Source organism: Cetorhinus maximus, chromosome 5, assembly GCF_964194155.1.
Source record: "Cetorhinus maximus chromosome 5, sCetMax3.hap1.1, whole genome shotgun sequence".
NCBI classification, from domain to species: Eukaryota; Metazoa; Chordata; class Chondrichthyes; order Lamniformes; family Cetorhinidae; genus Cetorhinus; species Cetorhinus maximus.
Window position 1 is genome coordinate 97,032,140 of NC_135883.1, and position 144,179 is coordinate 97,176,318.

The following is a 144,179-nucleotide window of genomic DNA, read 5'->3' on the forward strand; positions in this document are numbered from 1 at the left end:
TCACTTGGTCAGAACACACAAGTAAACTAGTTGGCAACAGCCCCTTATAGATTTTTAACCATAAAAATCCAGTAGTATTACCCAAGGCAAAAACTGCTGCTACTTTAATAAAGTATACCTAATGACCTCTCACTCTCTTCCATTCGGCTGTGGGAATCAGAAGAACAGACTAGTTTCCGAAAACAAACTTTTCTGGCTTGAAACTGAATGCCTGTTTAAAATTCACAACTTCTCTCAGCACAGAACTACTCTCAGGACATCACCCCACACAGCCACCTCAACTCAACTAAACATCTCCATTAGCTATCTTTTTTACCCTTTCATCCTAGACTCCACTGTTGTAAGCATCTCTTTGACCTCAACTTTCCCAAAATATAAAAATCGTTCATGTCTTCCTATTGCCTCCACTTTCAGGTCAAATAAAATTTGATAACCTTCCCTTGTTTACCTATGAAACATTTGTATGTTGTAAAGTCCTTTAAACTCCCTTTAAATTTTTAGCAGCTGAAAATTCAAGTCCCTACCTATTACCTAATGCAAATTTTAAAACCCAATTTATTTACTTGTAATCCCAACTTCACTATAGCCTCTCATTACAAATGCATGCATCTAGCCCCTTTACCTTTAATTTCTCAGTCCCCACGCACAAACTATCTTTACTAACCTTCTCCCAGTTTAGTTGCCCATGGACAAACACTAACACACACAAAAACACACACACACACACACATACAGACTTCTTTACAGAATACTAGAATTTTCCTAAAAAATATTTAAAAAGATAACATCCATCTTCATAGTCATTCAGTGCCATCAGGATGCTAATGAGAAATCATAGCTCCAACATCCATTTAAGCCCCATACACTTATAAAATTAGTGGAAAATTAGGGTAATAATATCCCAATAATGATTGATTTGCTATTAAAGTCTTCAGCTGTTCAGAACTACTGTGATAGTCTGTCAACCGTTCCCACTTTACAAGACTCTTACTGTACAAGAATGTAACCACGCACATGTTTGGAAAGAAGTTTCAGTAACAGTTGACCAGGCACAGAAATTCTGTATTTCTTTCAAATTTCATGGAACAAGTACAGAAGTCATTACTTCAATCTTCTTCTTTGATGAACAAATATCAAATTGATAACAATGAAAGAAAAATACACTACAGCGCTTTGTAACTGCGAACATTGGAATTTTTTTAGTCAGAGATCAAATTGCTTCAAGGTTTTGCAGATGTTTTTCCTTTGATCTTCCAATAACCAGGAAATCATCCAAAATGAATTGAGTTCTATAGAGATTTTCTGAAATCTTCTCAATAGTTTTCTGAAATGCGCTTGGAGCAGCTCCAATACCAAAACTCAACCTTTCGTAACAATGAAGTCCTTGAAGTGTACTTATTGTTGTCAAATTCAGAATTTATTCAGCAAGCCTTATTTAGACCATAAGACCATAAAACATACGAGCAAAAGTAGGCCATTCAGCCCATCAAGTCAGCTCCGCCATTAAATGAGATCATGGCTGATCTGATAATCCTCAGCTCCTCTTTCCTGCCTTTTCCCCATAACCCTTGATTCCTTTACTGATTAAAAGTCTGCCTATCTCAGCCTTTTATATACTTAATGACTCAGCACCTACAACCCTCTGCGGTGAAGAATTTCACAGATTCAATACCCTCTGAGAGAAGAAATTCCTCCTCATCTCTGTCTTAATTGGGTGACCACTTACTCAAATATTATGAGGAGGAGGTGGCATAGTGGTATTGTCACTGGACAGGTAATCCAGAGACCCAGCATAATGCTCTGAAGACCTGGGTTTGAATCCCACCACGGCAGATGGTGGAATTTGAATTCAATAACTATCTGGAATTAAAAGTCTAATGATGACAATGAAACCACAAAAACCCATCTGGTTCACTAATGTTCTTTCAGGAAGGAAATCTGCTGTCCTCACATGGTCTGGCCTACATGTGACTCCAGACCCACAGCAATGTGGTTAGCTCTTAAAAATGCCATCTGAACAAGGGCAATTAAGGATGGGCAAATTCTGACCTAGCCAGCAATGCCACATCCCATGAATGAAAAACAAATTGCCCTCTGGTCCTAGACTCTCTCACAAGGGGAAACAAACTCTCAGCATCTATCCTGTCAAGCCCCCTAAAAATCTTATATGTTTCAATAAGGTCGCCTCTCATTCTTCTGAACTCCAATGAGTACGAGCTCAACCTCTCCTTATAAGAAAATTCCTCTGTACCTGGGATCAACCTAGTGAACCTTCTCTGGACTGCCTCCAATGCCAGTATACCTTTCTTTAGATAAACTGTTCACAGTATTCTAGGTGTGGTCTAACTAGTGCCTTGTATAGTTTTAGCAAGACTTTGCTATTTTCATACTCCATTCTCTTTGAAATTAAGGACAACATTCCATTTGCCTTCCCTATTACCTGCTGAATTTATATGTTAGCTTTTTTGGGATTCATGCACGAGGACTCCAAAATACATTTCTATAGCCTTTCCCCATTTAAATAATATTCAGTTCCTCTATTCTTCCTGCCAAAGTGCATAACCTAACTTTTTCCCCACATTATATCCCACCTGCCAAGTTTTTTCTCACTCAATTAACCTGTCTATATCTCTCTGTAGACATTTTGTGTCATCCTCAACACTTGCCTTCCCACCTATTTTTGTGTAATCCACAAACTTGACGATAGCACTTACACTTCCTTCATCTACATCATCTAAGTCATTAATATATATTGTAAATAATTGTGGCCCCAGAACTGATCCCTGTGACACTCCACTAGTTACAGGTTGCCATCTCTCTTCTATTAGTCAGCCAATCTTCTATCCATGCTAATATACTACCCTCAACACCATGGGCTCTTATCTTATTAAGTAGCCTTATCTGCTGTACCTTATTGAACGCCTTTTGGAAATCCAAATATATTACATCCACTGGTTCCCCTTTATCTATCCTGCTTGTTACTTCCTCAAAGAATTCTAATAAATTTGTCAGGCATGATTTCCCCTTCATGAAGCCATGCTGAATCTGCTTGATTATATTATGCATTTCTAAATGCTCTGCTATTACATCCTTTATAATAGACTCTAACATTTTCCCAACATTGGATGTTAAGCTAATTGGCCTATAATTACCTGTTTTTTTGACCCCCTCCCTTTTGAATAAGGGTGTTCCATTGGCAGTTTTCCAATCTTATGGGACTTTTCCAGAATCTAAGGATTCTTGGAAGATTACTACCAGTCCATCCATTATCTATATAGCTACTTCCTTTAATATCCTAGGATGCCAGCCATCAGGTCCAAGGGACTTATCGGCCTTTGGCCCCATTAGTTCCCCTAGTACATTTTCTGTAGTGATATTTATTGTATTTATTTCCTCTTCCCCTTTTGACCTTTGATTATTTAGTACTTTTGGAATGCTTTTCGTGAAGACTGATGCAAAGTATTTATTCAACTCCTCTGCCATTCCCTGGTTCCCCATTATTATTTCTCCAGCCTTATTCTCTAAGGGGTCTATGTTCACTTTGGCCTCTCTCTTCCTTTTTGTATATTTAAAGAGGCTCTTACTTTCCATTTTTGTATTACTTGCTAGTTTATCCTCAAAGTTTATTTTCTTCCTCTTTATTATTTTTTGGTCATCTTTCGTTGGTTTTATAAAAATTTCCCAATCCTCTGGCTTACCACTAATCTTTGCCACATTATATGTTTTGTTCTTACAATTTGATACTATCCTTAACTTCCTTGGTTAACCATGGTTGGTTTATCCCCTTTCTAGAATCCTTTTTTTCTCACTGGGATATATCTTTGTTGTGAGTCATGAACTATTTTCTTAAACGCCTGCCATTGTCCATCAACCGTCCTTTCTCCAGTTGTAAGTAAGCCTGTGAAAGATTTTATTTAGGAAATTGTAGGCCAACACTGATATGGGATAACAGCTTGGACAGCTGTTAGGAGATTTTCATGAATATACAAACTGAGGTTTCCACCTCAGTTTTTGACAGTCACTATCAGGCTTTACCTTAAGCATGATCGGACTTGCTCAGTTGCTTTGGTCCATTTTCAATTAGGCCTCCACATTCATGCAAGCTCAATTTGATATTGTTCTTTCCTTTAAAGCATATTTACATAATAAGGAAATGTGCTCTTTCATGAATAAACCCATAAGTCTTTGAATGGTGATCTTTTAAATACTGGTCCTATTTAGCTTTAGCCTACAAAACCAATCAAGACCCATTAGTCAGGAAAACTATCTTCAGTTATTATTATAGATAATTATTTTGTTTGATTTTTTTTTATGCTTATTTCTCAAGGTCTGCGTGCCCACAGAAACCCTTCAATAAAATGTGATTTATTTTTGGTATGACAATTTTCTGAACTTATCCCTCATGTGCTTTTAATGACATTATAGCTATCACAGCCCCCATGTCCATTTAAGATGCATATTTAATACTTTCTTTCTAGGCATGAACCATAATTATTTAGGCTGTTTTCTGTTATGGCATCTTCTCCATCTATCTTACGTTTTGGTGTGGTTTCTTTATCTGGCTCAGCAATGGAATCAACATGGTGGGTGTTGAATTTTTGTCATTTTTATTTGTTCATTGGATGTGAGTCACAATGGTAAGGCCAGAAGGTGATAGTGAACTGCCTTCTTGAACCTCTGCAGTCCATGTAGTGTAGATACACCCTGAGAGCTGTTGAAATGGAGCTCCAGGATTTTGACCCAGTAACAGTGAAGTAACAGGAATACAGTTCCAACTGAGGATGGCATGTGAGGAGAATGTACAAGAGTTTGTATTCTGAAGCGTCTGCTGCCCTTGTTTTTCCAATCTGGTTGAGGTTGTAGGTTTGGAAGGCACTGTCGAAGGACCTTTGATGAGTTACTGCAGTGTATCTTTTATATGGGACACACTGTAACCACTTTTGATTTCCCTTGATGTTATAATATGACTTGGGACTTTCTTCTCTCATCCAGCAGCACCAACTGGCTTCTGGCAATACCTAGCTAAATGGCCCAATTCCTTGCAGTCATGATAACTAACCTTCTTACGAAAACTTCAGTCTGGATTATGATTATTTTTAATCAAACCCCCAATATGTTTGAATAACTCTGGTCATTCAGAGATGTTGGATTTTGTAGCCTGCAATTCACCTACATACCTATCAGCAGACTCCATCCAAGTGCTATTTCCAGGGCTATAACACATGTGAATCTATCTTCTGCCAATACCTCTATATCAACATTTCCAACAAACTGCAGATAAGCTTTGTTGCATTGTCAAAAGTCCCAAAGTTACATGTTTCAGGCAGTTTCCTCAGTTCAGTCATAAGCTGAGAAATATTTTCATCATCCTTTGCCACCTCTGGTCAAACATGAACTATTCCACAATAGCACCTCCAGTTCAGATGCTCTTTGATGACTTAAGATTAACTTCTCATACAATGATATTTTCTACATACTCAATGCAGCTTGACTCCATTCACCATGATTGTTTCACATCTTTCAGTTAGTCATTTAGATATTTTCTCAAATTCTAATAACCTTTTTCTTTCCCTCTGCCAGATTGGTTAGACAGGTCCCCACATTAGGAGTTGGTGTATATCCAATCCTCATGCACATGGCTGAACTAAAAGGCCACAGGAAGAACAATATGATTAGAATTCATGAAAATACCCAAGTGAATGACTAAAATGAGTCAAGCAATCACACCTTATAGCAACAGTGATTTCACATGGAAGAAATCAAAAGCAGTATTAGCATCACAAAATAATATAACAGCATAGGAAGAAAATTCAAAAGCTCCTGAACCTTTGAAGAAAAGCGTTTCTGATCACCATTTGAAACATCACCATGTAATTTAAATAGGCAAATATAAATGCACTTTTGACCCCTTAACAACATTTCAGAGGCTACAGGACAACTGATAGCAGCTGTTAGTGAAATCACTGTTCTAGAACAAGGAGCAGATTCCCTTGCTAAAGATATAGTACTTTCTGCAAAGGACCTCATCAACCAAGTGAACTTTCAGCTAGTAATTGGCCATCATTCGTGTCAAATGATCAAGTTGCAGATTAGCCATGCTTAGCCCTGATTAGCTATCATTTATTTAAGCCATAGTAAGTTGAATGGCAAAGAATGAAGAAGACAAATCTCTTACTTAAGCTGTGGAAGTTTTAAAATTATTTTTTCATGGTGTGTGGGCATCACTGGCTACACCAGCGTTTATTGCCGCTCCCTAATTACCCTTGAGAAGGTGGTGGTGAGCCGCTCACTTGAACCACTGCAGTACATGTGTTGTAGGAATACCCACAGTGATGTTAGAGAGGGAGTTCCAGGATTTGACCCAACGACAGTGAAGGAGTAGCGATATATTTCCAAGTCAGGATGTTCTGTGGCTTGGAAGGGAGCTTGAAGGCAGTGATGTCCCCATGGATCTTCTGCCCTTGTTCTTCTAGGTAGTAGAGGTCTCAGGTTTGGAAGGTGCTGTTGAAGGAGCCTAAGTGAGTTCCTGAAGTGCATCTTGTAGATGGTGCACACTGTTGCTGCACTGTGCATTGGTGGTGGAGGGAGTGGATGTTGAAGGTGTTGGATGGGGTGCCAATGGGGTGCTTTGTTCTGGATGATGTCAAGCTTCTTGAATATTGTTGGAGCTGCACTCATCCAGGCAAGTGGAGCATATTCCATCACACTCCTGACTTATGCCTTGCAGATGGTGGACAGGCTTTGGGGAGTCAGGAGGTGAGTTACTTGTCGCAGAATTCCTAGCCTCTGACCTGCTCTTGTAGCCACAGTATTTTTATGGCTGGTCCACTTCAGTTTCTGGTCAATGGTAATCCCGAGGATGTTGGTAGTGGGGGATCCCATGATGGTAATGCCGTTGAATGTCAAGGGGAGATGGTTAGATTCTCTCTTTTTGAACATTGTCCTTGCCTGGCACTTGTGTGGCATGAATGTTACTTGCCACTTAGCAGCACAAGCCTGAGTATTGCCCAGGTCTTGCTGCATATGGGCATGGACTGCATCAGTACCTGAGGAGTTGCGAATAGTGCTGAACATTGTGCAAACATCAGCGAACATCCCCACTCCAGACCTTATGATGAAGGGAAGGTCATTGATGAAGCAGTTGAAGATGGCTGGGCCGAGGACACTACCCTGAAGAACACATGTAATGATGTCCTGAGGCTGAGATAATTGACCTCCAACAATCACAACCATCTTCCTTTGTCCTGGGTATGACTGCAACCAGTAGAGTTTTCCCCCTGTTTCCCAATGACTCCAGTTTTTTAAGGTAAAAGTGTCATTCTTTCTCTAGCACCTCATGAAAGAAAATCAGCAAAGTGTGAATTTCCATGAAAAGTTGTTGAAATAAATGATTTGGGTGACTTGATCATCATCATGTATAATTAGACTGAGATTCTGCATGTAATTGAAGGGATGGGATTCCCTCCGGGTTCCCACCTGCCCCGATTACACAGTGATTTTATGCTGGGGCGGGTAAGGCTTCAGACGGGAGGGCCGCCCTCACCCTATTTGAGGCCCTTAAGTGCCAACTATTAGTCACTCAAGGGTCGTTTCCCGCCCAGCCTCATTTTGATGGCTGGCGGGTGGATTGAAGTTGCGTGGTGGAATGGTTGAAAATCAACCTTGGGGAGGAAGTGGGGCGGGGGGGTGCCTCCATCAGAAGCCCCCCTTCTGAAGTCAGGTCCCCGCCCCCTTCGGGTCCAGTGGCCTCTGGATCTCCCTCCCCCTCCTGTCAACCCCTCTCCCCGAGATCCCAATGATTCCCCAACCCCCCCGGCCTTCCTTACCCTCCCCGTCCTGGGACATCTTGAACTTAACTGGGCTTCCAGTGCTCGGACTTAGTCTCAGGCATTCTCCTGCATTCTTTCTTATGTCCACTGCAGCACTGTCATTGCAGGGACTGGAGAGCTGACAGCCAATCAGATTGGCCAGTGGCTCTCTAAGGCTGGACTTCTTCCTGAGCGAGGGCAGCCACGAAGCGCTCATTTGAGCGTGAAATCGCTGCATAGCACTCAAATTTGGCAGGGATGTGTTCCCCACTGACTTTCGGAGAGTGGGAAGCGAGACCCCGCCCTCTGAAACCCACCATCAAAAATTCAGGCCCATGTTGACTCTGTCTAATCATATAATTTTCAGATTACCCTGTCACCATTTATTTTCATAAATGGCACTTCCCCAATGACTGATGACAGGTTAACTGGCCTGTAGTTCCATGTTTTCTCTCTCCTTTCTTTCCTGAGTAGCATTGTTACATTTGCTGACTTCCTATCCATTCTAGAATCTAGGCAATTTTGGAAAATCACAACCAGTGCATCTAATATCTTTGAAGCTTCCTACTTTAGAACCTTACAATGTAGGCCATCGGGTCCAGGGAATTTGTTGGCTTTAAGTATCAGTAATTTCTACAGTACTTCCTTTTTACTAATATTAATTACTTTAGGTTCCTCAATTTCATTAGACCCTTGGTTTCCCATTATTTCTGGTATGTGTGCTGTTAAACTTCAGAATGTTATTCATGTTTAATATCTGGCTATGGGTTTCCTGGGCTGACTGGAACTTGCACCAGGTGAGTACAGAGCTGCAGTTAAGGGGGATGAATCAGTCTCAGGGAAATATGCCAATAAATACTCAGCATTAATATTCCCTCTGAGCTATAAGGCCACACAGCTACACAGCAACCTGAAAATTCCCACACAGGCCAGGTACCAGTTGGTCTCTTCAAATTACCGCAGAAAAAAAAATTAAAGGGCCTGTAACTACAGCAGCAATTAAAGATCTTATTGCTTAGTACTCAGCTGCATCCTTACTTGCTAGTGGGCAAAGTTTTGTTTAAGGGTTTGAGAGGTTACTTTCTGCACTTTGGAGATTACTTTCTACACCTTGGAGGTTTGTTCTATTATATCAGGGTGAATATTCTATCATATCAGGAGAGACAGCAGCGGTAGAGAGATGACTGATAGAGAGGGGACCAGCAGAGAGGTCATCACAGGTCTACAATTTCTTTTTCCTTATTCTTTCATGGGATGCAGGCGTCGCTAACAAGGCTAGCATTTGTTGCCCATCCCTAACTGTCCTTGAATGAAGTGGCTTGCTGGGACATTGCAGAGGGCAGTCAAGAGTCAGCCACACTGCTGAAGGTCTGGAGTCACATGTAGGCCAGATCAGGTAAGGATGGCAGGTTTCCTTCCCTAAAAGACATTAGTGAACCAGATGGGTTTTTACAACCATCAATGATAGCTGTCATGGTCTTCATCATTGAGGCTAGCTTTATATTCCAGGTTTATTAATTGAATTTAAATTCCACCAGCTGCCATGGTGGGACTTGAACCCCTGCCCCCAGAGCATTAGCTTGGGCCTCTGGATTATTTGTTAAGTGACATTACGACTACACCACTGTCTCCTTCTATGAATGCGTATAGCCAGCAACTACCTGATTGAATAGGCCAATGACATGGTGAAGATGCACCACAATCAGATCAGCCATGAATGACAGGGTGGGCTTGAGGGGCCAAATGGCCTACTCCTCTTGCTCCGCCATCAATAAAATCATGGCTGATCTGATTGTAGCGTTAACACCTGCCTAATTCCACTTTCCTGCCTGCATGCACCCTGCACCCCCACAAGCCCCCCCCAACCCACTCCATAACCTATAACTCCCTATGAGGTCAAAAATATGTCAAACTCAGCCTTGAATATATTCAATGACCCAGCCTCCACTGCTTTCTGGGGTAGGGAATTCTAAAGATTAACAGCCCTCAGAGAAAAATTCCTCCTCAACTCTATCTTAAATGGGTGATCCCTTATTTTAAAACTAGTTCTAGTTTAAGATTTCCCCATGAGGGGAAGCATCGTCTCAGGGTGTACCCTGTCAAGCTCCTCAGATTCTTATATGTTTCAAGAAGATAACCTCTCATTCTTTTAAACTCCAATGAGTATAGGCTTAACCTGCTCAACCTATGCTCATAGGACAACCCCTTTATTCCAGGAATCAATTTAGTGAACCTTCTCTGAACTGTTTCCAATGCATGTATATCCCTTCTGAAGTAAGGAGACCAAAACTGTACATAGTACTATAGGTGTGTTCTCACTAATGCCCTGCACAGTTGTAGCAAGACTTCCCTATTTTTATATCTTAAAAGTTGATGACTGAGGTAATTTTGAAGGATGGGACATCCTGCAGTATATATTGTCCTCCATTGCTAAATTCCTGAAAAACATTCCTGGCTGATGAAGCTTTGTGAAGGTACCCCCAATTCTAAATCAAAAATGACCATATGATGATCATAGATCCAAGTACTGCTGTTCTAAGAAGCTTTCAAACAGAAGGAACTATTGACAAATTGGTCACACAAACTGATACTAAATTTGGTCATCAATATTTACTTATGAAATAATCAATGTTAATTCCTAGGAGTAGGTGAAACAATGCCTACAACTTCTAGTATTGTGAAGCAACCGTATCACCATGGATACATTGGCTCATCAGACGTATGACCCAAGATGCATGTCGGGACCCCGGGGAGGTCCCAACATGCTGATCTCCATGGGAATTGCCCAGGTAGTTTGAACTTCGAATGGATAATTTCCCTGTTCCTCAGGATCCTCCAAAAAAAATCTCAGGCTTTGAGTTAGGGTCAGAGATTTTGGAGAGTTCTGAAGATCACAATCCAATAAAATGTGAGAAAGTAATTGAATGCCCTCTATTTCATACACTCACCAGACTCAAGTATAGTCATAATTATACACGACTTGAATGTTACCAGTAGTCGCAATCTCAGTCTAGGACATCACTGCAGGAGTTCCTCAGAGTAGTGTCCTTGGCCCAACCATCTTCAGCTGCTTCATCAATGACCTTCCTTCTATAATAAGGTCAGAAGTGGGGATGTTCGTTGATGATTGCACAATGTTCAGCACCATTTGGAACTCCCCAGATACTGAAGCAGTCCATGGCTAAATGCAGCAAGACCTGGACAACATTCAGGCTTGGGCTGATAAGCGGCAAGTAACATTCAGGCAATGATCACCTCCAATAAGAGAGAATCTAACTAGCTCCCCTTGACATTCAATGGCATAACCATCACTGAATTCCCCCACTATCAACATCCTGGGAGATGCCGTTAACCAGAAACTGAACTGGACCAGTTATATAACTATTGTGGTTACAACTGCAGGTTAGAGGCTGTGAATTCTGCGATAAGTAACTTACCTGGAGATCCAGTCACGGTACAAACCTTCGATGCTCCCAACAGGAGTCAGCCCACATGGCAACTTGGTACACGTGTAGAGAAGTTGTCACCTCAATCGTACAGGGTGAAAGTGAATGACATAAATACAGGTGCAATCACAGGCATATACGAACAACCAGCAAAGCTGTTCCTTCACTGCAGTCGGCCAGCCATGGAGATGCGATCTCACCAGCTGTACTGAGTACAGAACAACCATCAACAACAGAGGACCACTGGTCCCCTACAACAGAAATGGAACAACAACAATTACCACAACAATAAGTGCCATGGGAACAATACTCTCCAGACAGGGAACATCATCCAGATGAATAGCCAATGACAATGCGCATGCACCCATTAAGAGATCTGCACGATTTAAAGACTATGTACGCAATGCAGGTACAGAGACTGACTAGTAGAACAAACAGCTGTTAATGCATGAGAACAATGGGTGTTTAGTGAGTAACTTGTGTAACTCAGTTACACAGGATAGAGCATGCAAATTTGTCTTTTGTTCATTAGGAAAAGGGGGATGCGTATGCCAGGGATGTTTGGATCTTGAAATGCAACAGTTCTACATGTCATATCTGGCTTGCTGTAGTCATGTGACCTCTGCTACGAGGCAGTCTCTCTGTAAACTGACATTTCACATCAGTTCAATAAATGCATTCTATGAGAAAATAGTGCTGTTTTTGAGTGTGAAAAGCCAGTCATGCAGACAGACAAACAGTTAGAAATGCACTGAAAAAATCTTCACCATCTGGACTGTCCATAAGAGGACAAGAAGCATCCATATTAGCAATTCAAAGATAAATAATTCAATGAACAAGACTTTAAAGAATAAGTAGTAACATAGAACAGAATAAATTAGTGAATGAGCAATCTGTCGGAAAATTCTCTTAAAACAGATCTGGATTTTTCTCCTCCTGGTGTAGGTATAGGGGTAAAATGTCTGGCCATGTGACAATGTCAGAACCCTGCTTTATTTTTCAGAGACAGGTAGAGATTCTTATGCACAATGTGCTTGGAACAGTATTCTCAATCCTGACTGGTTAACCTCCACAGAAAGGTAAGATGGTACTATGCAGCTGCAATTGATAAAATACTGCAGCCACTTCAAGTGACAGATAATTTCAAAAAATCAACAAGGTTGAGACAATAGTGAGAACTCATCCAGAAAAGCAGGAGGCTCAGGCTCCGGGTGTCCATCTTTTGAAATAGCCTTGCGATTCCCCTGTGCCTCCACTGGCATCCTTCTGGCAGAGGTACAGAGGCAAGAAAAGAACATTTCTCAGCAGCAGGAGACAATGAGCTACAGAAGGGGTTCATAAAATAACTACAGGGGAAGTTGACAGTTATTATCACCTCCACCATTTTGTGTGTGACTGCACAGTGCCAGAAAAATGCCTCAAAATAGTTGAGTCTGGATGTAATGAAGGCATGAATAAAGGTTTCAGTAGCAGATGAGCTGGGACAGGGCTGAAGTTAGGCAATGTAGTGGAGATGGGAATAAATGGTCTTAGTGTTGACAAGATTATGAGGTCGGAAGCTCATCTTAAGATCAAATGTGACACCAAGGTTGTGAACAGACTGGCTCAATCTCAAACTGTTGCCAGGGAGATGGATGGAGTAGGTAGCAAAGGAATGGAGTTTTGACAAGGGAACAAAAATAATGTCTTTAGTCTTCCCAATATTTAATTGGGGAAAGCTCCTGCTCATCCAGTACTGGATGTTGAATAAGCAGTCTGGTAATTTAGCAACAGCGGAGGGTCAAGAGAGGTGGCAGTGAAGTACAGCTGGGTGTCATCAGCATGCATGTGAAAACTAAAGCTGTGATTTTGGATGACGTTGCTGAGGGGTAGCATGTAGATGAGAAATAGGAGGGGACAAGGATAGATACTTGAGGGAGACCAGAGGTAACAGTCCCAGAGCAGAAAGAGAAGCCATTGAAAATGACTGTCTGACTACAATTAGACAGATAAGAATGGAACTATGTAAGAACAAACCCACCCAGCTGGATGATAGTGGTGAGGCATTGGAGGAAGATGGTGTTGTTAACCGTGCCAAAGGTTGCAGACAGGTTTAGAAGGACAAGAGGGGAACGTTTATCTTTGTCACAGTCACAGGTTTGGGAATTTTCTGTGCCCGCTGGTGTTGGGCCTATTCGGTGGCGGGAGCAGGCAATATGGTGAGAAGGCCAAACATCGGTTTCACAGAATCATGAAACCAGTTTGCGATCATCTGCTCCGCCCGCCGATGGTGGGCCGTGTTTCCTGCCATCGGATGTGGGGAAACTTGTTGTAATACATCTGTATATCATTATAAGGCCAGCCTGCCGGAATTGCCCCCCTAGCGCTGGATCGTGCACCCAGATCGGTGTGATTGCACACCTACCTGTTTCACAACTGCATATAAAAGGCATGCACTTGGCGGGCTGCATTTTGAGGGGAACTCGGAGGTGAGTAAACAGTAATTTTGCAGAGCACTGGCCCGGCTCGCCTGTTGGACTTCAAGGTTGAGATGCGTCGGTGGCGGGGGGAGGGGGGGCTGGAGGTGGAAAGGGCTGCCCTGCAGTTGAGGCGCATTGGGGTCGGGGTGAGGGGCAAGGGCTGCTCTGCGGTTGAGGCACATTGAGGGGGGGACAAGCGCTGTCCTGCGGTTGAAGGTAGCGCACAAGCAGGGTGGGGAGGGTGTGCGCAAGGGAAGCGGCCACACATTAGGGAAACCTATATAAAGTGACTATTCCTCTGCAGCTGAGACAGTTCAGGTGCAGCCATTGATATGACTGGAGTCAGGCCTCTAGCTTATCTGCCCACTCAAGCAATGCAGAGGCATCAAAGTGCCACTAAGAGCTCCAGAGATTTTCACCCCTCAGGCACACACTGCAAAGTAATGAGCATTTTAGTGGACTGCAGAACAGTTGGACAACTGGGCATATTGTACAATTTCTTTGCTGGCCATGGAGCAGTCACTACTGGAGGTGCTCACAGCCCCTTGCAATGTCAGCATCCAGGTTTGGACCAGTCTCCTCCATGGTTCAAGCTAACAGCACAGCCTTGTAGTCTGGGTTAGGAGAATGCCTGCACCTGAGCTGAGAGCACAGCATGCAGTATGCTAGCTTTATGCCTCGTGGTATATAGAGAGCGAAAACGATGGGGAAGAGAGTGACTGAGGTGTCTGGCTGCGCAGAGGGAGGAGCAGCACCCTCTGGAAGAAGGGGCAGCTGGGGCTTCCTCACATGCTGCTGAAGAGCCACATTGAGCCATCGCTGGTCGGCGCCTAGCTAGACCCAGGGTCTATAGATGCCGCCTTTCATTCCTGCAGATGACTGAGAACAAGTGTCACTGAAGACTGCACGTCTAGGGAACTGGTTGATCACATCTGCCAGCTGCTGCAGGATCTGGCACCACGGGGACATGGAGAGCATCTACTGCCTGTGGTCATGAAAGTGACTGCAGTGCTCAATTTCTACACCGGTGGCTTCTTTCAGGGCTCCACAGGTGACCTCTGTGGGATATCACAAGCCTCCACACAAATGCATCCATGAGGTCACGGATGCCACCTTCGCTAGTGCATTTCGCCTGGATTCAGGAAAGCCAGGATGCAAGCGCGATTGCATTTGCCTAGTTCTCGGGTTTCCCAAAGGTGCAGGGTGCCATCGACTGCACTCACATGGTGCTCAGATCTCCGTCGCAACAAATGGTCAACTATGTCAACCACAAGGGATTCCTTTTGCTGAATGTGCAGCTGGTGTGCAACCATCACAAATGCATCCTGCAGATCTGCGCACAGTTTCCAGGGAGTGTGCATGATTCCTACATTCTCAGTCGGTCAGAGATCCCAGAAGTCTTCCAGGGTCCACAGAAGCTGCAGGGATGGCTCCTTGGGGACAAGGGCTACCCGCAGAGGCCGTGGCTGAAGACGCCCATGCAGCGGCCTCAGACTGCAGCAGTGCTAAGCTATAATGAGGCTCATGCAGCAGCTCACAACTTGGTGGAGCAGACCATCGGGATGCTGAAAATCAGGTTCCGGAGCCTGGACCGGTCTGGTGGAGCCCTGAAACACAGTCCACAGAAGGTGTCATGCATTGTCGTCATCTGCTGCACCCTTTATGACTTGGCATTGCAATGGGAAGAGGAGCTGGCTGAGGAAGAGATGGAGGTCTCCTCCGAAGAGGAGGGAGCTTTCAGGGATGAGAGTGAGGAGGTCCTCGAAGGTAACGATGATGAGGATGAGGCCCTCACACTGGCCAGGTGAGGCAGGTGTACTCAGAAGGCTCTCATAGCTGCTAGATTTATGGCGGATTATGACGCCATGCAGTGAGGAGACACCATATATCTTCAGATTGCATCTGTTTGACTCCAGTCTGGCTAATGGCAACGCACATACCCTCTGTGAAAATGCTCCTGTCATGGAGACTCAGTGGAGGCCCCAATAGTCACTTGATTGCAGGAGGATGATGCTGACATGCAGTGAGAACACTCCATAGACTTTCACACAGCCTCTGTGAATGTCTGACCCCGATCTGGCCAAGGGCAGATCACTTGTGCTCAGTGATCAGGTTCACATCATCGAGATGCAGCCATGAAACTTTAAAAGCATCTGATCCTTTGTCTGCCTTCAGCACCTGACCACTTCAGGAGCACAGCGTCACTGTTCACAGGTGCTAAAGAGATGGGGACCAGCCCCACCTCAAAGATTCTGGCAGCACACAGAGAATGATAGAACTCTGTGATGCCTGCCCACAACATTCTGGCAGCAATGACAAGCACCATCGAGGTGCAGGCATCAGTAATATGTCCAGGGAGTGAGAGCCCGGATCATTAATTTGGTCTGAATAATAGTGAACAATAGTTGACAATAGTGAACAGTATGTACAAGTGCTTAACACCAGTGCCCAAGCTGTGCAAATATATCTTCTTAACTTTCCTAACCCTGCCGCTGCATGTTTGTGCTCCCCGACCATCCACAGCAGAGGTGGAGGCAGCCTGCTGACTGCTACACCCTGTCGGCTGAGGCTTAGAGGGCCCCTGCCTGCTTTCTGGGCCCTGCTGTGCGACAGCGGCACCCTTCTCAGCCTGTGGAGCTGGAGCTGCTGAGATCACAGGAAGAAGGGATGTGGATGGGCCAGGCACTCCCGGAGTCACCAGGATGGATGGCCCCAGGTGGATACACCTGCTGATCCTCCTCCCTATGGGTGCCCAAGGACCCCAGGCTGACTCCTTGAGGAGAAGGGTTAGCTGGAGTGAGATCGTGCTGACCCTCACCCCTCTCATGTACACACTGTTGGAGGCTAACTATGGCATCAGCGATAGAGTTTAGCCCACGCAGCAGTGCAGGAGGGATGTCCTGTACCAAGGTCTCCATGGTGGCTGCCATCCTACCATTGTTAACCTTGGTGCATTAGCATGTCGACGCTTTCCCCTCAGCCTGAAGGCAGGTGGACTCCTCCAATATCTCATGCAATCTGAGGAGTGCAGCGGACATCCCTTCCTGATGTTCCCTAGCTTGCCTTTGCATCTCCAGCAACTGTGACATGACCGAGTCCAGGGCTTATCACCTGACTTGATCTCAGCAAATTTTTGACCTCCAGCAGTCCTCCGAGTGCCGGACACCTGGGAAGTCCCTGCAGCCACCTGCTGCGGATCAAACAATGTGATGTGCTCACCAGATTATGAATCCGAGGCTACTATAAAGCTAAGTCCCAATGAGGTGTGTGTCTCTGTGCTGGTGGAGGGTGTGGGTGAGCGCTGTGACAGGACTTCAAGGAGAACCTTCTGAGTTTTCTTCAGGGCTTGATTGGAGGCCTTGGGTATTGGACTCTGTCGGCTGTTTCCCAGATGTGCCTGTGGAAGCAAGGGGAGATAATTAGTGCATGGCAGCGGCCTGTTAAATAGGACATATCACTCACAGCATGCATATCTGATGGATGTTGCACTGCTGGATCCTCACTTGGTTGAGCACTGCCGACCTCACCATCAGCACAGGAACAGTCCAGATCATCACTGGCCAGCTGGATGGCTGTTTTCAAAGTCTGTGAGCACCTTAATTTCAGGCATTCCTCAACCGGTCTGCAACCTCCTCCTCTTGTGTGCCAGCTTTTCCTGCATGAATAGAGATGGAGAGAGTGTGAGCAGGACGCTTGCCAGGCCAGATGATAAGTATGCCTGACATGTGTGGGTGGTGAGTGGTCCCATGGGTGAGATGAGGGCAATGAAGGTGTGTGTGAGTGAATGATAGTGTTCCTTGAACTGGCTGTGAGTGAGGGCCCTGTGGATATGTGATAGGTTTGTGAGTGTGTGACTTGAGAGTGATGAGAAGAGTGACTTATCCTGGTGGAACGGAGGAGATCATTCATCCTCTTGCGGCAGTGGGTGGCTGTCCTCTTTTGCAGGACGTTGGCACTGACCACCGCTGCCACTGCCTCCCAAGTCGGATTAGTGAGTTAGCTGCCCATCTTGTGGCCAGAGCAGAGGTAAAGGACATCATGGCAAGCCTCTACTGCATCCAAAAGGTACTCAAGTGACACATCATTGAATCTGGGGGCTACAGTCCTCTTGTCTTCTTTGCAGCAGTCGTGGGCTGGAAGCACTAAGATGTGTGCACACAGCTGGACTTTAAATATGGCATCTGGCCTGCTGAAGTGACGAGGTGATGGTGTGGCAGGCAAATGAAACCCGCATGCCATGGAAATAGCATGTTTCCCGGGAATGCAATATTAATGTTTGGGACAATACGACGTGAAAAGCCACCATTACAGCTGGAGGTAAAATATAATCTTACCTGTCCGCCTCCACACCTAGTGCAAACCTGGGATGATTCCACCCATAGGATGTCATTTCAAAATGGATAAACCATTAGCTTGTTCAGCTCACAGGAAACCCTTGGAATTAACATCAGTATAGTCATTATCAATTTAACTCAGTGAGCCCAATTTGACATTGGATCACATGATGCTTTTCATATCTTAATCAGCAGCTAATTAGAAGTGAAGCAGGCACAATCCCCATATTTTGAGCAGTGGAGAATTGGTGAGGAAGTATAACTCCTTCAGAAATAATGAACTCTTTCCAGGCAGTTTGTCTTCATGATGAGATGAGCAGTCAGCACTTTCATAGAACTATTTATCTATAGAAGGAAAATGCTAAAAACTAATCACGATACTTTGTTTATTTTCATTACACAGGCGTTGAATTATTTTATGCATTTAAACAAATGAATTCTGGATGACCACATGTTGGTACAGGTCATGCAGTGTTATTTCACAGAAGTGTAAACTCTCATTTTGCCCTTGGCATGTGGGCAGTGAAAATGTCAAACGCTCAGCATCATACAAAGTGCTTAAGATCCTTTATCATTGAATGTTTCAGGCAGATTATGATGGTACTGGCACACCACATGGCAACTGCACTGGATCTCTGAAATAACACTTTGAAAGGGCAGTTTAAAACCCAGCTGCCATTTTATAGAATGATTATTTTTGATACTGTCTTTTAAATCTTTTTCTCTCCAAGAAAGATAAGACAACATTGCTCTGTGGGAGTTTGTATTTCAGAAGCAAACTAACACATCTTCCAGTTTTTGAGTAAACAGCAATCAGATCTTGTAGCGCACACAGTGGGCATCATTGTTCAACGATATCTTTATATATAAATGTGTAAGTGACAGAACTTTACTTTTCTGGTTTAAGGCGCTGCATGTGCATGTGTACAAGAACTAGAATCCTATCAAAGACAGATATAGCCTCAAAGGTCCGTGAGCATTTCAATCTCCTTTTCAAACTGGAGATAGCATTAGTTAGTTCTATCTATCCTGATACAGCTCCAAATGGTGCAGCTCATTGATCAGCTGAAGTTGTTGATGTCACAAATGTGCCCATTTAGAAATACTTAAACACAACTAGGCTTTTATGGATGCTGAGTTTTTCCAGAACTTTCTGTTTTTATTTTAGGAAATTGTATTATGGAAATTGTAAGCATCAGGTTGAATCTTTCTTCCCCCCCCACCCCGTCCACGGCTCACACCCCCACCCCTTCCAAAAAAAAAAATCAAATTCCACTACTTCAATGAAGAAATACTTAACTTATTTCTGGAGGGATTCTGGGATTTGAAGGTCTGCAGTAGAGGGGACATTTATCTTGGAGGCAAATATTTCTGAATAATTAGGAAAGTGGAAATGTAGATCAGGGTTTACTGATACTTATATAGAGGTGCTGGTGCTTGGAAGTGCAGAAAAGGAGGATGATTCTGTTTGGCACTCTTTGGAAACTTTCACATTGGCAACTGTACAGGGAGCAGTGCTGCACATCAGAGCAATTTTGAACTCTGAATTGATGGAAGATAAGGCAGAAAGCAGGCAAGACAAGGCAGCTATTGCATCATGTTATGATCTCCGTAAAGAGGGGGAGGTGATGGCATAGTGGTATTAGCACTGGACTAGTAATCCAGAGACCCAGGGTAATCCTCTGGGGACCTGGGTTCGAATCCCGCCACAGCAGGTGGTGGAATTTGAATTCAATAAAAATCTGGAATTATAAGTCCAATGATGACCATGAAATGATTGTTGGGGGAAAAACCCATCTGGTTCACCAATGTCCTTGAAGGAAGGAAATTTGTCGTTTGACTCTTAAATGCCCTCTGAAATTGCCTGGCAGCTGCTCAGTTGTGACAAAGACACACAAAAAAAAAAGAAACAGGATTGACCTAGGCACCAGAAATGACAATAGCAATTGCAGCCCTGCTGACCATGCAAAGTCCTCCTTACTAGCCTCTGGGGGCTAGTGCCAAAATTGGGAAAGCTGTCTCACAGACTAGTCAAGCAACATGGAATCATATCTGACAGATAATGTCCCAGGCCATCACCACCACCCTTGGATCAATGAAGAGTGCAGGAGGGCATGCCAGGAGCAGCACCAGACATACCTTAAAACTGAGATGTCAACCTGGTGAAGCTATATATAAAAAAAACAGGACCACTTGTGTGCCAAACAGCATAATCAGCAAGTGATAGACAGAGCTAAATGATCCCAACAAGCAACAGATCAGATCTCAACTCTGCAGTCGTGAATCATGGTGGACAATTAAACAACTCATTGGTGGCTCCACAAATATCCCCATCCTCAATGAAGTGTTGAGTGGATGATCCATCTCGGCCTCCTCCGGAGGTCCCCAGCATCACAGATGCCAGCCTTCAGCCAATTCAATTCACTCTACGTGATATCAAGAAAGGTGGCTGAAGGCACTGGATACTGCAAAGGCTATGGGCCCTGACAACAATGCGACAATAGTACTGAAGAATTGTACTCCAGAACTTGCCAAGCTGTTCCAGTACAACTACAACACCGGCATCTACCTGGCTACGTGGAAAATTGCTCAGGTATGCCCTGTACATAAAAAGAAGGACAAATTGACCCTGGCCAATTACCATCCCATCAGTCTACTCTCGATCATCAGTAAAATAATGGAAGAGGTCAACAACAGTGCTATCAAGTGGCACCTGCTTAGCAATAACCTGCTCCCTGATGCCCAGTTTGGGTTCCGCAAGGGCCACTCAGCTCCTGACCTCATTACAGCCTTGGTTCAAATATGGACCAGAAACTGAACTGGATGAGCCATATAAATACTATGGCTACAAGAGCAGGTCAGAAGCTAGGAATCGTGCGACGAGTAACTCACTTCCTGACTCCCCAAAGCCTGTCTACCATCTATGAGGCACAAGTCTGGAGTGTGATGTAATACTCCCCACTTGCCTGGATGAGTGCAGCTCCTACAACACCGAAGAAGCTGGACACTGTCCAGGACAAAGCAGCCCGCTTGATTGGCACCACATCCACAAACATTCACTCCCTCCATCAATGACACACAGTAGCAGCAGTGTGCATCATCTACAAGGTGCACTGCAGCAATTCACCAAGGCTCTTTAGACAGCACCTTCCAAACCCACAACCACTACCACCTACGAAGGACAAGGACAGCAGATAGATGGGAACACTATCACCTGGAAGTTCCCCTCAAAGTCACTCACCATCCTGACTTGGAAATATATCGCCATTCCTTCACTGTCACTGGGTCAAAATCCTGGAACACCCTTCCTAACAGCACTGTGGGTGTACCTACACCACATGGACTGCATCGGTTCAAGAAGGCAAGCCACCACCACCTTCTCAAGGGCAACTAGGGATGAGCAACAAATGCTGGCCCAACCAGCGAAGCCCACATCCCGTGAATGAATTTTTAAAAAAGACTGATAACATAAAAAAATATATTTGAATTCCAGTGACTGGCTTAAACGATCGCTCAAAAAAATGTCAAGCTTTTAAGACTTTTACAGTAATAAACAAACTAAAAGCAACATTGACTAAATGCTATTTTTGTAGGAAAATTATACTATAATCTACAGAAAAGTTTCCCCATTTAACTTTTAAAATGAGCAAAAACTCCCCTCTACAGTTATACTTTACAATGTCCCTTAAGTGGATGCATAATTTCCCTGGAACAGTCCAAAGCTATTCTCCACTCCCCATGGTCTGCTTCCTATTCCCTTTTCCAGCCAGCTAATTTCTAATTCCAAAATTGACTTTCACTGTGAGGGTTACACGGGAGTTTCCTTTCCTCTACCCCAAGCTAGGCAAATTTTTCGGCCTCCTTTAAATCCTCACAAACTTAGCCTCTTCAATTTGAGTGCAAGGTCCCATATGCATCTGCATGGTGAAAAATAGAGACAGCATTTTCTCTGCTTTAGGTGTCAGAGTAACTGCCTCTATCTTTTGCTTGCTCTCTCTCTCCCTCTCTCAGATTCTTGCAGGCTCACTTGGGTCTGTAACCTGATACTATGTTGGCTTGGTATGGACTCTTCCCTTTCCAAAGCCCATCTCCATAGCAATGTGAATAATATGGGCCTTGTATCCAGGTAGAAATGCTAATTAGCTATCCTCTGGACCACCATTTTCATTCTACCTTGGAATTAAATAAACAGTTTAAAGTATAAACTGTTAATAAAACTTGACATTCATAGCACTTCCTTGTGAGACTTGGGGACTAACAGTCTACCCACAGTCAACACAGATGCTTTCATCATTGCCTACAGGTGCGAACATCTGGCATCTTCCCAGCAAGTCTCTTTATTGGGGCCCCTTTTGTCCCCATAGCAACCAAGCCATCCAAGCTCATTGTTGGGTAGAATTCAGAGCAGATCACATGACCCTTTTATTCCTCCATTTTATCTTAAAGGTAAAAATTTAATTCTAAAAGTCCTAAAATCTAGTCCTAAAATATAATCTTATAAACTTTGTAATTGTAAAAATTAAAGCAAACATGGTGGAGGGAAATATTCTGATTTGCTGAGACCCAGGTTCCAGCCGCCTCATTATTCCAGCCACTGGGGAGGACATGCAAAAGAAGTACAAGATTATAAACAAGAATATATAAAATGTACACTGCCGGTAGGGGGAAGCACTAGACAAAAACACACTAGCATCAATTTTAACTGGGAGTGGGATTAGGGAAAGGAATGGTGGTGGGTTGGGAGGGGTTGGGGGTGGGGCGGAGGTCGGGTCAAATGCCAAATGTGCCCAAGTCAATACTATGAGGTACGGACAATTTAAATTTCTGGGCTTCATCTGCATGTCGATGGTCAGCTGCCCCTCCGAATAAGTAGAATGTGGCAGAAGTTTGAACAACAACAGAGGCTGCTAAGCACCACAGCACGAAGGAAGGCAAGCCATATGTTCTAAGTCGCAAAGAGATAGTTTTAGAAATGTTTTTTGGGAGGAAAAGAGGGGAAGGGCAGGTCTAAACTTTCCTTGTGGGTGTGGGAGAAGCACTTTTGCTCCTTCCTGCCAAAAAGCAAAAATTTAAAAAATGCCTTCAATGGCCTCTTTTGATACCCAATCCACATCCTGCTACATTCACCACAGCTGGTTCCTTATGGAGGCCAGAGTTAAAATTAACCTGGGCCTCTTTATATTTATGCTCTGCTGCTGTTCATGACAAACTAAATGGTAGAAAGAGCATTCTGCTTTGTAAATGGGATAATCCTGGAATTACAGACTGTCATGAAATAAAAGCACTATGCTTGCTAACTGAAAGGGGAACTTCACATGGAAGATCTAATTTTGTGATTACAAATGAGCTGCACCTTGCTGGAATGATTGAAGCCCACGTGGCAAGAGAATTGTGTGCAGGAGTCCATGGGACCCCAATGATGCCCTGAACTTTGAAGAATTAAAAATAAAATGCAAAATACAAAATAAGATGCAGTGGCCTCTCACTCTGCCATAGATTGTTCATTGTTGGCGTGACAAAATTATTCTCAACAGCAAAACATATTGCCTAATATATTTGTGAACTGAAGATATTGCTGGTGCCCCCTGAGAAAGCTTAGAAAAATTCATCAGCATAAAAATCCAGAGCTGCATGTGCTCACCTTTATATCCATTGGCAGCATTATCACTGTGGTGGAGCTTGTCTGAAGACCAATTTCCAGATGATGACACAACACCTAATGATTGCAGGACTGCCAATGATGACTATTTTACACAGACATGCCAAGGTAGGTTTTCCTCTCATTATGTCCATGGACAGTTTTAGAAACAAACTTACCAAATTATATTTTATATATTCTAATATAAGTACTAGCCAACTGCTGAACAGTTTTTAAGTGATTGTCATTCACAATATTATATGAATTAGTCAAAATGATTTCTTCATAAAGTTCAATCAATACTCAATTAGACCTGCAGTCAACTTTAAATTAGGCAAATTAATAATCAATGAACCATTTTACAAATGTATCCCTACAAGTAAAAGGCATTATATTCTTACGCAGATATCTAACTGCTAGCCTTTTTGTTATGCCATTTGCTTCCCTTGCAGTCACAGGTAAGGTAAAGCATTAAGCTATAGTGAACCAGAGGCATCTCTCTCCATCAGAGAGAAACATTTGGTTGTAGACAGCTTGCAAGGCACCACTCTGCAAGTATGGGACAAAGTGAGAAGGCAGGACTCCAACTACCACAGCTAATATAGGGATTGAACCCATGCCAATGGCATAATCCTGCATCACGCTCTAGCCTACTGAGCTCACCAACCCTACCACTGCACTTACACCTATGCAACCTCTATAAAGCAGACTTAGGCTATGTCTGAAGTAAAGAATTCAAATAATGAAATATTTATAGAATTGACTGCTTGCTTCAATTAGTTGAGCAGTAAGCAGTATTAATTCTAGTGTACCCTTTTTACAAGTTACAAGTGATTCATCTGTTGAAAATAAAATCAATTATTGATGATATCCTACCTGTGATATAAGCTATAATAAGAGCCATCTGCTAATTGACGGCCAGTATTTTGAGTTAGGAATAACAATGAGGTTACCAGTGTCCACCATTATTATAGAGAACATCCGGCAACAACTTCCAGAGCCTGCATGTGCAAAGTTAAACATGGAAATCTCAAGGTTTGTGCCAATTTTCCATGCTCCTCCACAAGCTGTGCTCTGCCTAATTAGAGGACACACGATTTATATCCACGTAAGGGCATGAGGTTACAATACTTACCCATTAGTTGCTCACTAAGTATGCCAGAAAAAGAAATAAGGCTGGTGCATTCAGGTGTAGGTGAAGTCTTATTCCTTCAAAATTCAATTATTGTTGGACATTTTGAAAAATATAAAACACAATGTAATATTTTGTATTATATTTACTTTATGTCTCTTTTATATCTTTCAATTGCATTTTTCATTCTGTCTATTTATTTTGTTTTATGTATATGATTTTGCAATGAATTAAATATTCTGATTTATACCTTGGTTTTAAACTTCCTGGTTTAACAAAGAAACATAGAAAATTGGAGCAGGAGTAGGCCATTCGGCCCTTCGAGCCTGCTCCGCCATTCATTATGATCATGGCTGATCATCCAACTCAATAGCCTGCTCCCACTTTCTTCCCATATCCTTTGATCTCTTTCACCCCAAGAGCTATCTCTAATTCCTTCTTGAAAACATACAATGTTCCTCAACCAGGGACTGGTTAGCTGAGTGAAGATTCTTCAGTTTGATTAAAGGGCTATGCTGTTGCTTGGTCTTCCCACATGCATCATAGATCCCGTATACAGGGTGCCACACTGGGCAGAATTTTGCTGTCAGCATGTGGGGGCAGGCCCGACACGCCGACACGTAAAATGACGCGCAATGACGTTGGGCATGCGTTCTGACATCACCGCGCGCCATCGCGATATTTCGCAGGGCGGGCGCTATGAGTTCCGAGGCGCGCCCGCCATTAATTAACAGGCCAGTTAGGGCCCTTGAGGCATTAATTAACAATGACTTTTTGCAGCCCATGCGATTTTCAGTGCATCACACGGGCGCAACAGGTAGGTGGGTAGGCCACATTTTTAAAAACCTCATCCACGGGCAGGATAAGAGGGGTGAGTGGGCTTGGGTGAGTTGTTAGTACTTTACTTTTTAAACTTACTGCTACTTGCTTGTGTGAACAGGACAACTTCAATTCTCTTCAGAGCTGGTTTGACAGAAAGAACAAGCTTCAGTTCAGGACCCTGGAGGAATCATAACACTTGGGGCCTTGCAGGTTTCAGACAGCCTTCCCTGGGAATGGGAGTTGTGATCTCTACTGGAGGCACCTTCTCTGAGGAGAAAAAGAGGACCATAAGGGGGGGAAGGCCAGGAGTCCATATTTAGCCTCCAGGGGAGCCATCTTTGGGAGGACAGGCGCAGGCACAAGAGGCACAGGGCCAACAGGAAGTGAAAGGCGGAAGGGGCTGCAGAAGACGGCCAGGGTTTACAGGTGGTGATGCAGCTACCTCAATATGCCTGAGGTGCAGTGCCAAAGGAGGCTTCATCTCTCAAGGAAGACAGTGACCTCCATCTATCAGATGATCGGCCCTGAGATCAGCTTCAGCTATGTGGGTGGACACCTCATGCCAGTGGCACTGAAGGCCACGGTTGCCTTCAACTTTTACGCCTCCGGCTCTTTCCAGGGGTTGGTGGGTGATTTTTGTGGAGTCTTCCAATCAGCTGTCCACAGTTGTGCCAAGCTGGTGACAGACGCTCTGTTCAGACGTGCACTGACTTTCATTCACTACCGCTCGGATGAGGCCAGCCAGGTTGAGCGAGCCAGAGACTTTGCAGCAATTGCTGGGTTCCCCTGTGTCCAGGGTGCAATAGACTGTACACATGTGGCCATCAAGGCACCAGTGGGTGAGCCCGGTGCCTTCATCAACAGGATGGGCTTCCACTCCATGAACGTGCAGATAGTTTATGACCACAGGACGCAGATTCTACAAGTCTGTGTGAGGTACCCAGGCAACTCCCATGAAGCTTACATCCTGAGACAGTCCCAGGCGCTGGGGCTCTTCAGTGCTCCAGCCTTGCTAGATGGATGGCTGCTGGGTGACAAGGGCTATCCCCTCAGAAGGTGGCTCATGATGCCTCTCCACCTTCCAAGAACAGAGGCCGAGCAGCGGTACAACAGGAGCCTCCGCAAGGGCTGTGGTAGAGGGAACTATCGGTCTTCTCAAGATGCGTTTCTGATGCCTGGACCGTTTAGGGGGTGCACTACAATGCCCCCCAGATTGTCTGTCACTGATAGAGGCTGCATGCTGCGCTCTCCACAATCTGGCGCTGGAAAGAGGGGACGCAGTGGAGGAAGAAGATGTAGACGCAGATGACCTGGCTGCAGACGTTGAGTCCGGTAGTGAGTCCGAGGACAAGCACGCTCAGGAGAACGCTGAGGGGATAGACGCTGACCCGAGCAACCTCCAGGGAGGCAGAGTCACCCGGGAGGCATTGATCCAATGCACTTCAGTTAGCCTACCACAGATGAACCTCCAACACTTGCCAGGGCTGCAGGCTCCATTCTTGATACCTGAGAGCAACATTTGCCTGGTCAGGAACATTAACTATGTGCCTTTTCAATAAAGCTCAATGACAAACAAGTCACTCATGACATCATGGGCTCCCCTTCACCTGCAGAATTAATGAAGAACCCAGAGGCTTGTTGAGAACCAAAACATTTAATGATTGCATACTTGCATACAGAAATCAAAGTCCATTAAAAGGTGTTAAGTAGCACACCTACTGAAAAACAACTGAAACGGGGGTAAAAAAAAACCCACCAGTGATAGGCCCGTGTTGTGTCTAAGGTGCTTTAGGCTTACGCTTGCGGGTGCTACGTCTAGGTGCTCCCCCCTCACTGGCACCGGCATTGGAGACAGCCTGCTCACTCTGCTGTCCTGTTGGCCTTGATGGCCTTGGCGGGCGTTCCCTGGCCAGTGAAGCCTATGCTGGCCCCGACTGGGAGGGAGCGGCCAGTGCCATGGCTGGCATCTCCCCAGTCGTTGCAGCCTCATCAGATGCCTCATCATTGGCAGAGGGGCGGAGGAGCTGCTGCCGTCATCTGGAGCGCCCTGAGAGGAACCTGCGGAGATGACAGGCAGCTTGTGCACCAACCTGAGGTCACTTTGGACCTCCCAGCTCACCACTGATGGATGGGCACCTAGCTGGGATACTGGGTGCCCAATCCATCTCCCACACTTACACTGACCACCTGAGGTCATTGCCGCTGTGAGGACTTGCTGGTCCGAGCGCATCCCCAGGAAGCCCTGATTGTTCTCCTGGAGGAGCCTCTCGATGAGTCGCCACTCTCTCCATGGAGGAGGTATTGCGCTCGGCAATGAGGGTCATTGCATTGTTCATGCTCTGCATGGACACCTCCACCATGGAGAGCATGGCACGCATTCCTTCATGTATCTCCACCAGATCCTCCTGCACACCTGTTGGATTTCCAGCATCTGTTGCCTCAGGGACGACTCCAGATGCACATCATCAGCCATTGACTGAGCGTGTTCCTGGCACCGACTGCCGGCGCCTTGGGCTCGCTCTGCCTCCGCTTGCACCTCTAGCGAGTGTGAAGTGCCCTCACCGCTGTGCACTGAGATACTAGCCGACGATTTTATACCCACTGAGGTGCTGGTATCTGCGCTGGTGCCTGCCTGGCTGAGAGGGTGTGACGCTGGTCCGTTTGTATCTTCTGGGTCGTCAGGGGTCAGCGGCAGTCCTTCAGGCTCCTGAGTGTGAGTGTGCTCTGGTGAGGCTGAAAGGAAGAATAAGGACATTTGATTAGTTGAAGTCGTTACACTGTTAATGTGCAGGCCTGGCACCCAGATCAAGATGTCGTCGTCTTTCCATTATCAATGGGGACCCCATGTTGGAGGCAGAAATCAATATACAGACAGCAGTGGAATGTTTGCACTGACAGACATTGTGGCCTCAGTGCACGGCACTCTTACCTCCCAGTGTCACCCCAACCTCCGCCAGTCCGCAGCCTCTCAGCATTATTGTGGGCTGCCTTTTCCTGAAAGGAGAGAGGAGCATTGATTAGTCCACCCTGTACCTACATTGCCATTGCAGCCCTGCCATCCCAACCTGAGGAAAAACTTGCAGGGCTCATCCGATTTGTGACCCTGGAGCTGGGATACACTCGCTCCAAGCAGCCAGGGCTGACCCCCTTGCCCTCCATCACATTTGCCACTCACGCTCTAAGACCTTCCAAACCCACGAGCACTACCGCCTAGAAGGACATGGGCAGCAGATAGATGGGAACACGCCACCTGAAAGTTCCCCTCCAAATCACTCAGCATCCAGGCTTGGAAATGTTTCAGCGTTCCACCACTGTGGCTAGTTCAAAATCCTGGAACTCGCCCCCAAACAGCACTGTGGGTGTTCCTGCACCACATGCAGCGGATACAGAAGGCAGTTTAACACCACCTTCTCAGGGGCAACTAGGGTTGGGCAATAAATGCTGGCCCAGCCAGAGAAGGCCACATCCCGTGGATGAATGAATGCAAAAACAAAATTCTGAGTTGGGGGGAGGGGGCTGGAGGGGGAAGGGGGTAGCAGGGGGCGGGGGCGGGGTGCAGGGGGGTGCGGTCCTACCTAACTGCTGTGCTAAGTGACCCATGCCAACACGGTACTCACCCTTCCTGATCGCAAGAGGTCATTAAACCACTTGTGGCACTGTACCCAGGTATGCCTCACCACATCATGGGAGCTGACCCTTTCTGTCACCTCCTCCCAGGCATGTTTTGTTATGTGGAGGGGCCTCCTCCTCCTGTCCCTTGGCACAAGGATGTCATGGTATGCTGCCACCCCCTCGAGGAGGGCAACGAGGCACTCATCTGAAAAGTTCGGAGCACATTGCCCCGCCGACCTGCCCTCCCACCTGGCCTGCTCTCCGAGAGCGCTGTCGGACATCCTCCTGTGCGACATCGGTGGCAGCCTTTGGAAGGCTGCCTGCACCATTTTTGAATAGGCCGCCGGGTCGCCATTGGACCCAGCGGTCATTGGCTTCCCGCCACCGCCCGCCCCTTCCCGCTGTTCTCAGGAGCTGCGATTCACGCTGGGCAGACCTTAGTTGGCCCACCTGCGTAAAATGGCGGCGCGGAGCTGATCACAGTCAGCAATCGGCTCCGCGCCCGCCCATGCCCACTACCGATCAGCCCGCCTGCCATAAGTAAAATCCTGGCCACTGAGTCAAACGTCTGAGGCCAAAAGCCCCGAAAGATCTGTGAACAGCAATAAATGTGGTGAATGGTGTACACCTTCACCGCTGACCACAAATTCTGAGCTAATATCTTTCTGCTTTTTGATCATGACTAAAGATTTGCATAGGGAGTTAAATGTGGGATCATGGTAACACTAAAGTCTTAAAGACACAAGACATTGGACTGACCTAGTATTCTAGTATATCAGAACTATAAAAATCAGAAGCTATATTTTATCTTTATGGACAGCATTAAAGCATAGGCACAGGTTTGAGTTAAGCATCTGCACATTGTGATGTGAGTCCAGCAGATCTGTGTTATACTGCCAACTGCTATCCAAGAAAAATTGATCTCTGCTCATGCATGTTTGCAAACATTGGGCAGAATTCCAAATTAAGGGCATCCATATGTTGGATAAATTTTAATGTTAAAAGTGTGCTAGTGATTCCATCTCTGTTAAATTAACAAGATTTTCAAAATGAATAATTATGCAACAGTCCTGGATCAGCTATCTAAAATATTTGGGCAACATCACACCCGAAATTTACTAATCAACTGGTAATGATGCAAATAAGATGGAATCTGTGACATCTAACAAGATTATATGAGATTGTCAGATATTTCACAACATTTCACGCAGCAGTTAATATTAAAAGAACTTTAGCTAATATTGAATACACTGAAGACTTTGAAATTACATATTTGTCCATTGTCACTTAACATATTTCATATGAAGCTTCTTCCCCTCATTATTTTAACAGAGGTGTTAATCGAAGTCAAGGCCTCTGTTAAAATAGTGGAGAAGACAATTTTGAATGGGCAGAATTTTTCCCTTAGCGTGCAGGATCGGCGGGGGCGGGCGGGGGCGTTTGGGTAGCCGCCCAGCATGATATGCGAGAGGCAGCACTGAGCGCTGCCTTTGTGGGCAGGGGGGAGGAGGGCGAGCAGGCCTAGCATGCAATTCACACATGCGTGCGGAAGAGCAATGAATAATGTCCCTGAGGCACGCATGAAGAAAATATTGAACAAATTATTGAACAACAGAAAACATTAATAAAACATGTCCCCCCCCATGTGACTGTGCCACATTAGCAGGGACATGTTTTTAATTCAAAATTAAATTTTTTATTTCATTTGCATTTGCTTTTGGAAACCTCATCCCACCCGTAGATGAGGTTTCCAAAGAAATGCAAAGACCAATTGGCCTTTTCGCCTGCCTGTGAGCCATTAGGTTGAACGGACAGTGTAAAATTACAAACAATTGATAACTTAATGGCCTTTTGATTGTCGGCAGGCGTGCCCACCGACAGCTATCGCGAGAGTGCGCATTGATGTCGGCATGCTCGGCCAACGTCAACACGTGTCATTTCATGCTCAGTCCAGTGGGGCGCACGCCCACCCAACGTGCTAAAAATTCTGCCCAATGTGAGCATTCCTGGCGCAATTTTAAGATCTTCCTTTTTAAGATACAAGTTTTGGGATCTGTTGTTTTATTAATATACTTTATTACAACAGAGCTATAACATACCCACATCTAAGATTAAATATAAAATTTGGGTAATTTCAATAGTTTGCTCACACAATATTCTGCAAGTGTTTTGACCGTTTGCAACCATATCATTCACATATACAACTTGCGGAATTAACTGTATAGTTATCAGAAAAAAAGAAAAAGCACAGAAGGAAGTCACACTTTAAAAGACAGTGAAAATATTTATTTAAAAAAAAAACAAATGAGAAAACAAAACAAATTTGAAGGAAGTTCGGCTTTCACCGTTAATAATGATGGGGAGGCGATGGTGTATTGTCGCTGGACCAGCCATCCAGAGACCCAGTGTAATGCTCTGGGGACCCAGGTTCGAATCCCACCAAGGCAGATAGTGGAATTTGAATTCAATAAAAATCTGGAATTAAAAAGTCTAATAATGACCATGAAACCATTGTCGATTGTTGTGAAAAAAAGACAATCTGGTTCACTAATGTCCTTCAGGAAAGGAAATCTGTCGTATTTACCTGGTCTGGCCCTACATGTGACTCCAGACCCACAGCAATGTGGTTGACTCTTAAATGTCCTCTGAAATGGCCTAGCAAACAACTCAGTTGTGTCAAACCGATACAAAGTCTCAAAAAAAGAGTGAAACCGGATGGACCACCCGGCATTGACCTAGGCATCGGAAACCACAACGGCAATATCAGCCCTGTTGACACTGCAAAGTCCTCCTTACTAACATCTGGGGACCAGTGCCAAAATTGGGAGAGCTGTCTCACAGACTGGTCAAGCAACAGCCTGACCCAGCATTCCTCACGGAATCATACCTTACAAGTAATGTCCCAGACACTACCATCACCATCCCTGGGTATGGCCTGTCCCACCGGCAGGATAGACCCAGCAGAGGTGGCGGCACAGTGTTATACAGTCAAGAGGGAGTTGCCCTGGGAGTCCTCGACTCCAGACCCCATTAAGTCTCATGGCATCAGGTCAAACATGGGCCAGAAAACCTGCTGATTACCACATACCGCCCTCCCTCAGCTGATGAATCAATGCTCCTCCATGTTGAACATCACTCGGAGGAGGCATTGAGGGTGGCAAGGGTGCAGAATTTACTCTGGGTGGGGGACTTCAATGTCTATCACCAAGAGTGGCTCGGTAGCACCACTACTGACCAAGTTGGCCGAGTCCTAAATGATATAACTGCTAGACTGGGTCTGCAGCAGGTGTGAGGGAAACAATAAGAGGGGAAAATATACTTTACCTCATCCTCATCAACACCCACTGCCTCAATTGAATCTGTCCATGGCAGTATCAGTAGGAGTGACCACAGCACAGTCATTGTGGAGATGAAGTCCGGCCTTCACATTGAGGATGCCCTCCATCGTGTTGTGTGCCACTACCACCAGGCTAAATGGGATAGATTTCAAACAGATCTAGCAACTCAAGACTGGGCACCCATGAGGCGCTGTGGGCCATCAGCAGCAGCAGATTTGTACTCAAACACAATCTGTAACCTCATGGCTGGCATTCTACCATTGTCATCAAGCCAGGGGATCAACCCTGGCTCAATGAAGAGTGCAGAAGCGTATGCCAGGAGCAGCACCAGGCATACCTAACAATGAGGTGTCAACCTGGTGAAGCTATAACACAGGACTACTTGCATGCCGAACAGTATAAGCAGTAAGTGATAGACAGAGCTAAATGATCCCACAACCAACGGATCAGGTCTAAGCCCTGCAGTCCTGCCACATCCAATAATGAATGGTGGTGGACAATTAAACAATTTACTGGAGGAGGGGGCTCCACAAATATCCCCATCCTCAATGATGAAGGAGCCCAGCACATTGGTGCAAAAGGTAAGACTGAAGCCTTTGCTACAATCTTCAGCCAGAGGTGCTGAGTGGATGATCCATCTCGGCCTCCTACGGAGGTCCCCAGCATCACAGATGCCAGTCTTCAGCCAATTCGATTCACTCCACATGATATCAAGAAATGGCTGAAGGCACTTTATACTGCAAAGGCTAAGGGGCCTGACAATATTCCGGCAATAGTACTGAAGAATTGTGCTCCATAACTTGCTGCCTCCTCGTGCCAAGCTGTTCCAGTACAGCTACAACGCTGGCATCTACTTGCCTATGTGAAAAATTGCCCAGGTATGTCCTGCCCACAAAGAGCAGGACAAATCCAACCCGGCCAATTACCGCCCATCAGTCTACTCTCCAACATCAGTAAAGTAATGAAAGGAGTCATCAACAGTGCTATCAAGCGGCACTTGCTTAGCAATAATCTTCTCACTGATGCCCAGTTGGGGTTCTGCCAGGGCCACTCAGCTCCTGACCTTATTACAGCCTTGGTTCAAACATGGACAAAGGAGCTGAACTCCTGAGGTGAGGTGAGAGTGACTGCCCTTGACATCAAGGCCACATTTGGCATCAAGGAGTCCCAGCAAAACTGGAGTAAATGAGAATCAGGTGGAAAACTCTCCACTAGTTGGAGTCATACCTAGCACAAAGGAAGACGGTTGTGGTTGTTGGAGGTCAATCATCTCAGCTCCAGGACATCACTGCAGGAGTTCCTCAGGGTAGTGTCCTCAGCCCAACCATCTTCAGCTGCTTCATCAATGACATTCCTTCCTTCATGAGGTCAGAAGTGAGGATGTTCGCCGATGATTGCACAATGTTCAGCACCATTCACGACTCCTCAGATACCAAAGCAGTCCATGCCCAAATGCAGCAAGATCCGGACAATACCCAGCCTTGGGCAGACAAGTGGCAAGTATTATTTGCACCATAGAAGTGTCAGGCAATGACCATCTCCAACAAGAGAGATTCCAACCATCACCCCTTGATGTTCAATGCCATTACCATCACCGAATTGCCCACTATCAACATCCTGGGAATTACCATTAACCAGAAACTGAACTGGACTAGCCATATAAATAATGTGGCTACAAGAGCAGGTCAGAGGCTAGGAATCGTGCAATAAGTAGCTCACGACCTGCCTCCCCAAAGCCTGTCCACCATCTACAAGGCACAAATCAGGGGTGTGATGGAATATTCCCAACTTGCCTGGATGAGTACAGCTCCCACAAGACTCAAGAAGTTCGACACCATCCAGGCCAAAGCGGCCCGCTTGATTGGCACCACATGCACCACCGGCGCACAGTAGCAGCAGTGTGTACCATCTACGAGATGCATTGCAGGAATTCACCAAGGCTCCTTCGGCAGCACCTTTAAAACCCACGACCACTACCATCTAGAAGGACAAGGGCAGCAGATAGATGGGAGCACCACCACCTGGAAGTTCCCCTCCAAGTGACTCACCATCCTGACTTGGAAATGTATCACTGTTCCTTCACTGTGGCTGGGTCAAAATCCTGGAACTCCCTTCCTAACAGCACTGTGGGTGTACCGACACCACATGGACTGCAGTGGTTCAAGAAGGCAGCTCACCACCTTCTCAAGCACAACTAGGGATGGGCAAAAAATGCTGGCCCGCCAGCAAAGTCCACATCCTGTGCAGGACTAAAAAAAAAATCTTTTGAATATTAAATGGTCTGTATGTATACCTAATGTGCATGAACTGACTTTTGTTACACAAAAATTCAATGCTTTCTTTATGAAAAACTCTTAATAATACATTTGCATATCATTTGGTGTTTTTGTGCATTTTCAGTGTTATTTCCTGTAACATTTAGTCACTTCGGAACAACTCTTCAGGACTGCAATTTAAAATATGATATTGAATCAGATTTTAATGCATATCGTTACATAAACGATTGAGCATTAAATGAAGCACAAAATAAGATAATGGCTCCCATGGTAGGTGGGAGCGGAATATATCGCAAGGAGACCAAAAATCAGTTTCATGGCGTCATAAAACCAGGTTGCGATTGTGTGCTCCAGCGTCAATGGCGGACGTATTTCCCACCACGGAACATAATTTCAATACTTTTGCAAGACGTTATAAGGTCTCCTCGCCGGAATTATCCCCCCCACCAATCCGGGCATGTCAGCGTGCAATTAGAACAGCGTGTTTCACAACGGGATATAGGCGATGTGCACCTGGCAATCTGTACTTTGCTTCTCACTTTGAGGTTAATTCACTTACCAAACAGTGCACACGGGAATCAGTGCCAGGCTTTGCAGGCAGCACCCACTTCGCTTTCAGGGGGTTGTCACAGGCAAGTCTCTACCCAAACCAGTGTAAGGTGGGGATGGCTTTTCATGTCCTGTAGGGCTAGGGTTGTACTAGGGGTTGGGGGCAAGTGGTCTCACACAGGAGAAGAAGCTGCATGGCTAGGACTGTACTGGGGTTTATGAGTCTGGAAGACTGCACCCAGACAGGAGGAGGGTGCAGGGTGGGGGGTGGCGGGGGGTGGTGGGTGGAAAGTTGAAAGGCATAAGTGGTCACAAGATGGGGATGGTTGAGGTCCATAGGCACATCCACATGTCCAGGGGCTAACAAATGGACATGCAGCAGAAGCACAAAGGGATCAAGGACTGCAGTGGGTGGATGGAGAGGTCTGTGAGGGAGGGAAACCTGAACATGAAGCTCCTCCAGGATAATGAGAGGGGTTTCTATACTCACAGAGGGAGGGTCCAAGCTGGACTGGCAGTGAGAACTCAGCTCCACCAGCTTCCAGCCTGCAGCAATGGCGCAGTGCAAAATTAAAATGAGGAGGGTCTCTGTTGGTGAGGGCTCTGCGGGCTGTATGCACAGAGGGGGGGCTGATTACATTGGCACGCAACTGAACTGTGCATTGCCAAATAAGGAGAGAGGCTGAGCTGAGCTGAGACATTAGAAACCTTTCAATGACAGTGCAGGGAATCAGGAAAGTGAAGCAATGATGCCCATTCATACGAGACTAATCCCGCAAAGTGGCACAAATCACTCCTTGTTTTAAACCCTTGTTCACAGCGTCGAAATTCTCCAGAGTAATAATGAACTCCAGAGCAACTGAGCAAACAGATAAGCTGCAGAAGCCTGTTAGAAAGTTGGTGCTGGACAGTTCACAGAAGAGAGGCCCCAGACCACTCCCCCACCCTCCCCCAAATAATCTAATTTGAAAATTTACCCTCTTGTTTATTCCCCAGAGTGCAGTATTAGAGCTCAGTGAATGAGGATCCCAGCGCCTGGGCTGAAAGCAGCACATCCAAGCACCCTGGCCAAAGCAAAGTCATAGCAGTCGATCATGTTGAGGGGAGGACCTTGATACACATGCCACACTAGCCATCATTTCAGGGGCAAGAACTCTCGACACGGGAACAAAGCCCTTGAACACACATTCACTGACTGACAGGAAGAGGACCCTTGGAGATTAATGATGACACTTGTCTCTTTCTCATTGATACTGCAGAGAGGAGACCATCAGGAAGATGAAGGCTGGATTCATGCTTGCTTGCATTTTCGCTTATAGGCAAGAGAGAAGAAGGAGAAGATTGCAGTGAGATTGGCCTCCGTTGCATCTGTTCTGATGATGCTTCCTTCAAAAACAGTTCCTCTGACATGTCCTCCTTCTTCCTTAACCGAGTTTTTCCACCCACGGTCGTTGACAGGGCCCTCAACCGTGTCCGGCCCATCTCCCGCGCATCCACCCTCACGCCTTCTCCTCCCTCCCAGAAACATGATAGGGTCCCCCTTGTCCTCACTTATCACCCCACCAGCCTCCGCATTCAAAGGATCATCCTCCGCCATTTCCGCCAACTCCAGCATGATGCCACCACCAAACACATCTTCCCTTCACCCCCCCTGGTGGCATTCCGTAGGGATCGTTCCCTCCGGGACATCCTGGTCCACTCCTCCATCACCCCCTACTCCTCAACCCCCACCTATGGCACTTCCCCATGCCCATGCAGAAGATGCAACACCTGCCCCTTCATTTCCTCTGTCCTCACCGTCCAAGGGCCCAGACACTCCTTTCAAGTGAAGCAGCATTTCACTTGCATTTCCCCTAACTTAGTCTACTGCATTCATTGCTCCCAATGCGGTCTCCTCTACATTGGAGAGACCAAACGTAAACTTGGCGACCGCTTTGCAGAACACCTGCGGTCTGTCCGCAAGAAAGACCCAAACCTCCCTGTCGCTTGCCATTTTAACACTCCACCCTGCTCTCTTGCCCATATGTCTGTCCTTGGCTTGCTGCATTGTTCCAGTGAAGCCCAACGCAAACTGGAGGAACAGCACCTCATCTTCCGACTAGGCACTTTACAGCCTTCCGGACTGAATATTAAATTCAACAACTTTAGATCTTGAACTCCCTCCCCCATCCCTACCCCCTTTCCGTTTCTTCCCCCTCCCTTTTGTTTTTTCCAATAATTTATATAGATTTTTCTTTTCCCACCTATTTCCATTATTTTTAAATCTATACCTGTAATGCCCTGTCAGTCTTTCCACCCCACCCCACTAGAGCTGTACCTTGAGTGTCCTGCCATCCATTCTTAATTAGCACATTCTCTTAGATAATATCACCACCTTTAACATCTCTTTGTTCCTTTGTCTGTGACATCTTTTGATTATCTGCTCCTATCACTGCTTGCTTGTCCCTACTACCACCCCCCCCCACCCCCCCCTCAACTTCTCTCCCCCCACCCCACCCCCCCACCTTAATTTCACCCCTCTCCTAACTTTACTCAGTTCTACTGAAGGGTCATGAGGACTCGAAACATCAACTCTTTTCTTCTCCGCCGATGCTGCCAGACCTGCTGAGTTTTTCCAGGTAATTCTGTTTTTGTTTTGGATTTCCAGCATGCGCAGTAGTTTTTTGTTTTTATCTCAGTGCATACCCTGTGCTATATGGGAACTTCAGGACACGCCCCATGTCCTGGGTAACTATCTGTTCAGGAAGTCTCATCAGTTGCAGCAGCTTGGGCTCTGGGTTGCACAACTTGAACAGTAGCTGGAATCACTGCATCGCATCCCTGAGATTGAGAGCTTTATGGATAGCATGTTTATAGATGTGGTCACCCCGCAGCTTAGGAGTATGCAGGGAGAAAGTGGACGGTTGACCACCAGACAGTTAAAAAGAAGCAGGCAGGTAGTTCAGGAGTCCCCTGATTGCATCCCACTCTCCAACCAGTATTCAATTCTGAATACTGATGAGAGTGATGGTTCATCTGGGGAGTGCAGCCAGGGCCTAGTCCATGGCAGCATGGCTGGCTCAGCTGTGTGGGGGCAGGGGGTGTGGTGTAAAAGGAAGGCTGGAAGAGCAATAGTGATAGGTCATTTGATAGGTGAATAGATAGGCATTTCTGCAGCCGCAGATATGATTCAGGGATGGTGTGCTGCCTCCCTGTGCCAAGGTCATGGATGTCACTGAGCATCTGCAGAGCAACCTGAGGGGGGAAGGTGAACAGCCAATGGCCATGGTCCACATTGGTGCCAACAACATAGGTGCAAAGAGAGACGTGATCCTGCACTCAGAATTTAGGAGCTAGGTAGGAAGTTAGCAAGCAGGAACTCAAAAGTAGTAACCTCCAGATTACTCCCAGTGCCACGTGCGATTACAGAAATAGGAGGATAAAGCAGATGGAAACATAGTGCAGGAGGGAGGGCTTCAGATTATTGGGACACTGAGACCAGGTCTGGGGGAGATGGGACCTGTACAGGCCGGACAAGTTGCACCTAAACAGAGCTGGGCAGAGTCCTTGCGGGGTGTTTGTGAGGGACACAAAACCTTTTCCCCAACTCGTCATTTACCAGCTAGGTTTCCACAAGTCACTACTTATTCATCCTAACTATATCCAATAGAGTAGGCAAATCACATCCGAAAACCAAAAATACCCGAATACTGAAACGCAATCGGCCCCAGGGGTTTCGGATAAAAGACACTTGACCCGTAGAAGTAATTAGGCCTACTTTAAAAAAAGATAAGACTGCCTAGTTTATTCCCTAGTTTGGACTGGAAATACTCAGCAGCTAGTCACCCACCTGCTCCCCTGACTGGAAGCTGTGTACCCCTGCTGCTCTCGCTGTTTCTCGCTGCTTGGACTGAGCACTCAACTTCCCTCTCTGTGTTGTTTGTACCCCTGCTGCTCTCGCTGTTTCTCGCTGCTTGGACTGAGCACTCAACTTCCCTCTCTGTGTTGTTTGTACCCCTGCTGCTCTCACTGTTTCTTGCTGCTTGGACTGAATTCTCATCTCCCCTCTCCGTGCTGTTTGTATCCCCGCTGCTCTCACTGTTTCTCGTTGCTTGGACTGATCTCTCGCCTTCCCTCTCCGTGCTGTTTGTACCCCCGCTGCTCTCACTGTTTCTCGCTGCTTGGACTGATCTCTCGCCTTCCCTCTCCGTGCTGTTTGTACCCCCGCTGCTCTCACTGTTTCTCGCTGCTTGGACTGATCTCTCGCCTTCCCTCTCCGTGCTGTTTGTACCCCCGCTGCTCTCACTGTTTCTCGCTGCTTGGACTGATCTCTTGCCTTCCCTCTCCATGCTGTTTGTACCCCCGCTGCTCTCACTGTTTCTCGCTGCTTGGACTGATCTCTTGCCTTCCCTCTCCGTACTGTTTGTACCCCCGCTGCTCTCACTGTTTCTCGCTGCTTGGACTGATCTCTCGCCTTCCCTCTCCATGCTGTTTGTACCCCCGCTGCTCTCACTGTTTCTCGTTGCTTGGACTGATCTCTCGCCTTCCCTCTCCATGCTGTTTGTACCCCCGCTGCTCTCACTGTTTCTCGCTGCTTGGACTGATCTCTCGCCTTCCCTCTCCATGCTGTTTGTACCCCCGCTGCTCTCACTGTTTCTCGTTGCTTGGACTGATCTCTCGCCTTCCCTCTCCATGCTGTTTGTACCCCCGCTGCTCTCACTGTTTCTCGCTGCTTGGACTGATCTCTCGCCTTCCCTCTCCATGCTGTTTGTACCCCCGCTGCTCTCACTGTTTCTCGTTGCTTGGACTGATCTCTTGCCTTCCCTCTCCATGCTGTTTGTACCCCCGCTGCTCTCACTGTTTCTCGCTGCTTGGACTGATCTCTCGCCTTCCCTCTCCATGCTGTTTGTACCCCCGCTGCTCTCACTGTTTCTCGCTGCTTGGACTGATCTCTCGCCTTCCCTCTCCATGCTGTTTGTACCCCCGCTGCTCTCACTGTTTCTCGCTGCTTGGACTGATCTCTCGCCTTCCCTCTCCATGCTGTTTGTACCCCTGCTGCTCTCACTGTTTCTCGCTGCTTGGACTGATCTCTCGCCTTCCCTCTCCATGCTGTTTGTACCCCTGCTGCTCTCACTGTTTCTCGCTGCTTGGACTGATCTCTCGCCTTCCCTCTCCATGCTGTTTGTACCCCCGCTGCTCTCACTGTTTCTCGCTGCTTGGACTGAGCTCTCGCCTTCCCTCTGCACGGTGTTTGTACCCCCGCTGCTCTCACTGTTTCTCGCTGCTTGGACTGAGCTCTCGCCTTCCCTCTGCACGGTGTTTGTAGCCCCGCTGCTAAGCTTATCTTTTCTTGAGATGTGGAAGGTAGTGCACAAGGAAGGTAGTGGTAGACTTTCTCCTTGAGGTGATGTAGTCCTGTGGTGATGGTGCTCCCACAATGCTGGCAGATAGGAAAATCCAGGATATTGACCCACCAAATGAAAAATAGTGATGTGAATTGAAATTTAAGGGTTTTTTTTCTGAAAGTAGAGACACTTATGAGGGTAGCTTTTTCTGCTTGTAGTAATTATGGTTTTATTTAGTGTGTATTTAAGAATAATACTTGTTAGGAAAGATCACATAATCTGCAGTAACAAATAGGAGAGTAGTGTGGGCTACCTTAGCAGTCAGTGTAGAAATAGAGTTGGAGTTGAAACCACGTGTGTAGTTGCTGCTGAGTACATTGTAAATAAACTCAAAGTTTCCAACCAAGAAGTGTCTGCAGATCAACTCTATCATTAATAATACAACTCGGCCACCCTACACCAAACTGACAGCAAGGATAAAATAGGATTTAACAGAAGAAATGAAATTAAAAACAAATTGGCACTGTGCCTCGCCCAGTAATTGTAAGTAGCAAGCTCTGTTAGAATTGAAGAAGTTGTCACCTCTCAAAATCCCACAATGTTGGAGAATTAATCCTTTTGAGCCAGCCACAGACGATTGGTCTCAATACATAAAACACTTCATGTTCTTTTTTCAGGCAAACAAGATTACAGAGGAAGAGAAGAGGTGAGCGATCCTCTTGAGTACTTGTGGGAGCAAAACCTACAGTCTGATTTGAAGTTTGATGACACCCAGTGCCCCAGATTTGAAGAATTTTGATGAAGTGGTGCACCTCATGAAGGGTCACTTTCAAACAAAGCCCTCAGTCATGGTGCAGAGGTTCAGGTTTAATTGGTGAAATAGAGCCCCGGGTGAGACAATTGTATGCAACGTGGCAAATTTGAAGCAGCTAACGGAACAATGTGAGTTTGGTACGGCTCTGAATGACATGCTCAGAGATTGTTTAGTGTGTGATGTGTAAGAGGACACTATTCAGAAAAGATTATTGTCCAAAGTGAATCTGAATTTCAAGAAGGCACTAAAGATAGCGCTGGCCATGGAAAGTGCAGTAAGAGATTCAAAAGCAGTACAGGATGCACAAAATAGTGCTGGCCTCCACATCAAGTGGGAAACCTCAGCCAAAAGAGGCACAAAAAAGCGGGACTCTGCCGAGAAGCGGGAAACAGCCGAAGGATTAAAAAAAAAACTTTGCAGCGAAATTGAAGAATAATTTTGATAGAGGTGGAAACAATCAGCCTTTAAATGATTGGCAGTTTAAAAAAATCGAATACTACAATTGTCATACAAGTGGACATATGATGAGGCAATGCAAGGAAAGATTCAAGCAGGCTTGTAAACAAAAGAAGAAGCCCAATGAAATCTACAATGTAGAAGAGCCTGAAACAACAAATTCAAACATTTACTCATTGTTTAATCTGAAGGTTGAAAAGACAGAACAAATATTTATCACAATGAAAGTAAAGGGCAAACCTATTAGAATGGAAGTGGACATGGGAGCTTCCACTACAGTAATTGCAGAACATACCTTCAGATATTTGAATAGTGGTGAACATCAACTAAGTTTAGAAGAAACAGCCACCAAGCTAAAAATATATATGGGTGGAGACATTCAAGTAAAAGGCATAAGCAGAGTAACAGTCCATTATGGAAGCCAGTTGGCAAAGCTACCAGTATTAGTGTTGAGAGGCAAAGGACCATGCCTTCTAGGGCAAATTGGCTAAGGGAAATCAGCCTTGGGTGGCCACTGCGATTCCAAAAGGAAGCTGGAAGCATTCCTGTTTTGAAAAAGGAGTGTGTAATGCTACGATCCCAGCTGAGGTTACCCCTGGACAAGCCTGATCCCAGAGTGGAACCCAGCTTGATAGATCCTAACTTTTATTTTTTTGTTTAGATACAGGAGAGTAGCTACTGAACAGAGTCACAGGAGTCGGCTGGTGAACTTTTAACAAAAGAATAAAACATTTATTCAACAAGAAAAAATGAACTATATTACAATACTCCTTCGCCCGCAACTATACCTTTACAGATCTGTAAGGATAACACAAGTTACAAAAGCTATCTTAGACTCTAATGTACACAGTAAGTACGCAGTCCATGTAAATCTATGGCACACTGTGGTCAGATGCTGACCTCAAATAACAGATGCCACCTCAACCAGATGCTATGGCTCTCTCCTCAACACCCTCCAGACACTTGTCACACTGTGAACCAACCAGCCTCACTAAATTCCGTCCTTCACATGAGGGTTACCAATCTCCAGTCTCCAAGGCCTCGCCTTGGAATCTTCTCCCAAACCGATGCTTTCTCTTAGACGCCTTCCACAAGGGTTCACCTCCAGGGTTTCAAACTCTCCATCTGATGTTCCTCTTCCATGGGTCACCACAAGCATTCAAGCTGTCTTCTACGCACTCTGTCTCACCAATTCAGTCATCAGCAGTATACCACTGCTTTACATACCCATAGCAAAGAATTACAGTCCTTCAGTTGTCTCTTTGAACCTTCTTGCCTCTTGCAAGCTGTTCTCACTTTAAATCTGAATCTTGGAGCCTTTCTCTCTGCCCCTCACTCTTAACTTCACTTAGAAGGACTTTTTCCCAGGTTCCTGTCCTTCCTTTAACTATAAGGTCTTCTTTGGACATTCCCCTCTTCCACTCTCCTGGATTTTTGGGGTCTTCCTTAGCTTGGGACTTCTATTTGTCCCCTTTGTCCCAGTCTCTTCTAGCAGCAACTCCAAAACTAGTTGAACTCCAACAGCTTCCAAATGCTCCTTTTCTTCTTCTGTGTTTATGTCTATGGGAGGAACCTGCCAATTGCCCCCACACCACCTCCCACCCACTCCCCGCACCCCCCACTGTTGCGAGGCAAAAACACTATTTTTCTACTCTTGTATGTTTACTTTCTCTTTGGGGGTTGTAAAACTCCTCATTAAAAATGTGAGCACCCTTCTAAAATGAAGCTAAAGCTCCATTGGACCTTTCTCAACACACAGATACAGAAATACAAATCAAACTTAAACTTTAAAGCTAAAACTCATTCCTAACACCCACAAATACCAATATAACTTACGTAAACTATTTCCTAACAGTAGGGACTCAACAACCTGAAGAAATGCAGGCTGTCTTAAGCCAAAACCTGGAAGAACAGCAGAAGGAACTCAAAGAGACCACGCTTGAAGACAGAGTTTGAGACAAGGTGAGCAACCTTTAAAGGGAAAATGAAAACCTTTTGAAAGACCACACACTATAAGATTCCTTCAGGTCAAAGTTTATACTGCTTGAAAAGTATGAAGAGAAATAAAAAGAATTTGACACTCCTCTGAACAAACTGAAGAATGAGTTGCCAGAGAAGACACAACAATGCTCAATTTTTCAGGAGGCAGCAAACAAATACAAAAAAGACACGGAAGAGCTGAAGAATCAGCTAAAGGAAGCCACAGAGGCTTTGGAAGCAAAAGTCGCAGAATTTCCTAAGAAGCAGAGAGATAATGACATTTTGGGAGACTCAGCCACTGAGATCAGACAAGTTGAGCTTGCATCTGAGAGAATCTTGCATCTGGTCAGGCGGGCAGAGCAGTGGAAAATGGAATTCAACCCGGAAAAGTGTGAGGTAATGCACTTGGGGAGGGCTAGCAAGGCAAGGAATTACACTATGAATGCTAGGACCCTGGAAAGTACTGAAGATCAGAGGGAATTGGTGGGCATATCCACAGATCCCTGAAGGTAGCAGGACAGGTAGATAAGGTGGTTAAGAAGGCATATGGGATACTTGCCTTTATTAGCCGAGGCATAGAATACAAGAGCAGGGAGGTTATGCTGGAACTGTATAAAACATTGGTAGGCCACAAGTGGAGTACTGTATGCAGTTCTGGTCACCACATTATAAGAAGGATGTGATTACGCTGGAGAGGCTGCAGAGGAGATTCACCAGGATGCTGCCTGGGCTGGAGGGTCTGAGCTATGAGGAACGATTGGATAGGCTGGGGTCGTTTTCCTTGGAGCAGCAAAAGTTGAGAGGGGACCTGATAGAGGTGTATAAGATTATGAGGGGCATAGAAAAGGTGGCTAGGAAGGCATTTTTTACATTAGAAGAGGGGTCAGTAACTAAGGGGCATAGACTTAAGGTAAGAGGTAGAAGGCTAAGAGGGGATTTGAGGAGAAATCTTTTCACCCAGAGGGTGGTGGGAGTCTGGAACTCACTGCCTGAAAGGCTGGTTGGGTCAGAAACTCTCAGAACATTTAAGAAGTATTTAAATATTCACTTGCATTGCCATAGCCACCAGTGCTATGGGCCAAGCGCTGGAAAATGGGATTAGGGTAAATCAAATCTTTGTTGACTTGCGCAGACATGATGGGCCGAATGGCCTCCTTCTGTGCTGTAAACATCTATGAGTCTATGAGTCTAAGTCTGGCCCACAGTCAAGTCAGCGATGGATGGGGGGAGAGGGGGGACACCATGCACTCGCAAACATAGGTTTAAGGCACCGTGAGCAAAAGAGGGACTGTTCACAGGTGATCTTCTGGTCTGCCATGTTTTGTTAATATGTTTACTGGTGTGGCCATTAACACCATATATAGTTCTGTTCATTTGGTGTGAGTGTCAAAATGATATAAATTTTGCTTTTGTCTTAATGACCTGAGTACCTGAGTATGCTTCACTTGTTTTTAGGTGCAGGGCGAATCAATGTCTCATGCTAGGCGTGAGTGGCTCTAAACCTTATTGCACATGCACTGAGTGAAATTTGCATTCAAAGTAAAGGATCATTTCAAACATCCGGGATAGAGGTGGCACCCATGGCATTAGGTGGAAGGTGATCTTTGGCAGCCTAGCTGAAGGAACGTTGGATCAAGGTGTCCCTGGTGTCCCTGCCTCCCTGAAGAATACAGAGGTCTGCCTCCACACCCTCAGCATTCTCCTCATCGTGCTCCTCTTCTGACTCACCACCGGATTCATCCTCTGTGGCCTGTAGAGCTGCCTCTTCCTCCAGTGGGTCCCCCCTTGCTAGAGCCAGATTGTGGAGAGCACAGCATGCAATCACTATCAGTGAAACCTACTCTGGGGGTTATTGTAGTGCTGCACCTGAATGTCCAGGCATCGGAAGTGCATCTTCAGAAGACCTATAGTCCTCTCTATCACCGCCCTTGTGGAGGCATGACTCCTATTATAATGTTGCTCTGCCTCTGTTCTTGGGTGGCGGACAGGCGTCATAAACCACCTTTTCAACAGATAGCCCTTGTCACCCAGCAGCCATCCATCCAGTCAGGCTGGAGCACTGAATAGTCTGGGCCCTGGGAGCATCTAAGGATGTAAGCGTAATGGGAGCTGCCAGGGTACCTAGCACAGACTTGAAGAATTTGCGTCTTTTGGTCACACACTATCTGCATATTCATGATGTGCAATCCCTTCCTGTTGATGAAGGCACCTGGTTGCCCCACTGGTTCCTTGATGTGTGCAGTTGATAACACCCTGGATGCAGGGGAACCCAGCAATTACTGCAAAGCCTCTGGCTCACTCAACCTGGCTGGCCTTGTCCATACAGAAATAAATAAATGTCATTTCCTACCTGAACAGAGCATCAGTCACCAGCTTGACGCAACTGTAAACAGCTGACTGGGAGACTCCACAAATTTCCCCACTGACCCCTGGAAAGAGCCGGAGGCATAGAAGCTGAGGGCTGCTGTGACCTTCAGAGCCAATGGCATGGGGTGTCCACCCACACAGTCAGAGCTGATCTCAGGCCCAATCATCTGACAAATGGAGGTCACAGTGTCCCTGGAGAGGCGGAGCCTTCTTTGGCACTGCACCTCGAATATATTGAGTAGCTGCATCGTTGCCTGCCAACCCTGGCAGCAGGGTAGTGGCATCTTCTGCAGCCCCTTACTCCTTGGACTACCTGCTGGCCCTGTGCCCCTTGTGCCTGCTCCTCTCCTCCCACAGGTCGCCCCCACCAACCCTGGAAACTGCATAGGGGCATCTGGCCTCCCCGCCCTTCTGCCCCTCTCTTCCTCCTCAGAGGAGGTGTCACCAGCAGAGACCACAATCCCATTACTAGGGTAACAGAAGGCTGTCTGATACCTGGAAGGGTCCACGCGGTCAAAATTCTCCAGGGGCCTTGGAGAGGCCAATGATTCCTGAAATGAAACCTGGAAATGCTAAGAGTGAAGCTCAGGACAGAGATGAAGCTGTCAAGTTCAAATAAGCAAACAGCAGCAAACTATCTCCTAAACTCCTCAATACTTGCAATGGCAATGCTGCTGGCCCTTTTTATCCTGCCCTTGGATGAGGTTTTGTTAAAAGTGGGCTGCCCGCCTGCCCGTTTTGCCCATGCAATGAGCGTGAAATCATGCGAGCAACATAAAATTGCATACAATTGGCTTTTTAATGGCCTTAAGTGGCCTTATAATTGTTGGCAAGCATGGCTCTGACACCTGCGCTCACCCACCAACCTGAAGATTGCTTGCGTACGGGATGATGTCAGGACCCTCGCCCGACATTATCTCATGCTATTTCACATCCATTCAGGTCGGGCGCGTACCCGCCTGCGAGGCATTCTACCAGATTTCCTGCAAGCCATGTTCTTAGGTACACCAGATAAGCTAGAAAATCCACAGCAAGAAAGATAATGGGTTTTCAGCACTTTTACTATCATTTCAGCCCACTGGAACGAGGAATTTACTATTTTACCAAGCATTGGAAATGTCCATGGCAGTGTGAGGTTAATAATGCTCTGACACACTGTGGCATGACAGCATTGTGCATGATTATGAAGTTTGATTTGGAATCACCTAGAAGAACTGATTGGTTTTCTAGCCAGTCTGCTTCCAACACTAAAACAAAACCAGCTACTCAGTTCCATGATGTTGTGACTCAAAGCTATCTCACATCTTCTGCCACTGATTCACAAGACAGGTTTCTGCAATATGATACTTTGATTGGTGGGTAGTCCCAAAGTTTAGCAGCCAGAGCTGTATATATTTTGTTGAAAGGCACTAATTTGTAGAATGTAGGTCATGATAAAACAGATAATAGTAATAAAACTACTCTTTTTTTATATATCATTTTTGGTGATTGGGAAGATTTTTCCAATAGTGAATAAATAATGCTGCTCTGCATGGGGAAATGAAAACCACACAGTATTAAAAAAAATACCCAAAAAATTAATAATTAAAAGAGTGCTGATATTTTGTTGTTCAATTGCACATGACAAAAAACCTAAAAAGCCTGTACACCTTTAAGAGCTCCGTCACAAATACAGCTTCTGTTTGGTCCAGTCAAATGTTAATTCACAAAAAGGGTGACATTGCACCTTCAGTGAATTTAAATATTTCAACAAAATTTGATCCCTTTAGAAATTTTGTGTGAGGATTCTTAGCCAGCAACCTTACCCAGATACAAAACAGTGTACACATTGATTCACAGCAGAATTACACATAACTCCTGCTCCTCTCATTTTCGGGGCTCTGCTCACAATATTAGTACAGCACAACTGGTGAACCAATTTCCAAATTTACCACAAGTTTCAATTCCTTTGTAGTACCAAAAGAATTAATCAACGTGTGGTAATTATAGTTTTATTTAGTGTGTAATATACCATTAAGAATAATGCCTCTTAAGGAAGATCACATGATCTTTAATACCCAATAGGCAGGTAGCGCGGGCTACCTCTGTAGTTAGTAGTTAGTCATGTAGAGATAGAGTTTGAAGTGAAAGCACACACATGGTTGCTGCTGAATACCTTAGTAAATAAACTTAAAGTTTCCATCTAAGAAGCGTCTGCTGATCAATTCTATCAATAGTACCAACTCATCCACCACTCACAAGAAACTGGTGATGAGGATAAAACAAGATTAAAGAGAAGAAATCAGGTTGAAAAGAAATCGGCACCATACCTCACTGAGTAATTATAAGTAGAAGTTCCATCTGAATCGAAGAAGTAATTCCCTCTCAGAATGCCACAATTCGGAAGAATTGATCCTTTTGATCCAGCCATGGACAATTGGTTTCATTACATTGAACATTACATTGCATTCTTTTTCCAGGTGATCGAGATTACAGGGAAAGACAAGGGGCGAGCAATCCTCTTAAGTGCATGAGGGAATAAAGCCTATGGCTGATCCATATTTTGACAGCACCCAGTGCCCCAAATTTGAAAAAAATTGATGAATTGGTGGACCTCGTGAAGGGTCATTATCAGCCAAAGCCCTCAGCAATGATGCAAAGGTTCAAGTTTAACTTGTGAAATTGAGCCTCAGGGGAGACAGTTGCATGCTATGTGGCAGGTTTGAAGCAGTTAACGGAACATTGTGAGTTTTGTACATTTCTAAACAACATGCTCAGAGATCGTTTAGTGTGCAGTATGAATGAGGACACGATTTAGAAGAGATTATTGTCCGAAGCGAATTTGGATTTCAGGAAGGCGCTAGAGTTAGCGCTGGCCATGGAAAGCGCAGTAAGAGATTCAAAAGCCACACAGCGCACATCCAGGAATATCCGAAATGAAGACCATAGCGTGCAGCTATCTATGTTGGCCTGGGATGGATGGTGAAATAGAGAGTATTAGGAAGAATTGTGTGCAATGTCAACAACTGCAAAAGTTGCCTTCAACAGCTTTGTTACACCCTTAGGAGTGGCCAGGAAGACCCTGGGTGCAGTTACACATTGACTATGTTGGACCTTTCATTGGAACAGTGTTTCTTCTCATTGTCGATGCGCACTCAAAATGGATGGACATATATGAGGTGAAGTCACCAATGTCTTTTGCTACAACTGAGAAGCTACGTCAAAGCTTTGCCGTTACCGGACTACCAGAAGTAGTCGTTCCTGATAACGGCATGGTATTTACGAGTGCTGAGTTTCAATGGTTTATCAGCCTCAATGGTATTACTCATGTAAAAACTTCACCGTACCACCCTTCCTCAAATGGACTGGTCGAAAAGTCAGTTCAAACATTCAAGGCAGGCTTGAAAAGCTAACTGGAGATTCCTTAGCAACCAAGCTAGCACACTTTCTTTTCCATTATAGGACCACCCTTCACACTACAGGTGTCACACCTGCGGAGTTATTGTTGAAATGCCGTCTCAGGATGAGATTGAGCTTAATAATGCCAAATTTAGAGGGGAAGGTAGAAAAGAGTCAGGGAAGGTGGAAAACTAGACACGACTGGCATAGTCATGAAAGGAAATTTACCGTGGGAGAGATGGTATACATGAAGAACTTTGGAGAAGGACCAAAGTGATTACTGGGTGAAATGAGTGCAGTGACTGGACCTCTATCTTACCACATGGAGGTGGAAGGCTGAGTCATACGGAGACATGCATCATCTAAGGAAGAGAGAAACAAATGACCAAGAATTGATTCCACCAGTGTTCACAAATGGGTCAACATTTCCTACTGAGAGTACAATACCCAGTACAGGCATGTCTGTTGTTCCTGTAAGAGTTGAGGATACAGATCTGCAGGAGCCCACCAAAGCACCTGATTTTCAGGCAACTCCGGACAAGGAGGTTCCTGACAAAGCATCTGAAGCTGTAGAGCTGAGACTTTCTACACGCATAAGGAAACCCCCAGAAAGACTGAATTTGTAAATCACTTACCAGTGTAAATATTTTGCTGTCTTGAGAAAATTGTACTTGTAAATAAATGTATATCCGAGTAAAAGGGGAGGAATGTGGTAATTATGGTTTTATTCAGTATGTAATATACCGTTAAGAATAATGTTTGTTAAGGAAGATCACATGATCTTTAGTCCCAATAGGAGAGTAATGCAGGCTACCTTTGTAGTTAGTATTTAGCAGTGTAGAGATAGAGTTTGAAGTGAAAGCACACACGTAGTTACTGCTGAATACCTTTGTAAATAAACTTAAAGTTTCCACCTAAGAAGTGACTGCTGATCAACTCTATCAATAGTACCAAATCATTCACCTCTCACAACAAACTGGCAATGAAGATCCACAGGATCCAATAAACTGGTGATGAGGATCCACAGGATCCAACACAACCCAAAAGTTTCAAATCACAACATTTCCAGTGTGCCTCAATACCCAGATTTACAGGAAAGGAATGTGGGCAGAGACCCAAAGTGCTATGTCTCCACTCCTTTAGAATTGCCTCAGGTTTTCCAGGAGTGGAGTGCATTTATAGGAGACTGGAAGAACACTGTGCTTTGAAATCCTGACAATTATCTTCCAAGGAACCAGATGAAACATTAACACCCTTGCTCAACTCTTGGTGAAAGATAATGACACTGCCATGTGTTCTTCTTGTCTTTTGGATCTTCCTTAAAATGTAATGCCCCTATCAATGCAGCTGTTTCAGTCACTTTTTTAAACTAAAGAAGATTATCAATCAACTTTTGGAAATGAACTGAACCCCTTTTTGGACTTCTTAGAGTCTTTAATAACAAGTATTTTTTTCAAAAAATATTATTCAGGTATCACTTAGTTGGTAAGATATTGTACCTCCATCTTGTAGATTTGGCATTCGTTGCTCTTAGTGGTGAATTGGCACACCACACAGGCATCATTGTGCATGTTGTCCCTGGTGTTGCAGGAGTCATGCTTGCTGCTATTAATGTTATGTCATCTCCTAGTGATGTTGTTAATGTTCTCTCCATGGATATTGATGTTTCTGGTGTTGTTACTGGCCTTTTCTGTTTTTCCAGCTCTGGTTAGGTCAAATATGGGCTCTGTTCCTTCTCATTTTGTAGTGACTGTAGGTATAACCTTTCCTACTGCCTTTAGGGGTCACATGATTGTACTGACAAATGAGCCCTAAGCACAGGTAATCTTGGGGGTGGAGCTTTTTTAGCCGTGGACCTGGATCAAGCATGTCGCTTCTAAACGAGCTCTGTAATAAAGTTATCTATTTCAAGTAAGAAACCTGTCCGGTACATTAAGTTCATTACACTTTTGCTTACCAGTTTCAATCTCAATTATCTATGAGTTTGGTGTATTGACTTCAGCAACAACTATTGCTGCACTCCAGGTTTTCATGATTGAATCCTGTGCATGTACACTTTGTTTTTTCAATAGCTCAGGCGCAGAGATTCAGCATGTTTGTTGAAGTGCTGACCCTCTTTCCTGTGCTTCAGTGACTTGTTGTCTCACTTCCTCCTGGTCACTTGGAGGGTGTGTTTGGTTGGCAGAGTAGTCTTATATTTTCTTCCATTCAACAACTCTGCAGGTGATTTCATGTCAGCTTTGAGAGGTGTGGATAGGAGTGACAATAAGGCAAGGTTTGGGCCTTACTTTGTCTTTCAACTTTTCATAAGGGCTCCTTTGACGTCTAGATATGTCTTTCTATAAACCTTGTCATTGAGGGTAATGCGATGATGAAGTAATGATGTTGAACCCATATTGTTCAGCGAATTCCTTAACATCCCTGGGTGTGAATTGGGTGCCAGTGTCATATATTAATCTTTCAGGAGCCCCTTGCTCAGCAAACAGAATTCATAATGCTGAGATGATTGTTGTGGCTCGCAAGTCTTTCATCTTCCTGATAAAAGGAAACTTTGAGTAGTAGCCTGAGACTGTGAGATAATATTATTGGTTATGTGTGAATAAATTGGCTCCCACAGTATGCCATGGTCTGGGTGGTACTTCAGTAGCTGTCATCTCCTCTTTCTGCTGTGTGTTTCTGTACTTCTGACATAAATTGCATGTAGACACCATATTTTTAATATCTTGTCAGATACACAGCTGATCTGCCTCCAGGCTTACACTTCCCCATTCCCATGTGGCCTTTATGTATCTTCTGGAGAAGTTCTTCCTGCATTGTTCTGGGTATGATTAACCTGGATCCAGCTAGCAGAACGCTATCTTCTAATGTGATGTTGTTACCAATAGACCAGTACTGCCATATTGCTGGCTGTGCCTGCTGTATCTTATGAGGCATCCCTGGATCACTTACTGTAACTCCTTGTTTTTGCTGGTCTCATCTGTAACTTGACTCAGGTTTGGTGGTGTTATATTCACTGTTGGATCTTTATACCTAGGTCTTCTATCTTGTGTCTCTCCCATGGCGATAGCTGAAATAGGATGTCAGCCAGCACCATTTCTCTTCCTGGCTTGTATTAAAGAGTGAAAACGTAACTCTGAAGCCTCAAGAGCAACCTCTGTTGTCTTGCTGGTGCTTTACACAGATTTTTCTTGTAGATTTGCTCCAGTGGACAATGATCACTCTCCACTATGAACTTAGTTCTAAAACTATACTAGGCACTAGTTAGACCAGACCTAGAATACTGTGAACAGTTTTGGTCCCCTTATCTAAGGAAAGATATACTGGCATTGGAGGCAGTCCAGAGAAGGTTCACTAGGTTGATTACAGTTACAGAGGGATTTTCTTATGAGGAGAGGTTGAGTAGGTTGGGTCTGTACTCATTGAGGTTTGGAAGAATGAGAGGCAATCTTATTGAAGAATATAAGATTTTTAGGGGGCTTGACAGGATAAATGCTGAGAGGTTGTTTCCCCATGTGGGAGAGTCTAGGACCAGAGGACATAATCTCAGAGTAAGAGCTTGCTCATTTAAAACAGAGATAAGGAGGAATTTCTTCTCTCAGAGGGTAGTGAATCTGTGGAATTCTTTACCACAGAGGGCTGTAGAGGCTGGGTCGTTAAGTATATTCAAGCCTGAGATAGATATATTTTTAATCAGTAAGGGAATCAAGGGTTATGGGGAAAATGTAGGGAAGTGGAGTTGAGGATTATCAGATCAGCCATGATCTCACAGAATGGCGGAGCAGACTCGATGGGCCAAATGGTCTACTTCTGCTCCTACATCTTATAGTCTTATGGGTATGGATGTTTTGTTTTCTTTTCCTGTCCATTTGCCTTGTTGCTCTGTCTCTGTTGCCTTGTCTACCGCCTTTTACCTTTGTTCTGCACAACTTTTGCCAATGATTGGTCTTTTCACAAGCTCTGCAGATTGATCCATATACATCTGTCTGTGAATTCATGTGGTCGTCAATACTTCCTACACAGCTTTCTCTCTGTTTGTTGTGCATTCTTGTGTTGCTGCTGCACTGCATCAACACTGCTGACATTCTCTTGGCTTAACTGAAGGCTACCCATTCGGGTAGTCAGCGTCTTCCGGCTGCTTGTGGCTTTGTGTGCTCTCACAGTGTCTACGGCCTGCAATATTGTGAGTTTGTCCTTCCCAGTTAGCACTTTCTATACTTCAGGGTGTGCAGAACCCCAAAAGAGTTGATCTATCAACCTATCAGTTATGACCTTAAACTTACATTTTCTAGTTGCATTTGTTAATCTTGTTACAAAGTTATCAATCAGCTCACCTACTTCCTGTCTAAGGCCTTGAAATTCATGCAATGATTCGATTTTGGCTGGAGATGGGGGTGCTGAATCTTTCAAAATTTATGTCTGGGTTTTTGCTGTCCTTGTCAGTAAACTTCCAGCTGTTAAATAAATTTAATGTTACATCTCCTGCCCACAGAAGGGCATAGCTGACCTTATCTTCGTTGCCAGTGTCTTTTAGGAAACTGCTGAATGTCAATCTGCACTTTTGCTTATATTTCGCAAATGCCTTCATATATTCGTGAGTTCATATGTCTCTATGACATCATCAGCTTCCCAATTCATTATGGGCTGTAGCTGTGCATCCATTGTAATGCCAGTCGGCTTTTTGTTTTTGTTTGATTCACTCAGTTTTTCTTCTGGCACTAATGGGGGTCCATTTTCCAAATTAGCACTCAGTTAATTTGAACCATTTTAGGTTTACTCACGGACACTCACTGCCACCATGCTACATGTTCTTGTAGCCTTTTGGATCCCTGACATTAGTAATAATCATACTTTAAGCTTGGAAAGGTGAGAGTTCTTTATATTTAATATTTGCCATGCTTCCTTGTACAAAAGATGGACTGCTTTGAACTGGTTCTGTTGTACATCACATAAGTCTCTAGTGCAGCTGTGAATGCTTACACATAATAATTAGTTCCTAGCTAAATAGTTCCTAGCTCTTTACAAATATTTACAGATAATACAACATTATATAACAAAGACGAAGGAGGCCTAAAAAGAGCGTTGGCCCTATTTACAATCGGATCCTGAAATCTTTAGGATTGCAACCTTCTGTCTGTTGTACTCTGTTTTTTTCATTTCCAGTATTGGGCACAGGCTCCTGCAGTTGGCAATTCTGCACTTCGCCAGGTCAAGGCCATCCTCATGGCTGAAATATTTAGTCCGGGCAGGTTAAGATCAGAGAAGGGAGTTGCAGATTCAGATGAAGTATCTGACATTTGCCCAATGAGGATGGATCATTATTTGCAACAAAAAACTGAAGGGCACAGTGTCTGATTTAACATAAAATCAACTATGGTTCTAAAATCTGATGCTCCAAAAATAGATCAACAGATAGAAATGCGTTATTAGGTTTAAAGTGTGTATAATAGCAATAGAGCATTGACAGATTAAAAAAACAGATTGATCTTAAGAAAGGTAACATGGGCAGAAATCAATACTGCTAAAGATTCACACTCTGGGCAATTGATATAACATTACCATTCTTATTCTGCAGATATGGCAAATGATATTTCCATTTTTAAAATCCATCATATAATAACTGCATAACTATTTCCATAATTTATAATATTCTTGCTGACAATATTTAATAAAATCTCTGCAAATATAACACATGCTTTTTGCCAAATTCTTATGGAAATTTTTTATTGCAAAAATCATCTGATGTTCCAGGATAGACCAAAGCCAGTTCACAAAAATATTTTTTATTTTTTAAATAGATGCTGCTTTCACATTCACAGCCTTAGCCCAAGACCTCATTCTCTTAGAATATGGTAACAAAATACCTGGCAAAGTGCAGCATATCAGACTGCCTAAAAATAAACAGCCTTGAGTTCAGTTCATTCACTGTACTGTTGACCTACGTGATTTCATTCTTGGTGCAGCATCCGCTCAGGGAGCATCTTTGAAAAGTACCATGTAAATCAGAGAATCGAGAAATACCGAGGCAGGAATTCATCAGTCACAGTGGAGGCATATTCCAAATGTATTGCAGAATTTAAAGTACCCATGAAACTGCTACCTAATATCATCCAGATGCAAAGTAGCATGACAATATTGGATCACATACTATAGTTTGGCTGTGTGCAGTTGCCAGTGCAAAGTTGGCTCCCACTTTAATTTGCTCATCACACTGGTCAGAAATCAACAACTCTCCTACTCACAGTTGTCGTCTTTCAGAGCTCTGAAAACTAGTCTATGAAAATTGTGGATGCAATATCCAGAATCACTGTGACTGATACTCACTTCATTCAGGATGCAAACCTATGGAGTATTGTTCAGGTGCAGTTGCCTTCCAATGTTTGGCAAGCAGTTCATGGTGCATTTTGAAAATAAGAAACACCGTACAAATTTTCAGACATACAAGGGAACAATTTTTTTTTAATTTCAGTGCTTCCAGCTTGCAGTATTTTGCTGGAAATATTTATTGCACTCTTCATAAATAATTATAGGTTTTCTTCATGCATATAATTTTACCTGCTCGTCAATTTAATGCTAATGTTAGGAGACAGCCAATTGGAACATGTCCCTTCCCTTTACGAGAGGAAATTTGCCACCTGTTGGAAAACCAGACATTTTCCATCCTCCACCCCGTTTCCCTTTCATTTGCAGTCTACTTTCACCACTGGATTCTTCTCCCAACTGACCTTGTGGGCTGCTCCCAGCTGTTACTCTGTGCTGTGAATTAAAGCTGCCTGCTTTCAAACGCATTTTCCAGCCTTCAGCCCTGCCCTTCACCTGGATGCCACTTTAACCACAAGGACTCTTGCCCCACTTGATCTTGTGGGCTCCAATTACCGATGGACTTTTCAGCTCTGCTGAACCACTTGAGAATCTGTTCTGTCACTGGAACATCCAAGCTGCCTGCTCCTGAATAAGGGCAGACTTACGTTCTGAAGAAGGGTCATACAGACTCGAAACGTTAACTCTGTTTCTCTCTCCACAGATGCTGTCTGACCTGCTGAGTTTTTCCAGCACTTTCTGTTTTTATTTCAGATTTCCAGCATCCGCAGTATTTTGCTTTTATCAGATTTACCTTATCTGGACTCATTAGGGTCAATATTAAACCCATCCCCTTACCCCATGTTGGGTTGACCCCTTTAATCACATTTCGGTTTAATGTTCGTAAGTTTCCTTTAAACTTTGTCCTTGGTTTTACAGCTGACCTGAATTAGGGGCTGTGCTTGATTTATCCCTTGTTATTGTTAATTTAGTTAATTGTTTTGACTCGAAAAGAGTTACATCTTTTCTTCTTAAGAGGTGTCAGCTGTGGTTCAGTTCATAGCACCCTCGCCTTTTGAGTCAGAAGGTTGTGGGTTCATGTCCCACTCCCGGAAAAAAAAACCCAAGAACTGTGAATGTACTCGAAAGAGTTACCCCATGTTGGATGGGAGCAGGTTGCAGCAGAGAGTCGTTAAGCCTTCAAATTTGTGAAACTCGACCCAAAAGCACCATGTTTCCATGCATGTTTCCATCTTAGCTGGGCTTTGGTGATTCTGAATAATCCATTCTGGAGAGGTGAGTCTGTCATTCCAACATTTAAATGAGACTCCCTTTGTGAGAGTTTGGCACCAACTTGAAATTAGTGCCTCCTGTGGGGTTCAAGAAACTCATCAGTGTAACGTAGGCAAGATTGAGCTGTACTTAATGGGGCTGGTTAAAGATATGAATAGACGCTCAGTGCTCACAGCTGCTTTTTCAGATCACTCTGGGAAATGGTTTGGTACAAGGACTTGTTTGGAGAAGTCCAAATTAGAGGTGCTCATACAGAAAACATCAGGATCGATGGCGTTATGGACGCTTTGATTGGATGTGACTTTCCTCAACTTTTGGAATGTCTTAAATCCATTACCAGTAAGGCTGTTGCGATGATTTTTCTTCCTCCTGGCCATGCCAAGACAAATCACCTGGAATCTTTATATGGCTGCAGAATGTGTCTCTTTGTCTAGGGACCGGCTCCCTCCCGCATCCAGCTGTGGTAGCGCACAAAGTCAAGCAGCCTTTTCTCTCTGCTGAACACACAGAACTACTTTTTGTCTGCGATATTAATTGATTTGTAGGAAATCCTGCAACCTGATCTCAAACATGGCTTCCTCTGCCCTCTTCCCCATGACAATGTGAAAATATTAACCTTGCATCTTGTTAGAAATGCTAATTAGCTATCTTTGATCCCAACTCTCTTTCATCTTAGAAGTAAATTGACTGTTTACAGCACAACTGCTTACAATTTAATACCCATAACACCTATCTGGGACTTTGGCATACTCAGAATCTGCACATAGTAAACTATGTCTCCAAACATAAATACCTTGATCTCTAACAATCAAAGCACCCAAGTTTACTGTCAGGCGGACTGCAGAACAGGTCACACGACTCCCTTCATTTACCCTAGATTTAAAGCTACAGTCCCAAAATATAATTATCTTTTAAATCTCACAATTGCAACACTACATAGTGCTACTCCAATAATGGCTGCAGCATAGTTAGTGAAAGGCTGCTGACTTTCAAGGGGGAGCACTGCAGATGATCTTGTAGGATGACCTCAAGCAGCTCTGGTCCTAGCAGGCTCGGCTTCAGACTACACTATCTCAATATGGGCAGCAGCAGTCCGGGCCGGCTGACTGACAGTTAACAACAAGCTGGGTACTGACAGAGTGACAACCGTGGGAGGAGAGAGGATAACAGCATCCTCCCATGGAGCCGCTGCCACTCCCCTGAGCGGTGCCTCATTAGTGCTTGCAATGTTTTGGGGAAAGATTGCTGGACTGCTGTGACACGCTGCAAGCCCCTCTTAGTATTGGTATCCACAGCCATGATGACTGCAGTCTGAGCCCACATGGTAGAAAACCATGCTTACCCCTGCAGCACTAAGACGTTGGAGGCTTCTGCTTGTGCTGTATTGGGAGCTGAGACTTTGGCCATCAGATGTTGCATCATGAGTGAATGCACGAGTTTGCAAATGAAGTTGGACTTCAACCTCTGTGCAAAGCCGTATGCCAATTGTTGTCAGATTCCTCCATGTTCCTTGACATTAACCATAGGCTTTCTAGCAGACCTGTCTATGTTCCACGCATTTCAATGTGCGTACCCATCAGCTGTTTTCTGAACACTGCCCGATTGAAGTCCTGATCTGACTCCTCTGGAGCAGAATTCATGTGCAACCTCACCCTCTGGGAAGCTGGCACTAACGCTACCCTTTCCCCATGCCTTGGCGGCAACCGATTGATGCCCAATGTCTCAGCATGGGCAGATTCCATCTCTAAGCTATCCTTTAAAGATGCACAATATTAGCATCTAAACTGGTAACTACAAATATCAGGGCGCAAAGACACAAAGGGCTCAATTTTACCATCCCTTTGGAGATGGGCTGTGGGGCAGGAGGCAGAGGGTGGTGTGCCCCTTGTTTTTGTGCCACCGTGTCATTTTGCCAGAGGCGAGAAAGATTGTGGATGGCCCGCCTGCTCAGAGCCCAATTGAGTCACAAGTGCTTAAAGACCTCTTCCTGCTGCCAGTGCCATTTTACCAGTGCTTGGGAGCTCTCCGCTGCATGGGCTCTGGTGGGGGAGGCCTCTACTTTGACCCACAGAGAGGACCAAGATGCAATGGCTGCCCTCAAGTCAACAGCATCGCCTGCCCTCAATGATCCTCCCACCACCTCTCACCAGGTCCTGCTCGACTGGCCCCAGCATCCCCAGATCCCACATGCCTGACCGTGAGGACGCAAGCCATCAATGCATCCTCACCCTGCAGATGCAAACCTAACCTGTGGCCACTGCCAGGAGAGGTGCTGCTGAAGCTACTGATCTGCCAGCCTTCTGATTGACTGGTAGCTCTTGAGGGTGGGCCGCAGTCCTTAATAGGGACAGCAGCTCCTCTGGCAACAGCCGGGTCCCACTGCCCATCAAAGTGGGGTCACCTCCCTGCTTTCGGTCCCTCCATTGCAGGACACCTGCCCCCTACATAAAGTCCAGCCTGATTTCATATCTGTTTATTTTTCCACTTCGCATTCCTGCACCGCTGTCTGGCCAAATGGCACTTCTTGGGTATCTGAAAGAAGAAAGACACAAGGGTAAGGTTATGGTGAGCGAAGGGGAGGAAAGCAATAGTTTCATGATTACACCATCTACAGCCTGGAAATCAGAAGAGATTGTGAAATGAGGGGGAAATGGGATGTGAGAGGAGGATCAGGTATGTGCAAACTGTCATCCTCAATGCTTTCAGTCCTGCTGCTAGATATGGCCTCAGTCATTGCTGCTCCAGAGGTTGTGAGCACCATCTCCTCCATCGGAATGAAGAGATGCAACCACACTTGTCTATCACCAGTTAACAGCTACTGAATGCAGATGTGTGCCACCTTGCCCTGCAAAAGGGAAGGAATGGTGACAGTGAGTGTCGTGCAACGTGCTTGGGTGATGTGACTGTCATTCTTGAATACCTGGCAATGTGTACAAGCTGTGAGATGTGAGTGTGAGGCTTGCAGCCGTGCTAAGTGTTTGAGGGTGAGGTGAAGCTATGAATGTTTGGGACAAGTCATGATTGAGCGAGATTGCTAATAGGTGCGTTATGGAGTTGTGGTACATTCAGCAGAGAGTGAGCTTAGTGATGCAATAGCTGGTTTTTGAAGAAGCATTTGATTGCCTTCACCACTTGAGTAAAGTCAGATCCTCAGGGCTAGCATTGACTGTGATGACTGTCTGCTCCCACTGCTTTCACAATGTCTGCCTGGAGAGTCTCCAGATCCTCTATGGATAGAGGACTTCTTTCATCCTGTCCACCTCCTGCATCAAGGCCTCCAGTGCTGCATCTCAGAACCTTGGAGCATGCTTTCTGCCTTGTTATGCCATTCTTGTGCCTTTGGTCAAACCTACTTCTAGAATGACTTCCAGCATGTATTCCCTAAATGGAACTTGCACAACAACACCACCCCCACCCCCGCCCCCCAGCAATGACCTCCCCCCACCACGCCCCTCCCCTTTCCCCTCCCTCCACCTCACCACCTCCACAAACCATTTAAAAGGTGCGGGCTGGCTTGAACTCATGCTGGCCTCTCATAATTTTGCAGCTCAGGCATGCAACCATTCAACAGAAATCATAGTGCTGCGATCATGTAAATGAGTAGTCAGCACAAAGTTTGCATGCTGCCTGCATCGGAAGCAATAGGTGTGGGGTAATCACACATCATAATCCCCATGTCTGTTTTTGAACATTAGCGAAACTCATGGTTGCAAACACGACAGACAGGAAAACACCCAGTGGTCCATCTGGCCTGTGCCATGAGATGTGTTACCTTAATTGTGCATCACAATATTTACAGTTTTCACATCCCCAAACTTATGTGATCTCCAGGCAGTAAAAACAGATCAAGCCAAGGCCAATTTGAGAAAAACAAAGTGGGAAATTCCTCTCTGACCCCCTCCTTGCCCTTAGGCAATTGAAACCACTTCAGGAGCTGACAATGTCACACACTGCCTACCATTTCTACAAGCTGATCTCCCATTCAGCCTGAAAAGGCTGAGCTCTCACTTAAGAGAATTCAGCAAATCAGCATCCAATGTGTGAGCCAGGAGCTTGTTTTAGTGATCTACTCTGTGAAACAGTCACCAGTCAGGAAAACAACCAAAGGACTTCAAACACCATTATGATAATTAGAGAAAGCTGCTGGAAAAAAGCTATTTGATCAATCAAGGTTCATCATAAGCTTTGACTACTCCTTTAATTTCTTTTAATTCCTTCTCGGAATGTGAGCGCCACTGGCTAGGCCAGCATTTTTACTGCCCATCCTGAATTGCCCTTGAGTACGTGGTGGTGAACCATCTTTTTAAACCGCTGCAGTCCATGTGGTCTAGGTACACCCACAGTGCTGTTAAGAAGAGAATTCCAGGATTTTGACCCAGCAACAGTAAATGAATGGTGATAAAGTTTCAAGTCAGGATGGTGTGTGGCTTGGAGGGGAGCTTTCAGGCGGTGGTGTTCCCATGCATCTGTTGTCCTTCCCAATGGTAGAGGTTGCATCTTTGGAAGTTGCTATTGAAGGAGGTTTAGTGAGTTGCTGCAGTACATCTTGTAGATGGTACACAATGCTGACACTGTATGCTGGTGGCGGAGGGAGTGAATATTCAAGATCATGGATGGGGTGCCAATCAAGCAGGCTGCATACTCCTGGCCAGTGTCAAACTCGTTGAATGTTTCTGGAGCAGTATTTTTTACAGATTATTACTGAGTAAGTGATGCTTGATTGCACTGTCAATGACATCTTCCATCACTTTTCTGATGATTGAGAGTAAACTGATGGGGTGGTAACTGGGCAAATTAAATTTGTCCTGCTGTTTGTAGACAGAACATACCTGGGCAGTTTTCCACATTGGTGTGTTGTAGTTGTACTGGAACAGCTCAGCGAGGGGTGCAGCTAGTTCTGGAGCACAAGTCTTCAGTACTCCAGCTGAGATGTTGTCAGGGCCCATAGCCTTTGCTGCATCCAGTTCCTTCAACCGTTTCTTAGCACATGGAGTGAATAGGATTGGCTGAAGACTGGCAGCTGTGAAGTTGGAGGAGGAGGCCAAGAACATAGAAATTATGTTTGGTCATTTTAGTGGATAAATGCCATAAATATTGAAGGTGGAGGAGGCAAGCATAGTAGAAACCTCCAGTCCCTTCATTTTGCCCCATTGGTTATCTGCTAAAGGTTTTGCTCTTCCAGCCTTGGATGCCCTTTAAACTTTCTTTCCGTCTCATTCGGTGTTGCAGCAGTGGTTGGACTGCAGTGGCCCCTGCATCTATCTAGGGTCCTGCTTACTGATAGGAATCTCACTAGGAACCTGCCATCAATATATAACATCCCTCAATGCCTTAGATTGGATGTGGTCATGGCGAGGTCAGGGTGGGCAGAATTCATACCATGACCGTGCAAGGTGGGAAAAGGAAAATCTAGCTATTAAACTGATTGTGGAAAATGGGTAATGCCATTAAATATCTGCAGTGCATTTCATGTGCAATTTTCCACCTGGGAGTTTGGAAAAAGTATAAATTAAAAAGCCAAGCTCAAATATTTACAGCAACATAGCCACAGGGACATTTAAAAAAAAAACAAGCAAATGTTTATCCCTTGTGAAGATCTTGAACATTTCACCCTAAACCAGCTACTGTAATCCACTGTCTGTTTCTTATCTCATTCCTTGCAGTTTGCTCTCTGTGTCATGGCCCTGTGGTTACTGAATACATAAGGGTAACTGTGAGCTGGTTTGATAAATATACGTGTTTCTCAAAGCAAACTGCAGGTGGATGTAAAGATGTTAGCAATTTAGTGGGTTCAGCAGGTCAAGGCTTTAGCAGAGTGTGACAAGACCAGCAATATATCTTTACCATTCCCAGAGTTGCAGTTGCTAAATTATGATTAGAAAGTGTTAAAGAATTTTAAAAATTATTATAACATGATAAAAGGGTTGAAAGTTTAATATTTAAGGGCAATAGTCGGGTGTCTTGTAGAATAAATCGAAGACAGCCATATTTTTGAAGGCCTCCACTACATTCAATACAAAACATTTGAACTTTGAGGACATGGACCTTGCAATCCGTAGGGCAGAAAATCAATATATTTAATATAAATAAATAAATGCAGCACCATATAAAATAAATATAATCTAAATTTCTTCTTTCTAGATAAGATATTTTGTTAATGAGCAGTAAAGCAGAAAAATTTTTCCTAATAGGCACCTGGTAAATACCTTGCAAAATATATTAGATCCAAACTTCTGCAGGCCTTCCAGCACATTCTTGCTGTAAGTAGGGAAGAAGTACAATGAAAGGTCGCTGAATTCATAGAATTATAGAACCATGCAATAACCCGGCTAAAAGGAGGCCATTTGGCTGATCATATTTGTGCAGACTCTTTGAAAAAGAGGTATACAGTCGGGGAGAGTTGCCCAGGGCGTTCTCAACACTGACTCTGGACACCCATGAAGTCTCTTGGCATCAGGTCAAATATGGGCAAGGAAAACTCCTGGGGAAGAATTTTCCCTCCGTTGGGGGGGAAGTGCAGGAGCGGGTGCACCTCCAGTCGGCGCACCCAATTGGAGGTGCGCCTCCATTTTATGTGGGCAGGCCAATTAAGACCCGCCCAGCGTGATGTCCACTAGGATGCACTATGCGCTTCCTGTGCGGGCAGGGGGGGATTCCTCAGGGAGATCGGCTCAGAATTAAAACTTTGAAGTTAAATGTTGAAAATATTTCCCTGTTTTGGATTGGGGGAGAGCGGATTTTAGTAAAATAAGATAGGATCTGGCCAAGGTAGACTGGGAAAAACTACTTGTGGGGAAATCTACAGAAGAGCAGTGGGGGGCATTCAAAAAGGAAATGGGGAGGGTACAGGCTCAATATGTTCTCTAGGGGGATAGGAAGGAGTAACAAGCCCAAAGAACCATGGGTGACCAGAGATATTCAGGATAAGATGAGAAGGAAAAGAGAGGCTTTTAGCAGGTACAAGGGGAGCAAATCAGCGGTGGCTTTAGTGGAGTACAGAAAGTGCAGGGTGGAGCTTAAGAAAGCAATTCGGAGAGCAAAGCGGGGAAATGAGAAAGCTCTGGCTGGTAAAAGCAGGGAAAATCCCAAGATATTCTATAAGTATATCAATGGGAAGAGGATAACCAGGGAAAGAGTAGGGATCATTAGGGACCAAGGGGGCAATCTATGGGTGGAGCCAGAGGACATCAGTAGAGTGTTGAACGAATACTTCACATCCGTATTCATCCAAGAGAATGAGAATGAAGGTATGGAACTCGAGGAGAGGGACTGCGAGGTTCTTGAGCATATTGAAATGGGAAGTGACAAGGTATTGGAGGTATTGGCAGGCTTAAAAGTGGACAAATCTTCAGGTCCGGATGATTTGTGTCCCAGACTGCTGAGGGAGGCAAGGGAGGAGATCGCAGGGGCTCTGACCCAAATTTTTAATTCTTCTTTAGCCATGGGGGAGGTGCCAGAGGACTGGAGAACAGCTAATGTGGTTCTGCTATTTAAGAAGGGTTGTAGAGATAAGGCAGGGAACTACAGGCCAGTAAGTCTCACATCAGTGGTAGGGAAACTATTGGAGAAAATTCTGAAGGAGAGAATCTATCTCCACTTGGAAAGGCAAGGTTTGATCAGGGATAGTCAGCATGGCTTTGTCAGAGGGAGGTCATGCCTAACAAATTTGATTGAATTTTTTGAGGAGGTGACCAGGTGTGTAGATGAGGGTAGTGCAGTTGATGTAGTTTATATGGATTTTAGCAAAGCCTTTGGCAAGGTCCCACATGGGAGATTTATAAAGAAGGCAAATGCACATGAGATACAGGGTAATTTGATAAGATGGATTCAAAATTGGCTTAGTTGTAGGAGACAGAGGGTGCTGACAGAAGGATGCTTTAGTGACTGGAAGCCAGTGTCCAGTGGCGTACCACAGGGATCTGTGCTGGGTCCCCTATTATTCGTCATTTATATAAACGACATAGATGACTATGTGGGGGGTAGGATTAGTAAGTTTGCGGATGACACAAAGATTGGCTGGGTGGTTAACAATGAGGTTGAGTGTCTTAGGCTACAGGAAGATATAGATGGGATGGTCAAATGGGTAGATAAGTGTGAGGTGATACACTTTGGAAGGAGTAATTTTACAAGGGGGTATTTAATGAATGGCATGACACTAGGAAGTTTTGAGGAACAAAGGGACCTTGGCTTGTGTGTCCATAGATCTCTGAAGGCGGAGGGGTATGTTAGGAGGGTGGCGAAAAAGGCATATGGGACATTTGCCTTTATCAATTGAGGCATAGATTACAAAAGTAGGGAGGTCATGTTGGAGTTGTATAGAACCTTGGTGAGGCCACAGCTGGAGTACTGTGTGCAGTTCTGGTCGCCACATTATAGGAAGGATATCATTGCACTGGAGGGGGTGCAGAGGAGATTCACCAGGATGTTGCCTGTGATGAAACATTTAAGTTATGAAGAGAGGTTGGATAGACTTGGGTTGTTTTCGTTGGAGCAGAGAAGACTGAGGGGTGACCTGATCGAGGTGTACAAGATTATGAGATGCATGGACAGGGTGGAAAGAGAGCAGCTGTTCCCCTTAGTTGAAGGGTCAATCACGAGGGGACACAAGTTCAAGGTGAGGGGCAAGAGGTTTAGGGCGGATGTGAGGAAAAGCTTTTTTACCCAGAGGGTGGTGACGGTCTGGAATGCACTGCCTGGGAGGGTGGTGGAGGCGGGTTGCCTCATGTCCTTTAAGAGGTACCTGGATGAGCACTTGGTACCTCATAACATTCAAGGCTATGGGCCAAGTGCTAGTAAATGGGATTTGGTAGGTAGGTCAGGTGTTTTTCAAGTGTCAGTGCAGACTCGATGGGCCGAAGGGCTTCTTCTGTACTGTGTGATTCTGTGATTCTGTGATATGCCCTCTCATGTGACACTGTCACATGAGTTGGGACATGTCCATCACTGTAACTCAAACATTTATTAAATTCTTGAAAACCCTCATGAAACCTCATCCCGTCCATGGATGAGGTTTCATGCTTTTTCTGAAGCCCACCAGGGCTCCCGGCCTGCCTGCCAATCTTAAGGTTGGACTGGCAGATCTATTAATTAAGTTAGGCCGTTGACAGATCGGTGGGCACACAGCTGATTCGGCTGCGTCCCCGCCGACCTGAAAATGACGCAGGGTGATGTCAGGGGTTCCGCCCAACATCACCCCGCGTCAATTTATGCGTCAGCGAGCGGGCCCCGCCCCCCGGCTCGCCGACCTAAAGATCCTGCCCCTGCTGATTACTACTTACAGTCCCCCCTCAGCTGATGAGTCAGTACTCCTCCATGTTGAACACCAATTGGAGGAAGCATTAAGGGAGTGAGGGCACAGCATGAACTCTGATTGCGGATCTACAATGTCCCACCATCAAGAGTGACCCGGTAGCACCACTATTGACCGAGCTGGCTGAGTCCTAAATGACATAGCTGCTAGGCTGGGTCTGCGGCAGGTGGTGAGGAAATCAACAAGAGGGGGAAACACACTTGACCTCATCCTCACCAATCTACCTGTCGCAGATGCATTTGTCCATGACAGTATTGGTAGGAGTGACCACCATACAGTCCTTGTGAGACAAAGTCTCTTCCTCACATAGAGGATATCATCCATTATATTGCATGGCACTATTACCATGCTAAATGAGATTGCTTTTGAACAGATCTAGCAACTTAAAACTGGGCATCCAGAGGGGCTGTGAGCCATCAGCAGCAGCAGAACTGTATACAACCACAATTTGTAACCTCATAGCCTGGCATATCCCCCACCTTACCATTGCCATCATGCCACAAGCTGCACCAGGCATATCTAAAAATGAGGTGTCAACCTGGTGAAGCTACAACACAGGATGACTTGCATGCCAAACAGTAAAAGCTGCAAGTGATAGACAGAGCTAAGTGATCCCACAACTAACGGATCAAATTAAAGCTCTGCAATCCTGCCACATCCAGTCATGAGTGGTGGTGGACAATTAGAGAACTCACTGGAGGAGGAGGATCCACAAATATCCCCACCTCAATGATGGAGGAGCCCAGAACATCAGTGCAAAATACAAGGCTGAAGCATTTGCAACCACCTTCAGCCAGAAGTGCTGAGTGGATGATCCATCTCTGTCTCCTCCTGATGCTCCCAGCGTCACAGATACCAATCTTCAGCCAATTTGGTTCACTCCACATAATATCAAGAAACAGCTGAAGGCATTGGATACTGTAAAAGTTATGAGCCCTGACAACATTCCAGCAATAGTACTGAAAAGGTATGCTCCAGAATTAGCTGCATCCTTAGCCAAGCTGTTCCAGTGCAGCTACAACACTGGCATCTACTTGGCAATGTGGAAATCTGCCCAGATATGTCGTGTCCACAAAAAGGAAGGCAAATCCAACTGGGCCAAGTACTACCCTGCTGGCAAGTAATAGTCATGTGATACAAGTGCCAGGCATTGACCATGTTGAGCAAGAGAGAATCTAACCATCCCCCCTTGACATTCAATGGCATTGCCATCGCTGAATCCCTCACTATCAACTTCTTGGGGTTATCATTTATGGAAGCTGAACTGGACTAGCCATATAAATATCATGGCTACAAGAGCAGGTCAGAGGCTGGCAATTCTGTGGGGAATAACTCTCCTCCTGACTCCCCAAAGCCTGTCCACCATCGACAAAGCACAAGTCAGGAGTGTGATAGAATACTCTCCAATTGCCTGGATAAGTGCAGCTTCAACAACACTCAAGACGCTCGACACCATCCAGGACAAAGCAGCCCACTTGATTGGCACCCCATCCACCACATTCAAAATCCACTGCCTCCACCACAAATGCACAGTGGCAGCAGTGTGTATCATCTACAGGATGCACCATAGTATCTCACCAAGGCTTCTTCGACAGCACTTTCCAAACCCATGACCTCTACCACCTCGAAAGATGAAGGTAGCAGATGCATGGGAACACCACCACCTGTGAGTTCCCCATTAAGTCATGCACACCCTGACATGGAAATATATTGCCGTTCCCTTCATCATTGTTGGGTTAAAATCCTGGAACTCCCTCCCTAACAGCACTATAACACATGGACTGCAGAGCTCAAGGTGGCAGCTCACCACCACCTTCTCAAAGACAATTATGGATGGGCAATCTCACCTCCCATGAAAGAACAAAAAGCAGCCCCAGCTTCACCAGTCTCACCATGCAACAAAAATCCCAGTACCATTCCAGTAAATCTCCTTTGCTCCCTCCTTAAGGCCTTTGCATCTTTGCTAATGTGCAGTGCCCAGAATTGGACACAATGCTCTAGCTGGGTTCTAACCAGTAAGTTTCAATATAGCTTTCTTGCTTTTGTGGCTGTATGCCTCTGTCAAGAAAGCCAAAGATTCCAGATACTTTTTAATAACCTACCCAATTTCTCCTGCCACTTCTAAAGACTTGTGTACACACTGCCCCACAACTCTCTATCCCCTTCAACATTTTATTACTGGATTAAAATTATATTGCTTCTCCTCATTCTTGTGACCAAAATGTATTACTTCACACTTGCCTGCACTAAATTTCATCTGCCATGTGTTTGCCCATTTCAGCAGTCTACCTGTGCCCTCCTGAAGATGCTTTATTGAAGGCAGCATGGCCAAAGGGGATCTTCCTTGACCTCAATCATTACCATTCGGCAGTTCGTATACCAGGTGGGAGGAGGCATATTTACTGCTCAGACCATGGGGGCGGAGCACCTTGGTTTCCAGACAAGAGATTTTTCTTGGACCTCTGAAGCAATGTACTGCTGGAAGAATTGGCCCATTTTACAAGTAGACCGATAAACCCCATCCAGTCAGATGATGAGCCTGGGGCTGTCAGTCTACTTTTGACTGGCTCAACAATTTCTTCCATCATCTCCCTCCTTGCAAGTCTGGCAAGAACTGGAAATACATCTGTCCTGCTAAGGAAGCCGATGAGATTTATGATCATTAGGGATCACCACCTGATCCTAGATGCATGAACAAAGGTGAATCCTAATACTTTCATCAAACATCTATGGATGTATGATGGTCATTCCTATTAATATTGTCATGGACAGATGGACCTGTAATAGGTAAGTTAGTGAGAATGAGATCAGGTAACCATAAGTACCTTGGGATGTTGCAAGTTGTTTTAGATTCTCTCACCACCTGAATAAGAAAGACCAGTCTGGTAGCATTGTCCATCAGGTCTCGGCCAGTTCGATCAGTGGTAATACCACCAAGGTGTTTTTTGGTAATGGGCGTCGATACCTCTCCACCTAGAATAGTTTTGGCTGAGTAATGGCAGAGCATACAAAAGGAGGTGAATGCCTCATTTTACAATAAATAAGGATCAATTAACAAAATTCATTTATCAGAAATCCTATGTTTCAAAGCTACGTGGTCCTCCAATTTCCTTAGCAGAGAATTAATTAATTGATTTAATTAATTAATTGCAGAGAACAACAGACATTTTCAAATTTTCTCATTAAAAAATGTTTACCAGCAAAGTTGTTTTACAGAACAGAAACGTACCATCAAAGAATAGATCACATTTAAATGAGTGCTATGGGATCTTCAAAGGAAAAGAGACAAGAATTGTTTAATTTTAACAGACACAAAGGAGCTTGCTACTAGAGCATGAAATAGAAATTAAATATTCCTTCCAGTTGCCTCTGCGCACTCACAGTGATATGCAACTTTACTCACTGCACTTTCTTGGAGGTTAGATATATCACTAAATGACAACCAGGCTGCCAATCAAAATTTACAATCATGCCACTGAATCACTTTAAGGTTGCATAGATGCTATAAAGAATGCTATTGGTCCAACAAAGATTTTTAAGATTAAGTCGGAAATTGTGTGGTAGTGTCTGAAAATTTTGGGAGTAAACCTATTGGCCTGCACCCACTCCTGACCTGGCTAATGCCATACAAGAGTCTTACTACTGGGCAGTCAGAATGGTTGTCTGTTTCATACACAAATCAAAGTCCTAGGATGGGCATAGGACCTCATTCACCATTTCTGGGAGATGACATGATAGGCATGATGACACACACTCTGCCCAATTTTACCTGGTGCTACAGTGGAAAGGGATTCCACTGTAATGAAATCATATCCGGGAGGTTGCAAGGACTGAGTGTGTGCAGTTGTTGGGTAAAAAAGTCTAAATTTTTATTTTGTACAAACCTAATTGTTTGTAGTTGGCACTAAACTGAAAGCTACAGATTAAATTCTGTCGTTGCCAGCCTGAAGCAGGGTTTATTCAAGGGTTCCAGTGAAAGAGCAGCTTAATTAAGAACCAGCTGAAACTGGATCACTATTAAATGACTCAGATAGGCCTTTTGTATTAGGAGCATATATAAGTAGCCAATTTAGTGTGACTTACAATAGAGTGTTGGAGTTGAGTGCTTCATAGAGTTATGCAGAGGAAGGGAAAGAGACGTTTGGTTGCTTTTGCCTAAACATTTTCAGCCTCCAGGAATTGATTCTTGCTCTGCTACAAGAGAAGAAGCTGGTCAATTGACAAGTATCTGGCAAGTGATCAAGGCTTATTCTATACCTAAGGCTCAAACTAGTATATTTGAGTGAGAGCTGAGCGGGAGAGGATAAACGGTGCTGATCAAGAGGCCTACCTGCAGTGAGACCAGTGGTGGAGTGATGTCACGAACCACAACGTGATGTGAGTGCAGGAAAAGCAGCTGATTGGTGAGTATTTCTAGTCTTCAAAGTAAAAGTAAGGTCTTTAGTTTGGCTTTACGTCTCTAGTCTTGTTTTTCTCCCTTTTTCTTAATAAATAGCTGGTTAGGTATAAGTTTGATACTGGTCTAACAAATAATTAATTCAATAAAGTGTAATGAGCAAGGAATTATTCAAGTGTAAAGAGCAGGGATACTAGAGTAATTAATTAATAAGTTAAATAAAATATGCTTGTGATGGCAGATTGGGTGAGGTGTTGTCGCTGCAGCATATATGTGCTACTGGACACCAAGGTGATCCAGAGTAAACACATCTGTAGTAAGTGTTTACAGCTCGAGGAACTTTGGATCTGAGTTGAGGAGCTGGAGTCCAAGCTGCAGACATTGCACCACATCACAGAGAGGGAAAGTTACCTGGACACTTTGCTCCAGTGGTCACACCCCTCAGATTAGGTCATTCAAATTTGGTCACTGACCAGGTACAGGAGGGTGTGATGGCATGTATGGGGACCCAAGGGATAGCATTAAAGGCGCCTCAGCCCCTGCAACTGTCCAAAAGTTCAGGTTCTTGCCAGCTGTGTGGGCGAGAGTGGGGACTGCAGGGAGACTGAGCAAACTTACCGTGGTACAGGGAGCCATTCAAGTGGGGGAAGGAAATTGGACTGTAGTAGTGGTAGGGGACAGTATAATTAGGGGGATAGATACTGTTCTCTGCAGCCGTGAGTGTGAGTCCCGAAGGCTGTGTTGCCTGCCCGGTGCCAGAGTTAAGGACATCTCCTCAGGGCTGGAGAGGAACTTGGAGTGGGAGGGGAGGGACCCAGTTGTCGCCATGTTGGTACCAACTGCGTTGATAGGACTAGAAAGGAGGATCTTCTGAAAGAATTTGAACAGTTAGGAGCTAAATTAAAAAGTAGAACCTCCAAGGTAATGACCTTGGGATTACTACCTGAGCCATGGGCAAACTGGCATAGGGTAAATAAAGTCAAGGAGTTAAAAGTGTGGCTCAAAGATTGGTGTGAGAGGAATGGGTTTCAGTTCATGGGGCACTGGCACCAGTGTTGAGGTAGAAGGGAGCTGTTCCAGTGGGACAGGCTTCACATGAACTGTCCTGGGACCAGTGTCCTGGTGAATTAAATAACTAGGGCTGTAGAGTGCTTTAAACTGAATAGAGGGGGGAGGGTTCTGGAGAGGGATACATAGACTTACAAAGCAATAGGATATGGCAACCTTTCAGGGCAGCTATTTAGGTAATGATACCCAGAGTGTGACAGGAAGCTACAGCATGTACAAACATTAAAAAAAAATCAGATAGGTTCATCAAAGGGGGGAAAATGGTAAAAAGGCTAAATTAATGGCTCTTTACTTAAATGTGCGTGGTATTCGGAACAAAATAAATGAATTAATGGAACAAGAGGCTCATGGGTATGATCTTACAGCCATTACAAAGACATGGTTACAAGGAGACCCAAGCTGGGAACTAAACATTCAGGGATATGTGACTTTTTGAAAGAACAGGTAGGAAGGAAAGGGTGGTGGGGTAGCCTTGTTAGTATGAGATGGAATAAGTATGATAGCAAGAAATGATCTTGGTTCAGAAGATTTAGAATCCACATGGGTGAAGGTAAGAAAAAACAAGGGGAAGAAGACACTGGTGGGAGTAGTCTACAGGCCCCCTGACAGTAGCTATACTGTAGGACATAGAATAAATCACAAAATAATGAGGGCTTGTTAAAAAAGCAGTACATTAATTGTGGATGACTTTAATCTTCATGTGGATTGGGAAAATTACATTGGCAGAGGTAGCCATGAGCAAGAACTCAGAGTGTATTCAGGACAGTTTTCTAGAACAATGTTATGGATCCAACCAGGGATCAGGCTGTTTTGGATCTGGTAATGTGTAATGAGGCAGGGTTAATAAATGATCTCAGAGTAAGAGATCCCATAGGAGACAGTGATCATAACATGGTAGAATTTAGCATTCAATTTGAGTGAGAAACTTGGGTCAGAAACAGCTGTGCTAAACTTAAATAAGGGGAATTACAAAGTATGAGGACAGAATAGGCTGGAGTGGGCTGGGAACGTAGTTTAGCAGAAAAGACAGTTGATGAACAATGGCAGACGTTTAAGAAAATAGTTCATGACTCAACAATATATATCCCAATGAGGAAGAAAGAGTCTCGGAAGGGGATAAACCAAACATGGTTAACCAAAGAAGTTAAGGATAGTATCAAATTGAAAGAACAAAACATATAATGTGGCAAAGATTAGTGGTAAGCCAGAGGATTGGGAAAGTTTTAAAAACCAACAAAAGATAACCAAAAAATAAAGAGAGAGAAAATAAACTTTGAAGGTAAACTTGCAAGTAAAATAAAAATGGACAGTAAGACCTTCTTTAAATGTATAAAACGGAAGAGAGAGGCCAAAGTGAACGTAGGCCCCTTAGAGAATGAGGCTGGAGGAATAATAATGTGGTACCAGGAAATGTTAAAGGAGTTGCGTAAATACTTTGCATCAGTTTTCATGGTAGTAGACAATAATAGCATTCCAAAAATACTAAATAATCAAGGGGCAAAAAGTGGGGAGGAAATAAATACAATAACTATCAGTAGAGAGTAAGTACCAGGGAAACTAATGAGGCTAAAAGCCATTATGTCCTCTGGACCAAGTGTGTTGCATCCTGGGATATCAAAGGAAGTAGATACAGAGATAGTGGAAGCACTGGTAGTAATCTTCCAAGGATCCTTAGGCCAGAATTTTCAAGTCAGCGTGCAGGGGCGGGCCCGGCACGCTGACAAGTAAAATGATCAGATCTTTCGTTTGGCGGGCATGCGCCGGAGGTTGCTGCAAGCCTGCCGGACTGTCAAAATCCTGTTAAGGCCTTTAAGAAACCAATTAAAGTCATTATCAATGCTGCCCGTCCAACCTTAAGGTTAGCGGGCAGGCGAAGATCCCAAGCGGCCTCTGCATTTTTCAGGAAACCTCATCCACAGGCAGATTTTATTAAATAAATAAATAAATTTTGCTCAATTCATAAACATTTCCCAGCTCATGTGACATTGTCACATGAGGGGACATGTGTAAATAATTTTTATCTTTCCTTATTAAAAATTCTCAATATGTACTTAATCTCCCTGAGGCATCTCTGTGCCTCAGGGAGATTTCTGCGCTCTTTCATGCAGGTAGTGCTGAGTGCTACTGGCCGTGCAACACACTGGGTGGGCCTTAATTGGCCCACCCACATGAAATGCTGGCACGGAGCCAATCCTGGGCTGTGTTCAGCTCCGTGCTCGCTCCCAACCTGCCCACCTGACATGGGGATAATTCTCCCCTTCTGGAAAAGTCCCAAAGGATTGGAAAACTGCCAATGTAACACTCTTATTCAAAAAGGGAGGGAGATAAAGAAAACAGGTAACTATAGGCCAGTTAGCTTAACACTATCATTAGGGGAAATTTTAGAATTTATTACAAAGGATGTAATAGCAGAGCATTTAGAAATACATAATATAATCAAACAGTCAGCATAGCTTCATGAAGGGAAAATCATGCCTTATAAATTTATTAGAATTCTTTGAGGAGGTAACAGGCAGGATAGATAAAGGTGAACCAGTAGATGTAATATATTTGGATTTCCAAAAGGCGTTAGATAAGCTACTGCACATAAAGCTACTTAATAAGGTAAAAGCCCATGACGTTGAGGGTAGTATATTAGCATGGACAGAGGATTAGCTAACTAAAGAAGACAGAGTTGGGATAATGGGGTGCATTTTGAGGATGACAACCTGTAACTAGTGGAGTGCCACAGGGATAAGTGCTGGGGCCACAATTACTTACAAAATGTATGTTAACGACTTGGATGAGGGAAGCGAATGTACTGCCAAGTTTGAAGATGACACAAAAATAGTTGGGAGGGCAAGTAGTGAGGATGACAGAGTCTACAGAGGGATATAGATAAGTTAAGTGAGGGAGCAAAAACTTGGCAGATGGAATATAACGTGAGGTTATACACTTTCGAAGTAAGAATAGATGAGCTGAATATTATTTAAATGCAGAAAACTGCAGCATTCAGGGATTTAGGGGTCCTTGTGCATGAATCACAAAAAGTTAGTGTATAAGTTCAGCAGGTAATAGGGAAGGCAAATGGAATGTTGGCCTTTATTTTAAAGGGAATGGAGTGTAAAAATAGGGAAGTCTTGCTAAAACTATACAAGGCACTAGTTAGAGCACACCTAGAACACTGAACAATTTTGGTCCCCTTAACTAAGGAAAGATATACTGGCATTTATGATGAAAGTCTGAGTAGGTAGGTTGCATACTCATTGAAGTTTAGAAGAATGAGAGGCAACCTTATTGAAACATAAGATTCTTAGGGGGCTTGATAGCATAGATGCTGAGAGGTTGTTTCCCCTTGTGGGAGAGTCGAGGACCAGCGAGCATAATCTCAGAGTAAGGGGTCGCTCATTTAAGACAGAGATGAGAAGGAATTTCTTCTCTCGGAGGGTAGTGAATCTGTGGAATTCTTTACCACAGAGGGCTGTAGAGGCTGGGTCATTAAGTATATTCAAGGCTGAGATAGACAGATTTTTAATCAGTAAGGGAATCAAGGGTTATGGGGAAAAGGGATGAAAGTGGAATTGAGGATTATCAGAACAAAAGTGATCTTGTTGAATGGCAGAGCAGACTCAATGGGCCAAATGGCCTACTTCTGCTCCCACGTCTTATGGACCCAAAATTGGTTCACCCAATGTTGATTTTATGCCCAAAGAAAGAGGCAACAAGGATGAATTTCTCCCCCATACACATTTCACAGTAATCTCAACAAATTTTTCCATTTTTCAAATGCATTGTTGGCATTTGTCTCACCAGTGTTTGCTTGTGGCCATGCCTGACAGTGCACTCAAGCTCCCACTTGGAAAGTGAGGTAGGGATGTCGAGAAGTGGACGGAGGAATTCCAGAACTTAATACCTAGGTAGCTGAAAACATGGCCACCAACAATGAAGTGATTAAACTTGAGGATGCTTCTGTCTTCACTATAAAGGATAGAAAATCATCCCAGTATTAGCTGTAAAAGGAGGTGGAGAGGAGAGAAGAACTTGGTGAAATTACAATCACTAGGGAAGTGGTACTGAGCAAACTGATGGAGCTGAAGGCTGACAAGTCTCCAGTTCCAGATGGACTTCTTCCTACGGTCTTAAAAGAGGTGGCTACTGACGTAGTAGATGCATTGATGTTAATTTTCCAAAATTCCCTAGATTTCATCACCCAAAGGTTACATCAGACTGTAAAGTAGCAAATATAACCCTTTTATTCAAGAAGGGAGTGAGGCAGAAAACAGGAAACTATAGGCCAGTTAGCTTGACGTCTGTCATGGGGAAGGTGCTAGAATTGATCATTAAGGAGGTTATGGCTGGGCACTTAGAAAAACACAAGGTAGTCAGGAAGAGTCAGCATGGTTTTATGAAAGGGGTATCATGTGTAACCAATTTATTAGAGTCCTTTGAAGGAGTAACATATGCTGTGGATGAATGGGAGCCTGTAGACGCACTGTACTTAGATTTCCAGAAGACATTTGATAAGCTGCCACATCAAAGATTATTGTGGAAAATCGAAGCTCATGGTATAGGGGATAACATACTAGCCTAAATAGGGGCGTAGCTAGCTGGTAGAAAAGAGGCCTGAATCTTTCCCTCGCCGGAATCGTGCGATTGGCAGGCCCGGGAGTGGCCGGGAAATGGGCCCCCGACTGTGATTTCACACTGGCTGCCCAATTATCAGCCAGCCAGCATGAAACGTGTGCTGAAAAGCTCAGCCGGGCTGGGGGTGGGAAGAGGGTGGGTGACAATGTCACCGCAAGCACGGGTGAGCACTGTGACAGAGCTCCCTGTAGGCAGATGGTTGCCCCAGAGAGCTGCAGACCTTCAACTAATGAAATGAAGCATTAAAAGCTGCAAAAAAAGTTTGTGTATCACAGTCAAGCATCTGAAAGCATACCTCATAAAAATACTATCCCCAGATATTTCTCTTGATTTTATTTCATAATGGAGATTTCATCCTGCCCTTGGATGAGGCTTCATGAAAAATGTATTGGCTGCCTGTCCACCAACCATAGGGTTGGACGGTCCATGAAAGATCGCAGACAGTTGCACCACGAATGGGCTTATCTGCCTGCTCAAGTATCGGCAGGCATACTTCCGACTTTTTCATGCGCTCACTGAGTGAAATATCACACGAGTGTGCGAAGACGTCGGGATGCTCGTCCAACATCATCTTACACGATTTTATGCCCTATCGGGTTAGATGCATGCCCACCCGCGGGACGTAAAATTCTGCCCATAAAGTATGCATAAATCGGTCTTTGTCTGATTGGCAGGATATGACTATTGGAGTCCCGCAGGGGTCTGTGCTGGGGCCTCAGCTTTTTACAATTTACATCGATGACTTAGATGAGCGGAGCGAAGGCATGGTGGCTAAATTTGCAGTCAATACAAAGACAGGTAGGAAAGTATGTTGTGAAGAAGACATAAGGAATTTGAAGATGGATATAGATAAGTTGACTGAGTGGGCAAAACCCTGGCAAATGGAGTATAATGTGGAAAAAATGTGAAGTTGTTCACTTTGGCAGGAAGAATAAAAAAAGCAGAATACTACTTAAGCGAAAAATGACCGCAGAATTCTGAGGTGCAGAGGGATCTAGGTGTTCTCATGCATGAGTCACAAAAAGTTAGTATGCAGGTTAGCATGTAATCAAGTAGGCTAATGGAATGCTATCCTTTATTATGAGAGGAATTTAACATAAAAGTAAGGATGTTATGCTTCAGTTATACAGGGCATTGGGGAGACTGCATTTCAAATACTATGTGCAGTTTTGGCCTCCTTATTTAAGGAAGGATGTAAATGCATTGGAGGTGGTCCAGATGAGGTTTACTAGATTGATACCTCTTTTAAGGATAGGGTGGACAGGCTGGGCTTGTTTCCACTAGAGTTTAGAAGAGTGAGGGGTGACTTGATTGAAGTATATAAGATCCTGAATGGTCTTGACAAGGTGGACATGGAAAGGATGTTTCCTCTTGTGGGTGAGTCCAGAACTAGGGGGCACTGTTTTAAAATTAAGGGCTGCCATTTTAGGGCAGAGATAGAGGAATATTTTTCTCTCAGAGGGTTGTGTGTCTTTGCAACACTCTCCTCAGAAGGTAGTGGAGGCGGGGTCACTGAATATTTTTAAGGCGGAGGTAGATAGATTCTTGTTAGGCAAGGGAATCAAAGCTCATCGGGGGTAGATGGGAATGTGGAACTCAAAACACAAACAGATCAGCCGTGATCTTATTGAATGGTGGAGCAGGCTTGAGGGGCCGAATGGTCTACTTCGGCTTCTATTTCATATGCTCACATGTTCGTATGTAGACCAGGATTAGATGAACACTAATATCTTGCAGGGTTGTGGAGCTGGTGGAAATTACAGAGATAGGGAGGGACAAGGCCATGGAGGGATTTAAAAACAAGAATGAAAATTTAAAATCAAGACCTTGCTTGACAAGGAACCAATGTAACTTAATGAACACAAGTGTGGTAAATAAACTGGACTTCTATGAGTTAAAAAACTAGCAGCAGCATTTTGGATGGCCTCAAATTTACACAGAATTTTAATGGAGGTTCTACCCCCACTAAAAGTTAAAAACAGAGACACTTGGAAATGACTGCTACTGGAATTCCATTTTAAGGTATAACAAGACCAGTTTGGAGCAGTAACAGTCACTTCCCAAGTTTTTTATTAGCTTTTCCTTCTGGCAATTGGCATATCCAATTAAGGGTGGTGGTCAGGCTGGAGGGCCAATCAGAATCCTTCCAGCTTCAGAAAAGCAATTGGCTCCAATGAATGGAAATAATTGAGAGGGTGCTTCAACATCTCTCTACATGGCAGCCTTTGGTTGCACCCACACTCAAGCAGGCGGGGAAGGCCTGCAGGCCTGCCCCCTCCACCTCCTCCCAACACCCTACTGCCTCCCATCACTTCTGGTTTTCCAGTCGGCCTCCTTAACCTACCCTTAGCAAGGCTCTTAATAAACCTAATTGGCTGTCTGCATTGTCTTTGCACCTAAAAAAGTTTAATTTTAAGGCCCTCCTCGGAGGTCCACAAACAGGTGCAATTGATGGAAACTTCCAACAGTGATTAATTTGATCTGTAGGAGTGGTCAGTTTTGTAGGTGGGGCTGGATTCTGGCACACTGGTTTTTAAACTAGTGCAAAATCACAGAAACTCAATTTGTTCGGAGTGTACTGTGTGCCTAGAATTCCATGATCTCTTGAGTTAGTATGACTGATTCGGGTGAATTGCACTGAGAGAAAACAGTGCTACCTAGCAGAAAGTCCTACTGCTTTGTGTGTTGTGATTGGAATGCAAAAGAGCCAGGAGATGTAATCTTACCAAGCAACGTTTCTCTAAAATCATTAAATTTTGTCTTTTCAAACTTTTCTATGCCTTTACACCACATGCTTCCAAAAATGACATTCTGTACTGCTTATTTTCTCTAACTACTTTTTTTAAGAGTGGAATGTTATTTGATCAGATAACTTCTATACAACATAAAATATCCAACATAATTACATGCTCGGAGGTTTGGCCTTGGGAACGTAAACTGTGCAGTAGACATCCATCTTGTGGACAAAGATCTGGAAAGTATTCTGTCAAGGAAAACATAGCAGGTTACTGTTGTCCTGATGACTCTTCCTAGGACCCAATGGAAGGTGATGAAGTAGATCTGTCATGTAGTGAAAGACTTGTCATGCAGAAGCTGCAAGATGCCTGCTGGGCAAAAAGTAATCCCAATCAGTTGGAAAAACAGGGAAGTGTAGATTTTACAATTTTTTAAATTCTTCCACAGGACAAGGGCATCACTGGAAAGACCAGCATTTTTATTACCTAACTCTAATTGCCGTTGAGAAGGTGGTGGTGAGCTGCCTTCTTGAACCGCTGTACTCCATATGGTGTAGGTAGACCCACAGTGCTGTTAGGGAGGGAGTTTCAGGAATTTGACCCAGCGACAGTGAAGGAACGGCGATATATTTCCAAGATGGTGAGTGGTTTGGAGGGGAGCTTCCTGGTGGTGGTGTTGCCATATGTCTGTTGCCCTTGTCATTCTAGGTGGTAAAGGTTGTGGGTTTGGAAGATGCTGTCGAAGGAGGCTTGGCGAGTTGCTGCAGTGTATCTTGTAGATGGTACACACTGCTGCCATTTTGATGGTGGTGCAGGGAGTGAATGTTGAAGATGATGGATGGGGTGCAAATCAAACGGGCTGCTTAGTCCTGGATAGTGTCAAGTTTCTTGAGTATTGATGGAACTGCACTCATCTAGGCAAGTAGAGAGTATTCCATCATACTCCTGACTTGTGTTTTGTAGATGGTGGACAGGCTTTGGGGAGTCAGGAGGTGAGTTACACTCCACAGAATTCCCAAACTCTGACCTGCTCTTGTAGCCACAGTATTTAAAAGGCTTGTCCCCTTCAGTTTCTGGTCAATGGTAACCCTCAGAATGTTGATAGTGGGGGATTCAGCAATGGTAATGAAATTGAATATCAAGGTGGGGGGTGATGGTTGGATTCTCTCTTGTTGGAGATGGTCATTGCCTAATATTTGTGTGGCACAAATGTTACTTGCCACTTATCAGCCCAAGCCTGGATATTGTCCAGGTCTTGATACAAACTCACACAGACTACTTCAGGATCTGAGGAGTCGTGAATGGTGTTGAACATTGTGCAATCATCAGCGAACATCCCCACTTCTGAACCTTATGATGAAGGGAAGATCATTGATGAAGCAGCTGAAGCTGATTGTGTCTAGGACACTATCCTGAGGAACTCCTGCACTGATCTCCTGGGACTGAGATTATTAATCTCTGTAATAAACTTGGTGTACCACACAGGTTTCTTATTTGAAACAGAACTTTATCTGCAGAGCTCTGAAAGAAGCTACATGCTTGAACTAGGTCCATGACCAGAAAGCTCCACCCCTAAGATTACCCGTGTTTAGGCTGTTTCCTAAAACAGTAGGAAAGGTTTTACCCACAATCAGTATAATCTCCAACAACCACAACCATCTTCCATTGTGCTAGGTATAACTGCAACCAGTGGAGAGTTTTCCCCCTGATGCCCATTGATTCCAGTTTTGCTAGGGTTCCTTGATGCTTCACTCAGTCAAATGTGGCCTTGATGTCAAGGGCAGTCACACTCCCCATATCTCTTGAGTTCAGCTGTTTTGTTTATGTTTGGACGAGGGCTATAATGAGGTCAGGCAGCTGAGTGGCCCTGGCGGAACTCAAACTGGGTGTCAGTGAGCAGCTTACTACTAAGCAAGTGCTGCTTGATAGCACTGTTGATGGCCCTTCTATTACTTTACAGATGATCAGAAGTGGACTGATGGGGCGGTAATTGGCTGGGTTGGAATTGCCTGGCCTTTTTTGGACAGGGCATACCTAGGCAGTTTTCTATATTGCCGGGTAGATGCCAGTGTTGTAGCTGTACTGGAGTAGCTTGGCTAAGGGCGCAGCTCGTTCTGAAGCACAAGACTTCAGCACTATTGCCGGAATATTGTCAGGGCCCATAGCTTTTTTTTATCACGTGGAGTGAATGAAATTGGCTAAAGACTGGGACCTGCGATGCTGGGGACCAGTGGAGGAGGCTGAGATGGATCATCCACTGGGCAATTCTGGCTGAAGATTGTAGCAAATGCTTCAGCCATGTCTTTTGCACTGATGTGTTCAGTTCACCCATCATTGAGGATGGGGATATTTGTGGAGCCTCCTCCTAGTGAGTTGTTTAGTTGTCCACCACCATTCATGACTAGATGTGGCAGGACTGCAAAGAAAAGAACTGATCCGTTGGGTGTGGAATCACTTAGCTCTGTTTATCTTGTTGCTTTTGCTGTTTGGCATGCAAGTTGTAGCTTCGCCAGGTTGACACCTCATTTATAGGTATGCCTGGTGCTGCTCCTGGCATGCCCTCCTGCACTCTTCATTGAACCAGGGTTGATCCCCCAATTTGATGGTAATGGTAGAGCGGGAGATATGCCAGGTCATGAGGTTGCAGATTATGGTTGTATACAATTCTGCTGCTGCTGATGGCCACTGCACCTCATGGATGCCAGTTTTGAGCTGCTAGGTCTGTTCTAAAATCTATCCCATTTAGCACAGTGGTAGTGCCACACAACATGATGGAGGATATCCTCAATGTGAAGCAGGGATTTCATCTCCACAAGGACTGTGTGGTGGTCACTCCTACCAATACTCCCACGGACAGAATAATCTGCGGCAGGCTGGTTGGTGAAGATGAGGTCCATTATATTTTTCCCTCTTGTTAGTTGCCTCACCACCTGCTGCAGACCCAGTCTAGCAGTTGTGTCCTTCAGGACTCGGCCAGCTAGGTCAGTAGTGGTGTTACCGAGCCACTCTTGGTAATGGACATTGAAGACCCCCACCCAGAGTATATTTTATGCCTTTAACATCTTCAATCCTTCCTCCGAATGACACTTAGCATGGAGGAATACTGATTCATCAGCTGAGGGAGGGCAGTACATGTTAATCAGCAGGAATTTTCCTTGCTTATGTTTAACCTGATGCCATGAGACCTAATGGGGTCCAGACTCGGTGTTGAGAACCCACCTGGGCAACTCCCTCCTGACTGTATACCACTGTGCCACTGCGCCTGGTAAGCCTGTCCTGTCAGTGGGACAGGACATTGCCAGGAATGGTGATGGTGGTGTCTGGAACATTGTGTGTAAGACATGATTTAGTGAGCATGACTATGTCAGGCTGTTGCTTGATTAGCCTGTGGGACAGTTCTTCCAATTTTGGCACAAGCCCCAGATGTTAGTAAGGGGGACTTTGCAGGGTCAACATGGCTGAGTTTGGGTTTGTCATCTCCAGTGCCTCGGTTGATGCTGGGTGATCCATCCGGTTTCATTCCTTTTTGTGACTTTGTAGCGGTTTGTTACAACTAAGTGGCTCGCTAGGCCATTTCAGAGGGTGTTTAAGAGTCAACCACATTGCTGTGGGTCATCTTGGCCAGAGGTAAGGATGGCAGACTTCCTCCCCTAAAGGGAATTAGTGAACCAGATACATTTTTTTATGACAATCAACAATGGTTTTATAGTCACAATTACTGAGACTAGCTTTTTAATTCCAGATTTAACTAACTACATTTCTATTAACTAAATTTCAATTCCACCGGCTGCTGTGGTGGGATTCAAACCCATGTCCCCAGAGCATTAAGCCTGGGTCTCTGGATTACTAGTCCAGTGATATTACCACTACACCACCCCGCCAACGATATCCGATTAATGGGCATGGAACTATTGGAAACGTCAGACACTGGAATAATATTTCCACCTATTTCAGGCCTGAATCAATTTTCTAGTTGAGTCTTATTCTGACAGTAGCATTACCCTCCAAATTGCAATTACTTACATTCAAATATTCTCTGGATATTGTAATTTTTACATCCAAGCAAATTTCCAGCATTTACATTCATCACCTACCTGCCCATATGTTATGAGCAACAAGTTTGTGCCATTTATGGGAGGGCAAAGACTTTTACAGAAAGATTTGAGACACAATTTTACTAATCACTTTTACTCCAACAATTGTTTCTCATTCGGTCAGTCAACATGTTTTGTACCTAGTGGTTTTGGCAGTGCCATGTTTTAGACGTGCACAAAATCGATACAATGGTGGCAGTAGGATTTGGTACTCATAACACCTGGTTTATTCCTGGGGAAAATTCCAAGGTTGGGGAACAATTTCAGACAGCATTATTCATGCCTAATCTCCCCAAAATGTCTACTGCCAAACTTTTAAACACAGAGGTGCCTGCCTGAAACAGGTATTGGGTCCTTTTTTATACTATGTTTTAGGACCCTGATGTCAAATTGGGCAAAATCTAAGCCAAACTTGCTCCACTCAATTTTTTTGGGTCTACCGCAGCCCATAAAGTGACTTTCAAAGTCTGCTGAAAATAAAAGGTAAGTTTTTCCCTCTTGACCAGAGTGTGGCCTGACGTCTGAAAGTGAATACAACCACTTCATCCTGTAGCTGACTTGGCGGCTGTGTGGCCAGTTCTCCATGGTCATGCAACACACACACACAAGCAAAATACAGAGACAACAAATTTGTGTTACAGGCAGAATTATTATCCCACGCGATCAGTACTGGGCCAATCAGCAACACCTTTACAATACAATCCTGTTCAAGGTTTCCAGAATAATTGTCAGCTGCTGCATGCTGCTTAGCTTTATTCAGATGAGGCCTCAGAATATTGGTTGATTACCAGTATAACAAAGCCATGGCAAACAAGATGAAAATGCCATTGAATTAACAGCAATGACAACTAAATACTCAGCACAATGTTCTAATCAAATGTAATGCATTTATTTCCGCTATTGTGTAGTGTGTGAATGTTGGCAGCCAGAGTTTGCATTATGCGTGTCCCTTGGTACTCTAGCTTTTATTCACAGACAAAATCATGTAGATGTATCCAGCTTTGTTACACTCAGAACCTTTCAGTAATCCACAATTAACTTCAATAACTGTTTTGAGCCTATTGTTTCATTTGACTTCTGACCAATTTTCTCCTCTCCTCTTGCAAAGGCCTCATCCAGAATTTTACCAGCACTCTGGAGAACAGGCTGAGAAGCAGGAGGCCTCGTAAAATAGCATCAGAAGGCATTGGGAGAGGACCCCACTGTTTTCCCACAGCCACAGGATATTCCCAGAGGCAGGAACAACAGCGGTATGGCTGCCTGCCAACTAGAAGTGGGCAGCCAATTCATTTGATTAAGTGGCTAATTCGCAGCAACCTTAGCCCTCTTTTGGCATTTTAAAAATGTCAAGATGGGCCCTTGCCCTGTGGGGAGACCACCAGGTATATCGAGGCAACCTCCTAGCGGCTTCCCAGTGGAGAGCTTTCCTTCCCAAAGGCTCCATGGCCCAACGAGGAGCCTCTGACCTCAATATCAGTCCTATGACTCTGATACCCTTCTATTCCTTGTTGCCTGCCTGGCCCTGGTACGGTTTAAAAGAAAACTTCTTACCCGGCCTTTGAGGGCACCACAACATGGAGGAGCCCTCTACTTCTGTCTGAAGCCTCAGCAGCAGCTACCTGTGTTGGTGGTACTGCTGAGCTACCAGTTTCTGATTGGGTCAACAACTCTAAGAGGAACCAATTGAAAAGCAAAATCCGTGGATGCTGGAAATCTGAAACAAAGACAAAGAATTCTGGAAACATTCAACAAGTCAGACAGCGTCTGTGGACAGAAATGGGTCCAGATTTTTGTTCCCGCGTTGGCCCGACCTTTAAAAATGGCCGCCCGCAGGTGGGATTTTCAGTCAGGGGTGGGGGCAGAGGCAGGGGCTGATACAGGAGTTGAGGGCGGTGACCCCAGAATGAATCTGCAGCTCCCGGGCGTGAAGACGGTCTGGGGGAAAAACTGAATGTTTCCAGAATTCTTTGTTTTTGTTTCAGATTTCCAGCATCCACCTATTTTGTTTTTGAACTAGTGCCTCTTGGAGCTGCTGACCCAGTCGGAAACTGGCAGTTCAGCAGCACCACCAATACAGGTAGCTGCGGCTGAGGCTGCAGGCAAAAGTGTAGTGCGACTACATGTTAGGGCAAGGTCGGCCTCTGTGCCCGGCACTTTCCGTAAATAAACAAAAATCAACCCTCCGGCCCTTAACCGTCACCACAATTTAGCTGATCAGAGAGCCAGCATTGATTTTTAAAGCGTAGGGCATGCATGATTAATATGACTGAATTTTTTTGAAGAAGTGCTTAACGTACGAGATAGGGGAATGGCTAGGAATGTTACTAATATTGACTTCTGGGTGACATTTGATAAAGCCCCTCATAAGGGCTTAGCTAAAGTTGAAGCTCATGGGATTGAAGACTAGTTAGGAAATTGGCTAAGCAGAAGAGGATAGAGAATAAAGATAATGGTCGGATACTCTAATTGGCAGGATGCGAGTAGTGGGTATCCCACAACAATCTGTGTTGAGACCTCAAACTATTCATTGTATTTGTTAATGATTTAGATGATAGGATAGAAAGCCACATATCCAAATTAGCTGATTTACACAAAGATAGCTGGCATTGGAAGCTGCGTAAAGGGATGCATAAAAATTACAAAAATATATTGATAGATTAAATGAATGGGCAAGACTGGCAAATGGATTTCAAACTAGGAAAATGTAAGGCCATCCACTTTGGACCCAGAAAGTATAGAACAAGGTGCTTTCTAAATGGTGAAAAACTCAAAACAATGGAAGTTTAAAAGAACTTGGAGGCCCAGGTATACTGATCATTAAAATATCTTGAACAGGCATCGAAAATAATCGAAAATATATCTAGATGACTAGATTACAAGAGGGTGGAAGCTATGCTTCATCTGTACAAAGCCCAAGTTGGATAACACATGGAGTACTCTGACCAGTTCTGAGCACCGCACCTTCAGAAGAATATATTAGCCTTGGAAGGAGTGTAGTGTAAATATACTAGAACAATATCTACATTCCAACATTTAAACTATGAGGAGAGATTAAACAAACTAGGGTGTTATTCACTGGAATTTAAAAGGTTGAATTCTTGAAGAAATTAAGGGAAACACATGGGGTATTAGGAGAAACTGTTTCCACTAATTGGAGAGTCTAGGACTAGGGAGCATAACCTAAAAATTAGTCACATCTTTCAGCGATGAAATTAGGAAACATTTTTTTCACTGATACTAGGCCAATTGTTAATTTTAAAACTGGCATTGATAGATTTTTGTTAGCCAAGTGTATAGGGCCGAGCAATTTTCTGACAGATTTTAGGCTAGCTGGCCTATAAATCCTTGGTTTTCCTCTGCTGAGCACATAGGATACACCAAAGGCTTCGGGCCCCAACAACATCCAGGCTGCAGTGCTGAAGACTTGTGCACTTGTAGATGATACACACTGCTGACACCATGCGTCGGTGGTGGAGGGATTGAATGTTTGTGGATGTGGCGCCAATCAAGCGAGCTTCTTTGTCCTGGACAGTGCCTAGCTTCTTGATTGTTGTGGGAGCTGAACTCATCCAGGCAAGTGGGGAGTTTTCCATCACACTCCTGACTTGTGCCTTGTAGATGGTGGACAAGTTTTGGGGAGTCAGGAGGTGAGTTACTTGTTACCTGTTCTTACCTCTGACCTGCTCTTGTAGCCACAGTATGCGTATGGCTAATTCAGTTTCTGCTTAATGGTAACCCCTAGGATGTTGATAGTGGGCAATTCGGTGATGGTAATGCCATTGAACATCAAGGGACCATTGTTAGATTCTCTTTTGGAGATGGTCATTGCCTGATACTTGTGTGGCACAAATGTTACTTGCCCATTGCCAGCCCAAGGCTGGATATTGTCCAGGTCTTGCTGCATTTGGACATGGACTGCTTCAGGATCTGAGGAGTCGCGAATCGTGCTGAACATTGTGCAAACATCCCCACTACTGACCTTATGATGGAAGGAAGGTCATGGAAGCAGCTGAAGATGGTTGGACCTAGGATACTACACTGAGGAATTCCTGGAGCTGAGATGACTGACCTCCACAACCATCTTCCTATGTGCTAGGTATGACTCCAACCAGTGGAGAGTTTTCACCCTGATTCCCATTGACTCCACTCTTGCTAGGGTTCCTTGATGCCACACTCGGTCAAATGCTGCCTTGATGTCAAGGGTAGTCACTCTCACTTCACCTTGGGAGTCCAGCTCTTGTCCATGTTTGAACCAAGGCTGTAATCAGGTCAGGAGCTGTGTGGCCCTGGCGGAACCCAAACTTGGCGTCAGTGAGCAGGTTATTGCTAAGCAAGTGCTGCTTGATAGCACTGTTGATGACCCCTTCCATCACTTTACTGATGATGGAGAGTAGGCTGATGCAGTGGTAATTGACTGGGTTGGATTTGTCCTGCTTTTTGTGTACAGGACATACCTGGGCAATTTTCCACATAGCTGGGTAGATGCCAATGTTGTACTGGAACAGCTTGGTTAAGGCCGTGGCAGGTTCTGGAACACAGGTCATCAGTACCATTGCCGGGATATTGTCAGGGCCCATAGTCTTTGCATTATCCATTGCCTTCAACTGTTTCTTGATGTCTCGTGGAGTGAATTGAATTGGCTGAAGACTGGCATCTGTGATTTTGGGGACCTCCAGAGGAGGCCGAAATGGATCATCCACTCAGCACTTTTTAGCTATGCCTGGTGCTGCTCCTGGTATGCCCTCCTGCACTCTTCATTGATTCAGCACTCTTCATATGACGTGGAATGAATAAAATTGACTGGATACTAGTTTTGATGATGATGGGGAATCTCAGGAGAATGCTGAGAGGAATCATTCCTTTGGTACTTACGACTGAAATTGGTTTCCACCTCTCCAGGCTTGTGTTTGGTGCTCGTGTGCTAGGTTCCACCATCATTAAGCATAAGGATGTTCATGGACCCTCCTCCTCCAATTAGTTGCTTAATTATCCACCAAAATTCATGGCTGGATATGGCAGGGCTGCAGAGCTTTAATCTGATCCATTGGTTGCGGAAATACTTAACTGCCTGTAGCAGGCTACTTCTCATGCATGTATGCTATAGCTTCACCGGGTTAGCACTTTATTTTTAATATGCCTGGTGCTGCTCCTGACATGCTCTTCAACACTTCCTATTCAACCACGGTCGGTCCAGTGGCTTGATAGTAATGGTAGAGTAAGTGATGTGCCAGGTCATGAGGTTACAGATTTTGATGCAATACAATTCTGCTGCTTCTGATAGCCCACAGCACCTCAGGGATGCCCAATATTGACCTGCTAGCTCTGTTCTGAATCTATCCAATTTAGCATGGTGCTAGTGACACACAACGCAATTGAAAATTTCCTCAATGTAAAGACTCAATAGGGATAGGCAGATTGTTGTGGGTGAGGTCAATTGGTTTTTCACCTCATGATGATTCTCTTACCACCTGGCACAGGCCCAGTCTGCCAGATATGTTCTTCAGGGCTTGGTCAGTAATGGTGCTACTGAGCCACACTTGGTGATGGATATTTAAGTCCCCCACCCAGATTACATTCTGTGCCCTTACCACCCTCAGTGCTTCTTCCAAATGGTGCACAACATGGGGGAGAACTGATTCATCAGCTGAGGGAGGGTAGTAGGTTGTCATCAGTAAGACATTGCCTTGCCTGTGATTGGCCTGCTACCATGTTTCATGGGGTCTAGTGTCAATGTTGACAACTCAGAGCCACTCCATCACAATTATTTACCTTTGTCCCCCAGTGGCGGATCTGTCCTGTGGTGTGGCAGGATATACCCATTAATGGTGATGATGGAGTCTGGGACATTGCCAGGTTGTTGCTTATCTATTCTGTGGGACAGCTCTCCCATTTTTGGCACAAGTCCCCAAGGACTTTTTAGCAAGGAGGACTTTGCAAGGTCGGCTGAGCTATGTCTGCTTTTGTTGTGCCTAAATCCATTGCCTAGTTTAAATGCTGGATGGTCCATCTGGTTTTATTTTTGTCACAGAAATTTGGTACAACTGAATGGCCTGTTACAGTCAATCACCATTACTGGAGTCACATATAGACCAGATCATGTAAGAATGGCAGATTTCCTTCCCTAAAGGACAGTCATGAACCAGCTGGGTTTTTACAAAAATTGGTAGTTTTGTGGTCACCATTACTGTGATTCGCTTTTTATTCCAGATGTATCTAATTGAAAGAAATTAAATTTCGCAGCTGCCATGATGGGATTGGAACTCATTTCTCAGATCATTAGTTCAGGCTTCTGGATTATTAGCCCAGGAACATAACCATAATGCTGCTGTGCTCGCCAGTTCAATTGTATTTCCCCTCATTTCACTTTGAACTGATATTTTGAATTCATCTACACAGTTTACTATTTTTAATACCTCAATGAAAACCTCTGTGCTCACCTACTCTGTGGAATGCAGAATTTACAATTGTTTACTGCTATGAAAAGGGTTAAGTTAATCATCAGTTTTATAAATTATCAAATTAAATATCATTGTTAAGAGTTCAAATTATAATTTGAAAATTATCATTCATTTCTTCCACAGAATAATCCACACACAGATATTTCTTCTCTCTAGCTAGGGCTTTATTATTCCAGAATACCAGCCTGTAATTTTTCCATTCCAATGAATCTGTATTTAAGGCAGTGAAAGCCTACTGAGATCCTGCAGTTCGACAACTAAGGTTGGAGTACCTCCATTCAATTGGAAGAGACAAAAATAATCTGACAGTTCCAGGCTATGGTAACTTCCCTGGTTCATCTCTTGCAATGCAACTTTAGGTTATAGGCTCTGTGAACACAGAGGTTCAACTATAGGCACAGCTGTAACTCTAGTCATTACAAAGATCTAAATAATTTGTATAACAGTGTCAATTCCTGTATGTATTATTATTTTCTGTAATCCTGTTTGCCAAAACAGATTCCTCCTCTTTGGCAATCACACCTTTTTACTATCAGAATCTGCACCAGTTCCTTCAGTGATCCTCAAGCTAAATGCTTTTTCATTGCTTGAATGTCAACTAGGTTTATTCAGTGATCTGTATGAACACATCTCTTATCACATGAGTTAATGCCTGACCTCAAATTACCAACTTCATGCCTTAGGTTCCTTAAGGCTCAGTGCACACTGTTATATTCGCAACTTGATAGTAAAGCATCAATGTCACTTGGCTGATACAAAGGCGCTCAGTGCTGCAGCTTCCTCTTTCCAGAAGCATCAGACAGATTCACCCTCGCCTAACAAGTCCAGACTTTGTGGGCAGTATCGTCCCAGATTTGCACTAAGTGCGGTAGCGAGTGGGAAAAAGAACATTCCAACCGTCAGCCCCAGTGGTGGCTTTTCACGCCATATCATCCCATTCCTGCCTTATTAATCATGCATTCCCAGGAAACACACTGTTTCACTGGCAGGCGGCCTCTGATTCACCCACCACACCATCACCTCACTGCTTCCTCACGCCGAGCGCCATATTTAAAGTGCAGCCGTGCGCATACCACTCAGTCCTTCCAGCCCAGGACATGGCACCGAAAGGCAAGACTGCAGCCCCCCGATTCAATGACACATCCCTGGAACACCTTTTTGGACACTGTTGATGCCTGCTGTGATGTCCTCTACCCCCGTTCTGGTCACTGGAGGGGCAGCAACATCACCAATCCGGCTTGGGAAGCAGTGGTAGTGGTGGTCAGTGCTAACACCCTGCCAAAGAAGACAGGCACCTAGTGCCGAAAGAGGATGAATGATTTCCTCTGTTCTGCCAGGGTAAGTCACTCTTCTCATCACTCTCAACTCACACACTCTCAAACCCATCACACATCCACAGGGAACTCTTTCACTGCCAGTTCAAGGCACATCACCATTCATTCTCTCACACACACCTTCATTGTCCTCATTCCATCCATGGGACCACTCACCACCCACACATGCTGGGCATACTCATCAACTGGCCTTGCAGGGGTTCTGCTTACACTCTCTCTGTCTCTATTCAAGCTGGCATACAACAGAAGGGAGAGATCGCAGAGCGGTGGAGGAAAGTCTGAAATCAAGGTCCTCATGGACTTTGAAAATAGAGTCATCCAGTTGGCCTGCGAGGATCTGGAACAGTCCTGCGCTGACAGTCAGGTCGTCAGTGCTCTACCAAGTGAGGATCCAGCAGTGCAACATCCATCAGACAGCCTGCTGTGAGTGATGTGTCCTCTTTCACAGGCCACTGCCATGCACTAATTATCACCCCTTGCTTTCGCAGGCACGTCTGGGAAACAGCCCACGACCCAGGTCCTCGACTCAATCTCCGAAGACACCTCAGAAGAGGAATCTGCTGAATCCTTCACTGAAGACCCATCACAGTGCTCACCCACACCCTCCCCTAGTGCAAACACACACCTCAGTGTGACCTAGATTTACAGTAGCCTCAGGATCACAATCTAGTGAGCACATTACACTGTCTGAGCCACAGCAGGCAGAGGCAGGGACTTCCCGGGTTTTTGGCACTCGGACACCTGGAAGTCAGAAATCATCTGAGCCTGAGTTAGATGATGAGCCTCTGAACTCGGTCATACATCATTTGCTGGAGCTGCAAAGGCAAGCTCAGGAATATCAGGAAGTGATGTCCACGGCACTCCTCAGATTGCAAGGCACAGTGGAGGAGTCCTTCCACCTTCAGTCTGAGGTGATAGCGCCAGCATGCCAATGCACCGAGGTCAACACTGGTAGGATGGCGGCATCGTCGGTCCTGCACAGCTGCACGTGCTAAACTCTGTTGCTGATGCCATAGTTGGCCTTCAACAGTGTTAAAACGAGAGGCATGTGGGGCAGTTCGATCTTACTCTAGCCCTTCGCTTCAAGGAGTCAGCCAGGGGCCCGCGGGCACCCATAGGGAGGAGGATCAGCAGGTGCACACTCTGGGGCCATTCACCAAGGTGACTCCGGGAGTGTCCGGCTCATCTGAATCCCCTCTTCCTGTGACCCCAGCAAATCAAGCTCCATAGGCCGAAGAGGGTGCCACTGTCACACAGCAGGACCCCGAAAGCAGGCCAGGGCCCTCCAGAGGACACCTGTCAAGGTCATCACAGACAGGGTGGAGAAGTCAGAAGGCTGCATCCACCTCCACTGTGGATGTCCAGGGAGCACCAAGATGTTGCGGCAGGGTTAGGAAGGTTAAGAAGATGTAATTGCACAGCCTGGGCACAGGTGTTAATTACTTGTACATAATGTTCACTTTATGAATAAACTCCCAAGAATGCCTCCTTGCATATGGCTCCTTGTTCTGATGAGCAGTGTTCGCGTCACTCAGATGTGAAATCTTGGTTCCTGCGAAGGATAAAGGCAGGTGTCTCAGTCCAGGGCCTCTTCCCTGTGCTTTGTGCAACCTTGCCAGCACACTGGTGTGCCTTCACTGTCTCTGGCTTACCATTGTGCCACAATGTCCTGGGCTGGCAGCACAGAATTCCATCATTCTCTGTGTGCTCTAAGCATCTTTGAGGCACGGCTGACCACCGATCCCATCAGCAGCTGTGTCCGATGACAGCGTGGTCATGAAGGGTTCAGTTCACAAAGGATGCCATAGGATCAGAGAAGTTAAAAGTTTACCCACTGCATATCCATGATATGACCCTGTTCACAGAGTGCAAGCCATCAGCCAGACAGGAGTCAGACATTCACATATGCTATGTAAGGGTTTATGGAGTGTCCCCAATGCCTGTCGTCAACATCCTCCTGGAATGTAGGGACTATGGGCATCCTCTGCATCTCCATGACAGCAGCCTTATCACAGGATATGCGTGCTACCATTAGACAGATATTCACATAAGCTATGTGAGGATTTATGGCGTTTCCTCACTGCATGCCTCCACAAATCTAGAAGCTATAAGGGCCTCCCAAGGGCACCTGCCTCATATGGCCAGTGCGATGGCCTCATTGCCATCATTGCCACCTTCGAGGACCTCCTCACCCTCATCCCCGTTGGCAGCATCCTCATTGAAGGAGACCTCCAGCTCCTCCATCGCATCCTGAGCCAGCTCCTCTCCCATTGCAGCATCAGGTTGTGAAGGGTGTAGCAGGTGATGACGATGTGTGGCACACTCTGTGGCCTATATTGCAGGGCTCCACCAGACCGGTTCAGGCACCGGAACCTGATTTTCAGCATCCCGATGGTTTGCTCCACCAAGTCGCAAGTTGCAGCATCAGCCTCATTATAACTTCTCTCTGCCACACAGGTGTCATCAGCCACATCCTCTGCAGGTAGCCCTTGTTCCCAAGGAGCTAACCCTGCAGCCTCTGTGAACCCTGAAAGACACCAGGGATCTGTGACCAACTGAGAATGTAGGAGTTATGGACACTGGAAACCATGCACAGATGTGCAGGATGTGTTTGTGGTGGTCGCACACCAGCTGAACATTAAGTGAGTGGTAGCCCTTGCGGTTGATGTAGTTGACCGCTTGTTGCCACGGATATCTGAGTGCCACTGACTGTGGTTGATGGCACCATGCACCTGTAGAAAACCTGAGATCAGCGCAAATCCCAGCGGTTGTGCTCCTGGCTTTCCCGATCCTGGGCGAAATGAACAAAGTTGTGTGCCTTTGCAAAGATGGCATCTCTGACCTCATGGATGCATTTGTGGGTGGAGTCTTGCAATATCCCACAGGTCACTTGTGGAGCCCTGGAAGGAGCCACTGGCATAAAAATTAAGCACTGTGGTCACTTTCACTGCCACTGGCGGTGGATGCCCTCCATGCCCCCTTGGTGCTAAATCCTGCAGCAGGTGGCATATGTGATTGACCCATTCCCTAGACATGCGCAGTCTTCAGCGACACTGGTTCTCGGTCATCTGCAGGAATGAGAAGCGCTGTCTATAGACCCTGGGTCTAGCTAGGTGCCGGCCAGCAATGGCTCCGTGTGGCTCTTCAGCGGCATGTGCAGGAGCCCCAGCTGCCCCTTCTTCCAGAGGGTGCTGCTCCTCCCTCTGCGCAGCCAGGCGCTTCAGACACTCTCTTCTCCTTCATCTCCGCTCTCTGTAAACCATGAGGCATACAACTAGGTCACTAGGCTCCGTGCTCCTGATGTACTTCTACAAGATGAAAGAGAGAGATGTGTGCGTTAGCTTGGGTGTACTAAGAACCTCGCTTGGTTAAGTCTGAAGGCCCCATAACACATCCCAGAGACTGACGGCCACCACTTAGATGGCCAGAGTTTAGTGCGCTGCATGGCTGCCTGAAACCCCACCCACCTCCACTCCACACGGCCAATTGGCGGCAACTTTGTCCATTGCACTGCAGGCTGTGCTCTCAGCTCAGGCGCAGGCATTCTCCTAATCCACACTGCAAGGCTGCGCTGTTAGCTTGAACCATGGGGGAGACTGGTCCAAACCGGGATGATGAAATTGCAAGGGGCTGTTAGCGCCTCCACCAGCACCTGCTTCATGACCAGCTTCAGCAAGGAGATGGTGCAATGTGCTCAGTCGCCCAAATATTCTGCAGTCCGCTAAAACGCGCATTAGTTTGCAGTCTGTGCCTGAAGGGTGAAAAGTTCAGGAGCATTTGGTGGCACTTTCAGACCTCCGCATTGCCTGAGTGGGAAGATAAGCTAGAGGCCCGACTCCAAACATGTCAATGTGGCTGCACCTGAACTGTCTTTGCCGTGGAGGAATGGACACTTTTATACAAGGTTCCCTTAATGCATAGCCACTTCCCTCCACCTCCCACCTCCACTCCCCAGCACGTGCTTGTGTGCTAACATCAACTGCAGTGCAGCACTTGCCCACCCCCCCAACTCGCCTCAACCACAGTGCAGCAGCCCCTTGCCACGGCACCGCACTGTCAGCCGGCTGGGAAAATGCGACTTGCCTGTAAATTCGCCTGAATACGAGGTTCTTCAACCTTATGGTTTCAACAGGCGACTGTCGTGAGTGCTGCACAATGTTACTTTACACTCACCTCCGAGCTCCTCTCGAAGTGCAGCTCGTCAGGTGCACACCTTATAAATGCTGTTGTCGGCATGCAATCTTGCCAACATGCTTGAATCATCCATCGTGGGGGGATATGCAGATGTATTACAATGAAGTTCCTTATGTGCAGTGGTGTGAAACGCAGCCTGCCATTGATGGACAGGGCAGATGATTACAAACTGGTTTCACGACATTGTGAAACCGATTTTTGGCCTCTTTCCCCGCCCCCCCATCCCCAATTATTTGCTCATGCCCACCATGATGCCCAATACCAGCAGGCATAGAAAATTCCACCCTTTAACTTCCTTCCTTTATGCACACAACAGGTGTCATGCCCATTTGTAAGCAAGTGAACATTTCCTCAGCAAGAGTAATTTTCTTCCTGATCCAGGCCGTCAATATAAAGCTAAATCTCATAAAATTGATGATGATGATGATGACATCATCACAGACGTTTGTTTAGGTGAAAAGGATGGAGAACCTGCTGATGTTTCATTGGAATCAGCTGCACTCTGTGTACAGATTCATCAGTCACCCTAATCAGACATATTCTTCAAGCACCATGCTATTTGTGTCACAAAAACAGAAAATGCTAGAAAATCTCAGCAGGTCTAACCGCATCTGTGGAGGAAAAAAACAGAGTTAACGTTTTGAGTCCTTAAGAAGAGTCACAAGGACTTGAAACGTTAACTGTTTTTTTTCTCCACAGATGCTGTTAGACCTGCTGAGTTTTTCTCACATTTTTTGTTTTTGTTTCAGATTTCCAGCATCCGCAGTATTTTGCTTTTATGCTACTTGTGTCACCATTAACAATGGAACCACCACTACCCACACTAACAGCAACAGCAGCACAGCTTGCTGGACACATACTGTTTTACTCCCTGGTTCTGTGATGACACATGTACATTGTTTGCATATTCTCTTAAAGTAAATTACAACATCCCCATTTTTTCCAAAGGTAACATTACATACAATAAGAGTAAACATACATGCACAGTAGGGTGATTGCAAAAATTATTTACACAAAAGATAGATCTCTGTACCTCCGTTCATTGTGTAAGAATTTAAGCACCTATAATAACATTTGGGTGGCTTACACATCCTTCCAGATCTTGTTACGGTATAACCTTCCTGAGATCTAGACTCATTGTTTTGGTGTTCTTGACTTGTAGATGCATTAGCATTATTTGCATTTTGGGAGTGCTGATTATTTTCATGGTGGTCTTCCAGAATTTCACTCTCCGAGTTCAGCTTTGGATGTGTTCTAGAGGCAATTGAAGTGCCGGGTGTTATAAAGCTGGACAATTCTCTTAGCTGGCTTCCATTTCTCCTTAACGTAGCCTCACTTAGTAGTGTGACCACTGGTTTAGGTGCCAGGGATGGTGCCTGCTATGCATTTCAGATACTTCCACGGGAAACCAGGTTCCCTGGGTAGGAATAACAACTGGAATCTTTTGTCCTTACTCATTGACTAGGCATTTCTGCACCTGCATTGCGGTCGTGTGCTGAGTTGATTCTCTTTTTTTTCAAGAGGTTTCTCCTGTATTCTGAGCCTTAAACATGATTTCTGCTAGTGATGGTAAGCCTATGTCCAAAGGTTTCACTCAAATGTAACTTGGTAATACAGAAATGTTGTTTTGTTTCTCTACACTTCATAATTAATGCATCTCACAATTAATGCCTTAACAGTGCAGACCATTCACTTGGCAAGACAGCTGGATCTGGGGTAGTATGGCAAAGCTGTCACAAGCTTTGTGCCCCATTTGGCACACATGCCCCTAAAATGTCTGCCAGTATATTGTGGCACATTGTCTAATATAATCTCTTCAGATGTACCAAACAAATTAAATATTGCGTCCATTATGTCTACCATGGATGTACACAAGATATCCTTCAATTGTTTGATGATTGTAGACTTGGAAAAGTAATCAGTGACTCGGAGTAAGTCATCTCTATGGGCAGTGAATAAATCAGTTGCAGTTTTGGACCAAGGGTGCGATGGTTCTTTGCATTGGTATTGTTGGTGACTCTAACTTCACACATCCTCACTATCCTTTCAATATTATTGATTCCTCTTGAATACACATTTTCCCTTGCCAGGCACCTGGCCACTCCAATCCCATATTCCCCTGGTGTAATTGTGACAATATGTCCCGGTGGAGAACTTCAGATACAAGCACCTGCTTTCATTTGAAAATCAGGTCCCTTGAAATAACTAGTTCCTCCCTGTGTGGCCAAAAACATCTCTGGGTGTCTGGCACTTGTTTAGTATCAGGCCAATCTTCCACAATAATTTTCCATAATTCCTTCATTTGTGGATCATTTGTTGCTCCCAACTGAAGTTGGTTGCACTTGTGTTGACAAAAACTCACCAGATCAACACTGAGTACATCATCTACTTCAATATCTGTGCCATTTACTTGTAGGTCTAGCAAAACATCTGCAGTTTTATTTGGATTTGGAAACCTGCTCCTAGTGCCTGAAGTAACCATTTTACCACCAGGTTTGTAATGGATTATAATGGCTTTCAAGGGGGAGGCGGTGGTGTAGTGGTAATGCTTTGGGGACCTGGGTTCAAATCCCACCATGGCAGATGGTGAAATCTGAATTCAGTTTTAAAAAAATCTGGAATTAAAAATCTGATAACCATGAAAACATCGTTGACTGTTGTAAAAACCCACCCCCTCCCTTTAGGAAAGGAAATCTACAATGTGTTGACTCATAAATGCCTTCTGAACAAGGGCAATTAGGGATGGGCAATAAATGCCTAAGCCAGTCATGCCCACATCCCATGAGTGAATTTGCTACAGTCTAGGTGGTGCACTCATCAGCGCCAAATCATTTCCAATGGTTTGTGATCTGTTTCCACAATGAACCATTTACCAAACAGGTAAGTGTGGAATCTAGTGATACCGAGTGTCTTGAATTCTGAATAATAAAATAGACTTTTAAAGATAAACGCAATTGGTTTTCCATCTTGAATAATGCATGCTCCTAAACCTTTTTGTGATGCATCAACCTCTAAGACCATCTCCTTTCTTGGGTCATAGTATTGTAGAACACATATGTTTTCTGAAAATGCCTGTTTAAGTGGCTCAAACATGCGTTGATGGCCTATCATACATCCTTCCTATCATACATCATACATACTTCCTATCATACATCCATCCTTAAAACCTTTCTAAGTGTTGTTGCTCTATCGGAGAAGTTGTGTATGTAAGGCACTAAGAAGTTGAATAATCCAAGCCATCTCTGCAAGTCCTCTCTGTCCTGGGTGTTAGGCATATGTCATACATTTTCAAGCCTGCCATGGGTCAGGACAGATCCCGAATCTCAAATAAATAGAGCTGAGAAAGTTAAGCTGACCTACATATATCTGACATTTCCTGCTGTCGAAGACAAGTCATTCACAATGAACTGCTATTGGTGAGTGTAAATTTTGGTCATGCTGTTCTTTGGTTTTACATGTCACTGCAATATCATCAGCAACGCACATCCATCCAGGAACATTTTCTATAATTCTGTCCATATGCTGCTGAAAGAGATTTTGACTAATGGACAAACCAAAAGATAATCTCTGGAAGCAGTATCTTCTGAATGGTGTCCTGAAAGCAGTGATCTCTTGAGACTCCACTACCAAATGAACCTACTAATGCCCTTGTTTGGATCCAAATGGGAGTAAAACTACTCCTGAGAAATTGGGACTCAATTGCTATAAGTTCGGGATCTTGTGTGGGCATCTCTTTAGGGTGAAATTTAAACATCTTGGGTCTAGGCATACCTAGATTGTGCACTTTTTTTCAATAGATAGAGCTGCACTAGTCGATGTGCTGATGCACATGACGGATAATGACATTACGCTCCATGTCGCCCAACTCACTCTTAAGCTTTCCCTGTACGTGGAGGGTTGATTGACGGGATTGTTTCTTCTCTGAGGTGTAGTACAGCATCACTTCTGAAGCTTCCTACAGCGTCAAATCTGTCTGGGTATATCTGTTGTAGGTCACGGACTGACTCAGTGATTATTTTTAGCCTCTTCTACTGTGATTGGTGCATTGGTGTTCTTGTTTATGATCATAATATTGAGTTCATCACACACCAGTAACCCTGATACTGCTGGTCTGCTCAAGTCCACCAGGTAGAATACCTATTGTTTCCATGAGACTTGCCATCGTTGCATTTCAATTCAACCTATCGGTGCAATGAATGGTTGGCCCATTGTATGCAGTCAGTTTGGCTGTCGTATTTTTGTATCATTGACTCCCAACAGTCCAGACACATGTCTTTCAGAATTCTGACCGGAAAGATGTTCATGCTTGCCCCTGTGTTGCTACTTTGCTTCTGGCAAATGATGCTGAAAGTAGCAAAAACCTCTAACTATGTGACTTCATCCACATATCATGTCACATTCATGATGTGGAAAGTCTGTTTGTTTTCTAGTTGAAGATTTCTCCACCCTGGTCTGTCTTGCTGCTAAAATTGTGCTTGTGCTTGCATTTATGTAGGCCTCTGGTCCCTGTTGTTGCTGTCAGAATGCTACATATATTTTTGGTCATATTTTATTGCAACTTCCAGTCGCACCACTGAAACCAGATTGGTGAGCCAAGACACTGCATGCCTTGCAAAGGTTTTGGAACAGGACAGCTTTGTGGTGGGTGCAGGAGACTGCACTTCCCATAGACTTGCTTGGCCTCTGCATTTTGGCTACTGTGAAAATACTGTTAGCTGCATCCAACGCTTGACGGTATTATCGTCCAACAACAATGGCTGCATATTTTCTGCCGGCCTTTAGCAATATATCAATATTGTGATCTTTCTTTTTCTCCAAAAGATCTTTTTGGAAAACTTTGGGCATTGAAGCTATGAAAAGCTTCATTATCTGTTCAGACAGCTCAGCTTCCAAAAAAATTGCAGTCACTGCCCTTATCACGGCAACCTGATGACCTGAGCAATTGATTCTTCTGGCTGTTGTCTTTCAGCACCATTCAGTGTATTTTGAAGTTCATGTTCACACAAAGCTGATCCTCCAGCATGTTCCATCGTTTAACAGGGTCCTTCTGTTCCTCCTCAGACAGGCCCTAAGTATTGACTATATGCAACCCCTTGTTTCCAAACTGTTTGTTTATCAGATTCTGTGATGGATAACTCTAAAAAGCATAGTCCCGTCCTTTGTTTAAAAAGCCTAAATTTGGATGGGACATATGTGGCCTTTCAATTCAAGCTGGGGAATTTGGTGGTTCCCTATCTTTTAGGGACATTCTCACATTATGGGGAATTTGTGGGGCAGAATTTTCCATTTGGCGGGCGGGCCTGACCCAATTACAGGCGGGCGCATAGCCGATCGCCGCCAGCGATCGGGGCCACACTGCCATTTTTCGTGGGTGGGCCAGTTAAGGCCAGCCCAGCGTGACATCCGCTGGGAAGCACCAGGCACTCCCTGTGCGGGTGGGGGAAGGAGTCCCTAAAATCGAGAGTGCGCTCTTTCGCGCATGCGCACGAAAGAGCGCGCATCTCCCTGAGGCTAAGTGCAGCCTCAGGGAGATCGCCTCGACTTTTAAAAATATTAAAAATAGAGAAAAGAGAAATCCCTTACATGTCACCTCATGTGACAATGTCACATGAGTTGGGACATGTTCATAATTTACAGAACAGCTTTATTACAATTTTTAAAACCCTGCATGAAACCTCATCCCGCCGCTGGATGAGGTTTCATATTTTTTCTATTTGCCGCGTGGGCTCCTGGCCGACCCGCCAACCTTAAGGTTGGACGGGCAAGTCCTTTAATTGGTTAATTGATCCTGTCATTGGCCTCAAGTGGCCATTGACAGGTCAGCGGGCACACAGCTGATTTTGCTGCCTTCCTGTCTTCCTGAAAATTTAAATGGGGTACGGTGATGTCGGGGGTTCCGCCCGACCTCGTCCCGTGTCATTTTACGCGTCGGCGAGCGGGCGCCCCCCCCCCCCCCACTCATCAATGGTAAAATTCTGCCCATGATCTCCCCACAGAGATTCAGATTCAATGCAGCTGCTGTTTTTTTTTTAGCTGTAGTTCAGGTCTTCACCACAGTCATCCCAGCAGTGCCGTTTTCCCATTTCATCTAAGGACACCTGAATGGCCCCACAGCTTTTCTGCTCAATTCAACTGGCTACACAGCATGACCCTAAATGAACCCCTCCTCCCACTCACCACCAATCCAACTATTCCACAAATCAGGTACTCACTGTTCTACAAAGTAGTGTCTGTAGAGGGACTCTGCCCCCTGGGTTTCAGTGCACATACAGCCTCTGCTTTTGTGTCAGGCAGCCTGTATTGCACCAGATTTCATTTCTGGCTCCTCTTGTGGACTTCAAATTCACACCACCATGTCACCATGTTGCATTTCCGGCTTCTTTACACAAACCATACACATTACAGAAGAGCTCAACACACAGGTCTACTCTAGGGATTCAACACACACAACTGTAGTAGAAGGGTCTGGCAAGTATAGAGTTAATGTGGGACTGAGTACAGTACCACCCACACAGTGATGTAAGAAGCACATGACCGAGACCCAGGGTCAATGTAGTGTTGAGCAGAGACGTGTATAGACCTAAGCATGGAGACAGCTCATAGCCTGTACCCTTTACTGTACGTGTGTAAATAGTTCTAGTAGTTAATAAAGATTTACAGGTAACTTGAGTATTGCTGGAAAACAAGACTTTTTTGTTGAAGCTTTCGCTCTTGCATTCATCAGGACAGTTCACAAGAAAATGCCAATGTCAGGGGAAACAACACATTTATACTGTATGAGAAGAGTGCTGATTGGTTGGCAAGTGGACTCTGATTGGTAGAGGCATTGCATGGAGAATGCACCAGTTGATAGTGACTGACAGTAAACTGCCACACATTGTTTGAAATTTGATGATTGGTCAAGACATTGCCCTGGGGGATGAACCAGCAAATGGCTGTCACTTATTTTGTTTATCTGAAACAAACACAATGTCTGTATACGTTCTTTCTGTCTGCAAAGTACAGGCCCTATATATCAATATATGTAGCTTCCAGTACACATAAATGCGCCACATTACAAGCCCAACTGACAATATTAAATTGTTTGTCAGTGTAATTCTTAGCACAGTGAGGATTATTTAGCAAATGTTGTCCAATTGCAGTTCACATCTAATGTTGGACACTGTTTTGAGTTTTGCAAGCGCACCTGGTTGACCTGGTTGGGTAGGGATTGGGCCTTGGGGAGGTACCGGGGCAAGGGAGGTGGTGGGCTGGGGGCAGAGTTGGGCCTCAGGTGGGTCAGGCCTTGGGGAGGGTGTTGGATCTCAGCAGGTTGTCTGGTCGGGCCCCAGTATGGGGGTGTCGGGTTAGGTTGAGATAGGCCTGGTGGAGGTGGTCAGGTCAGGCCTCTGGGAGAGTGGGGGGTGAGAGTCAGGCCTAGCAGATAGGGAAGAGTCCCCATGGGGGTGGGGGAGACACCTAGGGGTCAGGGGTGTGGGGGAGCCCTTGGGGGAACTAATGGGAGTTCCCTGAGGATTCATGAGTGTGAGGTGAGTCTCTTGAAGGGGTGGGTGAGGGAGGTCAGTGTGGGTCTGTGCAGTAGTTATCCATAGGTTAGAAGAGGTTTTAATTCTTCTAAGTTTTTCTGAGTAACTATCGGTGTAACCCAGTCAGAACTATCCGAAGTTTGCGATTTAAATTGCATCTTTCAGATGGTTCCCAGAGCAGACTAATTGCCATGGGGAAGTTTGTACTTCTGGGCAATTGCCGTGCAAACCATACCTGAGAACTTCCAAAAGGGATTCTCCAGTGCATTTTTTGGGGAACCCCCCCCCTCACCCAATGCCCTGAAGTTTGGAAGTTACGGCCCAATATTTCTCATAACACTCTGGAAGGCCTTATCACCACTCTCCACCTATGCCTTGGTCACCCATCATGTTATCAACTCAAATGGGTCACCCACTGATATTTCTATGCACTGGGCATGGGTACCTCCATTGAATGGGTTATAATTACCTGCCATACTTGCACTGCTCTCCAAACCATCCCTCGCATTGCCCCCCCCACCACCACACCCCCAATCTTTGAGTGACCTTCCAGAGGTGGTTGGCAACTCATTTGCTGCTGACATTATCAAGCATGAGTGACAACTCATTTTAGTTGTACAAGACTGTGTCACTTCTGACACAACTGCTTCCATCATTGTGAATGAACATGAGAACACTAGAAATATGAGCAGGAGTAGACCATTTGGCTTCTTAAGGCTGCTCTGCCATTCGATAAGATCATGACTGACCTGACTGTAGCCTCAACTTCACTTTCCTGTCTGCACCCACCCTCCACTTCAGTTCCGTAATCCTTGACTCCATTGTAGATCAAAAGTCTATCTAACTCAGCTTTGAATATATTCAATGACACAGCCTCCACTGCTCTCTGGGGAAGAGAATTCCACAGACTAATGACCTGGAGGTTGAATGACCAACAAGGAAAAAACTCTCCTCATTTCACTCCTAAATGGGAGAATCCTAATTTTTAAACTGTGTCCCCTAAATCTAGGCTCCCCTTCATGGGGAAACATCTTCTCAGCCTCCAACCTGTCAGGTCCCCCTCAGAATCTTGCATGTTTCAATAAGATCACCTCTCATTCTTCTAAATTCCATTGTGTATCAGCCTAACCTACTTAACTTTTCCTCATAAAATAAGCCCTTGATCTCAGAAATCAGTCAAGTGAACCTTCTCTAAAGTGCTTCTAATGCAACTATATCCTTTCTTAAGCAAGGAGACCAAAACTGTACACTACTCCGGATGCAGTCTCACTAAGGTCTGTACAGCTGTAACATAACTTCCCTACATTCATACTTGATTTCCCTTGCAATAAACATCACCATTCCATCTGCCTTCTTAATCACTTGCTGTGCCTGCATACTAACATTTTGTGATTCCTGTAGCAGGACAATCAGATCCCTCTGTACCACAGAGTTCTGCAATCTCTCACCATTTGAGTATTACACTGCTTGGTTATTCTTCCTGCCAAAGTGGACAAGTTCACATTTTCCCACATTATACTTCATCTGCCAAATTCTTGCCTTATCAAAATCCCTTTGTAGAATCTTTATGTCCTCTTAAAAAAACTTACTTTTCTTCCTATCCTTGTAGCATCAACAAATTCAGTCCCTTGACACCTTAAGGGATGCTCTCCTCCAGTTGTGCATTGGATTTTGTCCTTCAAATGGCCTCTAAGCTGCTCGGTAGACTGATCCTGCTCCTGGGTTTTCCACCTGTTAGGAGACAAGTTGCTTCAGGAACTCTGCATTGCCATCAAGCTCGAGAGATCGAAGAGCCCCAACAAGAACCCAGTAGCAGCAAAGGCAGTATGGGAACTGGTGAATGATATTCTATGCCATGAACCGCATGGAGGCCTTATCACATCTTTGCCCCTGTCTATCGCCACTGCATGACGCAAGTTATGACTTTGATCCCAAGGCCTTTCCTCAACAGAGACCTGTTCACCAATGTGCAGATTCCCCTGTCCAACAACAGGGTTACTGAGACTCAACATTGGCTTTGCCAGGTCAATGACCCATATAGTCAGAATTCCAAGGTCTCCCTAGGAGTGTAACCGATATTCACCTTAATTAATGTTTGTGACCTGGTCTACCCTCATGCCGATTGCAATAATTTACAGACCCGCCAACTCTACTTTGTCACCACTATTCTTGTCTTCTGTTGCAATATCCCCAAGTTCAGTGGTTCCCAGCTATGTAGCACAGCTTATTGAGTCAAGAAACCTGAATACTACATGATTCATTCTTTCTGCACTGGCTCTGCAACCTGCTCCATTTCTGGTTATGGTCCTACCAACCATATTGAATGCTCCCTACTTGTCCAGCCCATTCCTGCAAACCGTAACATATCAGTTGAGCTCCCTACACCTTTCACAGCTCCAGTGCTATCAACTATGGGGTCAACAAACTCCATGGCCTATGATGGGGGCCCTCAGTTTTGTCCCAATCACTGACTTCGGGAGAAATCTCTGAGCAAATCTCTGGGCAACCCCCCCCACCCCTCCCCCCCTGGGCACCCCCCCCCCCCCCCCCCTCCAACCACCCCAGCTCCGATGCCGAGATGCTTATACCTGTTCCAGAGCAACAATCTTTATTGCCCAGCCCAGTAGCAGCCTCCAGCGCATGCCCCTGTTCTTGTACAGCAAACTGATCCAGTCTTGCAGCCCCTAGCCCATGGCCCAAATCCTATAGCACCAGATTTTAGCATACTGGCCATCCACAGGTACCACTAGTGCTGTCCCCTCAATGCCTGCTTTGACATGCGCCACTCATCAGAGGTACCCCCCAAAACATCAAACCAATTTTATACTGCGCAATTTCGGGTCAGAATAAACCCTAGTGGCTGGAGGGTACCCCACCCCTGTGAAATTTGTTTGCATGCCCCATACCATTTGCTGTGATTTCTATGTGTGTTTGGATTATCTTTCGCAAAGATATTGTTGTTTCTTACATTTATGATGTTGCATTGTTTGCACACGTACATATGTTCACTTGTCGGTTCATTCTGTGAAGAATCTGCTTGCATGTATTCACCTTGGGTCTTTTTTGGCGTTGTTAGTTAATACAAGATGGGAATTTTATGTACAAGAAAGAGATATAAAAAAAAAGAGGTCATGCCAGTTATATCGCCCTCTTTTGGCTGGGAGATGGTGCTCATGTGGGCGGAGCCATTTGTATTGCTCATTGTACTTCTCGGTTTTGCGGTTGCATTAAAGCGCAAAGTTTTCATCTAAACACTGTTGATGTTGTGATCTAGTTTATGTGCCAACATGAAGGTAAAGACAGCTTACTGGCAGATGGGGCCTATTCATTCCATTAGGATCTCTTGAAATACTGCAATCAAGGTTTAATGGAAGTGATGGCTTGAAAATAAGTGATCCATGAAAAAGAAAATAACAGTCTTTACAAATTTGTCTAATGCAAAAGAAATAGCTGGTATAAATCGTTGGATGTTAAAACAAATGTGAAGACAGAAAATGGAGTTTGTAGACAATTGTTTTGGAGTGATACAACATTTGGAGTGATGTTGTTCCTCAGTTATTGAGAGGTAGATGTGTGAAAATCTACAGACATGAGGCAGAATCTTTTGGAGGTGGCAGAGGTCTCAGCCACCGGATGGACAATTGGTGAGATCGTCCCATGTTGCCACTTTTAAGGAAGGTCCTCCGGATCTTGTTCCAGTCAGGCACTTGACAGGCCAGTGGCAGGCCCTCTCCTAGGATCAAAGACCAAGGGCGGAAGTCCTCCAAGAGCCTGCTGAGATTTGCCGGCCAATCAGAGGCCAGTAGCTCTACTGAACAATAGCACCCCACCCACCCCTGCCTGCTACTAGTGGTGGCAGGGTGAGGCCCTACAGTGGGCATTAATTGCAATGGGGACTGGAAGGCCATCCATGGGACTACCCACCATGGGCTTAATTGGGTGGAGGCAGGAAGGTGGTGGGTCCACTCTGGCAGAGGCACAAGATTCTGCCCATGGTTGTTGGCATTCCAACTGACAAGGCCAATCTGTCTCTGATACCAGCTAATCTCCCTGGCAGCACCCTTTCACCTTATACCAGTTCCGAAATAAAATATAAAAATTAAGTGCTTTTAAAGCCTTGATTAATTTAAATTGTGTGCCAATCAACATGTTTTTTCAAGGAATAAAATTATTGCAAAGCTTGAAGTTAGATGCCTTATTGCAACTTTGCATTCTCAGATTTTGTGAACGTAAGGAGTGTCTATGTTATGTTTTACTATGGGGTCACTTTGTTCACAAACCAGTTGCATGCTTATCTGTAGGCAGGCGAATTGATTACAGTTTACTGCAGACGCAGAGACCAATATGAAATAAAGCACATGCCATTTATTTACACATACAACAGAGCACTAACATGATGTGTGCTTTTCCAGCCAGACCTTACTGTAGACTAACATTAACATGGTAGTCTGCGCTACATAGCTATTGGATCTTACAGTCACATGGTCAATCCGCTCACAGCCTCTTAAAGGTGAATTTTTTTTTAATTCATTCATGGGATGTAGGCTTCGCTGGCTGGGCCAGCATTTATTGCCCATCCCTAGTTGCCTTTGAGAAGGTGGTGGTGAGCTGCCTTCTTGAACCGCTGCAGTCCATGTGGTGTAGGTACACCCACAGTGCTGTTAGGGAGGGAGTTCCAAGATTTTGACCCAGCGACAGCAAAGGAATGGCGATATATTTTCAAGTCAGGGTGGTGAGTGACTTGGAGGGGAACTTCCAGATGGTGGTGTTCCCATCTTTCCGCTGCTCTTGTCCTTCTAGATTGTAGTGGTTGTGGGTTTGGAAGGTGCTGTCGAAGGAGCCTGGGTGAATTCCTGCAGTGCATCTTGTAGATAGTACACACTGCTGCTAATGTGCGATGGTTGTGGAGGGAGTGAATGTTTGTGAATGTGATGCCAATCAAGTGGGCTGCTTTGTCCTGGATGGTGTCAAGCTTCTTGAGTGTTGTGGGAGCTGCACTCATTCAGGAAAGTGGGGAGTATTCCATCACACTCCTGACTTGTGACTTGTGGACAGGATTTGGGGAGTCAGGAGGTGAGTTACTTGTCGCAGGATTCCTAGCCTCTGACCTGCAATTGTAGCCACAGTATTTATTTGGCTAGTCCAGTTCAGTTTCTGGTCAACAGTAATCCCCAGGATGTTGATAGTGGGGGGTTCAGTGATGGTAATGCTATTTAACATCAAGGGGCGATGGTTAGATTCTCTCTTGTTGGAGATGGTCATTGCCTGACACTTGAGGCGCGAATCTCACTTGCCGCTTGTCAGCCAAGCCTGGATATTGTCCGTGTCTTGCTGTATTTGGACATGGACTGCTTCAGTATCTGAGGAGTCACGAATGGTGCTGAACATTGTGCAATCATCAGTGAACATCCCCACTTCTGACCTTATGATGGAAGGAAGGTCATTGATGAAGCAGCTGAAGATGGTTGGGCTGAGGACACTACCCTGAGGAACTTCTGCAGTGATGTCTTGGAGCTGAGATGACTGACCTCCAACAACCACAACCAAATTCCTATGTGCTAGGTATGACTCCAACCAGTGGAGAGTTTTCCTTCTGATTCCAACTGACTCCAATTTTGCTAGGGCTCCTTGATGCCGCACTCGGTCAAATGCAGCCTTGTTGTCAAGGGCAGTTACTCTCACCTCACCTCGGGAGTTCAGCTCTTTTGTCCATGTTTGAACCAAGGCTGTAATAAGGTCAGGAGCTGAGTGACTCTGGCGGAACCCAAACTGGGTATCAGTAAGCAGATTATTGCGAAGCAAGTGCCACTTGATAGCACTGTTGATGAACCCTTCCATTACTTTACTGATGATGGAGAGTGCACTGATGGGGCAGTAATTGGCTGGGTTGGATTTGTCCTGCTTTTTGAGTACAGGACATACCTGGGCAATTTTCCACATAGCCGGGTAGATGTCACTGCTGTAGTTGTACTGGAACAACTTGGCTTGGGGCGCCACAAGTTCTGGAGCACAAGTCTTCAGTACTATTGCCAGGGCCTTTGCAGTATCCAGTGCCTTCAGCCATCTCTTGATATCATGTGAGGTGAATCAAATTGGCTGAAGACTGGTATCTGTAATGCTGGGGATCTCTGGAGGAGACCGAGATGGATCATCTACTCAGCACTTCTGGCTGAAGATTATAGCAAATGCCTCATCTTTTGAATTGATGTTCTGGGTTCCTCCATCATTGAGGATGGGGATATTTGTGGAGTCTCCTCCTTCAGTGAGTTGTTTAATTGTCCACCACCATTCACGACTGGATGTAGCAGGACTTAGATCTGATCCATTGGTTGTAGGATCGCTTAGCCCTGTCTATCACTTGTTGCTTCTGCTGTTTGGCATGCAAGTAGTCCTGTTTTATAGCTTCACCAGGTTGACACTTCTTTTTTTAGGTATGCTGGTACTGCTCCTGGCATGCCCTCCTACACTCTTTATTGAACCAGGGTTGATCCCCTGGCTTGATGGTAATGTGGGAGATATGCCAGGCCATGAGTTTGTATACAATTCTGCTGCTGCTGATGGCCACTTCTGAAATCTGACCCATTTAGCACCACACAAAACGATGGAGGATATCCTCAATGTGAAGGCAGGACTTCATCTCCACAAGGGCTGTGTGATGTCACTCCTACCAATACTCCAATGGACAGATGCATCTGTGATGGGCAGATTGGTGAGCATGAGGTCAAGTGTGTTTTTCTAGGCCATTTAAGGGTCAACCATATTGCTATGGGTCTGGAGTCACATGTAGGCCAGACCAGGTAAGGACAACAGATTCCCTTCCCTAAAGGGGCATTAATGAACCAGGGTTTTTTTTTTACAACAATTGCAATGGTTCCATAGGTATCATTAGACTTTAATTCCAGATTTTTATTGAATTCAAATTCCCCCATCTGCCTTGGTGGGATTTGAACCCAGGTCCCCAGAGCATTACCCTGGGTCTCTGGATTACTAGTCCAGCAACATTACCACTACATCATTGCCTCCCTGATTACACCTCAGATTAGCACAATCTATGATTCTTTGCTGCTTCCCCTCAATGTACAAGGTCCCTTAATTCAAGAAAGGACTCAGAAAATTTACAATAAAGTGCTCACATCATGCCTGATTTTAATGAGCAGCTTAACTCTTGTTAGGTGTGTTTAAAGTTATCTTCCTGGTGATTTGTAAAATTTTTTTTTCTCTATAAACATTCCCATTACAGACTCGTGGCAAAAATATACAATTTCTCTTTATTGAAAAAAAACCTGAAGAAACAAAATCCATTAAAAAGCTAATGGAAATAACAAAAAATTACAACCAAAAGCCGGACTTTTCTGGCTCCATTGGTGTCGGACGTCATCACAGGGGAAGAACAATATGGCGAGAAGGTAAAAGGCTGGTTTCACGCCAGCACGAAAGCACTGCAGGATCATCTGATGGTGTCCACTATGGCGGAATGTGAATCCCGCTGGAGGCCGGCGTGAACCCACTTTGCATCCCGCTAATAGGATGCAAAGCAAGACCCAATCAGAATCGCTCCCCCCCCACGCCTGATTTACCATTATGCCAGTGGGAAAACACGACGGCCCAGAATACATCTGGACAAGTGTGATGTGCAGAAGTCAGGACTTACCATTAGGCCCTTGCTCAGATCGTGGACATCCGAGGAGAAGAAGATGCTGGAGCCCTACAGCTACTGAACTTTGGGGGAACACGTGCATCGCATGCTGGGTGAATTCTCATGGATGTGGCTATGCCGCGATGCAGCTCACGGAAGGTGGGGGGTCTCCCAATGTCTCGGGTCTGCTTCGGCACATCATGTTCTTGTCCATGGGCTGCTGCTGATGATCAGTGAGGTAGGGGGAGAGGAAGGACTAGCTGTGAGTGGGAGAGGAAGGTGTACTGGTGGGGAGGGGGCAGACAAAGGTGTCAAGGGGGGTGAGATTTTGAGGGGGGGGGGAAGGTGTTAGGGAGTGAGGTTGGAAGGGGGAGGACAGAATAAGGGGGGAGGAGTGTGTAACGGGGAGAATGGCAAATGGGAGGTAGGTGTAACCGGGGAGGAAGGTGTAAGTGAGGGAGTTCGGAGGGGAAATGTGTCTGGAGAAAGATGGGAGTAAAGATGGAGGAGGGTGTCAGGGGGGGGGAAATGTTCATGTGAACATGCAAGGGAGGGGTCTGTGGAGTTGATGACTGCCTCCTGGGGAGCAAACTGAGGGTGGGCATGGTAGAAGGGAATGGTGAGTACGAGAGGAGGCAGAGGAAGCCGCTAGGATGGGAGGGTGAAGGTTCGATGGTAGAGGTAGAAGGGATGGTGAGGGTGGGTGGTTGGATTTGGAGGCAGGCATGGATTCTGGGAGTGCACAGGAGGAGGTCAGGGAGGTCAATGTGGATGGAAGTGTGATTCTCAGGAAGGTAGGGAGCGTGCACATGGACATCCTGGAAGGAAAAGGGTTCTGGTTGGTAGGTGACAGTGGGGAGGTGGAAAGTGATGCCGGGGGGTTAACAGTGATGAGGGAAAGGACATGGGCGACTAGGGGAGGGGAAAGGACAGGTGAGGCGGGGGAGGGCGGGGGGCCGTTGCTGACGAGATACTTGACCACAACCATGTTTTTTAAATCAAAAGTGAGCAGAGCCTCATGTTGGACAAGCAGGTTCTGTTTGGGAGTGTGATCAGTGGGTGGGCGGTGATGCAGATCAGCTCAGAGGGAGAACCGAAAGTGAAAATGCTCGGGACAGTAAGATAAGTGTGATGGATGAAGGATCTGCTTGCCTGGGAGACTGCTTGCATGAGACTCTGAAAGGCCTACACACTTCTCCCTCCAGAATCACTCATGGTCTGGCTGAACTGCTAGTGGGGGTGGCAGGGGGGATGCAGTGGGTGGACTCATGAAGCTGAAAGACAACATTACACATTATTCAGTGAAAGTGAATATATTTTCAGATTATAAACTGACAAAATGTGTTCACCCGTGCAATCTTAACTTTTCTAGGCCTACCACCTTTTCTAGGTGCTGCCCTGACATCTGCAGCAGGGGTAGAGACAGCCTGTTCAATGGTTGGCCCTGTTGCCTCTGATGATTTTGGCATGTGTCCGCTGGAAAGCTGAGGCCTTGAGGGCCCCTCTTGCTTTGGCTGTCCTCCTGTGGGTCAGCTGCGGTCTCTGCAGCGACAGAGGACAAGGTTGAGGGAGTCATAGGCAAATGGGGCTCGGAGGGAGTGGACAGCCTCTGAGATTCCTGAGTGGATGACCCAGGAGTGTCCAGCTGCCGCTCCTCCTCCCTTTGGGTGCCTGAGGGCTCCAACCTGACTCCTTGAAGGGAAGGAGCACATGGAGGGATGTTGAGGTGCCCCATTTACCTCTCATGTTGCCACTGCAGGGACTCACCCATAGCTACCACAATAGAGTGCAGGTCTGCGGGCATCTTCCCATGGAGGCCTCGATTCACGGACATGTGGGCACCACCTCATCAGAGGGCAGGCAGACATGCTCCTCAGACTCACATACCACTCTGTTGAGGGCTTCCAACAACTTTGCGTGATGTTTCCCCGCCTTCTGCTGACTCCAGAATGAGCTGGAAGGCCAAATTTAGAGGCTCAACATCTGACTTGGACCTCACTGATGCCTCTTCCCTAGAAATCCTCCGAGCGCTGGGGAGCTTGGCTGAACCTGCCTCCTCCTGCTGCGGACACGTATCCATGCGGTGCCCACCTGATTGTGAACCCAAGCCTGCTCTAGATCTAGGTCTCACCGAGGTGTGTGTCTTTGATAGGGGATGTGGGTAAGTGCTGTGATGAGTCTTCCAGGCTGCTTATTTCCAGCTCTTCAAGAGGTGTCCTCTTGGCTGGAGGTGTGACCCAGATGGAGCTGAGGGACTGGCTGGCTGAGGGCATTGGTTGCTTGGCAGAGCTCCCTGTGAACCAATGGATAATTAGTGCATGGCAGCAGAGTCAAAAGCAAGAGAGAGAGCACTCACGGTTGCATTGAGAGAGGGATAACGTGGCACAGGATCTTCACGACGGTGTTCACCACTGACCTCACCAGCACCACAGGCACAGTCCATGTTCTCAGTCAGTGCAATGACACGCTCCTCAAAGTGAGTGAGGACCCTAATGTGGCCATTCCACCCATGGTCTGAGACCTCTTCCTGCTAATGTAAGCAGGCTTCCCCTGCATGAAAACAGATGGAGAGAGTGTGAGCAGTACACATGACACTGCATGGAATGTTTGTGTGGTTGACGGCATTGACGGGATGAGGAGGCGAGCTCCAGAGGACATGAGCCTGATCAAGATGTGAGGGTGTGTGAGAGAGTTAGTGGTGTTCTCTTTTGAGTTGTGAGATCCCTGTGGATGTGTGATAGGTTTGTGAGTGTGTGAGTTGATAGTGATGAGAAGAGTGACTTACCCTATTGGAATGGATGAGATCATTCATCCTCTTCCTGCACTGGATGGGTGACCTCCTCCGTGCTCCAGTGATGCTGACCGCCGCTGCCACCGCCTTCCAGGCCAGATTGGTGACTCTGGTGGCCCTATTGTGGCTAGAGTGGGGATAGATGACACTGCGGCGTTCTTCTACTGTGTCCAGCAGGTGCCCCAGAGAGACGTCACTAAATTTGGTGGCTGCCATCTTCTTTGCTTTCGGGGCTACTTGTCGCCTGGACCAGTCCTGGTCTAAAGACATGAAGTAGGCATGCGCTCTGGTTCATTTTATATATGCAACCTGGAGCGAGGAAGCGTTGAGGTCACGGTGTGGCGGGCAAATCAGATTGCCCACCAGCAATCTGGGGTGTTTCCCATGAATGCATTATTAATGAGGCGGGACATGCTGGGAATGGGACAATACAGTGCGAAAAACGGCCATCGTGGCAGGTGGGTAAAACAACTTTCTTCACGCCCGTGACCACACTTAGCGGAAACCTGGGACAGATTCCACCCAAAGCCTCTACCCATTCAATGGCTCCTTCACTATTGGAACTTGTCAACCATAGTGAACTGTATAATGCTATCTGGATCTGATGCAAACTCAAATGAGGGGCTGTTAGCATATTTTTACAAATGTAGTATCACATTCAAGTGGAGTTCTCACACAAATAACGTAAGAGCATCTTAGAATGATTGTGAGAACAAGCCAAATAATTTTTTGCTGGCCTAATGGCATGGGGATGCACAAAAAGAGATCGCCAGCCAACTGCATGGTCTCAACACATACATTCCCTGCCAATTCTACTAATTGGTACCGTCACCTTCTACACAGAAGCAAAAACTGTTGTATGCAAATTTATGGCTCTGATACTGCAGCACAATAACTTGGTATAAAGGAGCACTGACTGAATTAAGCTTAGCTCTATCAGTGAGAACACTGTCACCATGAAACCCCAATATGTCACTTTGGCACTGCTATAGAACAGGATCAATACTTGACTGTAATATACAAAACCTAAGCTTTTATTATTAGTTTTAATATCTGATGTTTGTGATTGGTAAAGGATTGTTTACATCACTACCGCAAAATTTATCTGACAAAATATTTTTGAAACCACAGTTCTCATGATTCATCCAGTTCAACTGTCTAATTCACTGTTTCACAAAGTTACGTGCACTGGGTTTAAAGCTGAAGAACAGACTGTTAATCAAATTCACTTGTAAGCAAAGAAATCAATGTTGCGACCAAATGAACAGAATGTCTTGATTGTGGTACGGCTGTCAGTAGAAATGTATTTGCGACCAAGGTGCAATTGTATTGTAATTGATTTGTGGCTGGCTTTTTGTGCATTAATGCTATTTACAAACTAGATGAAAATTGCCTTTAAGAAGATGTGAAATTTGGTATTTGGCAGTCTGTCAATCCATTATAAGTAACAACCTTCCTACTTCAAGTAGGCATTTGTAGCAGAAAATGTTTATCAAATGTTTATTTTGAATAAAAAACAACGATTTGAGCAGTACAAGTATTGGGACTGCTTCCGAAATATTGAATATAATTTTACTGGGTTGGAATGATAAAATCTTTAATTCAGTCAACCCATCCAACCTGTAGCTTGCAACAGTTATAACTCATCTACAAGCGGAACCTTCTCTGAAATGCTATTTGAATATTTTGGGATGCAGCCTATGAGTAATATGAGACATGGCATGCTGTAAGTGCAGCATACTTGGAAGGAAAAACGTGACGTTAGAACTTTAATTCCAAAGCTTTCCACCACTGGGGTTTTCCTTGTGTGATTTGTGGGCCTGTTGTAGACCAATTGACAGAGATTGATTGTTATGAATAATCACAAGCTAGATGGATCTTGATCATTTCCATCGTGCAATTCTTATGTTCCGATTCATTCAAACTCTAGTTTTTGAGAATTTTGGTTGTAGAAACTCTCAAAATGAAAATTGAGGGCTAATATAGAAATAGGAATCTATTTTGCCACTGCTGATTTTTCCTAAGCTTGGTCTTTGGTTATTTGCAAGCTTAAAGCAACACTGCTTAGTTGAATTCAATAAATTGTGCCCTGGATTTTGTGGTTAGTAGTGAACAAAATGTGCTTGCTGTTTATTGCACTTGCGCTTACCCACAGACAATGCAAGGGCATTTTACACTGCAACTTGTGGTAATCGGAGAGTCAAACCAGCACAGCACCCTCTACAGGGAATCTGGGACCTGTGTAAATAGGTCAAATGATAACGTCTTCTTAACAAATCGGTTGAAAAATGGAATAAAACTTAATCTGTGCAAGTGACATATACACATAGCAGAATTAATTCTAAGCCATAGCATAGAGCTGGTTTTCTGCATTTATATTGCTAGTGTCAATGCAAAGCAGGAAGCTGTGAGCACACTGCCCTTGATGTCCTGTGCAATAAAATGAATGCATTGGTCATGATTTACTGATATGTGCTGCTGACTAGTGAGATTTTACGTCAGCAGTGTCAACTTGGGAAATTACCCCAAGCTTGAGACAACATTGAGAAATCACTTGCACTTTGCTCTTCTGGTTTATAATATGAACTGAACCCTTTGCTATTGCTTGGCAGCATACTTCAGTGTGTGTACTGACCGGAAAATAATCATTGTAAAGGTGCCATCATTTATTATAAGGGATTTAAAAATGTGGGTGACAATAGCACTGCTTTCCTATGCAGTAAGAAATTTAGATTAAAATCAGCTGAAAAGGCCATTTGTTTCAAAATTATATGAAAGTCTAACATAATTAATGTCTTAAATTTAATGACAGCAACATTATTAGTCATCTGTCTGTCTGTCTGTCTACCTACCTACCTACCTACCTACCTACCTACCTACCTACCTACCTACCTACCTACCTACCTACCTACCTGTCTATCTATCTCTCTCTTTCTTTCTTTCTCTCTCTCTCTCTCTCTCTCTCTCTCTATCTGTCTCCCCACCTCTATCTCTCTCTCTCTTTCTTTCTTTCTCTCTATATAAAATAGACCAACTTTTGATCGGTCATTCTAAGGTAGTAACATGTCCAGAACCTATTACCAGCTCCTTGTCTAACCTTCGAAGTCCCAAGGTTGTTTTGTCAATCATTAGCAAAATATCTGAGGTTCAAAGGCTCACCTGGCTGTCTCCATTCCAACTGTTCATTGTTATTAGTGCCATCCTGGGGCCAAGCCAATCTCAGAGAGGCCACACCTTCCTCCCCTCAAATGGATAGTCACACGTTGATTGAAAAATTGACAAGCATTTTTTTGAGCCTTTGTCAGGTGGACAGTCAGTACGGAGCTCCAGAGGAGCAGCACAGTAAGCAGAAAAACTGACAGAAAAAGTGCATTGTTACCATCCTCCTCGATGCAATATGAGTGCACACCAGACTGTGTTGTGACCAGAATGGGAAGAATGTGCAGTTTATCTAGCCACACCACTAAACAGGTCATAACATTAGTGTAAATATTTCATTCACTTACCAAAATGGCCAATTATTTACCTTCACTACTGTTAGACCCAGAATAAAAGAGACTTTAACCAGGCATTTTTTCAATAAACTCAGAATGACGGATTTATTATAAATTGAAGCTTCTATTTTAAAACAAGTTGCAAAATGTGGGGGGTTAACACACAATTTGTAATATGGAACTGTAACTATCTATCCCTTTTAAAATTCCCCAGAACACACACACACACAAACACAGGACAAACAAATAGAGTCTCTGCAGAGATGGGCAGTTGAAGAAAAGGATTAACTTCACAAGGTTCAGGCACTGTTTATCTGGTGCTCCCTCGTGTGAGGACGGGTCGCTAGTCCCAGTAGATGTCTAGAGATCCTCACCAACGGAGCTTCAGCATCTAGGAAAATAGAGCCGGATCAATCCTTCTCATCTCAGCCTCTCTGCTCTCCAAATACAGACATGTTCCCGTGGGATGAAGATTCCTAGCTGGATACTGATAACCACATTATATTTCATGCAGGGCAAGGAGAGGGCAAGCTGGACAGCTTTTCCCCTTCTCAGTTCATTCCCAACTGAATTCAAAACAATAAGTTCAAAACATTAAGCTCCTCTGTCTGGTGATTTCCAGTAAATCACCAGGCCTTTGTCTTTAAAACAGTTTTTTTTCCCATCAATTAAAGTAAGTGCAGTTCAAATAGACAAAAAACTCTGCTCCACAATTGCCATGCTGGTCATTTAGCTGACATCGTGTGACTTTGCAGAAAAGGCTTGCTTGCTCCAGTCCAAGATGAACTTATGATCTTTTTTCAAATAAAAAAATCCAAGTCAGCTCCCAAGTGTCCAAATAAAATATAGCTCATGAAGATATGGTTCTAACGATAGAGATGAAGAACATTAGCTGCAGCATCTTATTTCCTTGTAACATAATAATGGTACATATTGAGCCCTGAATTTTTTTATATATATATATTTTTTCACCGTATGTGAGTGTCACTGGCTAGGCCAGCATTTATTGCCCATCTCTAATTGCCCATGGGAAGGTGGAAATGAGCCACCTCCTTGAACCACTCTAGACCATGTGGTGTAGGTACACCCACAGTGCTGGTAGGGAGGGAGACCTTTATATTTATGAGCATGTCCTCATAACTAAGCTGCTCTGTTCAGCTGCTGTTCAAAGTCTCAGAGCTTTCATCAGAGTTCCACCTTTCACAATGGTGAAAGGATCTATGTGGTGCAGCTTGCATTGTGCCAGCCTCTTACTTATTCTAGATATCAAAGTCCAAAGCTACAACTAAGGTTTACTCATCACTAAAAGTAAAAACATTTTTAACAGCAAGTGAAAGAGAATAGGCAGATCACCAATAATTATATATTGGAATACTGCTTTACAGGTCTGCAGCCAATAAGTTGGCAGAAATGAGAATCCATTTATTTTACCTTCACTGAACTACCTCCTCTAAAATAACAGAGAAGAATTTCAATCATCTGAAATATTCATATGCATAACTTCTGGATCCAAGTGTTTGGAGGCTTTTCCAATAAATCGGTTTTAATCTATAATATTTTTTTGAAAGGACACAATCTTGTGAGTGGAGAGCAATGCGGGTGGCTGGGGGACACTTAATTGTGCAGCGGCCAAAAGACAGCAGAATGAAACTATGGAATTAAGTTGGCGGCAGATTGATGGTGGATCGACCTTCCCAACAGCAAGCGTCAGGAACCTCCTTTTTAATATATTTGCATGTCATGCATGTTCATTAAAAGCCAGAATCAAGTGTACCTTTCCTATTAAGTAATCAGTGAACGAGAAACACGTGCCTTCAGATTCACAACTGTTTAAACATGGCATGCAGCAGGCGAGGCATTCTTCCTGGTGAAGGAAATCTGTGCCCCTGCAGGTCTTTGCAGGACTATATGGGCACATTGCGGCGTCTCGCAGTCAGACACTTACAGATGCGTTAGGGAGGTCACCGATGCCCTATTCAAAAAGGCAGATGATTTTGTGCAATTTACCACAGACCCTGAGAGCCAGGCAGCCAGAGCTGTGGGTTTCGCTAAGAGCTCCCTGGGAACAGTCAGTAACATTCATAAACCGAAGCCGAAAGGGATTTCACTCTCTCAACGTCCACTTGGTCTGTGATCACCACAAACAAATCCTGCAGGTGTGTGCTCGCTTCCCAGGAAACTCTCTGGGCTCATACATTCTCAGTCACCCTCAAGTGCCACAATTGTTTGTTCGACCTTAGCAACTGCAGGGCTGGCTCCTGGATGACAGGGGATATCCACAAAGCCCAGCAGAGGAGAGCAATGCCTCCCTTACCACAGCAAAAGCAACAATAGAACAGTCCATTGGACTGCTGAAGGTGGAGCACTGCGGTATGCACTAGAGAGAGTCCCTCAGATTATTGTGATCTGCTGCGCCCTACATAACATCGTGCAGCAAAAGGGTGAGGAGTTTGCAGATGGGGAGATGGAGGAGCTGGGTGCCTCTTCAGCCGAGGAAGAAGCTGATGTTCATGTGGGAGTGGATGTTGCGGCTGCAGCTGCAGATGCCAAGGATGGAACGACGTGCCAGACATGCCCTTGAGACCCTCATTTCAAGCATATTCCAGCCAGAATGAGGCCCATGCAATATCTCTTGTGCTGGTAGAGGATGCAGGGGGATGACATGACACTTCATTCTCTGAGTTTTGTGCCTCTTCATCCTCAGAGGTGGAACTGGCAGGAGGCTGTCTCTTCCTTTTGGTCTTGTTGCCAGGACCTGCAATGGAGAACACAAAGAATTAGCTCATAGTTATTCACAATCCCTTTTCTGATCAATGTTTCAGACATTACTCCTGCATGTCCAGTTGTTTACACCAGACTGGAAGCATCTTCACTCGAATGCCTTGAAATGCCAACCTCTCCACCTGTGCACAATGGCTCACGATCTTCCCCAGCCAGTCCTGACACCTCCTCTTCAGTGGGGATAAATATGCAAATGTCAGGGACACCTCCACCAGCCTTAGACCTCTCCCTGTGGTTATGAGTTCTTTTTTCCTGCAGACAGACAGGAAGATTGAGCGACACACAGTCTTGCAACTGGTACAACCTTCAGAGCATAAATTCAGTCCATGTGTTCCATCTGAGATTAAGGCCTGCAACCCAAACTCCTGTCTGGCATCCCTCTTCACTTGCACGTTTACATTGTTTGATGCCCTTATGAGTGTCACTTTGCAGTGACTACATGGTACCACTTACCCTTGCAGAGTGCAGGAGATTGTTCATCCTTTTCCTGTGCTGGACCCAGGTTCTTGTATGGACGTGAATCGAGGATGCCTCCCCAATGCCAGGGTCAGGGATGTCACTGAGTGGCTGCAGGGCACTCTGAGCAGGGAGGGTGAACAGCCAGTGGACATGGTCCACATAATACTAACAACATAGATAGAAGGAGGGACGTGGTTCTGCATTCAGAACTTAGGAAGCTAGGTAGGAAATTAGCAAGCACATAAAAAGTAGTAATCTTTGGATTACTCCCAGTACCAAGTGCAAGTGATTATAGAAATAGGAGGGTAGAGCAGATAATTGCATGGCCCGAGAGATAGTGTAGAAGGGAGTGCTTTAGATTTATGGCGCATTTGGATGAGCTTTGGGGAAGATGGAACATGCACAGGCCAGACAGATAGCACCTAAACAGAGCCGGAACCAATTTCCTTCTAAGGTTAATTGCTAGTGTTATTGGAGAGGGTTTAAACTAACTTTGGCAGGGGTGTGGGAACCAGGAGATTCTAGAGAGGAAAACCAGGGTATTTAGAATATTGGGAGAGACAGAATGTACTAGAGTAGGAAATAGTGAGGTATTAGCTGGGTTCGCCGTAAGAGGGAAAGTAATAAAGTCTAAATTAAAGTTACAAGTGCACGCATGTGAATGTGCAGAGTGTGGTAAATAAGATTGGTGAGTTTTAGATAGCCACATGGAAATATACGGGAGAAGGTGTAGCAGTATTGATTAAGGGGAACATTGCAGAGCTGGAGAGAGAGGATGTCCCAGAGGGGTCAAGGGCAGAATCAATTTGGTTAGAGCTAAGGAACAAAAAAGATGCAATTACATTGCTCAATCTAATCCATATGCTACCAACCAGTGGGAAAGATATAGAGGAACAAATTTGAGAGGAAATTATAGTCAAGGTATATTTCCATGAACGGGAAAGGTAGGGCAAACAAATCCAGAGCTCCATGGATGGTAAAAGAGATTGGGATTAAGATGAAGTGTATTTAAGACTTTGTTGAACTATCTCTACTTTAAAGGTAGCCCATAATTCAATTACAGTTTTGTCTGTATTCTCCCAGTTAATTATTCTTACTTTGGATTGCTTCTTGTCCTTTCCCATAGCCATCCTGAACTTTATCAACAGAGGCATAGAGTACAAAAGCAAGGAGGTTAGTTAAACCTGTATAAAACACTGGTCCGGCCTCAACTGGAGTACTGCATCCAGTTCTGGACACACTTTAGGAAAGATCTGAAGGCATCAGAAAGGGTGCAGAAAAGATTAATCAGAATGGTTCCATGGACAAGGAACTTCAGTTACGTCGAAAGATTGGAGAAGTTGTGACTGTTCTTCTTGGAGAAGAGAAGATTTAGAGGAAATTTGATATGGCTATTCAAAATTATGAAGGATCTCAACAGATTACTTAGGAAGAAATTGTTCCCGTTGGTGGAAGGATTGAGAACCAGAGGGCACAGATTTAAAGTAATTGGCAAAAGTAGACATTAGGAAAAAATTTTTAATGCAGGGAGTGGTTATGATCTGGAATGCACTTCCTGAGGATATGGTGGAGGCAGGTTCAATCGAGACATTGGAAAAGGAATTGGATCATTATCTGAAAAGGAAAAAAATTCCAGGGCCATGGGGAGAAGGCAAGGGAATGGCACTAGGTGAATTGCTCTTTCAGAGAGCCAGCACATACACGATGGGCTAAATGCCCTCCTTCTATGCTGTAACTATATGAGTCAATTATGTATTAGAGTATTGCGATAAAGCTAGATGCTCAATTTTTAAAAGAAAGACGCTTTCAAAAATGTTCTAACTTTGAATTTGAGTGCACACAAAAAATAATATTTTTTGCAACAGCGGCTGTATTAAGCAGTGTGGATGACAGCTATTCACTGTCATAGAGATGTATTTAATATTGTGCTGGAAGTGACACTACTAAAACATTAAACAGAGGAAAAGGAGAGCCAGCTACAGCAAAGTGACATTGAGAGCTTTCAGAGCCTGTTACTGTGTTCATGCTCCAGGAACTCTTAAAGTACATTAAGCCACAACATTCACTTTGGAAATTTCACCATGCTTGAAAATATATCAAGAAGCCATTAAGGATGTTACAAAGAGCAGGGCAATGAAATTTGTAGAACAGCATTTGAAAATATACTGTGAAACAGGCCTTGGATCAACTTGTTTTTAATGTAAAGTGACAAATAGTCACTTTTTAAAAACTTTTTTTGCAATCAGGAAGTTGCTTTAGTCAGAAGCCTTTTTATAGATTTTTCAATACTCTTGGGCAAATGATACATGCATTATAAAACATGACTTCACTGGATGCAATTATTTTACCCAAAACCAGCTCTGTATAATGTATTTTGGGCTCCACATGCAAATTGTATATTTACATCCATCCATCCATTTTCACACTGCTTCTCCTGGTGAGCGTTGCGAAGGCAGTAAGCTGAGCAGGGCTGACTAGACTTCCCTTTCCTCAGCCACAGGGAGATTTGGTTATTTACATTTATAAATGTTTACTGTAATAAAAACAAAACTGAAATATTTTGATGAAAGTTGGTCACAGTTTTCTTAAATCATATTTCCAGGTAATCATTTTGGCACCTCACATTATCATGTCAATGAACGAGGATTTGCAAACTTGTAGCATGTTGACTGCAACTTGATTATTGGAAGAATAATTAGCATTGTTTTGTTTAGCAGTCAAGCTATTTGGCTATGAAGTAAAGGCCAAAGAAATCATTTGCATGCCCAAATTATATGCACAACTTCCCATTCATTCCTGCCATTGGATCTTGTGACTACTGGTTTGTATGAAATTAAAATTCACTCATTAGTTTGAATTCATTTTATTGGGCCTCACTATTCAGGCACAGGAATTGAGCTTATATAAGTTCTATATATTATCCTACTGTAATTTAAAATAGGCTTCAATTTGATCAGGGTGGTTTCTATTTTTTATAACTTATATGTTATAATTCTTAATAAATTACCCTTCCTAATCCAATCACGTCTGTCTCCTAACACCAGTCACTGGTTCAGGGTGGATTGAAAGGCATGATGATGAATCTGTCACTTGGTAATACAAATCAAGCCTTAATGGACATAAGGGTCAAAGATACTGAGGTAACAGGGCTGATCTATTTTATTTTTTAATATTAAAATTTTAATAATATTGTTAATGGGAGAATCACAACATTTTGACGGTGGATCAGATGACACCTTTCACTGATGTCACAACTCATTCATCATTTAAGCATCAGATATGCAGCTTCAGCATATATTTCTTTGAGCATTTTGCATTAACAATTATACACGCTAAATGTATATTTTTTTTATATTATGGAATATAGTTTGTAGTATTGGTGGCAGCTTCTTAGCATCTTTCATCTGGATTTTACGTCCACAAATGAAGCACGTTTAATGAAGCATCAAATGAAAACAAACGACACATCCTTGACCTTCCCTCTATCATTTTAACCCACTCTCAATGCAAACATAAAATAGGGCATGATGACGTTGTGTTGGCAATATGATGTCATCACCTTATGGAAGGTTAGCGGGTGCGTAAAATAGTCTGTCATTTTGACATTACTAATTAACAAGCTATTATGCTAGTTAACAAGCCCCATCATTGTTTTGTTGGCCACTCCATTTTTCAGGTATTTGACATGAAAAAGCTTGGGAATACTTTATGGCAAATAGGGTGAGGTGGCACAAGGGCAGAAGAAAAGGCCAGCCACTGGGACCATGACTGAACATACCAGCAGATTCAGCTGGGGAAGGTGGCAGCATCTACATCAGAACATAAGAACTAGGAGCAAGAGTAGGCAATTCAGCCCCTCGAGCCTGCCCCACCATTCATTACAATCATGGCTGATCTCATTTTGGCCTCAACTCCAATTTCCTGCCCTCTCGGCATAACCTTTCAACCCATTACTAATTAAAAATCTGTCTATCTCCTCCTTAAATTTATTCAGCGTCCCGGCATCCACTGCACTCTGAGGTAGTGAATTCCACAGATTCACAACCCTTTGAGAAAAGTAATTTCACCACCCCCCCTCCCCCCCCCCCTCCCCCCCTGCTGTGTGTATTAGATAAATATAAATCTGTGTGTGTCTGTGTGTGTTAAATAAATATAAATCTGTGTGTGTCTGTGTGTATTAGATAAATATAAATCTGTGTGTGTCTGTGTGTGTTATATATAAATATAAATCTATTCCAGGAGCGCTGGGCACTGCTCTCAGTTACACTATTCCAGGAGCGCTGGGCACTGCTCTCAGTTAACGATAAACGTTATCTTATTCACCCAGTAGCTGCCAAGTATCTTAATAGACAGTTGTAACTATTATCATTATTTGGGCTAAGTTCAAATGAACCAAATTTAGGTATTTAGTACTTAACTAGATGTGGAGCTTTATTGTTTCAAGAGTGAGAACCTCTGTATGTGCCCCCTGAACAAGGGCAATTCAGGATGGACAATAAATGCTGGCCTAGCCAGCGACGCCCACATCCCATGAATGAATAAAAAAATCATGTAGCCTATCATTGATGCGGCACAGTGTAGTGCTGCATTAGCTTTGGTGCCACCAAGCTGAACAACATTTTTGTTTTGTGTTGGAAGATTCACTCTCTGAATTTTATACTTGCTTTCAAACTGCGACAACTTTAAAACACCATGACCACAAATTTCCCTGTAGCCTCCACCACCTTAATGTCACTGAAAGTGTGCAGGAATGTTTGTTTATACAAGCCACACTCGCACAAAGCTAGAGCTGCAAAGCAAGAGCAGCTCCAAGGAAATTCACACCCATGTGCAATCACAGCCGATTTCGAGAATAATGTAACACCCAGTAATGGAGATCAGAGAAAAGAGTTTTCAAAGGCAAACCACTATATCAATAAAACACCCAAGATGGTCATTGAAAGGAAATGCAGAAACAGCTGTTGTTATTAACACTGTACTGATTTAAAGTACTGTTGGGAACATTGAGCGGAATAGTCCCAGATTTGCACTAAGGGCGGTAGTGAGTGGGGAAAACAACATATTACCCGCCGGCCGCAATGGCTGCTTCTCACGCCCACTTCTCATCCCAAACCCGCTGCATTAATTATACATTCCCGGGAAACAAGCCGTTTCCATGGCAGGCAGGCTCTCCTTCGCCTGCCACACCATGACCTCACAGCTTCAGCACGCCGTGTGCCACATTTAAAGTCCAGCACGTGCACGCCTCTCAGTGCTTCCAGCCCACGACTGCTACACAAAGGACAGGATGGCCCCGAAAGGCAAAAAGACTGCGGCCCCCAGGTTCAATGATGCATCACTCGAGCGCGTTTTGGATGCAGTGGAGGCTCGCCCTGATTTCCACTACTCATGCTCTGGCCGCAGGATGGCCAGCAACATCACCAATCCAGCATGGGAAGTGGTGGTAGTGGTGCTATAAGATAATAAGTGATCTCCTCCGTTCCGCCAGGGTAAGTCACTCTTCTCATCGCTCTCAGCTCACACACATCCACAGGGCCCCCATTCATGCCAGTTCAAGGGACATCACCATTCACTCTCTCACACACACCTTCAATGCCCGCATCCCATCCATGGGACCACTCACCACCCACACATGCCAGGCACCATGCTTACACTCTCTCCATCTCTATTCATGCAGGACAAGCTGGCACACAAGAGGGAGAGGTCACTGACTGATGGAGGAATGCCTGAAATCAAGGTCCTCATGGACTTTGAAAACAGAGCCACAAAGCTGGCCGGTGAGGACCTGGACCGTTCCTGTGCTGATGGTGAGATCGGCGGTGCTCTACCAAGTGAGGATCCAGCAGTGCAACATCCATCAGACAACCATACTGTGAGTGATGTGTCCTGTTTCACAGGCCACTGCCATGCACTAATTATCTCCCTTTACTTTCGCAGGCACATCTGTCAAACAGCCTCCAGTCAAACCCCAAGGGAAGCTCAGAAGAGAAATCCGCTGAAATCCTCCCTGAAGTCCTGTAACAGCGCTTACCCACACCCTCCACCAGCACAGAGACACACACCTCGGTGGGACCTAGCTTTAGAATAGCCTCGGGTTCAAAATCTGGTGAGCACATCGCACTGTTTGATCTGCAGCAGGTGGCGGGGACTTCCCAGATGTCCATCACTCGGAGGACAGCTGGAGGCCAGAACTTTGCTGAGTCCGAGTCAGATGATGAGCCTCTGGACTCGGTCATGTCACAGTTGCTGGAGCTGCAAAGGCAAGTTTGGAAACATCAGGAAGGGATGTCCGCTGCACTCAGATTGAAAGGTACAAAGGAGGAGTCTGTCCACCTTCAGGCTGAGGTGATAGGGCCGGGATGCCAACGCACCGAGGTCGACACTGGTGGACGACAGCCGCCATGGAGACGTTGGTCCAGAATATCGCTCCTGCACTGCCTCGCAGGCTCAGCTCCATCAGTGATGCGATGGTTTGCCTCCAACAGCATGTACACAAGAGGGGTGTGGTGCAGCTCGGTTTCACACCAGCTACCCCTTCTCCTCATGAAGTCAGCCAGGGGCCCCCGGGCACCCGTAAGGAGGAGGATCAGCAGGTGTACCCCCCCGCCCCCCCCCACCGCGGGTGCATCCATCCAGGCGACTCCAGGAGTGTCCAGCCCATCCGAATCCCCTCTTCCTGTGACCTCAACAGCTCTAGCTCCACAGGCCGAGGAGGGTGCCCATGTCTCCTTGCCTTTGACTCCTTGTTCTGATGAGCAGTGCTCGTGTCACTCAAATGTGAAACCTTTCTGCACAAGGTAAAGGCAGGTGTCTCAGTCAATGGCCTCTTCCCTGTGCTCTGTGCAGCCTTCAGACCACAGTGATAGACGTCGTGGGCAAGTGTCACAGAGTCCATCATTCTCTCTGCATGCTCTCAGCACCTCTAAAGTGGGGCTTGTGGGAAAGGTTATCGGAGGTAGGCAGGAATGCAGGGTTAAGGTTAGATTCACATCAACCATGATCTTATCGAATGGTGGAACAGGCTCAAGGGGCTGAGTGGCCTACTTCTGCTCCTAATTCACATGTTCGCATGTTCGTATCTCTTCAGCATCTGTGACCAGTGACATTGTGCTCCTGAAGAGATCAGGTGCTGAAGGCGAACAAAGGATCAGATGCTTTTAAAGCTTCATGGCTGCATCTCTTTGATATGACCCTGAACACAGAGCACAAGCAAGCTGCCCTCGGCCAAACAGGAGTCAGACATTCTCAGAGGCTATGTGAAGATCTATGGAGTGTCCTCGTGGCATGTCATCATTATCCTCCTGCAATCATGCAACCATTAAGACCTCCACTGCATCTCAATGACAGTAGCATTATCACAGCGGGTACCTGCTCTGCCGTAAGCCAGACTGGAGTCAAAAGTTCATGGATGCAATGTAAGGATCTATGCTGTCTCCTCACTGCATGTCATCATCATCCTCCAGGAATCTAGCAGCTATGAGGGCCTCCCGAGCACACCTGCCTGTCTGGCCAGTGTGAGAGCCTCATCGCCATCATCGTTGCCTTCAAGGATCTCCTCGCCCTGATCCCCGTTGACATCCTCATGATGATGCATGACACCCTCTGCGGACTGTATTGCAGGGCTCCACCAGACTGGTCCAGGCACTGGAACCTGATTTTCAGCATCCTGATGGTTTGCTCCACCAAGTTGCGAGTTGCAGCATGAGCCTCGTTATACCTTCACTCTGCTGCAGTTTGAGGCTGTCGCACGGGTATCATCAGACACACCCCCTTGCAGGTAGCCCTTGTCCCCTAGGAGCCATCCCTGCGACTTCTGTGGACCCTGGAAGACATCAAGGACCTGTGACCTACTGAGAGTAGGAGATGTGGACACTTGCTGGAAAAATGCGCAGACCTGCAGGACGCATTTGTGGTGGTCGCACACCAGCTGCACATTCAGCGAATGGAATCTCTTGCGGTTAACATAGTTGCCCACTTGTTGCGACGGAGATCTGAATGCCATGTGAGTGCAGTCAATGTGCCTGTGGGAAACCCGAGATCTGGGCAAATCCAATTGCTCTTGCATCTTTTGTCTCTTGTTCCCAGACAAAAAGCACAAAGCTGTGTGCCCTCGCGAAGATGGCATCCGTGACCTCATGGATGCATTTGTGGGTGGAGGCTTGTGAGGTCCCACAAAGGTCACCTGTGGAGCCCTGAAATGATCCACTGGTGTAAAAATTGTGCGCCGCGGTCACTTTCATGGCCACTGGCAGCAGATGCTGTCCATGTCCCCATGGCACCAAATCCTGCAGTAAGTGACAAATGTGACCGACCATTTCCTTAGACATGCGCAGTCTTCGGCAACACTGGTGTTCGGTCATCTGCAGGAATGAAAGGCGGCATCTATAGACCCTGGATCTAGCTTGGTGCCGACCTACGATGGCTCAATGTGGCTCTTCGATGGATGTGCAGGAACTCCAGCCGCCCCTTCTTCCTGAAGTTGCTGCTCCTCCCTCTGCCCAGCCAGACGCATCCGTCACTCTCGTCTCCATCTTCTCCACTCTCTGTAAGTCACGAGGCATATAGCTAGTTCACCAGGCTCCATGCTCCTGATGTACTCCTCCTGCAGGATGAAAGAGAGAGATGCGTTGGTTTGCTTGGATATACTAAGAACCTCTCTGTGTGAAGTCCCTTAATGCATTCCGGAGAGTGCGGGCCACCACTTGGATGGCCAGAGATTAATGCTTGACTGCCTGAAACCCAACCACCTCTGCCCCACTCCACCTGACCAATTGGTGGCATATTTGCCCATTGGACTGCATGCTGTGCTCTCAGCTCAGGCGCAGGCATTCTCCTAACCCGCGCTGCAAGGCTGCACTGTTAGCTTGAACCATGGGGGAGACTGGTCCGAATCGGGATGATGACATTGCAGGGGCCTGTGAGCATCTCCATCAATGACTGCTCCGTAGCCAGCTTTAGCAAGGGGATTGTACAACATGCCCAGTCGTCCAATTTTCTGCAGTCCACTAAAGCGCTCAATAGTTTGCAGTCTGTGCCCAAGGAGTGAAAAGCTCTGGAGCACTTGGTGGCATTTTCGTGCCTCTGTGTTGCTTGAGTGGGCAGATAAGCTCGAGGCCTGACTCCACGCATGTCAAAGCGGCTGCATCTGAACTGTCTCAGCTGCAGAGGAATGGTCACTTTATACAAGGTTTCCCTAATGCATGGCCGTTTCCTCACCCCCAATCCGCACGTGCTTGTGCAATACCTTCAACTACATGGGCAACGCTTGCTTCCCCATTCCAACGTGCCTCAACCACAGGGCATCCCTTTCTCCATACCCAAGTCACCTCAACCACATGGCAGCCCTTGCCCCTACACCCAAGTCACCTCAACTGCAGGGCAGCCCTTGCCCCTACCCTCAAATTGCCTTAACCGCAGGGCAGGCCTTCTCCCACCACTCCCCACAACACGCCTCAACCTTGAAGTCCAACAGGTGACCTGGGCGAGTGCTGCACAACATTATTGTGCGCTCACCTAAGCGATCCCCTCAAAGTGCAGCCAGTCAAGCGCACACTTTACATATGCTGTTGTGAAACACGTCAGCGTGAATGCAAATGATCCAGTTGTGGGGGATGATTCCGCCAGGCTGGCCTTATAATGATATGCGGATGAATTACAATGAGGTTCCCGACACCTGATGGCAGGAAACGTGGCCCGCCATCAACAGGCTGAGCAGACGATTGCAAACTGGTTTCACGATGTCATGAAATTGATTTCTGGCCTTCTCGCCATTTTGTCCACTCATGGCACCGAGCATGCCAACGCCAACAGGCACAGAAAATTTCACCCATTGTATCTGAGCCACGTTGCCGAGTGCTGGGTTTATCAGGATTTTATCACACGCGTGTTTCTAAAAAATCTCACATAATCATATACTGATTCCCTCATGATGCCATAAAAAACACACTGAATATTTGGTATTTGTTTTACAAAGAACCATTAGGATTAAAAAAGGAGGACTGTTGATCAGCTCAGGAGGGATGGAAAGCGATACCTCAAACAGCAATGACACTAAACTATCTGTTCTATTTTTCATTCATGGGATCTGAGGGTTGCTGCCAAGCCAGCATTTAATGCTCATCTGTAATTACCAGGAGAAGGTGGTGATGATCCACCTTCTTGAACTGTTGTTAGGTAGGCAGTTTCAGGATTTTGACCCAGTGATGACAAAGGAATGGGGATATATGTCTAAGTCAATATGGTGCATTACCTAGAGGGGGATTTGCCCACCACAAACATCCCATGGCCCCTCATACCACCCATACCACCTCCATAGCCACTCACCCAGTATCCACCATGGGCAGACCTTAGAACCCATGCGAAGAGCAAAAAAATAAACTTCTAATAATCAACTACAGCTCTCACACATACATACTTGATGGTGAAAAACTCCCATTCATAAAATCCATTCGAAGCTTCTTAAATCTCCTCAAGTGGCTAATCTCTTATAAAAACAACAAACTTCTATTCAGATCCCACGTCAAATTCTTTTTTTAAATCCCTCGCGGGGTTTGGGCTTCGCTGGCTGGACCAGCATTTATTGCCCATCCCTAGTTGCCCTTGAGAAGGTGGTGGTGAGCTGCATTCTTGAACCGCTGCAGTCCATGTGATGTAGGTACACCCACAGTGCTGTTAGGAAAGGAGTTCCAGGATTTTAACCCAGCGACAGTAAAGGAACGGTGATATATTTCCAAGTCAGGATGAGTGGCTTGGAGGGGAACTTCCAGATGGTGGTGTTCCCATCTATCTGCTGCCCTTGTCCTTCCAGATGGTAGTGGTCTTGGGTTTGGAAGGTGCTGTCTAAGGAGCCTTGCTGAATTCCTGCAGTGCATCTTGTAGATGGTACACTCTGCTGCTGTGCATCGGTGGTGGAGGGAGTGAATGTTTGTGCATGTGGTGTGAATCAAGCGGACTGCTTTGTCCTGGACAGTGTCCAGCTTCTTCAGTGTTGTAGGAGCTGCACTCATCTAGGCAAGTGGGGAGTATTCCATCACATTCCTGACTTGTGCCTGTAGATGGTGGACAGGCTTTGCGGAGTCAGGAAGCGAATTACTCGTAGCACGATTCCTAGCATCTGACCTGCTCTTGTAGCCACAGTATTTATATGGCTACTCCAGTTCAGTTTCTGGGCAATGGTAACCCCCAGGATGTTGATAGTGGGGGATTCAGTGATGGTAATGCCATTGAACATCAAGGGGCGATGGTTGGATTCTCCCTTGTTGGAGATGGTCATTGCCTGGCACTTGTGTGGCGTGAATGTTACTTGCCACTTGTCAGCCCAAGCCTGGTCCAGGTCTTGCTGCATTTGGACATGGACTGCTTCAGTATCTGAGGAGTCGCGTATGGTGCTGAACATTGTGCAATCATCATTGTGCAATCATCATCCACTTCTGACCTTATGATGGAAGGAAGGTCATTGACGCAGCAGCTGAAGGTGGTTGGGCCGAGGACACTACCCTGAGGAATTCCTTCAGTGATGTCCTGGAGCTGAGATGACTGACCTCCAACAACCACAGCCATCTTCCTTTGTGCTACGTATGACTCCAACCAGCCGAGAGTTTTCCCCCTGATTCCCATTGACTCCAGTTTTGCTAGGGCTCCTTGATGCCACACTCGGTCAAATGCAGCCTTGATGTCAAGGGCAGTCACTCTCACCCCACCTTGGGCGTTCAGCTTTTTTGTCCATGTTTGAACCAAGGCTGTAATGAGGTCAGGAGCTGAGTGGCCCTGGTGGAACCCAAACTGGGCGTCAGTGAGCAGGTTATTGCTAAGCAAGTGCCGCTTGATAGCGCTATTGATGACCCCTTCCATTACTTTACTGATGATCGAGAGTAGACTGATGGGATGGTAATTGGCTGGGTTGTCCTGCTTTTTGTGTACAGGACATCTCTGGGCAATTTTCCACATAGCCGGGTAGATGCCACTGCTGTAGCTGTACTGGAATAGCTTGGCTAGTGGTGCGGCAAGTTCTAGAGCACAAGTCTTCAGTACTATTGCTGGAATGTTGTCAGGGCCCATAGCCTTTGCAGTATCCGGTGCCTTCCGCCGTTTCTTAATATCACGTGGGATGAATCGAATTGGCTGAAGACTGGCATCTGTGATGCTGGGGACCTCGGGAGGCTGAGGTGGATCATCCACTCGGCACTTCTGGCTGAAGATTGTTGCCAATGTAAGTTATGATTCCGTGAGGATGACTATGTCAGGTTGTTGCTTGACTAGTCTGTGAGACAGGTCTCCCAATTTTGGCTCTAGCCCCCAGATGTTAGTAAGGAGGACTTTTCACTGTCGACAGGGCTGAGATTGCTGTTGTCGTTCCCGGTGCTGAGGTCGATGCCAGGTGGTCGGTCCTTTTTTGTGTCTTTGTTACAACTGAGTGGCTTGCTAGGCCATTTAAGAGTCAAACACATTGCTGTGGGTCTGGAGTCGCATGTAGACCAGACCAGGTAAGGACGACAGATTTCCTTCCCTAAAGGGCATTATTGAACCAGATGGGTTCTTACAATAATCGACAATGGTTTCATGGTTATCATTGGACTTTTAATTCCAGATTTTTATTGAATTCAAATTCCACCATCTGCCATGGCAGGATTCAAACCTGGGTCCCCAGTGTATTATCCTGGATTTCTTGATTACTAGTCCAGCGACAATAACACTATGCCATCACTTCCCCTTTAAACTGTTAATAAAACTGAGAACAGCCCTGGGGAAAATGTCAACCAAAACTCCGAAACTACATGAGCAGATACTATTGTTTTTTTCCACCCTGCAGCAGATGATCTACCAAATAAAGCAGCCTAGCAGAGGGGTTGTTTTTTGCTCTCTGCAGGTTGATTTTTTTAATGTATAAAGAGCAGGGCATTTAAAAAAAACTTCAGATTATGACAGTTATGCACACCATATCTGCCCTTCAAGAGCATTTATGTCTGCACTATCAATTCATGACTCCCAGGCTGCAAGTTAAGGTACTTGTACCAGACATAATGAAGTATTTTTTGAACTCAGAGCTGAGGTCAAATGGCCCTGATGATTTCAGGTTTTCCTCCAGCCTCCTTTCTCATACTAGCAAAAAGTGGATTTTTCGATTGAGGTGGGACTTGTGTCTCCAGATCCTGCCCACTAATTTTAAAGGCCTACAAAGTCTTTCCACCTTTGTGAAAATTGGCCCTAAACTTCTATATAGCTTGCTGACAACACATTATCAGTGCCAATAACTTCCAGATTTGCAGATAACTAGACAAAATTACAGAACACAACTCCTACAAGCACTGGCAGATATCTCAAAATCTTGTGTAATAAAAAAATCATTTAACCAGTTATCAGAGGCTTTCAGAGGCTTAATTGAAAATTGAGTAATGGAGTGAAATTTGCAACACATCAGTAAAAATGCTGAAAACTCATAAAATAAATGGAATTTGACTTATTTAGTTACTATACATTGATAGTATATATCACAGAATCATAGAATGATGAAGAAGGAGGCCACTGCACTCAGTGTACCTGTGCCAACTCTTTGGCTGGGCTTTTCAACTAGTCCCACTTCCCTGCTCTTTCCTCATAGCCCTACAAATACTTTCCCTTTGAATATTTATACAATGCACTTTTGAAAGTTACACAGTGAGTAGTTAGGATCTGCAATGCACTGCCTGAAGGTGTGGCAGAGGCACAGATTCATTTTCAAAAGGAAATTGCATATGCACCTGAAGAGAAAATATTTGCAGGTCTCTGCCACAAGGCCATGGGAGTGAGACTAGCTGATTTGCTCTTGCAGAGAGCCGCCACAGACACAAGAAGCTGAATGACTTCCTTCTCTGCTGTAACCATTCCATGATTCTATTGAATCCTCTCCAAACAGCCTTTCAAGCAGTGTATTCAAGATCACAATAACCCACTGCATAAAAAATATATCCTCGTGTTTGTCCCTGGTTCTTTTGCCAATCAATTTAAATCTGTATCATTTGGTTTCCAACTCTTCTGCCATTGGAAACAGTTTGTCTCTACCCACTCTATCCAGACCTCTCATGATTTTGGAACACTTCTATCAAATCTCCTCTTAACTTTCTCTTTTCTAAGGAGAACAACGCAAGCTTCTCCAATATATTTACGTAACTTAAGCCCCTCACATCATCCTGGAACCATTTTTGTAAGTCTTTTCTGCACCATCTCTAAAACATTCATATCCTTTCTAAAGTGCCAAGAATTGGATATAATACTCCAGTCGAGGTTGAACTAGTGTTTATAAAGGTTTGTCATAACTTTCTTGCTCCTTAAAGCTCAGGAACCTGTATGCCTTTTTAACCACTTTCTCAACCAATCTTACCACCTTCAAAGATTTGCGTATATTCAACCACAGGTCCCTCTGTTCCTGCACTCCATTTAAAGTTATACCATTTAGTTCATATTTTCTCAACGTATTCTATCTAACAAAATCTATTACTCTTCTTAGAATTAAATTTTATCTGCTACGTGTCTGCTCATTTCACCAGTCTACGCCCTTCTGAAGTCTGTTACCTGCCTCTTCATTGTTTATTCAATTTCTTAGTTTTGTGTCATCTGCAAACTTTGAAATTATGCCCTCTATATCCAAGCCCAGGTCATTAATTTATATCAAAAGGAGCAGTGGTCCCAATACCGACCCTGAGGAACACTATTGTGTACTTCCCTCCAGTTTGAAAAATAATCTTCACCACTACTCTCTGCATTCTGCCCCTTGAACAGTTTTGTATCCACACTGCCACTGTCTCTTTAATTCCATGGGTTTTAATTTTGCTAACGAGCCTATCATGTAGCACTTCGTCAAGCACCTTAAGAAAGTCCATGTACACAACAGCAACCACACAAACTTCATTTACCTTCTCCGTTACTTCATCAAAGAACTCAAACAAGTTCACCAAACATAATTTGCCTTTAACAAATCTGTGCTAACTTTCATTTATTAGCCCATACTTTTCCAAATACCCATTAAGTTTATCCCGGATTATTGTCTCAAAATTAAGCTGATTGGCCTTCAATTGCCAGTTTATCAGCATCCCCTTTTTAATGAGCTAATTATACTGCACATTTTGGTTTATTTAGGTTGTGAACTATTGAATATTTTTGGCATGCTTGCTGGACCAGATGGTCTTTTCCTGCCCATCAATTTCCGATGTAACAAAGCCAGTCAGACTACTTACAATTTTTACAGCCAAGACCTAAAATAGTTCCTAGAAAGACAAAAGCAGATATTCAGGCAGCAGAATTGGGCATTACAGATGAAGGAAAGCCAGTTTAGCTGGTCAAGTGGTGCAAGGACTACAACTAAGCCTCAGGAAATATGCCTGATTTTCAGAAATAATGTTGACATTCAAATATTCATAAACATTGCCCCTTAGCAACACTTAAAGAATAACTCACTGTTAAAATCCAATGCTTGGATTTTGTTTTACCCACTTACAGTTACTGGGCAGAAATATAGCCCTCTACTCTTTCATCTGACAAACATGCCATTCAAAACCTTGAAAAGAAAGCTTACAACTCTGCAATCAAACCTAACAGTTGTTCTTGTCACCTCGAAGCCCATAACATTCTTCAGGCACAGATTTTTCAACACATGATTTTCTTTTAAATAAACTACCTAAACATTTGCAAAAGCTACTAGCCTGCTATCTAACCCTATACATAAGCAGGACATGCGTGAAGACATCATTGCATTTTTCCGCCATCGGTGCAATGGCCTCATGCATTGAGACAATTTTTTCCGTCTTCAATTGCATTAATATTTGCCAAAATGTGCTAGGCCTTTTGGAGTTTGATTTTATACTTAGAGGTTTGCTACTCTGCAAGGCAGACACAGTTCTAGACTATTCTTGGAATGAATCTACATGTTAGGCCCCCCACAAATAAGAATATTATGCCCTTGCCAATATTTAAAAATAATGAATCATAATTAATAATTAGTATTCTGGTGAAAGGTAATTTCAACCTGAAACATTAACTCTGCATCTCCTCATGAGTGCTGCTTGACCTGCTGAGTATTTCAAACATTTTTTATTTTCATTTCAGTTTTCCAGTATCCGCAGAATTTTGCTTTTGCTTAAGTGATCATTATTCAGTGTGGGGACTGGTCCACACTCCCAGCAGGAATGTCTCCTTGTCTCCCATTACATATTTCCATCATTTGCTTCTTAATGTTCTTCTTGTAAAATTGTATTAGCTGATGATGATTTCTAAGCTATTTCATTATTTATTGTTCTCACTTTTTCCTTTCCTTGGGTTAATTTAAAACAAAGGAAGTTTTATTTCACACACTCATTAACCTCACAATCAATTGGGGATGACGTACATCAGAAAAACACATGCTTCACATTGTGTTCCACATCAGACCTTTATTGGGCTAATTACAGTGCACATTTTGGCCTATTTAGGGAATAACTATAAATTACTAAAAGTTTTTGGCAGGCTTGATGAACCAGCTGGACTTTTCCTGCCCATCAATTTTGTATGTAACAAAGGATTCCCTACAATTTTGATGTTTTCAGTTTGTGGGCTGAAATATGCAGTATATTGTCCAAGCATAGGACCAATCAATGAAAAAGAAAAGCACTAATCCTCTTAATCAGCTGTGAGTTCCAACTGGGAGGCAGCCAAGCACCTAAAATTGCACTAGGAAGACAAATTCAGGCAGATTTTCATTCAGATGAATTAAGCATTACAGATTAATGAAAGCCAATTTAGTAGGTGGTGCTTCATAGCCCACTGCAAAGACTCAAAAAAGGAGATGCACAATCTATCCAGTCGATGACTAGGCCCCAGAAGCATTTGCTGCATCATAGGAAAAAATGGCTGAAAGCAATTAGCAACAGCCAGTCACCATGGGACCGGGTGTAGCTGATTCACAATGCATAGCCCAAGTTGATCAAGGGGTCACCTGGACACTAACACATTGCCAATGCAACACTGCAATAAGTTACAGCACTCAAATGAACTCAAAGGAGTGACAAGGTTAGCTGTCACAATTTTGAAACAAAACATGAGTTCCGGGCGCCAGCACCATATCAACTGAAGCTGGCAAAATCCACACTTTGCATGATAGAGGAAATAAGTTTCCACTTTTTGACTTGAAAATTATTCTGAGTATTTATTTGTGATTCGTTATAACAGTAGTCTAGCATAAGATGCCAACAGACAAGAGTTGACTATGAATGTGTAGGACAAGGTAGCTAATTGGTTGGCTCCTGTGAAGTTCCATGCTATGAGTGCAAGTTCATAAACTTTGTGTTTATAGGTCAAGAGGGTGATGCACAAATCACAGGAGAAGGAGAAGGTGGATTTAGCAGTTGTACAATTAGTAACAGCTGGCTGCTGGGCCAATCCTCGAGGTTCCTGTTATAGGACACGTGAGTGGCGACCTCATGAGGCCTACCTGTAGAATAGAGTTCCTTGATCAGCAGAAGCACTTTTTCTAGTTCTTTAAGAGCATGCACAGCACCTTACAAGGAGTGTTGGGTGATGTTTAAATGTGCAAATTGACATTAATGCTGGAGGAAAAGTTTTGATGACCTACACAGCACCATGGAGTGCCTGACAACTTTTTTGCGGTGGAGTTCCTGCAGTCCGTTTTTTAAAATCTTTCATGGGATGTGGGCATTGCTGGCTAGGCCAGCACTAATTTCTCATCCCTAATTGCCCTTGCTCAGGGGGCAATTACATTGCTATGGAGCCAAACACATTGCTATGGGTCTGGAGTCACGTGTAGGAGAGCAGATTTCCTTCCCTAAAGAACATTAGTGAACCAGATGGGTTTTTACAACAATTGATAATGGTTTCATGGTCAGGTATTTTATTGAATTAAAATTCCACCATCTGTGGTGGTGGGATTTGAGCCCAGGCCCTCAGAACATTACCCTGGGTTGCTAGATTGCTAGTCCAGTAACAATACCACTATGCCATCGCCTCCCCTTAAAGTCCTAAGAAGTCATCTGCTGTTTATCCTTATAAGCATGGTGACTGGTGCCATATAGGGCAGGATTTTTACCTTGTCAGGCAGGAGCGGCGAGCGGGCCTGGGAGTGGTCGCAAAACTGACCACTGCCCGCAATTGGGCCCCAACCGCGATTTCACACTGGCCAATTAACAGGAAGCTAGCGTGAACCACGTGCTGCAACTCTGAGTGCTGCTGGGTTGGGGGTGGGAGGAGGGCAAGCACGGACGTTTGTGCATGCACCCTTGCATGCACTGAAATCTCCCTGAAGGTACAGAGCTGCCTCAGGGAGCTGAAGATTTTTAAAAGTATAAAGTATTTAAAAATGTTAAAAACATGTCCCCTTATGTGACTCTGTCAAATGAGCAGGGACATGTTATAAATGAGATTTCAACATTTTAATTTTATTTTTAGTTAGTTCCTGAATGAGGTGTCATAAAAAATCCAAAGGCCGCTTGACCTTTTCTCCTGCCCACCAACTGAATGGTTGGATGGGCAGTGAAAAATCCAATTTAATTAATTGTTTAAGGGACTTAATAGTTGGCGGGTGCACTGCTGCGTCTCGCGCATGCCCGCTAAACGAAATATCACGAGTGTGCGCGATGACGTTGGGATGCTCACCTGACGTCATCACGCACTATTTTATTGTCGTTCAGGTCAGGCGTGCACCCGCCTGACGATAGAAAAATTCTGCACTTGGAGTTGTTATTCCAATTGATAGGGGACATTCTGTTCTCCATTCAACAGGCTAAGGGATTGGATTGAGAGTCTTGATGCAAGGCTTACGACTACCCAGTGAACTCCAAGGGCAGGAGTTTTCATACGGTGGGCGGGTTCGGCGGGACTGGGCGGAGGTGGGGCAGGCAGGGAGCCGATCAGCTCCATGCCACCATTTTACACAGGCGAGCCAAGTAAGGCCTACCCAGCATAATGTGCACCTGGTAGCACTCAACGCTACCTGTGCGGGCTGGGGCGGGGGGGAGGTGAGGGAGAGTCGGGGCCAGTGCTCTTTCACATGGAGCTGCCTCAGGGAGATTGATTCAATATTAAAATTATTAAATAAAAGGTGTAAAGATTTATTTAAACATGTCCCCTCATGTAACTGTGTCATATGAGTTGGGACATGTTTTTATATTTATGAAAATGTATTTATCTATTTAATAACCGCTTCAGGAAACCTCATCCCGCTCGTGGATAAGGTTTCCTGAAAAATGTAAAGGCCGCTTGGGCTTTTCGCCTGCCAACAACCTTAAGGTTGGACGGGCAACATTAACAAGTGCTTCAATTAATTTCTTAATGGCCTTAATAGGCCGTTTACATTTCGGCGGGCGCACAGCCGACCCTCGTGTGCTCCCGCCAACCGAAACATCTCCACTCAGCGTGATGACGTCGGGACGCACGCGTCATTTTACGCGTCGGCACATCGGGTCCGCCCCCGCACACCGATGGAAAAATCCTGCCCCAAGTGTTTGTTCCCATACAGATTCCTGTACAAACTGAATGAGAGGCTAATAATAGGGGCATGGTAGAGAATACATGAAGGCGAAAGCATGCAATCAGGGTGATGTTATATGTGTCAACCAGGCAGCCAGACTCCTCTGAGGACTGGTAACAGGTAGGAAACAGCAACCAGGACACACATAAAAATCCGCCAAAAGTTGCAGGGCCATCTCATTTCTTCTCCTGAGATAGCACTTAGAAAGAGCACAGAATTAGCAAACCAAAGGTATTCCCCATACAGCAACATTAAGGGAAACATCAGCGTGCCAAACATTAGATGCACATATATAGGTTATTATTAGGGACAAAAAGTGGCAGCACCTGACCTGAATGTAAATGTGAGCTTCTGTTTAACCAGAGCCGTATTAGAGTTACAGCAGGTGGAAGGCTGGTAATTCCCATGCTGAGTTACTTGGCTGCTGCAAGTTAAATAGCAGCTGACAATATGACTACTCTGTGAAAAGCAATTGCAAATAATTACCCCTAACCAGCAGCAGTAACTGGTGCAAAAATCCGAAAGAACTTGCCTTAATCTAGTGTCTTCCATAGCCCCAAGTAGAACTTTACACCCACTATTTTAATGTAAGGAAGGTAACGTAAAGCAGACAATTTGTACACAGCAGGCCCCACACACAGGAGTGTGATAGTGACTAGACAGTCTTTTTTTGTGATTTTGGTAAAGTGATAAATATTGACCAAGACAACGGGGAGAACGCCCCTGCTTTCCTTCAAAAAGTGCCATAGGATCATTTAAATCCACATTGCAGGGGGTGGGGAGGGGGGTTGTTTGTTGTTGGGGGGGTGTGGTTTGGGGGGGGGTGTGGTTGGGGGGGGAGGGGCAGAGATGTGATGCATAGTGGAAATGTCACTGGACTAGTAACCCAGAGGTCCAGGCTAATGTTGTGGGGACAATTGTTCAAATCCCACCATGGGCAGCAGGTGGAATTTAAATTCAATTAATAACCTGGAATTGAAAAGCTCGTCTCAGTAATGGTGACCGTTGTCGATTGTCATCAAAACCTGTCTGGTTCACTAATGTCCTTTAGGGGAGGAAATCTGCCATGCTTACCTGGTCTGGCCTACATGTGACATCAGACCCACAGCAATGTTGTTGACCCTTAACTGCCCTATGAAATGGTGTGGCATGACACTCAGTTCAAGGGTAGATAGGGACGGGCAACAAATGCTGACCTTGGCAGCTACACTCACATCCCATGAAAGAATAATTTTTAAAGAATTCACCAAACAGGGCAGATAATTCATCAGTTCAGCATCTTACTCATAGGAGGCTGAATATATTAAGCTAAATGCAAGAAAAATGTGCCCAATAAGCAAAAAAAATTAGCAAAACAGCAAAACAATATATAACACCAGCTTTAAGAGACATTCTCAAAGACAAGGCACCAAATTGGAACAAACCCATTTTATATCGCTGAGCAGCACTAGAAGAGAAAGAGAACTGTGCTGCTCTTTTTTTCCATATGTTTCTGAGGATTTGCATGTAATAATAAGGCTCACACCCATTCTTTGCAGGACCTCCAAAACATTTCTATTCTTGCCAGGCGAAAATGAGAAGTGCTGTGAATCAGGCATGCTAACCTTTGTACTTGGTTGAACAATCCTCACTTACACTGAGCAAGCTCTCAGACAGGAAATGATCCAAAAACAACCCTTGAATGTGAAAAGGCCACGTAATCCTGTAATCACAAGTAATAGCCCTACCCAGTCATGGATGAAGAAAATATTTTTCCCTGTTCAATCTTTCCTTTATAATGAAACATGGAACTTCTTTTTTTACAAAGTGTATGGATGTTATGTTCTTCAGTCTTGGTCCTGAGCAGTTAATATAGCATACAGCATCCTGGGCTTAATTAATAAGGGCATAGAGTATAAGAGCAGGGAGGTTATGCTGAATTTATTTAAGACCCTCTTTAGAGCTCATCTGGAATATTGTGTGCAGTTCGGGCACCATATTATAGGAAGGATGGGAACACATTGGAGAGAGTGCAGAAGAGGTTTATAAAAATGGTTCCAGGGATGAGAAACTTCAGCTATGAGGATAGATTGGAGAGGTTGGGACTGTTCTCCTTGGAGAGGAGAGGGCTGAGAGGAGACTTGATAGAGATGTTCAAAACCATGAGGGGGCTGGACAGAGTAGATAAGGAGAAGCTGTTCCCACTTGTAAAAAGATCAAGAACGAGAGGGCACAGATTTAAAGTGATTTGCAAAAGAAGCAAATGTAACGTGAGGAAAAACTTTTTCACACAGCGAGTGGTTCGTGTTTGGAATGCACTGCCTGAAAGTGTGGTGGAGGCAGGTTCAATCGAGGCATTCAAGAGGGCATTAGATGATTATTTGAATAGAAACAAGTTGTAGGGGTACAGGGAAAAGTCAGGGCAATGGCACTTGGTCATAATGTTCATTGGAGAGCTGGTGCAGACACGATGGGTCGAATGGCCTCCTTCTGTGCCGTTAAAATTCTGTGATTCTGTGATTCTGAACAAAGCTGAAATGCCATAATTAGAAGTGGAAGTTTGTGCAGTGGATTCCTGTTCTTAGTTAGGTTAAGACAATCAAGTCTCAAATCATTTGTGCTTCTTAATTGCTGTCAGTAAGAGTAGACATGAAATCCATCGTGTTTTCTTGGATTAGACCAAAATCTGAATCTTTGTTGTGAAAGTCATTAACTGACTATTGCTTTGGCACTGATGAACTGAATTAATCTGGTGTTCCAGTTGTGTGATTTCTTTATTGAAGTTTTTGCACCTGACGTGCCATGAATGCACTTTTTATAATAAAGAACTCATTTGAAAGGCATGTAAGCCTTGCAACAGGCCACGCAGTGGATGATCAGCATACTTGTGCTGGTTCAATCTTGTAACAACTTACAGGGCAGAATATTGAGCTCAGCGGGCGGGCGCACACCCAACCCGGCCGAGCGTAAAATGATGCGCTGTGACGTTGGGCGAGTGTCCCGACGTCATCGCATAGTCCCGCGATATTTCATTCAACGGGCATGCACCAGAGTCGGCAGCGTGCCCACCGACAATAAAAAGGCCTATTAAGACCATTGAAAAGCTAATTAAATTTAAATTTACCCTGTCCATCCAACTTTACGGTTGGCAGGCAGGTGAAAACACCAAGAGGCCTTTGCACTTTTTAGGAAACCTCATCCACGTGTGGGGTGAGGTTTCCTATAGGAAATAAAAATCAAATAAAAATATTACGCTTGAATTAAAAACATGTCCCTGTTCATGTGACAAAGTCACATGAGGGGACATGTTTTATGACATTTTTATTTTGTTCATTAAGTTTTTTTAAACAACACTTCACCTCCCTGAGGCAGCTCTGTGCCTCAGGAATATTGAAGCGCTCTTTTGCACACATGCATGAAGTTTGCGCTAGGCCCCTTCGCCCTCCTCGCCCCGCCCGCACAGGCAGCGCTGAGCGCTGCCGCTCGCGTTCCATGCTGGGCGAGCCTTAATTTACCTGCCCGCGTAAAATCGCGGTGCGGTGCCGATCACGGGCAGCAGTTGGCTTCCTGACCACCCCCCGACGAGCACCCCCGCCAAGGGCAAAATCCTGCCCATGGATTCAGGCCCTAAAAACAAAAATCAATGTAATACCTGCAGTATCATAAATTACTGAAACTCACAAAACAGTGCCATTTTGATCTTGTAAAGTATGTTACTGTAAAAGCAATTCCAGCTTAATTTCAGCATTGACTATGTTTTCTTCAAATCGTCAGTTTTATAATACTAGCTCTTTTTAATAATGCTTGGTATTCTTTTCTACATCTCTTCAAATAATAGATATACTGTTCTAAATGTGAACAAAATAGTTCCACTTTTAAGGCAATTTTTAAAAGTCATTGCTAATAAAACAAAAATAAACACATCTGAAAATTAATTACATCCCAGCAATTCCCTTGTGAAATAACTCAAGTATGACTTTGTTTCCTGACTGTCTCCTGACCTCTCCTTCCCCCATCCGATTATTTTGTCTATGCATCATTATGATTGTGTGGCATCTTGCCAGTCCAATTGGACTCAATTACTTCAGGTCCCATCAATGACTGAATCTTAGTGACAACTCTTTCCCCTCATCATATGAGGTTGGAAGTCAGCAGTGTTTCAAATATTATTTCCCTTATTATCTTTTTGGTTTTCAAGACTTAGATTTCCCCACTGTAGATATGCCAAAGTACACAGGCAAGTAATGGTAGAGGTCAAATAATAATACAAATCATGCAACATCCATTGAATACTAATTTACTTAGCACTTTGCAGAAAGCAAACTGATTTTATCTTTCAAAACCTGCAACAATAATATTAAATTCTGAGAATATTCCAATATTGGAACAATTGATTGATGTATAAAAGAACAAGTTTAAATAAATATAGAACGCATTTTTAAAGGTAGCAGAAATATTATTTTTTAAAATTCAAGAGCTTGAACCACCA